The sequence below is a fragment of the Rhinatrema bivittatum genome, chromosome 4, assembly GCF_901001135.1.
Source record: "Rhinatrema bivittatum chromosome 4, aRhiBiv1.1, whole genome shotgun sequence".
Taxonomy (NCBI): Eukaryota; Metazoa; Chordata; class Amphibia; order Gymnophiona; family Rhinatrematidae; genus Rhinatrema; species Rhinatrema bivittatum.
The window spans coordinates 423,367,355-423,503,300 of NC_042618.1; the positions used below are offsets into that span (position 1 = coordinate 423,367,355).

Genomic DNA, 135,946 nt, shown 5'->3' on the forward strand with positions numbered 1-135,946 from the left:
CCACATTTTTGTTTGGACTTGAGGAAGCGGATCAGAACTGAACCAGCAGTGTATATCAGTTCTGGCTCCCCTGAGGAAACAGAACAGACCCAGTAGTTGCACGGATTACTTATGGCCCCACCTCAACCTTTGATGGAAGCAGAGCTGCTTACATTCAGACAAGGGCAGGCACATGGCTTTGATTCAGGTATAGGTATAGGTGTGTGTGTGTGTGTGTGTGTGTGTGTGTGTGTGTGTGTATGAGAGGGAGAGAAAGAGTTCACATATGGCCCTAGCCCCACCCATCTCACCTCCTCCACAGTTCCACTTCTTTTCTGTCTTCAAATTAAGCTCTTCCTAAATCTCAAACAACATTTGAATAAGATATAACAGAATTCTCAAACAGAAGGTTAGGATGACAATCAGAAAGTGAAGAGCGAGAAATCAAGAAGCCTTCTGTTTTGGCAATATTTAACATTGAACACATATTTATTCTCTCTCATTCACTCGCATAATAACATAGTAATATAGTTATGGCGGCAGAAAAAGACCAAATGGTTCATCCAGTCTGCCAAGCAAGCTTCCCTAGGTAGCAAACGTTACTCCGTGCAGGCTACCCCTATGTTCCTCTCAAGGGTAGTAATGGCCGCTCCATGCAGTTATCCCAATCTTTATAATAACCCACACAAGCCATCCGTTTTTAAGATGAACATTATCATTTGTTGGGAAGAAAAAGAGCTTTGGAAGAAGCCAGCTCCTCTATCCCTAGAGGCAGAGCTCCCCCTTCCCTGCGGCAAATTTTTCAGGAATTTGTAGCAAAAGTTAGCAAATTCTGTGGCAGTTTTGCATAAAGTTTCCTATCTCTCACAATGCAAAATACATCACATTTTTTAACTGAAAAGTTTTAAATATTGTTTAAAAACAATGTGAAACTATATACAAATACAAAATTTATCAAATACAAAAATCAACTGTTTATCAGGTAAAGACACATATATTACAAAATTTTAATTGAGAAACATCACTTTTGTTTTGAATTGAAAAACAGTGCAATCATCCTTTTGATATTTTCTTGAGAAAATCCTTGTCATCTTTTCAAAAGTATGAACTGAAAATGTCAACAGCATCAGCAATTTGTCATGCTGTTAATTACACAGAAAAACAGATGCTCTTATACTGGATACTGGTAACAGACGCAAAAAGGGATTGAATAAAGATGAGATTCTTCTAAAGCAACATTACGCCATTCAGGTATTATATCAAAATAATCACTGGTTTGATTTAGGACATCTTTAAGGGATCAAACATTCTGGCTGCATACTCTTTTCTCTCCAAATTCACTACTCCCCTCCTGTTTCCTTCAGGATTGGATGGGGGTAGGGGGACCAATAATGGGGAGGGGCTGGATTACTGACCAGCCTGCCTCTTCTCCTCTGCTCCAGCCTCAGCCTCCCTCCTCCTGTCCTGTTGCTGCAGGCTGCCTGTGAAGGGAAGGGCTGGATTGAAGGCAGATTGTATTAAAAGGTGGGGCAGCTTCAGGCTTGTTGATTGTGTAGCAAATTTTTAATTGTGTAGCAACAGGCTGATTATGCGGTAACATAGGGACTCGAGACATTTGTTCCGGCGGCTGCCAGTCCACTCTCTCCCCCCCTTGTAATAATACTACTTGACAACTGTATGGTATTAACAAAAGGCCGCAGTTTATTAACCTAACCCGAGCCGCTGTCTTAACATACATCCAAATAACATTTCCCCCCCCCCCCTCCTCGGCCGCCTCCCCCTCTTCACTTACCACCGCGGCCCGGTGGTAAGCTATCGTTTTTGCCCGCCCCCCCCCCCCCACTTACCCCGCCACGGCATCAGCGAGGGTAAGCTTTGCGGCCTGAGCATCGGCCCCCCCCTTGCTCTTTAGGCCTTCCCGTGTAGCGGCCCCAAGCTACACGGGCATTCCTCCCCCCCTTCGAACAGTCCATTACATTATTCCAATACACAATACAACATATGGCTCGGGTTTTCCGCCTCCTACTGCGACATGCACAAAATACCCGCAACAAAAACACAAAACCTCGAAGGGAGGGAGGGCGGGAAGCAAAGAACCCTCCGCTTGCTCCGCTGCCTGTTTCCCAACTGGCGTTCTGCCTGACCTCGCTGCTATCTATCCCAGCGGATGCACCAATGGGAGGACAGCCTTTGAATTTCGCCGCCTCCCATTGGTGCAACCTGCCTGTCTTCATCCCCTCACCTCCCCCTTCCTTCTCTCCGCCCCCCGTCTGCCGCCGTCCCCGCTCGAGCCCAGGTTACCCTCAACGACCCCGGACTAGCCGGGGTCGTCTCTTTTTACTGTCACATATTTTGCTGCTGTTTCTTCTCTTTCCTTTAAGATTATAAAGAGTTTTTCCTACTCATTTTTGTGGGGAGTTTTCGCTTTTCTCTGTCTTGAGAGATGTGCGTCTCTGATATCCCATTTCTGTTTCTATTTCTCTGCTATTGCACTGGATGATGATTCTGACTTCAGATTTCTATTTCATTTTTTTCCTGCATGCTTCTATTTCTAATTTGTGGTCCCTTAATCTGTATTTAGTGAGGGTCTGTCTGTGTTCTGCATGTGTGACTGCAGTCAGGTATTCTGTTACTGTGTAGTTTCTGTGTAGGGATCTGTTTTCCAATCTTCACCTCCCAGTTGGTTTGTTTCATATTAGATTTTAGATGTTTAATTACTGTTCTAACTGCAGTTGAAGTTAAAGACAATGCAGCTACAATTTCTAAAATAAATTTATAACTGTTGTTTCTTGTTAATTACATATATATCAAATCGCTTGTGGTTGGTATTTTAGCCTTCCATTGATCAGCGACAGCTCCTGCAGCCATCCAGTGGCTGGTTTTGGTAACACACGCAGTACAAACAACCCAGAACTCAAACAACTATAACCTAGCCTATGAAAAAGCAGCAATAAAAATATTACAACATGCCCTAGAACACCAATACACCTAATCTTGGGAGGTGCAAAATGGAAAACAGAACAAGCTTGACTATTAAAGATCCCTACAAGAAAATACACCCTAGCAGAATACCTCACCTTGGTCACAAATGGAAGAAAACACAGACCCTCACCAAGTACAGAATAAACAGACCACGGACTAGAAATAGAAAGATCAGATAAAAAATAAACTGGAAACCCCAAGAGGCCAGACTCTGTAAGCAATGCAATACTGGAGAAATAGAAACAAATGCATTTTTTTCCTTTGCTGTGCAAAATACAGAGGTATCAGAGATGCACATTTCCAAAGGTTAAGAGAGAAAATTGAAGGCTTCCCACAAAGAGCATGGGATACTCATTGCAGATCCTTAGAGGTCAGAGGATGTAAATTAGGTTATCTATGTTAACTTTGGGTGTAATTATTTTGCATGGGGCCACCATAAGCAACTTGCTGGACAGTCTGGATGGACCACTTAGTCTTTATCTGCCATCATTTACTATGTTATTTTACATTACAAAAGAATGATCTGGAAAAATGTATTATCTTAGGAGAAAGAGGAGAAAACAGCAATAAAATATGTGGTTTCCTGCTACCAGGCCAGAAAGGCAAATAACCAAAGGCAATCCTGGACACTGTTTGATATTTCTCTTCTGTACTTTGTAATTCTCTTATGTAGAAAGACACATTAAGAAAAAACTCCAGGAAGGATCTGCTCTTCTCAGCCATGGAAAACTATGAGGGAGACCCCCTGACACAGAAAGCCTACAGTTTTCAAAACAGGGTCCCATGTTGGAGATCACTAATTAAAAGATGAGATAAGTATTAGTGTGTTTTAAAGCATGGACGTTTTAAATGCAGATATGAAAATCTTTTGAAAAAGTAACAGATACAGTGGACCTATGATTAAATGGTGGGCTTGGTGAGAAGCAGTGTTGTAAATATTACTGACGGGCGTCATATGAGGAGAGAGGAAAATATTTGGATCTGAATATTTAATTACCATGCATTTCCTAGCGTGTAGCCAGATGGACTCAGGACCAGTGGGTATTGTGCTCTTCTGCTAGCAGATGGGAGACGGAGTCAGATTTCAAAGCTGACATCACTCTAGATATATCCCTGCAGTGACCTCAGCTCTTCAGTATCTCTCCTTCTCCTAGCAGATGCGGACACTATCCCACACACTAGAATATTGTTAAGAATTACAGCAAAGAAGAAACAAAATTTACCTTAAAGAAGATCGAGCCCGCTCTCCTGCGGTGATACCTAAGGGTCCCTCCCCCAGTCGAGAATTCTTGAGGTGATCTCCGATATCCCTCAGAGGTGTGCTTGGTCTGGTAGCCGGTTCCCGCTGTGGACTTAGCCCCCAGGGTGGCGGAAAGGCAGCAGGTACAGAACTGAGCACGGCAGTGAAGGTAATTCCCTCTCCCCCTGCAGCTGGAGACCGTCCGGCACACGATCAGTAAGCGCCGAAACCAGGTAAGAAAAAATCTTTAAATTCAGGTCTCCGGTCTCCAGAGCTCAGATTGCTGTACCAAATTCTTCCGGCGAGGTTGAAAGGGAGCACCGATCGGGTTGAGCAGCCTTGGTTGGGCTAGACCCCGATCCAGTGCAAGGATCCACACATGTGAAGACCCTTGGGGTGGCGCCATCTTAAGTGTGGGGGTTGTCAGCGCCATCTTCCCTTCTCAACCGGCGGTACACACGGGGCAGGCCGGTCAGCTGATGCGCCTAACTTGTGTGCGTCCAATACAGATGCGCGCACAGCTGCACGCACAGTGGCGCGCATAACCACGCACACAACTGGGCCGTGCGCAGAACCGAGCGCACACTGCATGCATAACCGAGTGCACCCCGCACACACAACTATACGCACAACCGCATTTACAGCTACACACGCGCACTGAAGCTGGAGGCAATGGTACCGGCGCCCAAGAAGGCCAGAAGGCACTCTCTTTGTGCAGCCTGCCACATAAGAGCCGTGCAGCCTGAATTGGAGTCCTGCCTGTGTCAACATTGCAAAGAAGCCCAGGAGGAATCAAAGCCTGGTCCCTTACTGTCGGGAGATGGTTCCAGAACTGCCGACGATAGCTCCCCGGATCTATGCATCTCCGAGTTGGCTTCCCCACAGAAGGGTACCTCTGGGGCCCCTACTCCGACTCCCCCTGGGATTAACATGGACCCAGGAACCTTCTCCTGCAAGCCTTCGTTCAGTAGCAATCAGCCCCGGCTGCGCCCCAGGTTCAAACCCTGCCGGAAGCACAAGATCCTCCCAGCCCTGCTCAGATGCCTCGAGACATGCCTTGTCTAACCAAGAACTTCCCTAACAGGGACCCAGATACCTCAGATGATGAGGGTGACTCCCTGGAAGAAGGAGAAATCCCTCCAACAATGGAACCATCCTGAATCATGCTTCCACTTATCCCAGACTCTGAAGACGCTAGGTATTCCAGGCACGGACCCTATGGTGGAACCAAAGAAGAACCCCATCTTGGTATCCCTTCGTAAGGCCTCATGCTACTTTCCAATGATGGAAGCCATCCAGGAACTGATTGACCTGGAGTGAGATGCCCCGGAGGCCAGCTTCAAAGGGGTTTGGGCCTTGGAAGCTCTATACCCTCTAGAGCCAGCGATCAAGGAACGCCTGAGTTTCCCAAAAGTGGACGCTATGGTCTGTGCCGTCTCAAAGTGAACAATGATTCCCAATGAGGGAGGGGCTGCATTGAAGGATACTCAGGACAGACGATTGGAATCCATCCTTAAGCAGGCCTTCGACACAACAGCGATCACACTGCAGATTGCTTCCTGCTGCGCACTGGTGGCACGTTCCTGCTTGCTCCTCTTGAGAGAGGCAAATAACTCCGGGACGTATTCCAGTGAGACGATGGAACCTGCAGCAACCTTCCTGACAGACGCAAGCTCAGACCTGGTGCGCACCTCAGCCAGGGGCGTAGCCTCGGTAGTGGCAGCCAGAAGGCAACTATGGCTACAGAATTGGTCTGTGGATGCGACATCTAAAGCGAATCTCACAAGAATGCCCTTTAAAGGATCTTTCTTGTTCGGAAGCGAATTTATTTATTTATTTATTTATTTAATTCTTTTTATATACCGACCTTCATGACAGGTGTCATATCAAATCGGTTTACATGGAACAAGGGGTAAACATTCTTATCAACCGTTTAACAGTAAAATAATTAGAGGAGGTAAAAAAGTTACATATAACAAGGAGATCAAACTTGGGAATAGAAGAAAGAGAAGGACAGAGGGATAACCCTTGTGATTAAAGGGTTTTGCTATGTAAGTTGTCCGGAAGGCTTGAGATGTAGAGTTCTGAAAGTGAAAAGATTAAGGGAAAGCTTGGCTAAATAGCCAGGTTTTTAGTTTTTTCCGAAATGTTTGTAGGCAGGGTTCCTGTCTTAGGTCCGGCGGTAAGTTATTCCAGATAGTGGGTCCTGCTATTGAGAATGCTCGTTCTTTGGTTGCGGTGTGGCGTGAGGTTTTGTTAGGAGGCACATGGAGAGATCCTTTGTATGATTCTCTGATGGGTCTGGATGAGGAATGGGGTTTGAGGGGGAACTGGAGGTCCAACGGGTGTTGTTTGTGGATCGTTTTGTGGATTATGGTGAGGGATTTGTGTAAGATTCTATAGTTTATTGGCAGCCAATGTAGGTTTTTTAAGATGGGGGAGATGTGATCTCTGCGGTTTGTATTAGACAAGACTCTAGCTGCTGCATTCTGGAGCATCTGTAATGGTTTTGTGGAGGAGAGTGGAAGCCCCAGACGGAGTGAATTGCAGTAGTCAATCTTGGTAAAGAGCGTGGCTTGGAGGACTGTCCTGAAGTCATGGAAAAACAGGAGGCGTTTGAGCCTTTTTAGGACTTGCAGTTTGTAGAAGCCGTCCTTTATCGTATTGTTAATGGATTTCTTTAAATTTAAGCGATTGTCAATGATTACTCCGAGGTCTCTAGCATGAGAGATTTGGGTTGAATGAGGGGGCTGAATCAAGGAGTCGGAATGTTCGGTTGAAATGATGAGCAGTTCGGACGTATTTAGGACTAGATTCAGATTGTTGAGGAGTTGGTTAATGGATTGAAGGCAATTTTCCCAGTATAGGAGAGTCTTTGAGAGAGACTCTTTTATGGAGATTAATATCTGAACATCATCTGCGTAGAGATAATGTGTTAATCTTAGGTTGGTAAGCAGTTGACAGAGGGGGAGGAGGTAGATGTTAAATAGGGTGGGGGATAAGGAGGATCCTTGAGGAACTCCTACTGAAGATTTAATACTGGAAGATTCTTTGTTGTTAATTTTGACTTTGTAGGTTCTGTTACTTAGGAATGAATTTAACCATCTGTGTACAGAGCCTGAAATACCGATGTCTGAGAGACGGCTTAGCAAAGTAGAATGATTCACCGTATCAAATGCTGCCGAGATGTCAAGAAGAGCTAACAGAAAAGCTTGACCTTTGTCTAGGCCTAAGATGATGTGATCCGTAAGGGAGAGGAGGAGGGTTTCTGTGCTGTGGGATTTGCGAAACCCGTATTGATTAGGATAGAGAATATTATGATCATCTAGGAAATCTGAGAGTTGGGAATTGACCAATTTTTCAGTGATTTTTGCAACAAAAGGAAGGTTGGAGATTGGGCGGAAATTAGAGAGATCTTGTGTGTCTAGGTTGGGTTTCTTCAGAAGAGGTTTGAGTGATGCAGATTTTAAAGAGTCAGGATATATTCCTTGAGATAAGGTACAGTTTATGATATCTGCCAAGGGACTGGCTATGGTGTCTGGGATACGAAGGAGGAGTTTTGTAGGTATATTGTCTGAAGGGTGGCTTGATGGTTTCAGTTTCTTTAGGAGGGATTCGATCTCCTTGGATGAGATGGGTTCGAAGGTATCAAATTTGGCTCCGATGATGGTCGGTTTGGCAGTAGTAGTCTGTTGTGTGGAGGTGTTAGGGGGCAGCAGTGCTAAGGTGTTTGTTATTTTTTTTTTTGAAAGAAAAGAGCAAGTTCTTCTGCTTTGCTTTGAGGCTCTTCCTCTGGTATAGCCGGAGCATTGGTTTTCGTGAGTTGTGAGATGTATGTGAAGAGAGCCTTTGCGTCGAATTGGAAATCATGGATTCTGTTGGTGAAGAAGATTTTTTTTTGATCGTAGTATGAGGTTTCTGTATCGGTGGAGCTGGTCTTTGTAGATGGATAAGGTAGTGGAGCTGGGTGCTTTGCGCCATTGGCGTTCCTTAAGTCTAAGGTCTCGTTTAGACTTTTTAAGTTCTGGTGAGAACCAGAATTGGAGAAGTTAGCCTGCAAATGGGGCAAAAGCCCAGTGCCTCAGCTACTGGAAGATAGAAATAAAAGATCTCAGTGTCCCTCCCCCAAAAGAACCAAGGGCAGAGGCTCGCAGCGCTTTAGATCCTACAGGAACTCACAGTTTCAGGCACCTCGTCCCTCCGGAAGGTCCCAGCCCTTTCGGAACCGACAAACCAAGAGTGGAGCAGGCCTGGGGGTAGGCTCCAGCCATGCTCCACAATGAGAATGGGCCGACCCATCCACAGGAAGAGGAGATAGGGGGTCGACTTGCCCTCTTCTACCAAAGATGGGTCGAGATAACATCGGACAAATGGGTACTAAACATCATTCAAGAAGGTTACTCTCTGGAGCTCCACAGCATCCCTCGAGACAAATTTATGATGTCACCCTGCCACTCCCACACCAAGAGACTGGCAGTAGAAACCATTCTAACAAGGCTACTCAGTCTGAAGGCAATAACTCCAATTCCCAAGCCCCAACAAAATACGGGGCGCTATTCCATCTACTTTATCGTTCCCAAGAAGGAAGGATCTTTCCGACCCATCTTGGATCTCAAGAATGTCAACAGTCATCTGTGGGTACTACATTTCCGCATGGAAACTCTTCGCTCCGTGATAATGGCAGTACAACTGGGAGAGTTCTTAATCTCCCTGGACCTCTCCGAAGCCTTCACATCCCAGTCCATCAGGATCACCAGCGCTTCCTGTGCTTTGCGATACTGGGTCACCATTACCAGTTCCGAGTGCTACCCTTCGCCCTAGCAACCGCACCCAGAACTTTCACCAAAATCAAGGTGGTCGTGGCGGCAACACTGAGGAAGGAAGGGATCTTGGTACAGCCTTACCTGGACGACTGGCTTGATCAGGGCAAAGTCTTCGGAAAAGAGCCGGCAGGTGACCAGCAGAGTCAAGTGGCTACTGCAGAAACTCGGTTGGGTCGTGAACACAAGCAAGAGCAGTCTACAGCCCTCTCAATCTCTAGAGTACTTGGGGGCCCATTTCGACACCAAACAGAACAAAGTCTTCCTCCCTCCTCCGAGGAGAAGGAAACCGATGGAACAATTACAATGATTGATGACCAATGCACACCCCAAGGTATGGGACTATTTTCAAGTCCTCAGCCTCATGGCATCAACCCTGGAGGTTGTCCCGTGGGCAAGGGCCCATATGTGACTGCTCCAGTGCTCCTTACTGTCACGGTGGAACCCACTGTCCCAGGACTACTCAATTCGCCTCCAACTACCAGCAGAGGTACGTTCTCAGCTCCAACTACCAGCAGAGGTACGTTCTCAGCCAGCAGGTGTCTCTGGAGATAGATCCTCTCATGGCATGGGCAGAGATAAACCTACAAGGGATCTCGGCCTCTCACGTCGCAGGAAAAGACAACATCTCAGCAGACTTCCTCAGCAGAGAGAGCTTGGACCTGGGAGAATGGACGCTGTCGACCACAGCCTTCCAACTGATAGTAAATCGCTGGGGCCCCCCCAGCCATGGATCTCCTGGCCACCTGTCTCAGTGCCCAAGTTCCCAGATTCTTCAGCCGCAGACGAGAGCCACACTCCCAAGGGATCGATGCTCTCGTCCAGACTTGGCCAGAGGAAGACTTACCGTACGCCTTCGCCCCATGGCCACTACTGGGCAAGGTCATCCGCAAGATAGAACGTCACAGGGGATTAGTTCTACTAGTGGCCCTGGATTGGCCAAGATGACCATGGTACGCAGACATGCAAAGACTCTTTGTGAAGAACCCTCTGTGCTTACCTCCACACAGGGACCTTCTCCGACAGGACCCAATTCTCCACGAAGATCCGGCTTGATTCTCTCTTATGGTCTGGCCCTTGAGAGGACTCGCCTGAAGAAGCGCGGTTACTCAAAGGCCGTGATTGACACCCTGCTCCGAGTGTGCAAGTTCTCCACAACCCTATCTTACATATGGATCTGGAGAGTATTCGAAGCCTGGTGCGAGGACCACGGGATACTCCCGCGGACAGCCAAGATTCCCATGATTCTGTAGTTCCTACAGGATGGTATGAAAAAGGGGTTGTCACTCAACTCCCTCAAGGTCCAAGTAGTTGCACTGTCCTGCTTCAGAGATGAAGTGGACGGTATCCAGCTATCAACCGATCCGGATATGATCTGCTTCCTGAAAGGTGTTAAACAACTCCAACCACCCCTAAAGTGGACAATGCCTCTATGGAATCTCAATCTAATATTAAACTTCCTAGCTGGGGCTTCCTTCAGACCAACATGCGGCCTGTCTCTACGCCTCTTAATGTTGAAGACGGTATTCCTGGTGGCAATTTGTTCAGCTTGTCGCATCTCCGAACTACAGGCACTATCCTGTCGGGAACCGTTCCTTAGGTTCACGCCTGGAACCATACAGCTGCGCACTGTCCTCTCCTTCCTACCGAAAGTGGTTTCCGAGTTTCAACTTGAACCAAAACATCTCAGTACCATCTCCGGATGAACATAAGGACTCAGAAGACTCATGCCTTTTTCGCTATCTAAATGTCGGCAGACTCCTGGAAAGATCGGAACCGGTGCGCAAAACTGATCACTTGTTCGTTCTTCACAGCGGGAAGAAACAAGGAGAAGTGGCCTCGTGGGCGACCTTAGCCCGCTGGATCAAGGAAGTAATCAAGGCAGCCTACATAGAGACAGGAAAGCCCTTACCACTACAGGTTAAGGCTCATTTTACAAGGGCCAGGCAGTTTCTTGGGCGGAAACCATGCTACTGTCGGGCGGCAACGTGGTCCTCCATACACACCTTCTCCAGGTTCTACCACCTGGATGTTCAAGCCTGAGAAGACGCAGCCTTCGCAAGGGCAGTTCTAAGTGGGCCACGGGCAGCCTCCCGTCCTGTCCGGGAGTAGCTTTTGTACATCCCACTGGTCCTGAGTCCATCTGTCTACACTAAGGAAAACGAAATTATCAGGTAAGTAATTTATCCAATGGAAGACATTAGATGTGGCAAAATCTGGGGGGGGGGGAGGGGGGTTTGGGGAAAATTGAATCCTTCATTAATCCCCACCTTTCCCCTCTGTTACCTGAGAGGAAACTGATCATCTATATAAATAAAAATGTTAAATAGTTTGTACCAAATCGCTAATCTCAGCAACCACTTAACCGATTGCGTTCAAATTTGGACACAAGTTTCACCTCACATACGGCAAGGATCTTCTACACATACATTACATATATGTCACACCGGGGGCTGGTAAAAAAGTTTTAAAATTTGGTTCCACAAAACAGCGACATCTGGTGGACGTAAGCGGAAGCTCTTACACCTTGCACAAACGCTCACACCCCACACACACGTGACCAATGTTTGCGATTTACACACCCTCCGAGCAGACACAAATCCACCCTCCTCACACTCCCCTGCACACATGCCAATTGTACTTATTTTACACAACCTCAAAAAACCCACAAAAACCCACTAAATACCAGCATGCTACACCGGGAGGCCACTCACATGCCACATGTTTGCAATTCCCACACCCTACGAACTCACACACAAACACCATCCTCACACCCCTCACGCACATGACTTTTCTACTTACTGCCCTCAACCTCCGAATGCACGGAAAACTGCAGAATAGTTCGGGCTGCTCCAGCAGGGGGGGGGGGCCAACACTGCTCCGGGACACATTGCATACACTACGGCTGTCGGCTGCCAGCAATCAAAATGGCGCCGACGGCTCTTTCCCTTACTAGGACACTCGGGAACGCAAATAGCGGCAGTAGCCCATGTGACATAGTAAGGGCGAGGGCCCGTTGACGCCATTTTCTGAACTGGCAACCGGCGCACCTTCGTCCTTACTATCTCAGCAAGACGACCGCTCCCATTGCTCCATCTCGAGGGCCCGGCGCCAAAACTTCCATGCCGGAATGAACGCCACTCCACCGACTACCATTTTTGAAAGGTATCGTTGGGCCTGCATGGGGGGGGTCGTGGGGATGTTCTTGCGTCCATGTTCGGGGGGGGGCCAGGGGGCAGTTCCGAGATTCTGCAACTCTTGTGGGTTAGTCTATTTCGCCGGCCTGGTGGGGGAGGCTTATATAAACACGTTTCTGTGGGGTTTACTTTGGGGTGCAAAGGGGGAGGGCACACACAAACACATACACAAAATGTTCACCATCTCCGAAAGGTTACAAAACAGCCCTCACCAGGTGGGGAGTCATTGAGGTAACAGTGAGGGGAGGGAGAATGAGGAGGGAGGTAACTGTCAGGGGAGGAAGAATGAGGGGCGAGGTGAGTGTGAGGGGACAGAGTTGGAGTGGGGACAGGGGAGGGAAGGGGGGGGGAGTGACCAAGGGGGAAGAAGATGAATGACTCAGCTAAATGAGCAAGGGGAAGGGGCAGGGAGGGCAAAGAATCTGACTCAGCCACTGCAACGCATGGCAGGGGTCCGCTAGTTATTAATATGCTCGCTCACCTCATTTAATATACGAGTTGCTCAGCTTTGCTTTGCAGGTCTGACATCAAAAGAATACTTGCTGGGACACTCAGAAAAAGCAGATGATGGCAGACAGACCAACTGGCCCATCCAGCATATTCTGGACAGATATTCCTGTCCATACTATCCAATATATATCCAGCTGAAAGCCAGAGTGTGACCACTTGTAAAATGTCTCTCCTTAATGAATACAGACTATGTCTCAACCCATGGCTTCTAATGTATTTATTATTTATTTAACAATTTATAGTCTGCACAATCCCAAGTTCTTGGTGTGTAATTTGAAGCAGGCATGGCCCATCACCGGTGCCAACTTTTGTGCCAGCGCTGCCCTTTGCAAACAGGGAGAGCAGAGCTCTTTATGACTGGGAGAGGATCCCCTAGAGCAGGGGTGCCCCACTAAAGCCACCACAGCACCCCTGTAGCAGTTGCATTTCTACTTTCCATGGCTGGAGGGCGGATCCCGAGAGTGCAGTGGGCAGCAGCGCCCCCTTTACAGCTGCTGTTGCATGCTTGTTTCCTGGGCCAAAAGAGTTCTGTGTCAGGGAAACACAGCAGAAGAGAGAATTGCATCAAAGGGGGATATCCCTAGGTGCACTTTTAAGATTTCCCTGTAAATGTATAGTTAAGCTATATGGTGTAAGAGATATTTTTTTTTTCAATTTAACACAATTGGAGTTTTCTGCAAAATAGGAATTTACCATCAGATATTGTCCATGAATTGAGGCCTTAATAATAATTGTGTGACTAATTTCATATTTTTCTTGTTTCTTCATAATGCTCTTTCCCCATTATGTAGACTAAATGGGTGATTACAAGATTTGCTTTGTACTGTTATATATCTGTTTCTTAAATTTCAATTGATATAGTTCTATGTTATCACCAAATTGCAGTAATCAGAGTTTCCTGAATTGTATATTTGTTAAATGAATACAAATTAAATTTTTTTAAAGTTGCTGCTGTGCCTGTGCTGCTATAGCAGCATTGCCTTGTTTTCCATGGAGAACTGCAATGGCACCGCCTTTAAAGCTGCTGAAGCAACCCTGAAGGAGCACGCTCCATACAATCACATAGGCCACCCACCTCTAAAACCAGCCCTGCACATCATTGCATTTTTAAATGCATTACTACAAAGTCTATATTGCATATTCTCAGTGGTTTGTCATGCACTCCCTCACCTCTCTAAAATGTCTGCGCTGGAGTTTGGGATAGGTGAAGCAGCCTGTATTAAACCTGTATCCCATCAGAACTGGGGATAAATCACTAACTTTTTTCAAGAAAGCCTTAAAAACGTATTTATTTAAGAAAGTCTTCTCAAGTCAGACAGATAAGATGTAAATTCTATTTTCCAGGCTTTTGTTTTATGTTTGTTTATATTTTACTTTTATTTCTGTTTTACTTATTATTTTAAAATGTTAATGATTTTGTGTATGTGTTCTGTTTATGTATTTTTATTATGATTTTTAAGTTTTGCCCTGTTTTATGTACTCTTTATTTATATATTAACAATTACGTATCCCATCCTAAACATAGGAAGGGTGGATAACAAATGTTTTAAATAAAGAATAAATAAATAACAGATTGTATAATATTAGAGAAATCTGGGCTGTGAATTGCTATATTTGTTGGTTTGACCATGTTCATGTTGTGAATGTTTGTGGATTTGCAGGAATGTTAAAAACATGGTCTTATTTGAATCTGTAAATACTTGCATAAATCTGAACTGATCTAAGGAATTTGGATTTTCAAAGATGTGACCATTTCATGATGCCTCGTTTCCTTCTTTGGTTATGTAATTATTGTGTACGGAAGTCCAAAGTAAATGAGGCTAAAAATGATGTCAATGGGTGACCACAGGCACTAACCAATGGCAGGGCAGCTCTCAAAATGCTCTATGATATCACTTAAGGGCCGATACAGTAAAAACCGCGGGAGAGCCGGCGCTCCGAGGCAAGCGCCCGCTCTCCCGACACGCACCCAGGCCACTCTTCTGGGCGTGCGATCGAGTATTTAAATGAGGGCCCGTGGTAAAAGGAAGCGCTAGGGAAACTAGAGCGTCCCTAGCGCCTCCTTTTTGACAGAAGTGGCTGTCAGCGGGTTTGACAGCCCACGCTCAATTTTACTGGCGTCGGTTCTTGAACCCACTGACAGCCACGGGTTTGGAAAACGGACGCCGGCTAAATTGAGTGTCCATCTTACAACCCGCGGGCCGCGGGCAGATTTTAATTTTTTTTTTTTTAATTTTGGGGCCTCCGATTTAATATCGCTATGAGCTGGGGACAGACACTGTGACCTTACAAAGCTAGCTTCCACATAAAAAAAGAAGTAGGCTGAAAATAGATTTGAACTGGATTTAAGTTACTTCTCATTATCTTTGTAAATTCCACTCGAATATGTGCACGTTCAGCTGGATCTGAAGCAGGTTGGAGAAAATGTGCCACTCCCTAGTCAGAACTGCTTGTGAAGAAAGGAAGGAGCCATTGTTGTTATAAGACTGAGAGCCTTATGCACTAAACATTTTTCCTGTAGACACAAACGGACCAGTGCAATAAGACGCAGATTACAACGGATACTCATACTGAGCACCCGTTTTCCTAATGTGCGCACAGCCACATCCCCTGGGCCCCCGATGCAGTATGTAAATGAGGGGCTGCGCAAAGAAGAACATGCTGGGGAAGAATTGTGCATCTCTAGCACTCAAATGCCCCAGGTGCCCACTTCTGCAACGACTCAACGAGTGCTCAATACAAGCGTCTGTTTTTATCCCGCTTCTGGCCAATTTTGCTGAGGTTGCTGGACACCCATAGCTAAGCATCCCTTGCTATTGTGCGTGTACATTGTGCATCCAGAATTTTTTTTAAATCAAGCGGTAAATGATACTAACCAGGAGGAACCACAGAGGACCGTATTTTTTAATTTCTCATGAGCCCTTGACTAGAGGATTGACTTACCGCCACCTTGGGGCCAGAGTTAAATTTGCTGCATTATAAAGCATGCGTTATGCACCCAGTGATTTTTTTGCATCAGGGGTAAGAGCTAATAGCCTCATCTACATGGAATTTACATGTGATGAGTGCTATTGGCTATGAATTTGTTTGGGTGCACGTTTTGGATGTGCTAATTTCCTTATTGCATCAGGGGCTAGTCTAGCACGTCCAAAACGCGCATCCAGCTGTGCGTAAACCAGTGCGCTAGGCTAGGCACATTTTATTGTATCGACCCCAAAGTAACAGAAAACCTTTAGTAGAAGCCTGAGTCAGCAAGTTTGCAGCATTTCTAATACATTTAGTCTAATCTTTCCAAAATTCTTCTGGATGGTCTATGGTCAACTCTAAAACTATTAGACTGTGGTTGAATGGGATCCGATACAGCTACAGTGCCCAAGGAGATCATTGCAAAGCAGGGACTCTGTAACTCTGATCAAACAGGAAAACTGAGGTGCTTAAGCACAGTAAGAAAATAGAATACATCTTCCTGCCTGCATTTTTTTACCATCTTTTTTTCTAAATCATACTTTTTCATCCTTTATTCTTGGTCTAGGTCTGTTTTATGTAATTTTTTTGACTTGGCTTGAGCACAAGACCTGCATTCCTTTTTATGCTTTTATATTCCCGGGTTTAAAGTGAAAAGAAATATTCTGACAGTTGTTCAGGTAGTTAGTTAGATGAAAAATGGAGGCTCACGGAGGCCTCCAACCATCAGATACTAGATTTTAGGGTGTATTGGTAGGTCATGTATAGAGCTTTGGAGCTAAAATCGGCCTTCTAATTTCTGATCTAGTTTCATTTCAGGATTAGTGATTGAAGAAGGGAAACGGCTATAAACAAAATACCTCCGCCTTCTCTCACTTTCAGCCTTGGGTCTAACCAAATGACCCTGTTATTCCGCGCTAATGTCCTGCAAGACCATGCTGCAGTTCATCAGAAATAACTGCGAAGATCCTTCTTGTCTAACTGCACCGAGGCTCTGCAGCACAGTCGTCTGCCTGGCTTCTCTTTATGACGTCAAGCTGCTGCGGCAAAGGCAGAATTCGTTTCCTTGGTAACGCAAACATATGAAAGGCAAAGAGCGAACGCGGGCCGCCGAGATTCCGCGGAAGCTCCGGTGAGTGGCAGCAGGGGTGGAGGGTGTGGCGGGAAGAATTTATGGACTCTGCTCCGTCTGCAGTGCAAAAAGTGCGCCAGTTTTGCAACTCTTTCTCCCTTTCGATAATCGCCAGTTCTGAAGCTGAGTAGCCCGATGCAGCGCAACAGGCAGAAATGGAATAAGGAAGCAGGCAGCAATTTGATTTGGTTTGCATTGCGCTCTTTTGCACTGAGATGCAATCTTATTAGAGGCTGGAGTACTAAGTATTTTTCCCCTAGATACAAAATGGGAGAAAACCTTTATAGGCCCATAATGATTTGTTCCATGCAAATGGCCATGTTAACTGTTCCTCGTAAACTGTTCCTTGTAAACTGTTCCATGTAAACTGCCACCCGGCAGTAATTATTACTGTTCTCTGTGAACCGGAGCGATATGTATTGTATACAGGAGCTCTGGTATATAAAAACCATAAATAAATAAATAAATAATGAGTAAACCGGGGACCGGGAAAGTTATGTGGGTAAAGTGATCTGGTTAACTATAACTGGATATTCTGCAGAGTTTGCCCTGCTAAAGTTACGCAGGATAAAGCTATCCAGGTAATTTTGCTGCTCACCAGCTTACTTAATATTGCCTATAATGTAGTTAATTGGGGGAATCCGACAGCCCCTGTGGGGACCTCCCCCACCCACCTCCAGACCAGGATTTAAATAGAGGCAACTGCCTAGGGTATCAAATTCTGAAGGCATAAAATATCCAGGCAGAGCTAGTACAAGAGTATTTGGTGCAGTAGGCAGGGGTGGCTGCCCCCATGTGGCACAGGTCAAATCAGAGAGATGGCAAGGGGTTTGGAATTTGGTCTTTTTGGCCACTTGAAATGCTGGAGAAGGAGAGAGGCAGGATCAAGGTTCCCAGAGGAGTGGCAGAGAGAGAGGCAGTTCTAATATTTATAGGAAGCTGGTAATCCTGTCACATCCCAGGAATACACACACACACACTTGCAGTCTCTCCCTCTCATATATACCTCCCCTCCTTTCTTCGGGGCTTGGGCCTTTCCTCGGGCCAAGGCAGGTTGGGCTCTGCCGCAGCCACTCTTTTTTACTTACGCTGCTGGCAGACAATCTGATCAGGAGCTGAGATTAACCCATGTGACAGGTGCATGCCATTCTTTTTGCCGGTGGGGCTGGAGAACTCCCACCAGTATGTCATCAAATAGCGCTGCCGCACCCGCGCAGAACTCTCTGCTGCCCACCATGTCAGCAAATCGTGCCGCTGTCTTCCTGCTGGTGGGGATGGGAACCATACTGGCACCTTTTCTACCCGTGTCACTGAGCGGGACTTTTAGATTCTTTTGGCAGAAAAATGAAGCTATCAAGTTTTTTTTTGGGGGGGGGGCAGTTTTTGCCGCCCCAAAATTTTGCCACTTGAGGTGACTGCTTCACCCTGTCTAATAGTAGAATTGCCTCTAGCCATAGGCAAACCTTCAGTCATGCATCTCTCTCCGCCATCTTATTTAATGGCAGTAGCTTCAGCACAGCACTTGCTTCTTTGGCAGAATTAGTTCTGGCATAGTTTTCTAGGCCTTGTGCTAGCTGGATTTTGCCAGTCTAAAATTTGTATGCTCTAGGCAACTGCCTGGTATGTCTAATGGAAACATTGGCTCTGGCTTTGGGGCAGTGTGCCAGCACAGCTTCAAAGACTGCCACAGATAAAAAAAAAAAAAGTGTGGTTGTGGGATCCCTTACTCTCCCACCCACCCCTACAATGTTATACAAAAAGCTCTGCCTCAGCCCACCCCTAATCCTACCTCCCATCTCATCTCCAGATATTTAAGTAAAAGACTGTAGCTTATGTAACACTGCCACTTCCTGGCTTGGGAGGTTTGGGCGGCACCAGCTGGGCAGTAGGGTGAAGACCGGGGCCCGTAGCCAGGGCTGACTCCTGGCTTATTGGCGCCTTGTGCGAAAACTGAAATTAGCTTACACAGCAATTCCACCAACAAAAAACACAAGTGTACCCAGAGTCAGCTCTAAGGCAAGTGGCACTCGGGGTGAAAATTGTTGATGGTGCTCCCTCTCCCCCAGCCAACCGATCCCTGCTCTTTGGGTGCAAAGGCTAAGGAAGTCAAACTGCCCCCTCCCCCCCCAGATTGACATGGATTAGTGACAGTGGGCACTAGGGGGCATTCCATGAAGTTAGCAAGTAGCACATTTAAGACTAATCGGAGAAAATTCTTTTTCACTCAATGCACAATAAAGCTCTGGAATGTGTTGCCAGAGGATGTGGTTAGTGCAGTTAGTGTAGCTGGGTTCAAAAAAGGTTTGGATAAGTTATTGGAGGAGAAGTCCATTAACGGCTATTAATCAAGTTTACTTAGGGAATGGCCTCTGCTATTGCTGGCATCGGTAGCATGGGATCTTCTTAGTGTTTGGGTAATTGCCAGGTTCTTATGGCCTGGATTGGCCACTGTTGGAAACAGGATGCTGGGCTTGATGGACCCTTGGTCTGACCTTATGTTCTTATGTTCTTTCTCTCTCTCTCTGACCTCAGAACTCTTCCCATTTCCCTTTCTCCTCCACACCATGCTGGCCTTAGAAATATAGAAATACACATTCTCTAGATTTAGAAATGCTGCATCCATCACTTAACTTACCCAGTTAAAATTTAACCTCTGAGAGGGGCGGGAAATTTAAATCTCAGGCTTTTTCTGGCTAACATTAAAGTTTGCAGGACATACCCTTTTGAATATTATCTTTATAGCAAGCACATAGGCCCCAAGAGATTTATCCAATGCATTTATTACCAACTGAAGGCTCAGGAATGGACTTTTATTTTCAGATATGACTTAAGGCTGCATGTAGTCATCTAAAAGTTTTAATGCTCATGCTTTGTCACAGATCAAGTCTCATTTCTTAGCATTTGAATCCATTTCAGAATGTTCTTTGGGGATGAGAATTAGAGAGAGAGAGTGAGTGTGTGTGTGTGGACTGGGGGGGGGGGGGCAGGCTGAGGGCTGAATTTACTTGTAAGAGAAAATCTGGGATGGAACTTGCAGTTTCCTTTAGAATAAGTGGATTCACAAGTAGTACTGGGCCAGAAAGTTCTTTAGACAGTTACAAACGAGAACACTTTTTAATTTGGTGAATCCTCATTCTTGATTTATAAATTTTGTACTTTTGACCTGAGTGCTAACACATACAGAAAACTATGCACAAGATTGCAATTTTTTAAATTGTTATGCATGCATACAACCTCTGATTCAGTACCACATGCCACTGACGTGAGAGGGATCCCCTTAGAAGTTTTTGTTGCAACCTGTCTTCCTGTAGGCAGTGCAATCTCTTTTAGTAAACTCATAGTTTTTTTCCCATGAAGAAAGCAAATTTGCTTACTATAAACAATGTTCTCCGTAGACAACAGAATGAATTAGCCATGACATGTGGGAGACATCATCTGACAGTGCCAAATGGACCTCTCTCTCTAAACTCATAGAGCTTTTGCTGTACTGTGCATGTGTGGGAGTTCCCATGCGGGCGTTGCCTTGTGAGATACCTCAGTTGATAATAGAGCTAAGTCTAGGTAAGTAGTCAATTCTGCAAGGAGGTGGCTAGATATGTAACATGGCTAATTCAACTTGCTGTCTACAGAGAATACCATTTACGATAAGTAAACTTGCTTTCTCCGTTGTCAAGCAGAGCTGAATTAGCCATGACACATGGGAAGTCCCATGCTGGGGGTTGTAGCAGAACACTTACTGAATAAGCAACCTGAACCCTACCATAGAGAGTGGACTAATTGGTAAATAGATTGCACAAAGCTACTTGTCCAAATTTACTATCACTTTTTAATAAATTGTCCAGACAGTAATGGGACATGAATGTGTTGTGCGGCTCATGGGAAGGCCTTGTGTGCCATTTCACTTACTCCCGATGTCGCTTCAATCTGCACGCGACAGGAACTCTGCGCACACCAACACAGCATCCAGGCCCCACCATGCTCCTGCTCCTTCTAGCACACATGCACCTATGTTTAAAGGGACCAATGTGGGTATCCCAAACCCTGCACCTTTCAATGACATCACCTGCTTCTAATATTTAAGGTTTTTATTTATTTATTTATTTAGAAGCTTTTATATACCGATGTGAAACAGGTCCTCCAGAGACTCAGTGAGCACGACCTCTGTATCAAGTTAGAGAAGTGTACCTTCGAACAAGAAGAACTTCCCTTCTTGGGATAAACAGTATTATCTCTCACCAAGGCCTATGCATGGACCCAGATAAATTAAAGACCATATTAGAGTGGCCCCTTGCCTGTGGGCCTTAAGGTGCTGCAGCACTTCCTGGGGTTCACAAATTACTATAGGTAGTTTATCCATGATTACTCCTCCTTGGTGGCCCCGCTCACAGTCCTAACTAAAAAGGGTTTGGACACCAAAACCGGACCACGGATGCTATCCAAACTTTCCAGCGTCTCAACGAGGAGTTTGTCCTTGATTTGTGCCTATACCACCCAGATCCATCCAAGCCATTTATCCTGGTGGTAGATGCATATATCCTCGGGGTAGGAGTTGTCCTCCTACAGCATAATCAGATGGTATGCTCGTGACCTACTCCTAATTTAAAAAAAAATCTCTCCGGCAGAGAAATATTACACCATTGGTGATTGTGAGCTACTAGCAGTCAAGCTAGTCTTAGAGAAGTGGTGACACCTGTTGGAAGGAGCCAAGCACCCAGTAACTATGGGATCACAAAAACCTTGAAGCACAGAGATTGAACCCTCAGAAAGCTCGCTGGTCATTTTTTAATTGGTTTGACTTTGAGTTGCTGTACTGGCCCACTGAGAAAAACTGATGAGCTGATGTCCTTTCATGTTCCTTTGATATTGAGGACTCTCTGGAATCCCCATGGCATATCATCGACCCTGCAAAGATTGTGGTTGGTACCACATTCACAGTTCCTCCTGTGAAAACTGTGGTTCCCTGACACCTACAACAGAAAGTTCTTCAGTGGGCTTATGACTTCCGCTTGGCAAATCACCCAAGTATCACCTGAAACTTGGAATTAATTGTCTGATGCTACTGGTGACCCAAGATAAAGACCGACCTGAAGTGTTACGTAGAGTCTTTTTTGTATATAATGCTTACCATGTAAACACTCACGTTTCTGCTTATTTGCTTTGTTCTCCAGTTAGAAATTGTTTAACCTATCCTTTTTCTCTAACAACCAAGTTCCACATTCCCTGTTATAATGTAATTTCTTGCTTCCATTGTTAACTGGTTTTTTCCCCCTAGTTCATTGTAAACCGGTACGATAAGACCTGGTCTTGAGCATCGGTATATTAAAAGAATTTAAATAAAAAATAAATAAATACATGTGCCATGAATAACAGTGTGCGAGCACATCCTTGGAGGATGTTACAGCCACTGCCAGCCACTAAGGAACCTGGACCCATTTGGCCACTGACTTTGTCACTGACCTTACCTTCTCCGGCGGCAACACCACAATATGGGTGGTAGTGGATAGATATTCTAAGATGGCTCATTTCATGGACTTTCCGGGCCTCTCATTCATGCCTGAATTGGTAAACTCTTTGTCCAATACATTTTCCATCTGCCTGGGCTCCTCCTTCACATCCTCTCAGACAGGTAAGTTCAGGCTTGTGCAATGGACAAACCGAGTGAGTAAATCAGAATCTCAAGGCCTTTCTACGAGCCTTTTTCAACCAATGGTAGGATAACTGGATGTCCCTCCTCCCATAGGCCAAATTATGCCATAATAACAAGTGAACAGTTCCACAGGATCATCACCTTTCTACATAGTATTTGGGCGCCATCCCCATATAGCAAGACCTGTTCCAACCTCTGTCTCTTGCCTGGCAAGGACAGGAACTCCAGGAACTTTGGCAGAAGACACACCATCTCCTAGAGCTAAAGGCGGTATGTTTCAAAAAACATGCAGACAAGAAACATTGCCCAGCACCTTAACTTCATCCAGAAAATCTGGTTTGGCTCAGCACTAAAAACCTACACTTGGAGATACCATCCTTAAAATTTGCACCACGATTCGTGGGTCCATTTCCCATTGAGCAACAATTGGATCTTGTGGCTTACAAGCTCAAATTACCATTATCTTTATGGATTCACGATGTTTTCCATATCTCTCTGTTGAAACCTGTAATTCTCTCTTGGTCGAGCAGAGTGCCTCTCCAGACCACCAAAATTGTTATGGAAGAAGATACTCAATTGAAGGTCCAGGAGATTTTAGATTTCCAAAGAGACTGCAACCAGTTGCGGTATCTTATCTATTGGAAAAACTATGGATCCGAGGAGAAATCTTGGGAGCTGGCTTCCAATCTGCAAGCTCCTCCAACTCATATCTGAATTCCACAGGAGATTTCCCAGGAAACCTAGGCCCAGAAAACTGGGGAGGCAGTTTTGGAGGGGGGGTACTGGGGGGGTACTGTTACGATATGCAGCTCGTGGAAAGGCCCTGCAAGCTGTCTCACTTACCTCCAATGCCACTTCAATCCGCTTGCAGAAGGAACACTGCTCCAGCCTACCAGGGTTGTGCTGTGTGGCTTGCACACCAGTGTGGCATCCAGGCCCCGCCATGCTCCTGCCCCTCCTAGACTTTGCTTTAGGTGCGTGCATGTATAGTGTGCACTTGCGTTTAAAAGGCCCAGTATAGGAAACCCAACCCTGGCACCTTCCAGTGTTGTCACTGCTGCTACTACTTAAGGCAGCCTCAGACTATCGACCGTCTCAGCAGCAGGTCTTCTACCTTGCAGTGTGCATTGCCTAGTATTCCTGGTTTCTGTGTCTTGTGTTCCTGTTTCTTCGTCCAGCATTGTCTTCCAGTCTTGCCTTATCATCCAGCCTTGCCTTGTCCAGCCTTGCGTTTTCAGTCTGCCTCATCCAGACTTGTCTTGTCCAGACTTGTCTCTCCAGCCTTGCCTTGTCTTTCAACCTTGCCTCATCCAGCCTTGTTTCTCTAGCCATGTCTTGTCCAGCCTTGCCTTGTCTTGTTAGTCTCATCCAGTGTCTCCTGTGTATCTTTGTCTACTCTTGGCCTAACTCTTCAGACCTGACCTCTTGCTTGGACCTGGCAATTCTCATTAGCCACCTATCACAACCTTGTCCTGCCTCTGACTCCATTAATCTGCTACCTGCCCTGACCCTGGTTACCTCTGGACTTTAGTTCTCTTCATCATCCTAGGGAGTCGCCTAAGACCTGCTGGCCACCAGAACCCAAGGGCTCAACCTGTGGGGGAGGCAGCTGGTATAGATGAAGCTCCATTCTGTCCCACTACAGGACATATTTGGAAGCTGCCGGCATAGGCCTTGAAGGTTCGCCTACAAAGCTGCATCAACATCGTAGCACAAATGGCTCACAGGTGTGGACATATGACCCAATATCTTCAATAGATACAGCACTCAGATAAGCCACTGACATGGCCATGGCTGTCACTTAATGTGCCTTGATAGAGTCTATGATATGGATGCCTGCTGGGACCTAACAATGCACAATATATTCTGCCAGCCAATTAGACAATGTTCATTTTACTACCACTATGCCCACTTAGGTTTGAAAGAAACAAATAGCTGCAAGGCCTGGCAATGTGGCTGAGTTTTCATTCTGTAGTACGCCAAGGTCTTTTTGCAGTCTAAGGGATAAAGGGCTTGGAAAGATGATGGCTTGATTAATTTGAAAAGCCGATACCACCTTTGGCAAAAACTTTGGGTGTGTGTGGAGCACCACCCTATTGTAAAAGTATTGCATATAAGGAGTCTAATGAACCAAAGCCTGGAATTCACTTACTCTTCTGGCTGGTGTGATTGCAACTAGGAATAATACATTTCACATGAGAAACTTCAGAGATGTTGACTCCAAGGGGTCAAATGGAGGCATCATTAGCTGTGCTAGAACCATGAGCAGGTTCCATGGAACAGGAAGTTTGACAACTGGAAACTTAGGGCTTGATTTAATAAGGCTTTACTCCCATTCTGTGTCTCTGGGAAAAATGCTTAGTAAATAACCCCTTTAGTATGCCATAAGGTTTTCATGAACTTGAGTACCAATGAATGTATTGAGATTGGTCTCCTCTCAATTTGGAACTGATATGCCGCTATAGCACTGAGATGAACTTTCACTGATGAAGTACTGACATCCAAAGAAGACTGAGAAAGTAAGTACTTGAATAGATCTTTTGGTTCACATGTAAATGGGATGAAGGAAGTCAGAAGACACCAAGATGAGAACCTTTTCCATTTGAATCTATAAGCTCTTCTAATAGATGGCTTCCAAGCAGATACTACTATATCCTCAACCTCTTTGAGCAAGGTAAAATATGCAATCAATGAGCATTCAACATCTATGCTGTCAGGTTGAGGGAGGGAAGGTTCAGATGATATAGACATCCTTCCTCTTGAATTAGTAAGGATGGATCTGCACCCATATATGGATTGGAGGGGTGCTGGTCAGCTATCCCAGGTTCACAAACCAAACTTGTCTGGGCCATGCTGGAGCACTAAAAATCAGTCAGACTTGTTCTTCAAGAACTTTATGTACCATCTTGTCATTCAGTGGAATCGGTGGAAAAGCATACATGATATCTGCACTCCAATAGAGCAGAAAAGTATCCTGTGTGGCTCTGAGTTTACTTGGTAGAATGGAGCAAATGTTTTCCACTTCTGTTTTCTTCTGATGCAAAGAGGTCAATTGTTGGCAATTGATAGTTGTAGAGACCATTCGCGTGGGCAAAATACTATGCTGAGGTGATCTGCTAATGTGTTGGAAATTCCTGGAAAGTAGGTTGCTTACAGGACAGCTTGAGGCTTGCATGCACATCCCTATATGTTTATCGCCTCCTGGAAAAGGGTCCATAACCCTGTGCTGCCTTGTTTGTTCCCTTAGAACATGGGGGTTGTTGGTTTGAATAAGAATGCTCTTCCCCTGGGGAAGATGTGTGAAAGTAGTCAAAGCATATTTGATTGCTTGAAGCTCCAGAAGGTTGATCTGAAATTGTCTTTCTATTAGCGACCAAGTCCTTCATGTATCAGTTCTTTGCTTACGATTTATAGACTGGAGCAGAATTTAATATCAACCAGTCAATATCTGCTGGATGTTCCCTTGCCATGTTTTATTTGGCTTGCGGAATCAAAGGACTGCATGCTTGCTGTTGCTGGATCATTATTATGGAACAATCTTTTGGACACTTAAGGAAGGAGGCCTGTTTCAAGACTTTCAAGTGGAAATTGAAAATCCTTCATTTTTGTCAAGCCTTTGAATTAAAGTGCTAATCGGATGCTTTATTATTGTCAGGGAATAATGGATTTTAAACTACAGCTTTTATGTTTTGATGTACCAAAAGTCTTATGTTTTTTACTCGATTCATTGTTATTTATGTTTTTATTGATTTTAATTATGGATGTATGGTTGTAAGCCCCTTAGACCTTGGATAAAGTGGCATATAAGTATTTAATAAATAATAAACTAAGTCCCTTGAATTTGGTAGAGGCCTGTGTAGGCTCCCCTTCTTTTCATGGAAGCATCCTTCACTAATGCTACTTGATGAGGACGCAGCTGGAGTGGGGCTCCCTCTTAGAGGATGAAGGGTTGCTGACACTAGCCAATCATCTAGGTATGAAAAGACCTGGATGCTCTGACGATGAAGGTGTGCTGCCACTAAGCTAGGCATTTGATGAAGACCCTCTGTTCTGCTATTGGTCTGAAGTAGAGTACTCGGTACTGGTAGTGAGAGGAATCCACAACAAAGCATAGATAAAGCACATGAGAGGGAAGGATGGATGAGGATATGAGTATAGGTATCCTACAAATCCAGGGCACACATCCACTTTTTCTTTTGGAAGGGGAGATTTGTGTGAAGGGAGTTTATTTTGAGTTTCTGCCAGAGCAGATTTTTGTTCAGGCTTCTTAAATACAAGGATGGGTCTCAATCCCTCAGTTTTCTTGGAGATAAGGAAATGACAGGAGTAGAAACCCTGACCATGCTACTGGGGTAGAACAGGTTCTATTACTCATTGGCTGAGAAGCAATTCCACATCCAGGCAGAGTTGTGCTGAATGAGACTGATTCGAATTGAAGGCTGAGCAATGAGGAATTATGGGAAGTTGGTAAAAGCATAAGCAATATCGAGATTCCCCAATTGAGTACCCAGCGGTGTTTGGTAATCTTGTTGCACTCCTCCTGGTAGGGTTGGATTCTCCCTTCCACCAGGGAGTATGGCTGTTGAGTTTGTGTGGTCAAAAACTTGGCCCAGGCTTTGGTTTGGCCTGTTGTGCTGCCTTTGGTTGATGGAGTTCTTGCTGCTGACTTCGGACTGGAAGCTGTTGCTGTTATGGAAGCAGATGTATTGCTCTGTACTTTTAAAACTGTTACACAAGGGGCATCTCTGGGAGTATGGCCTTTTAAAAGTATAGTATGGTCAGTGTGAAGCAGACTGTTGCTCTGAGACAGTTGAGAGAGACTGAATTGCCAAATGATTTGAGCAACCTTCTCCCTGATTTTATCTCCAGAGAGGCAGGAGACATCCACTAGCTTATCATGTGCATTGTCCCTAAACTGCTGGCCTGCAAACAAGCCATTCAACATGCTTCTATAGAGGCCAAGGAAGAATGGGTGGTCATATAAAATGCTTTATAGACTGAGCGAATCAGATGGCATATAAATTGTTTTGTGTCATGAAATGACTGTGGATACACTGAGGAGGTATTATTTGATGGAAGAATGGCTTCTGTAGTTGCAACTGTCATATAAGAACTGAACCTTTTAAAATTGATGAGCAGATATTTGTGTATTAAGCATGGAGCTTTAGAATACTGTATAACCAAAATTGTCCAGAAAACTGGGATGTTCCCTGGTGGGGTGTTAGAAAAAAATTCTTGTTTTCTTTGATCTTTTCAGAGCCAACTCCACCACTACTGATTGATGCGGTAGTTGTACTACTCCAAATCCCAGTTTTTTTTGCACTCTGTACTTGAGGTCCAATTTTCGTGATACTGGTGAGTGGAAAATTGGGTTCTCTCACATTCTAATTTGTAACTCCTGCAAAGTATCATGAATTGGGATGGCTGCTGGTTCCGATGGGGTCTCCAGAATTTGAAGACCGAAAACCTTTGTTTTATTTATTTATTTATTTATTTGAAACTTTTATATACCGACATTAGTATGCAACATCATGCCTTTGCTTTAGGGTCCTTGTCCCTATAAACATTGATTCAGAACGCTGTTCCCAACTTGTCCAGAAATCGGGAATAAGAGAGGTCTTCCAACAGAGACGAGTGTTCCAAAGGTTCAGATATGGGATGGGGGCAAACCCTGTCGATCCCTCTTCATATTCAAGAGGGGATGGAACACTAATCCAGGATCCCACTGATGACTTTGGTGACTGAAGAGTTGACCTTAGTCAACTTGGAGGGGTGTACTTCTGCTGTAAATGAATGTTTGAAACTAGACCCACCTTATGGGGGATCTGATGGAATGTCAACCCTTGCTGGGGAAACTGGGACTCCCATCTTGTGGGAGTGAATCTGATATTTTGGAAAGGAGAGGTTGGAAAGTACCTCTTTATCCTTGGATGCTAGAGGAGTAAAAAAACAATTTCATCAGTTCCTCCACTTGGTCCAAGGGCTGACATGCTTTTTGACTGGGTATTGGAGGTGGAACATCCTTTTCTGATACTAGGATGAAGTTTCCATGTACCTTCTCTGGACTCTGAAAGATCTGCACTGGAGGCCAGTTGGAAATTAAGGGAACCACTGAATAAATGGGATCCGGAGAAGGCCCTGTTCTGATAGTCTGGATGGTGACATTGTCCTGGAAATTGGTAAGGGTAAGTGCATTACCTCATCTTCTTCCCCCATGGATCCATCACTTTGTATTGTTAAAGTAGAAAATAATTGAGTCAGTAGCACCACTGCCTGGTGCATTGAAGATGGAGTAACATGTTCTATCTCTTGGAGCAATATTGGTGTCAAGGCTCGATGCATTGCAAGCTCTGAGGCTTGTATGTAGAGGATTTATTCATTGGTGCTTTATGCATCAATGATGTTGATGCTTTGTGCTTCAATGAAGCCCTGCATGTTGACAGTGCCAGAGACTGATGCATCAATGGCACCGGTGAATGATGTGTCAACAGCGCCAGGGACAGATGCATTGATGTTGCCAGGGCCAGATGCGTCAACAGCGATGCATCAAAGTTGCCAGAGCTGCGTCTGTTAACAGTGCCAGGGCTGGAGAATGGTGTGTCGGCTGCATGGTAGGCACCAATTGATGCTTTTTTGGCGCTGGGTGCACTGCCAGCTCGGCAGAGCATTTCTTTTCTTTGTTTTTTGGTTTGCTCGACCCCAAGGATCTGGCCTGTTCTGCTGATGGGGGAGACCTCTTGGAGCAGTGGTTCTCAACCTTTTTTCTGTTGGGACATACCTGACAGATGATGCTCACATGAGTGACATTCTGAACATTGACTGTCATGAGGCTAATTGTAAACATATAGGGCTAGATTTTAAAAGCCCTGCACGTGTGCGCCGGTGCACCTATTTTGCATAGGACGCCTGTGCGCGCAAAGCCCTGGGATGCACGTAAGTCCCGGGGCTTCGTAAAAGGGGCGGGAGGGGCGTGTATGGGGTCAGGGGGCGGGTTCGGGGGCGGGCCGGGAGGGCCATCTCGAGTCCCCCGGCACTGCGGCCTGTGCCAGGGGATGCCAAAGCGGCGTGTGCAAGTTACGCCTGCTTCAAGCAGGCGTAACTTGCACAACAAAGGTAGGAGGGGGGATTTAGATAGGGCTGGGGGGTGGGTTAGATAGGGGAAGGGAGGGGAAGGTGGGGGGACGCGGAAGGAAAGTTCCCTCCGAGGCCGCTTCGATTTCGGAGCGGCCTCAGAGGGAACAGAGGCAGGCTGCGCGGCTCGGCGCACGCAGCCTGATTTTGCGCAGCCTTGCGCGCGCCAACCCCAGATTTTATAAGATACACGTGGCTACGCGCGTATCTTATAAAATCCGGCGTACTTATTTAAGATCTACCTCATATTCTGCATCCACAGGAACTCCCCTCCCCCCAACAATGGGTGCACAGCAGAACTAGGATATTTCCCCGCACAATTTACCATACAAAAAAGATAATCCGATTCTGGTACCAATAACAGCAACACTAACTCCCTCTACTATCAGGCACATTGTAAAATATAAAACCTTAAAAAAGTAAACCACTAGTAAATGTGTAACATACCTGCCATAACATAGCAACACTCACTTTTATGAAAAGGCAGTAGTGCACCACCAATGCATGGCTTATTGCGAAACTGTGGCAGAGAAATCTCAAATATCTTTGTCCTTGAGAGGTCTTTATTTGTAGTCTTACAGATGTATCACAAGATATTGCAGGTTTATTATGAGTTACACGGTCCCCTGACATGGACCGTGTTTCATACAACAACTGCATCAGAAGGGACCAATAACCACAATTATGCAAATATTTGACTATCTGACAACAGAGCCATAGGTTAATTGTTAGGATTGTGGACCCTTGGGCCGGAGCGAGTGGTGGTGACCACTGAGGGATTGCCCCCAATGGGTCTCGTCTCCAGAGGGTGGAGCTGGTGAGGACAACCCAACAGGACCTTCACCTATACCAGCCCTCGTTCCCCGCAGGTTGAGCCCTTGGGTGCCGGGGCCTGCAGGACTTAGGTGCGGGTGCCTCAAAGACGATGGTGAAGCTGATGAAGAAGGCAGGATCAGAGGTCCGGGTCTGGACTGGCAGCGAAGTCCAGGCAGAAGATCTAAGGCAGGCAGCAGGCAGTCTAGAGCGAGGCAGGCAGCAGACAGTCTAGAGCGAAGTACCAGTCCAAGGGTCGAGATGGGCAGCAGACAGGCAAGCTGAAGCGAGAAGACAAGCCGAAGTCAAACCAGGAGATCAAGCCGAAGACTGGGACACAGGAGCTAGGGAACAAGGAGAAGACCGAAGACTGGAATGAAGGCACAGGCAGGAAAGCAGGAACTGGAACACCGGGAATGGAATCAGGAACACAAGGACTGGAGAAGCAGGAACAGAACCAGGAACAGGATCAAGCAGGAACAGGAACGAAGACATCTGGACAGCAACTAGCATTCTGAGGAGACGGCCTGTTGCAAAGGCAAAGGACTGCAGGCTGCTGTGGGGTTTAAATACCCCTCCCAAGTGATGTCATCTTCCGGGGCCGGGCTGAGTATTCCCGCCGCGGCCCCTTTAAAGGGTAGGGCCTCCCGCCCACGCGCGCGCCTAGGGAGAGCCCCCGCCGGACGGAGGAGGACGGCGTTTGCGGCCATGTGGTAGGCCGTGGTCAGCCTGCTGCAGAGCGAGTCACGCCGCGCCGGGCTGCAGGGGAGGCGAGCGGAGAAGCAGGTAGGAGGGACCGGCCGGGGCCTGCTGCGGCCAGGAGCCGCAACATTAATAATATATGGACCGGGTGCTTCAGGGAAAACAGCACTTCTTTCTATAAATGTTTTTACATCCAGTTTCGAATCACATTCAAAGGTTCAAACTGAAATGGAGTACTGACACATCTCTGCACTTAACAGTCAAACAATTGCAAAATTGCAAATATTGGTCCCTTCTGATGCAGTTGCTGTACGTTAACACGGTCTGGGTCGGGGACCGTGTAACGCATAATAAGCCTGCAATATCTTGTGATACATCTGTGAAACTACAAATAAAGACCTCTCAAGGACAAAGATATTGGACATTTGAGATTTTTCTGCCCCCTCGTTTTTTGATTCTAGACAGTGGGTGGCTGAGGCATTCACCTTTTGCCCTGTGCTCTTATTGAGAAACTGCAGCAAATAAGAATGATACAGATGTCTACATGCTAGTAAAATACCTCACCTAGGTTACCTGCATAGAACCAACCTTTACCAAATACAGATTAAAAGACCACAAATGTGGAGACCGAAACTGGAATGGATACACAAAACGCCACTCTGCATGCAGTGCAAAACTGGAGAACTAGAAACAGAAATACGTTTCCTCCTGCACTAAGCAAAGTACAAATATAGAAGAAATGAACATTCCCAAAACTGACATATTATTGCTCTTGCACCCCATCACTCCCCTTCCCCCCCCCCCACACCCCCCTCCCCTGCAACCTCCCCCCCCCCACACCCCCCCCCTCTGTAACCGTCACTGTGTATCAAGTGCACAAGCCCCGCGCTACTGCAATCAAGTTCTACATGCTAAATATGTCAAGTGCACATGCCATGTAACATTGTATATTAGTTCATTTGCATATATAACCCTAACCGAATGCAAATAGTTGTATCGCTGCTTGTTAAATATCCTCTCTTTTACTTGTGTACTCACCCAGTTACCCCCTCCCCTGTTCATTGTAATTTCCTTTCCTTCTCAGTTTTTTGTAAACCGACATGATGTGTCCTACGAATGCCGGTATAAAAAAGTTATTAAATAAATAAATAAATAAATTATCCATTATCCCTCACTTCTCCCAATTACTCCTTTTTAATCATCCCCTCACTCTCACATCCCTGCCCAGCGTTCCCGAACCTCCCTATATCCTCTTCCCTGTGCTCTCTCCCTCCCCTGCTCAATTCTCCCTAGCCTCTTCCGCCCCATCGCTCTCCCTGCCCAGCTACTGTGACCTCATGTCCTACCCCTTCCTGTTTAACAGCCATCCCTCTCACATACACCAGTTGCCCCTTGAATGGCCTCTCTCTCACACACACCTGTCACCCCCCAACCAGTCTCTCTCTCACTCACAGACACACACACACACAGTAGTCATCACCCCTCCAGTCTCTCTCTCATACACCAGTCACCCCCCCCCCCCCCACCCCAAACTAGTCTATCTCGCTCTCTCACAGAAACAATTAAAGTTACACAAGAACTGGACCTTTAAAATATAGACAGATCCTCATCAAATACAGAATAGAGAGAAAATAAAGTATAACTAGAAACTCGCCAACAAAAATTGAACTGGAAACCACAACAAGCCCAACTGCATTATGCAGTGAAACAATGGTAAAACAGAAACATCATCATCCCTCACAAAACATCAAGCAACACAATCAAGAGGTATAAAGCATCATTCCTAATATTAAAACCATACTAAAAAAATAAAAGAAAATATATCAAAAGAACCAATGAACATTCAATAATTTTAAAAGTCATATACATTTGTTCTAATATTTCCCAAACACAGCAGACATATGAAATAACACCCAAAAATGTAAAATAATAAGGATTTTAAAATATTCAGCTCTCCATACCTGGGATCTTTTGATTTCCAGTCACGCAAAGATTGTTGTGGATTGAGGGTAGAAGGGCCACAAAAACTTTATCCTCTCTCTCATACACACACACATACACACACACACAGAGGCTTGCTCTTGTTCTGTCATATACACACAAGTTCACACACATGTGAACTCTCTGTCTCTGTCACACACACTGTTACTCTCATATACATACAGGTTCACACACGTAGCCTTTCTGTCTCTCACATATGCAAGCTCGTATACATGTAGGTTTTCTGTCTGTTTCTTATACACATGTAGGCTCTCACACACACACTCGTGGGCTCTCATACACAGGCAAGCTTTCAGACGCACATGCAAACGCACATACAAACGCAGGCTCTCACACATGTGGGCTCTCTCTCATACATACACAGGCTCACACATGCCAACTGTCCTGCATGCACACACATAAGCTCTCACTCTCACATGCTCTCATACACACACACACACACATATATACACACAAGCTCTTACTTTCACATGCTTTCCCAGGCACACATGCTCTCTCTCACACACATACACACACAGCCTCTTCTTTGGTGACTGCCAGACTCCTATGGCCATCCTTGGGGATGGGATCAGCTGCAGCCTTCTCCTTCTTCGGCCACTGCAGGGATGGAATCCTGCAGTAGCCTTCTCATCTTTAGCACTGTGGGGCTGGGATCTTAAAGCAGACATTCTTCAGGCCTCTTCCAGTGTCAGGCAGCACTGATTGGGTGGACTATGGCCCACCCAGGCCCACCCATGGCTACATCACACAAGGTATGGACTGCCAATACAGGGAAGGAGGGAGGGAAGTTTTGTCAGCTGCTGTGTCCCACTCAGGCTCTCAGCAGCGAGTGAACTGAGCCAGTCCACAACACACTTCCTGGTGCTTTGCGACACATTGATTGAGAACTGCTGTCTTAGAGGACCACCTGCTCAATTCTACATCTGGGGAGAATGAGGCGGTTCCGCTCTGGGAGGAGAATAGACTGTAGCTTCTCAGAGTCCTGCGCAGTCCCTCCATTTTCCAGGACCTCAATTTCTGTGACCACAGAGACATGCAATCACAATATTAGCAGCGGCCACATGTCTGGTCCCAGGCAGCAGTAGCAGACATAGTGTCCATCAGTAATGGACAACTTCCAACCGCATAGACAGTCTTTGAAACCACTTACTGTGAGTTTCTTGGAGCTATACATCCTGTGAAGAATCTTCTTAAGGTTGGTATTATTTCTGCTTCTTCTTTTTTTTTTTGTATAGCACTGAAAAGTGCTTTTTGGGAGGCTACCAATGTAGCGAGGCAACAAAAATTTGTAACAAAAAGATGATTAGGAAAATATTTCCTGTGCTGAGGCTAGGACAAAAAAAGACTGAGGTACCTCATGCGGCAATGCCCATGTGTGAATTCCTGCACATGCTCAGTAGAGCAAAAGTTCTATGAATTTAGAGAGAAGGGTCCTTTTGTACTGTCGGATGACATCACCCACATGTCATAGCTAATTGACCTCTGCTAATTGATGAAGAAAGTACCCTCACTTCATATTCTACAACATTTCTCCCAATCTGTAAACCTATGATCAGGAAACATATAAGAAAGCTCACACAGATGATTTTTGCCTTCCAGGATTATAGCTAGTGGGAGGCTGCAGCTGATGCAGTGACCCAGGGCACATCTTTGAAAAGTATAAAGAGAAGGTAAGTGGTTGAACTGGGTGCAGTGGGAGTGCTCCCCATTGTTTCAGCACATTGGGAACCCCAATGCTTATCCCTAGAAGTGAGATATAAGAAACAGATCAACTATTGGGAATCTTTCAGGTGCTTCTGACCCTAACTGGCCACCGTTGGAGGCCGGAGGCTGGGCTTGATGATCCAGAAGGGCACTTCTTATGTTCTTATGATTTGCAGGGCTGTATTGTGTTTTCTTACATGTGAATCCCTTAATCAACTATATCTTGTCATTGGAAATTTTCTCATAGCCTGAGCTCTTGCTGCTATGGAATCTTTGAATTTACGTGAGGTTCATCTGAATGCTAAACTGTGAATCTTTTTTTTTGTTGTTGTTGAGAATTTTAAAAACCTCATCAAGGGAAGATCAGCCTGTTTCATACTGTGGTATTCTCATTGTTATTACTTCATAGTTTTAGGTCGTCTGACCGCAGCAGCCAGCAAGAAACTTCCTCTCCAGGATCAGGACAAGGAAGGCTAAAACCCGTTCTTACAGAAACTGAATCTCTGCAAAATGTCATCTGAAACAGTGAGAGCTTCCACCGAGTCCTTTGAAACCCCTGAGATCACAGGCTCAGGGGTTATTTCCAGTAAGGAAGCCTCAAATCGATTGTGGGGGGTTTTAATAAAATAAGTGCATGTTAAAAACTGTATTTATTTAAAAAATAATCATGGTACCTAAGTATTAAGCATTTTTCTCATAGATATACAAAATGGGAAAAACCTTTTAATACAGCAGGCCCCATGTTGAAGTCTGATGTGTGTTCAGTGCTTTAATAATTTCCAAATATCTATCTGTATAAGGCTGTGAAAGATATCTGCCAAGCATTTAAACCCTGATTTGGGGAACGCAATCTAAAGTGTAGCTTGCCCAGCACCCATTAGAGCAGCTCACTGCATTTAGCAAAATGTATTTGCCTTTCGGTCCTGCTACCTGGTAACACAACGATAATGCATTTGGATGCTGTCAAGATGACCATCCATGCTGTTGGTGCTTTGGCAGCTCTCTTGGGTGGCAGGATGTGTGGATAAGTACAGTATTTGAATCACAGTCATGTTTCGCTGGTTTTCTGGAATGCCGCTGCACAGTATGATCTCTGAGGAGCCAATGAGTTTACTGCAAGATGACTCCTTCTCCCATGCACTTATTAATATGCATAAGAGGATGATTGCTCTGGAACTGTACTATGGGCAGGTTGCTCTGGAACTGTAATATAGGCAGGACCGACCCAACTAGTTGTGAAGTGCTGCCACAAAGATGTGTGGAGAGGTCTGTGTTCACCCTACGTCTTGAAATCCTTTGAAAATCCTTTGAAATATCCTTTTTTTTTTTACATTATTTTCCGCATTTGCCGTATTTTCTATAATTGTTCATTTATTTACTAATTGATCCAGGGACTAAGACAAAGTCCATACTGAACTCTGCAAAGTCTGGAACAGGAACCAAATCTGTGGTATCAGGTATGGTGACTTTCTGAGGAGATGTTTTCAGATTTGACTTGCTTGCAATGGTGGAGGGAAAATGGCTTGTATAGAAGAAGGAAAACGGGAAAACATATTGTAGCACGCTTTAGGTTTGGAGGTTTCAAAATCTGGTAAAGGTTGTAACAAATCAGACTTCACAACTTCCTGATGGCTTACGGAATTTGCATGAGTGCAGTGAGGATGGTGGAGCGACTGTCCAGCCCTACTGAAATCTGAGCTGGGAGAACACGTTTTGGCAAATTTAGGATCCATCGAAATTTTGTGGGGCTGAATTTTGGGTGGAAGACGTTGATGTTCAGGTTTGGCTGAGTTTGGTTTTCCTCTAGAGCTAGTGCAGGGTTCTAGTCACTGTATGGGCCCTGGAGAAAGCAGGAGTCTTTGCATGTTGTGATAGCTTTTATTGGAGCAGTGTAGCAATCATCCAGAGACATTGCTGTCCCCGAGCTTTCCAGACCACCTGGGTTTCTTGCTGAGATGTATAGAAGCTTAAAAAAAAAAAAAAAAGCCCAAACAGAACAGCGCTCTTTCAACAGCTGAGCTCCTTTGCTGTCTGGGCTCCCTTCCTTGGCCTCTGGATGACTGAGGACCCAGACACACTCCATGGCAGCCACTGGCATTGAGAAACAAGTCAGTTCATTGTGGATGTGAAAGGACATGAGATGAAGGGTAGTGAGAGATGAAGGCTAAGGGTACTTTTCCTTTCCTTCACAAAATTCTTTTTAGTGCAATGCAACCTTTCCTGTCCCTGAAAGCTATTTGCGTAGAAAGTTGTCCAAACTCAAAAGTAATTCACAAAACCTGAAATGTTTTGTGACACGTCTAGAACTTTCCAGAAATCGTATGGTACAGTGTCACATTGCAGTCAATCCCCACACAGCTCAAATAGTAGTTAGTTGATAATAGATAACAGCGTTATATTAAATCCTGGTTCAAGAAACTGCAGCCAGGTTGAAATATTACAGTTCATGAGAAAACTTTCTAATGTCAGTAATAGGCATTTTCTAAACATAACTGTTTATGTGACATAGATTCTAGAGCATAAGGTCATCTTGTATACGATTACAGTGCCCCATAGAACCATGACCCTTGAGAACAAGGGACGCTAAGGAAAGTGGATGGCAGATATTTAATTTGATGGAGCAATATCGGCTTTGAGCCAAAATATATTAGGACAGGTTGGTGATCCCACACAAATGCTTCTTGTGGTTTCTGTGTTTTGCAGATAATGTAGCAGATTCTGGGCAGGAGTTGGACTCAAACCCCTTCACAATGCCCCCCGACATGGACTTCTTTCTATTCCGAGAGCAAGAAAAAGAAAAGAGGCAGGCTGTACGTGTGACTTCTCTTATGACAGTATTGTACCATTATATAGGATTTCCTATTATTTTCTTTTCAGCATAGACTTAAGATTTTTGTTTCCTTCTTTGCCACTTCTCTGAACAAGAACATGCCAAATGCTCCCTGACCACATCTTGTACTCATAAAATAAGCGATCGGTTCCAGTTCTGCTTTGACGCAGGGCAGCCACCAGTTCTTCCTGTAAGAGAGAAAGAGTGAGAGAGACCCTAAACTTTCCTTACACATAGCATTATTATTTTGTTTTTATTTTAATTCTTTGCAGCTCCAAAAAAAATTAATCTGGATCAATGGCCTTAAATAGGAGAGTTGATACTTATTTCAACTATTCCCAAAAATAGTCCCTCAAAATGACTGTCAAAAATGTACCGGCCAGCTTGAAACGGTCTTGCAGTTCCATTTGCTCTGTGAATGTTCTCGCCACTTTGAGCTCTTGCCTGGTGATGTTCCTCAGAGTAGGACTGGAGGAGTATCCCAGTGGTTAGGGCAACGGACTGACAACCCCACAAAGCGCAGGGCTCTAATCCCACTGATGCTCTTTCCGACCTTGTTACTTCACTCTCTATCACTTCAGATACAAACTTTGATTAGAAGCCCTGCATGTAACTCACCTTGTGTTACCAATTAAAATGTGTGTGAGTTCAATCTAAATGAAAAGGGGAAAAGTAAATAAAATGGTCCTTCTATTTTATGGCTGTGACCCTACCCTAAACCATCTGCCTCCTCATACTGTTCTCTCTCATCAGCATTTGCCCCTTCAGCAGTAAAGCCCTCCTTGTTTTTAATTTCCTTTAGCCTGATGGAAGTCTGGCTTTAATGTTTGGTGAACTGGAACAGGGAAAGAGAGGCATTTGATATCGAAGATTGTGGCTCGGATTTGACTGTTGTTGGCTGAGGCTGAGGAGTGTTGCCAGCTCATGACTGATGGTCAGGGTCCAATGAGTTGATAAACTCAGTCAGTAAGAAAATAGATGCTCATACACTGCCACGACTGGTACCCGATTCAGCAAGCTCAATAGAGGGGCCACAGATCAAGTTGGGCTTGGAACTCAAGGCACTCTTCCATTCCGAGAGTCACATGGGCAGGGTGATACTGGACGAATGAGCATAACCATTCTCTCTGCTTTACCCTTTAGTTTCTAGGACTTTCAGCCTAGTACGTTGTATGAGCATTGAATTTACTCATGAAGTTGTGCATTCATACAGGAGCTGGAACGACAGAAGCATTTAAAAATCCATGAGAAGGTATCACTTAAAGACCAGATGAAGACAAAACCAGGTGGAATTCGCAAGGAGCTTCAAGCAGAGGACATCCAGGAAGAAAAAGTTGCAGATCAAGAAAGAGATATCTCAGCAAGTCCCACATGGAGGCTGAAAGTCACAAAAAGTAAGCAACTATGCACCCACTTCTTACAGAAACAGGGACAGGAAAAAGATTCCTGATTTCTCAAAAATCCACTCAGCCACTAAGAAAAGGATTTGCCGAGTACCTTTTATGTAACTTGGGCAAACCCCAAGATTTAAATTTCTCACCCTGCCGAGTGGCAAAATTTTACCCAGGTAAAATCTAGCCAGATAAAGAGGGAGGGTGGGAGAGTTCCCAGACATGGCCTGAATTTTTCCGAATGGGTATGTATGTCCTAAAGTTATCCAGGTTAGTTTAGGAAGGTACGTTCAGTGACAGACTCACCTAGGTAAATCCCACTGAATATCCCTGCTGAGGTTACCGCACTGCTCAGTATGGATTTCAATGCTCCTCCTTTGCTTGTGTGCAAACTTATGTGTATAAAAAAGCAGGCTCATCCATTAGATGCTGAACATTCTCATCAGAAATCACAAGCCTCTCTTGTGACATCACAATTCATTTCTGCGGAAATGACTGTGATGTCACAAGCAGGTGATCAGGACATGAAGTGACATCATAAACTGGTTTCTAATTGATGAATGAACTGGGTTCATTTTCAGACCTGGGTTTGATGTGCTTTATGCACTGAGTACAAGTTTGGGAACCAGTTTCAAAATACAAAAGAAATTGTCATCAGCCACCATGAAATACATTTAAAACTAGTTTGAAAATGGTTTTGTGTGAAAGTGAAATGAAGCTGCCCCATAAGCTGGCTTCCTGTAGGCAGGTGGAGGAGCATTCATTCTTGCTGTACTTGTGATATTTGTCTCTCAATTGTCCTAACTCCTGACAGACCGCGTGGCGGCGAAAGAAACCCTGCTTCAGTACACCAAAAGAAAACGAGACATGTTCCTTCTCCAGGTACGCCCCCTTTCCATTAAAATCTACTTCCTATCAACCACAAGGACAGGCGCTGAAAATTAACCAAGCCATAATGGGGATTGCCCAAAGCATGGAAGCAATTCAGACAGTTTGTGGGTGGGACAGGCGCAAGAAAGAACAAACCTCAGAATACAGGACCTGTTGTCCATCTGGGAATGGCATCAGGGTGCTGCCATCCAGAGACAGAAGTACTCTGCCAATTGGCACTGCAGACTCTGCAGAAGGAGCATGTTTGTGAGTGGCATGTGCCATGAAAGCACATCGGCTTGTGAGGAGGTTTGCTTGTTATTCTAACAGTTTTACTCAGAACTATCAGGGCCTTTGCTCAAGGTTTACTTTAAGGACATCTAATTAATTTTGAGGCCGATGTAATAAGGTGCATTTAGCAGAGAGCACAGTTTTATCCACAGTTGTTTGCATATTTTTTGTGTGCAAATCTATTTATTTATTTATTTGAAATTTGAATACCATAAATCATTATTTTGTAAGCGGTTCACAACTGGACCTTCACAATTCCATTTTACAAAAAACAGTACAAATCACACAAATTTGATGGACACATCCATCATATTAATAAAACCTCATTTTGTAATATAATTTTATTCCCTGTCCATATCACCCTGAAATGTTACTCCCGATGCAGCAAGGAGCTTTGCGTACAGAAAATGTATATGTAAAATTGTGCATCCTGCTTAGCGCCCTTGCATGGAAGTCCCCTGCAAATGAAGGCATTAATAATTACCCCCCCCCCCCCCCCCCCCCCCGTGCAGAGGGATGCACTGGCTTAACTCAGGTTTTCCTAGTGCTGGAAATGTTACTTCTGATCAGAGGTGGAGTAAAGTTTCCAGGGCTTGTGTCAGTCTATGGGCAGAAGCTGAAGTTCCAACACCAGGACCTGTAATCTGGATTTTTGCATAGAAAACATGTTTTACACACACAAAGCATGATGTCTGCACATAAATATGATTTATAAACTGAAAGCATTTTTGTGTTCATAAATCACATTTTATGCATCCAAATCCTGTTTTGAGATTTGTGCACATAAATCACATCTGAGAGACTCCCCCTGCGTTAAAATGTGCATTAAGCCTGTGCCGAGTGCCCGTTTTAACTCAGGTTTGTGTGCACTTTTTCTAGTCAGCGCACTTTTTTAACTCCCAATGCATTACCATAACATTAGCTTACTGCATCGGGAGTTAAAAACATGTTAACTTGTGCATTAAGAAACTGTGCTGAATTTTAGCGCACGGTTTTAACATGCACATTGCTGCATGGATTATAGAGGTGGAGGGGGCACGTTCCACTTTGTCCCCTTCCCTACTATCTTCCCCCCCCCCCATTTCCTCCTCATAATCTCCATTTTCTCCCCTTCCCTCTGTCCCCTGACTCTTTCCCTCTTCCCTCTCACTCTACTCCTTTCCTTTACCCTCCCCTCCCCTCCTTTCTCTTCCTTCTCCCCCATCAGGAGCAGGTGTAACTCTCTGCATGCGTGCGCATACTGAGGGCACCCACAAATTTTCGAAGCGGACCTATGCGCATAATTCCCCTGTGAAAATCGGGGCCATAAACCTGAAAATCACCCCATAACAGTCCAGGTATTCCAAATGTGAGGAGGTCTGAAATCCAAAGAAATTTCAAGTGAGGCAATGAGCCCCCCCCCCCCCCCCCCCCAATTTTTTAAAACGTTTAAAACACTTTGGATGTAATTTTATATCTTGGGGTGCTGTTGGGTGGGGGGGCGCAATTCAAAATCCTAAAATCACATTTGCAGTGATTCATAACTTAGGGTACCTCAAGTTAGTTTACATTTTAAGGCTCTTATAGATAAGTTGATTGATTTATCTTGAAATGATCACCACCTCCAACTACATCAAACAAAGGAGAAAAATAGTCATGGGAATGGAAACAAGAAGGCATAAGAGGTAATATGTTATACATGGATAATTCTGACCTTGCCTGCTAGGAGTATAAAAACCAATTTGTAGAGGAAGTAAATAATCCTGAGCTTCCATCTGATGGAGGGAGGCAGAGGGACTGGTATTAGGCAGCAGCAGAGGATTATGAAAATGAGTGAGAGGGGCGAGCCTAACTGCTTTGGGTGTTTTTAATTCTACTCTTTGAAATGTGCAATGTGTTTCAGTATGCACTGTCAGTAAAACGGGATGAGATGCAGTCAATGGAAACAATGACAGCTAGTGAGGAGAAGAAACTGGAAAAGGCCGAAGGCTTCCTGGAAGAAGATGCAGCCATGTTTGATGAGTTCCTGAAGGAGAACGATAAATGTTGTGTAGAAGCCATAAAAATGTAAGACATGAGATAGCAGCATAATAGATGTCGGTCTCTAAGACCTGGTTGCCCTTAACAGTGCTGCTGTAGCTAAGGATATCTCCCAGCTGGCAGTTATACAAGCTTGACTGCCTGCAGGAGATTACTTTTGCTCTTTTTTGCCCTTAGCTGGGAAGTGCAGCCAAGCTATCCTACTGCAGCTGTCCATGTTAGGAAGCTTGACTTCATTCTCCAGTTCTGTCTGCGAATATTCCAAAGTCCTGCCAAAAATGTAGGGTGGATGACCTTCCCTTGTCTTCTTTAGCTATACTGCCCTCTATGCTAGTCCCCTTTGCTACCTCCCCTACTATTCTGTGAAGATGGACACGTTTCCATATCTACTTCAACACCCAAGCGCTTCCCTCCCCCACCCATGATATCACCATTGGCCTCGGTATCTGTCCCAAGCCTGCTTAATTTTTATCACAATTTTGGTTTCTAACTTTCAACAAATAGCTAAGCTTGCAAAGTTTAATGCAAGCTTCTTTATTTGATTTCCATAGTAATGAATTACTTTGCATACATTTGCATGTGATGCAGCTCATTACTTGCATTGCACTGGGTCTGTGGGCTAGAAAATAACATGCAGAAATTGCACATTCCCTTGCACATACCTGGATCAGTCCAGACTCCTGGGTTTTGCCTTCCCTCCAGCGGATGGAGATAGAGAAAGCTTTGACTGACTCTGCCCTATATCCTGAGGTGCCACCTGCAGTCCGTCAGTATTTCTCTGTATCCAGCAGATGGTGATGGTGCAAAATCCTGCTGTCTGTGGTAGTTTACTTAAAAAAAAAAAAAAGACAGCAAACTTGAGGGAGGCAGTTTAGGGTTAGTCTAGGTTTTGTTATCAGGACTGGCTCTTTAATAAAAAAAAACAAAAAATCTAAAAGGATAGGAAGCCGTTTCACTGCCTCCCAGGAGGTTGCCAGGTCCTCAGGGGACCATCACCCCTGGTTTTCGAGGCTGCTGGAGTTGGGGAGGTTGAGGACTCTGCATCCACTCCTGGCTCGGGTGATACCGGGGAGCCCGGCTCACTCACCCTGATCGGTGCAGGACCTGCAGAGGAGCTGAGAAAAAAAAAAAGATTTTCTCAAGGCAAGTTGCCACGAAGGCAGTGCTCGTTCAGTTCCGTTTCTACCTCCGTGGACGGGGGGAGGGACCTTTCACCACTGGTGAGGCAGGTTTTGTTCTCCTTTTCTTTCCCTCGCCAAACCGACGATGCCACGTGCTGTGGCCTGCCACGCATGTGGGGACGTGCGCGCACGGGTGTCAAGGGAAGGCCTGTGCTCTGCATGCCTCCCCGGGGGGAGGGCACATCAGATGGAGCTGCGAAGGCGGTGATTCGGCCAGCCCGAACTTCAGGAAGGAGTCGGCGCCTGAGGCCTCCTGCTCCAGACTCGTTCCCGCTTTGCACGGAACAGACGCCATTTTACGCAGTTTTTGCGAGGCAACGCAGGTTGCAGAGCAGGGAGTGTCAGATCCCCCTCCCTTGTCCCCGCAGCAGGCAGCCTCCCGCGGGGGGGGGCAAGCCGCGGACAGGATCCGCAGGCACTGGGGAGGACGGCCTTGAGGCCTCAGATTCCTTCTCCTCATCCTCTTTCTCTTCAGATTTTATTATGTTGCTGCGTAAAGCTAATAAGATGAGGAAGGCTCATAAGAGACACCTGGGGGGTGGTTCCACGGTGCTTTCTGGTGCCCATCTTTCCAAATGATTGAGACCCCTGGAGTAGGGGGTCAGGTCCGCGGGGTAAGCGTCCCCTTAGGTCCGGAGCGGCTCATTCTCAGGCTGACGCTACCTCTGAGGAGTCCAATCCGGAGCAGCAGGGTCCCTGGGACAAACCCTCACCAGGGGCGGATCTCAGGGATGATCCGGATCAGGAGTACTGTCCTAATCCTCACGTGGCGGACGGTGATGATCCCAAGGTGGTCCGTCTTTTTCAGAAGGACGAGCTGAGTCCCCTTATTCCAGCGATTTTAGAGGAATTGGGAATTGAAGCCCCGCAGAAGGACTGCCGGATGGGGGGTATAGATCCTATGATGGTGGGCCTGAGGGGTCCAACTACGTCTTTTCCCTTTCACCTTTCTGTCACCGACCTACTGTTCTGTGAATGGGACACCCCAGATTTGGACGAATTGTACCCGTTGCCAGAAGACGCTTTGGAGATCTTGGAGATCCCAAAGGTAGATGCTGCTGTGTCTGCAGTCACTAAAAAGACTACCATTCCAGTGACGGGAGCCACCCACAAATTTTCAAAGTGGACCTATGCGCATAATTCCCCTGTGAAAATCGGGGCCATACTCAGGCTGCTGAAAATCACCCCATAACAGTCCAGGTATTCCAAATGTGAGGAAGTCTGAAATCCAAAGAAATTTCAAGTGAGGCAGTGAGCCCCCCTGAAAATTTTTTAAAACGTTTAAAACACATTGGATGTAGTCACTAAAAAGACTACCATTCCAGTGACAGGAGCCCATGAAGTACAGCTCAAGAGGATTTTTGAAGTTTCAGCCCTGGGAGTTCGGGCTGCCATGTGCAGCAGCTTTGCCCTGCGGACGGGGCTTCGTTGGGTACAGCTTTTGCAAAGCAATCCTTCCCTCTCGGAGGAAGAGGTGGTGCAGGCTGTACGCTTAGAGGCGGCAGTAGTGCCTTATACGACCTGCTGCAGACTTCGGCTCAGTCCATGTTGTCGGCGTTTCTGCCCGTAGACTCCTTTGCTTGAGAAACTGGTCGGCGGATGTATCCTCTAAGGCGCAACTCGGCTCCCTGCCTTTCAAGGGCAAGCTTCTTTTTGGAAAGGACTTGGAAGATATGATACAGTCCTTGGGGGAGAACAAAGTCCATAAGCTGTCGAAGGATCGGCCTAGGGCTCATAGTTCCTTTCCCTCGCGATCTCGCTTTTGAGCAAATTGGAGGTTCCACTCTTCTCGACTGTCGGGTCCCCCTGCAAAACAATCTTCAGGCAGACAGCAGTCTTGGTCCCAGTCCTTTGGTGGAAATTGATTTGGAATGCATGGGATCCCCCATGCAGCAGGGGTAGTTAAATCCTCCCAACAAAGCGAGGTCGGTCCATTACCCGGTTCCAGTGGTGGGAGGTAGGCTGTCTCTGTTCTTCGGGGAATGGACCAAGTGGACGCCAGACCAGTGGGTCCTCAAGGTGATAAGTCAAGGTTACGCTTTAGATTTTGTTCGTCGACTGCGAGATCGGTTTCTTGTCTCCCCGTGTTCCTATGAAGAGAAGCGTCGAGCAGTGCAAGACACGTTGCAGCATCTGCACGATCTCGAGGCCATCATTCCGGTCCCTCGGATAGAGCAGCGGAAGGGTCGTTACTCCATTTACTTTGTTGTGCTAAAAAAGGAAGATGCGTTTTGGCCCATTCTAGACCTCAAGAGAGTCAACCGCTGTCTCCAAATCCCGAGGTTTCGCATGGAGACCCTCAGATCAGTCATTGCTTTGGTACACAAGGGAGAATTTCTCGCATCGCTGGATTTGACTGAGGTACACTTGCACATTGGCATCCATCCCGATCACCAGAGGTTCCTGAGATTCTGCATCCTGGGACAACATTTTCAGTTTCAAGCTCTACCATTTGGACTGGCCATGGCTCCCAGGACCTTTACCAAGGTGATGATTGTGGTGGCAATGCAACTCCGGAAGGAGGGTCTTTTAGTCCACCCATATCTGGACGACTGGCTAATTCGGGCGAAGTCGGAGTCTCTTTGCCGTTCGACGGTACACCGAGTACTTTCTCTCTTGCGGTCACTGGGTTGGGTGGTCAACCTTGACAAGAGCCACCTGACTCCCTCCCAGTCGCTGGAGTTCCTAGGAGCCCTGTTCGACACTCATCAGGGGAGGGTATTTCTTCCCGAACACTGTCTTCTCAAGTTGCAGAAATACAAAAAAGATAGATGCCTTAAGTCTTTTTCAATTCCTTTATTGAAGTGGAGATGTAAAAAAATGAAGGAACTGAAAAAGACTTAAGGCATCTATCTTTTTTGCATTTCCTAACGGCTTTCATAGATCGCCTACCTTTGTGCTTTTTGGGACCTTCTCAAGTTGCAGAGACAGGTTCGAGACTTGTTGTCCAATCATACTCCAAAAGTATGGGATTATTTGAGGGTCCTCGGCTCGATGACTTCCACCTGGAGTTGGTTCCTTGGGCCTTTGCTCATATGAGACCGCAAAAAACAAAACGGAAGTCAGTTTATGGTAGCCACAGATGTGAAAAAACAAAAGCAGGACTGATGCCTTGGAAAAAGAATTTATTAAATACAATAACGCCCGACTCCGGCCGAGTTTCACCTTCAGGGGCTTTAGATTGTATTCTTTACAAGTATGTTAACGAACACATTTGTGTAAAGGTGTAAATCTCAACTTCTTAGAATGGTTACAATGTTAATTTGACAAACAAGTATCCTGATGATTACTCAATGATTCTCTTATGTCATACCTTCGCTTAGTGATCTTTTCTCCCAATTTTTTCAAACACCGGAAAGCAGTGCGATTTCGTTCACACACAAGGAAGGTATACGTGTTTAAAAAATTAACATTGTAATCATTCTAAGAAGAAATTATAGTGGAAAATGCCACGTATTTTACTGAACCCGCAAAATATTTGAATGCTTTGTATCATATCCCCTTTCCCTCCTCAAGAACCAAGTCTTGAACCTGTCAAGTCTGTGCCATATTTGCTACCATGATTGTGTAGTATGTTGCATGGTTGCATCATTGGGTATCAGGTGTACTTGGTTGATAAAGCAAAGTTGCTCACCTGTATTAGATGTTCTTCAAATCAGCTACACAAGTGGGTGACATCATCAGACAGTACCAAGAAGGAAAAGCTCTCTCAGAACTAAAAAAAAAATGGAGGTCTTTCTGAGCATGCACGTGGCCATCACCTCCACACAAGTCTTCTCAGTCTTTCATTCAGGCTGATCTTCAGCTCTCAGGGGAGGGGGGTGGGTCTGTGTGGCTGATTTGTCCTGCTGTCTGTGAAGAACACCTGATATAGGTGAACAACTTTGCTTTCTCTGTAGACAAGCAGGACAAGATTCAGCCACACAAGTAGGGACTCCCAAGACAAGGGTTGTATGGAAATCTCTTACAAATTAAGTATTCTTTGAGATGCATGCAACCCATATTTTACCCAGAGGCTGGAGGGTAGAGTTGAAGGAAATTTAATTAAATAGGTTTTTTAAGAATGCTTGGCCAAAACTGCTACCTTGATGTGAGACATTTTCCAGGCAGTAAAGAGCAGTAAAGGTATGGATGTAAGATCAGGTGACTTATGTCATATGTCATCCGTGGGGACAGAGCAAAGATGTGCTAAGGAAGATGCCAAAACTGACTTGCTGGACCTTCACTTTATTCTGATATTGCCCTGATGGATTATAATAGTAAGATATATAATCAGAGAAGCTCTGCTTTACTGGGTTATAGGCGACAAATAGTTGCAAAGACATCCTGTAATTGTTTTTTTTTCTAAATAGAATAACAAAGCTTTTTATTAGCATGCAGTTTTAGAGAAAAAAAATGATAGCAAAATGGTAAAAAATTAGAATAAATTTCTGGTAAAAAAATTCTGGTAAAAAATTAGAATAAGTTTTTAAAGCAGCTCTGTTGTGGAAAGACTGAGCATAGGGATAGTATGCTTGTAGTTTGTTTATTCTCCCGGGAGATGTAACTGCTATTAAAAATTAAATGTTCCAAGAAAGAACTTCAAGTCTGCTGTTACCAAAGGTTCGATTGGTGGTTTCCTGAGCTGAGCTAGAACTGTAGCCACATCCCAGGGTATAGGAGGATTGAAATGACCCATCCAGTCTGCGCAGCAAGTTGTCCACTCCGTGCAGGTTAACCCCATGCCTTTAGTATAGGGTTGTAACTGCTGCTCCATGGAACTTGCCTTTGTGCTTTCGGTTTAGGATTATAACTGCCTCTCTAGGTAGGTTACACCTATGCTTTCTGTATAGGGATATAACTATTTTTAATTTTTTTAATTAAAAAATGTTTTCTATAGTGTCTTCAGGTCAGAAGACTAATCAAAGCAGTGTACAACTAAATAAAATACAGTACTTAAAATACATAAAATTATATTTAAAAATCACATAAAACAAAACTAATACAAAACCTAACACATACAAAGTGTAGCAGGCCCCCCATTTTGCTTCTTTATCCTCAACTAGGGGTGCTACGAGTCCAGTTTCACAGCTCTGACCCCAAATCCTCGAGGAGAAAGGGGGAAAACCTTTCCCTTCAGACTTATCCAATGAAAAAATCTCCAAAGAGTCAAAACACTTCTCCTTAGCTGAGATTCTGGAGGAATCTCCACTCTCCAACTCCTTCTCTTTCCTGACACTTCTCACCCCCTTCTGACTCATTGGACATGCTCCCAGGGATTATAAATCCCATAACTTACCTCTCCCTCAAAAAGGGGCTATTCCCTAAGTCAGCTTGATTAATAGCTGTTAATGGACTTCTCCTTCAAGAACTTATCCAAATCTTTAAACCCGGCTATACTAACTGCACTAAAAACATCCTCTGGCAACCAATTTCAGAGCTTAATTGTGCATTGAGTGAAAAAGAATTTTCTCCGATTAGTTTTAAATGTATTACTTGCTAACTTCATGGAGTGCCCCCTAATACTTCGATTATCCGAAAGAGAAAAATAACCGATTCACATCTACCCGTTCTAGACCTCTTATGATTTTAAAGATTTCTGTCATATCCTCCCTCAGCCGTCTCTTCTCTAAGCTGAACAGCCCTAACCTCTTTAGCCTTTCCTCATAGGGGAGCTGTTCCATCCCTTTTATCATTTTGGTCGCCCTTCTCTGTACCTTCTCCATCACAACTATATCTTTTTTGAGATACTGTGACCATAATCGTATATAGTACTCAAGGTGCAGTCTCACCATGGAGCGATACGAAGGTATTATGACATTTTCCGTTTTATTCACCATTCCCTTCCTAATAATTCCTAACATTCTGTTTGCCTTTTTGACTGTTGCAATACACTGAGCCGACGATTTCAATGTATTATCCACTATGATGCCTAGATCTCTTTCCTGGGTGGTAGCTTGTAATATGGAACCAAACATCGTGTAACTGGTCTGTTGTCTCCCGTTGATATCTGCCGAGCTGCGACGCGGTCCTCTTTACACACTTTTTCCAGGTTTTATAATCTGGATATGCAGGCCCAGGAGGATGCAGCCTTTGCACGTTTGGTGTTGACTGGACCGTGGGCAGCCTCCCACTCTGTTCGAGAGTAGCTTTGGTATATCCCACTGGTCCTGAGTCCATCTGTCTACACACTAGGAGATGGAGAAATTACTTACCTGTTTTTATTTTCCTTAGTGTAGACAGATGGACTCGGCTTTCCACCCTCAGCTGCCACATGAGTGTGTCAGTAGTCCTCCTATGGGGCTCTGGGTCCCAAGGGGTTACTGGTAAGTGTTCTGTTGCACTCGTCGGTCGCAGACAGCTGCGACCTCTCATGCTCACCTCTCTTTTCCCTGCACCGTCAATTCTTGGATGAATGGTGGCTTCTGCTAATCTCTGCTGACCTCTTCGGCGTTCCTGGGACAGGATGGGTGCTGCCGACCGCTATCTTGGATCTGGAATCACATAGGCGTGCGTGCGCAAGGGCCTCCTTTGAACACGTCATGGCGGGAACCTCGGGGGTGTCCCCTCCCAATGACATCAACTCAATGCTGTACTTAAGCCGACCAGCCTTTGCCTTGAACGAGTTAGCAAGGAGTTCCCTCGTTGCTGAATCCGCTCCATTCTGGACTTCTGTTCCTGATTCTCATCTTGGAGTGTGAACATTCTGAGTACCCGCTCCTCGGGGGCTCTTCTGCTTTCCTGGCTATCCGCTCCTCGGAGGGCCTTCCTGCCATGGACTACTACCTATCCTGTTTCCCAGGATACTCTCTTGGAACTACCTTTCTGAGTACTTCTACACTCATCTCTACATCTGCTTCATGAAGTCTCCTGCGGTGTACCCCGTACTCCGGGCCACTACCGCTTCTCTTCAGCTGAAGCTATTCCATCATACCCTGAGCTACAGGGTATTGGAACATCATCTACAAGAGCCACTTCCAGGTTCCTGAACCTCGGATCTGCTACTCATCATCTACTGCACAGATATCCTCTGCGTACCCTGCTCCGCGAGCCACTAAGAGATCTGCATTCCTGAGGTAACCTTTACTCGGCTGAAGGATTCCTGGCGTATCATGCTCCGTTGGCCACTACCGGATCTTCACAACAGTGCTCTCTACTTAGGTATTCCCCATTGCTTGAACTGTGCTATTACACTCCCGCTCCACGGGTTCTGTTTTCCTTCCTGCATAATAAAGTCTCTATCATATAGCTGTGTCCTACGCCACTGAGACCACACCTGCTGATGGTGAGGCTCACAGGGCTCCTCTTTGTGGGCGGAGACAACTCTCATCTCGGCCCAGGGTTCACATTCTTACACAAAACATAACATGTTCATCCAGTCCCTGGCTTGGGGTACCTAGAACATTATGTTAATTCAGTGTTTATAGTTGGTTGAGTACAGTTCTGGTTATCTATTTTTGTTCATGTTTTTAATCAAGCTTTTTGCTAGTCTGTCCACAGTTGCTTTTGATCCACGCTCCTGTTGTGGCTTCCTTAATCATGCTTCATGCAGTTTGCACTGCAACCCTTGTTGTTCCTGAAGGAAATCACCAAGGTGACCTTCATCCTGTCTCGCCTGGAAGGGAAGGCTCTAGCTTGGGCCTCTCCCTTATGGGAACACTCTGATCCCATCCTTTCCAAGTTACCTGACTTCATCGCTCTCTTCAAGCAGACTTTCGGAGACCCAGGCCACCAGGCTGTTGCCAGCCATAACTTACTCCACCTCTGTCAAGGGTCAAGGATCCTCTCCGAGTATTCGGTGGAGTTTAGGATCTTAGCCACAGAGCTTGGCTGGCAAGAAGATTGTCTGCAAGCCATCTTCCTAGATGGACTTTCCTGTGCTCTCAAAGATGAGCTCTCCATCCGTGAGACTCCCACGTCTATAGAGGACCTGATTTCCCTTGCCGGGAAGATTGAAAGGGTCCCCGCTCTCCTATAGCATGTCCTACAGTGTTTCCAGTCCTCCAGTGAAGACTTCACCATCCCCTCCCTCTTCCGTGGTGGAACCTATGGAGGAGAACCATGGGGTGATTGTCTCCGACCGAACATCTCCGTCGGCGGAAGGAGGGTCTTTGCCTTTACTGTGGCACTTCTGGACATCGTCTGCTGTCCTGCCCGGTTTGTCTGAGAAACTGCAACGCCTGAGCCTGGCAGGGGTCCCGAGCTTGGGCGCAACTGTTACTGGCCCTCAACTCTTGCTTCCTGTGTCCCTGGGCATCAAGGCCCACACCTTCGCCACCACTGCTTTTGTTGATACCGGAGCAAGTGGCAGCTTCATTATGGATGACATCGTCAAGTTTCTGAACATTCCTCTCCAGCCATTAGAGGTGAGCCTCTGCATTGCCTCCATCCAGGGTGAACATCTCCCAGGACTCATCACCCACCAGACAGTGGCTGTTCATCTTACCATGGGCACTCTCCACGAGGAGAAGATAACCTTCTACGTATTGAAACGATCAACACATCCAGTTATCCTGGGGCTGCCCTGGCTCCAGGCCCACGAACCCCAGTTCGATTGGCATTCTCTGCAGTTGGTGCAGTGGGGCTCTAAATGCCAGAAAACCTGTTTGCGTTCAGTATCTCCAGTAGTTCCTGTTCTGAAGTCTGTTACCTTACGTGGTTTGCCTCCGCAGTAATCTGACTTCAAAGATGTCTTCTCGAAGCAGAAAGCAGATACCCTGCCTCCGTTACGCAAGTTCAATTGCCCTATTGAACTCCTGCCGGGCACTACACCTCCCAAAGGCAGAAATTACCCATTGTCTCAACCTGAGACTCAAGCTATGTCTGAGTATATTAAAGAGAACCTAGAAAAAGGATTCATTCATCCGTCTGATTCTCCTGCAGGTGCGGGGATCTTCTTCATTAAGAAAAAGGATGGCGGTCTACGCCCTTGTATTGATTACAGGGTGCTCAGCGCCATAACCCGCAAAGACCAATACCGGCTGCCCCTCATTAGTGAACTGTTCGATCGCCTTGAAGGGGCACGGATCTTTTCCAAGTTGGATCTGAGAGGTGCGTACAACCTAGTACGCATCCAACCTGAAGATATTTGGAAAACCGCATTTAATACGAGGGATGGTCACTACGAATACACTGTGATGCCCTTTGAGCTATGCAATGCCCCAGCGGTCTTTCAACTCCTTATGAACGAAATCTTCCAAGACCTCCTGAATTCCTTCGTAGTCATATATCTTGACAACATCCTGATCTTTTCTAAAGACCTTGAATCTCATCAAGATCATGTTCGGATCGTCCTCCATCACCTGAGAGAGAACCATTTGTATTCCAAGCTGGAAAAATGCCTGTTTGAGCGTAATCGCTTACCCTTCCTAGGGTATATTATATCTGACCAAGGATTTTCTATGGATCCAGAGAAAGTCCAGGGGATCCACAACTGGCCCCAGCCAAAAGGCCTACAGGCCTTACAATGTTTCCTTGGCTTTACCAATTATTACCGGAGCTTCATTGCTAATTACTCTTCCCTTGTTACCCCACTCACTGCCATGACTAGGAAAGGGGCCAACACTCGGGTGTGGACACCTAAAGCACTAGCCGCCTTTCAGATGATCAAGGAGGCTTTTTGTTCTGGCCCATTCTTTCAGCATCCAGACCCCAAACGTCCATTCGTCGTAGAAGTCAATGCCTTGGCAATCGGCGCAGGAGCCGTCTTGAGCCAGTTTTCCCCCAAAGGTAAACTGATACCCTTTCATTCTACTCCCATAAGTTTTCTCCTACGGAGTAACGTTATACCGTTGGTGACCGCGAACTCCTCGCAATCAAGTTGGCACTCCAAGAATAGTGCCCCTGGTTGGAAGGGGCGCAACACAAGTTTACCATTTTCACTGACCATAAGATCCTTGAGCACCGATGGGCACTCTTCTTCGAATGATTCAACTTTGTTCTCTGTTTTCGCCCAGGTTCCAAGAATCTCCATGCTGATGCACTATCCAGGTCATTTGAACCTGAAGATGTCCCTGAAGTTCCTTGCTGTGATCACTACAATCCCTACTGGGAAAACCGTCGTTCCGCATAGATTACGTGAACGAGTTCTGAAATGGCCTCATGATTCCAAGTTGGCAGGACATCCAGGTCATGCTAGGACCTTAGAGATGTTGCAAAGACACTATTGGTGGCCCAACATGGTGCAAGATTCTCGAATCTATGTGGACTCGTGTCCCATCTGTGCCCAACAGAAACTGCCTACTGGGAAGCCTTGGGGCTTACTTCAGCCACAATACCCATGTTGCTGCAGCCAGACGGCAGCCTCGGTTGCCTCTTCCAGTTCCTCTGACCGTTCCTTCTCCAGCGGCACAATCCATGGCTCATACCATTCGTCAAGTATGGAACCAAGTAAAAGAGCACCTTTCCCAAGCCGCTGAACGCTCCAAGCATAATTCAGATGCCCATAGACGTCCTGCTCCACTCTTCCGTGCTGGCCAGAAAGTGTGGCTAAGTGTGCGACACATATGACTGAGACTTCCCTCTCATCGTTGACTCCGAAATACATTGGACCATTCCCGGTAATCCGAAGAGTAGGAGCTGTATCGTTTCAACTCTAGCTACCTCATGCCATGGGTATCCATAACACGTTCCATGTGTCCTTATTGAAGCCGTTGGTCCTCTCCTGGCCCTCACGTAGAGCTCCCTCTCCTCCACGGGTCTCTACAGAACCTGATTCTTCCCTCCAGGTAAGAGAGGTCCTTGACGTCCGTCGGTGTTGAGGGAAATGGGAGTACTTCCTAGCCTGGGAGGGTTATGGGGCCGAGGAGAATTCATGGGAACCTTCCCACAATATCCTTGATAAGGAACTTCTGAAAACCTTTCATAGGACTCACCCTGACAAACCACGGCCCCGTAGGGGGAGGCCTAGAAGGGGGCGCACTATTATGCACCCCATCCGCGCCCGGCCCACGCACGGGCCTGCTCACATCCATGGTTCCACGGCAGTTCCCAGGTCAGCCTCCCTAGCGGCAGCTGCGAGTACTTCCAGGCCTCGGCGTCCCGCTGCGGTGGTCACTGGGTCTTCCACTGTGCACCAGGCCTCACACCGGAGCTCGGTGTCCTCGGTGGTGTTGGCCACGCCCCTACGCGCGCATGGACCGCCCGGCCTCTTGTAGGGCCAGGGGCGGGTCCTAACTTCATGGCTTGATTGATTCCCTGATATAAGGAAGTCCCTGCTTGTACTTCCTTGCCTTGGCAATCGGGTTAGTGTCTTGCTAGATTGTCACTGCATCTGAACCTTGTTCCAGTCTTGTTCCAAGTCTCGTTCCAGGATCGTTCTGTTCCAGTCTTGTTCCTGCCTTGTTCCTGCATCCTAGTTCTCCAGCATCTTCCTGTTCCTGTTCGTCTGTCTGTCTCCCCAGGTAGTACCTCTGGACTGTCTCTCTGGTACTGACCTCGGCTTGCTCCTCGACCTGCTTGCCTGCTGCCTGCCTCCTGACTCCAGTCTGTTCCTCGATCTGCCTGCCTGCTGCCTGCCTTCTGACTCCAGTCTGTTCCTCGACATGCCTGCCTGCTGCCTGACCTCTGACCTCAGCCTGTTCCTAGATTCGTCTGCCTGCTGCCTGCCTTCTGACCTCAGCCTGCCTGTGACCTCATCTGACCTCTGGAACCTGACCTCTGCTTTGCTGACCACTCCTCGAATTGACCCCTGAACTCTGACCTCTGCCTGCTTGACCACGTCTCTAGATTCTGGCTCTGTTCCTAGCCTTGTCATCACCTACGCTATTCTGGTCCTCCTTGCTCCATCTAACCTCCAGTCTCGAACCTGACCGCGCTTCCCTTCTGTCTGTGAGAACGCCGGACTTCCTTCCTTCCAGGAGACCCTGCGAGGCCCACCTAAGTCCAAGTGGCCCGGGTCCCTATGGGTTCCTCCCGGGGGGACCTCAGGCTTCTAGTGGTGAAGCTCATCCTAGCCTCTGTCTCCTCCAATGCTCTGCCCCCTGGGGGCAGGTGCTTCCTGGTCCCTACCAGGGAGCCGTTCTCCACTGCTCCAGGACAAGGGTCCACCCCCGAGCGCAAACCTGCTCAACTCTGTCTACCCCCTTCCTCCCCCTCCTTGTCCATCTACCCTGACTCCCTGTTTCCCACCCCTTCCTGCTCAACCGTCCGAACATTCCCTTTCCCTTCCATCTCCCTGGCCAGCATCTCCAACCTTCTTTGCCCCACCACCCCCATAGGGTGAAGAGAGCATCAGGAACATCACTTCCTTGCCCAGTAGGGGAAGATAAATTTAGTGGTCTATGGGACCCAGAAGGGCAGGAGTTGGAAATGTCTTGCTTTGATCTGTGTGAATGAGGAAACAGCCTCCCACTGAGCCAGAAAGAGGAGAAGGAAACAAGATTAGCCTTCCATCAGGCCTGATAAAGGAGATGCCAACTAACTACCATCTGGGCTGATGAAAGATCAGCCTTGTTCTGGCCCTGTGACACGCCTTCCAGGACCTTGTGATACACTAGCATGTCCCGACACACCTGTTGAGACTGGTCTACACTAAGGAAAACAAAATTATCAGGTAAGTAATTTCTCCATTATTGGGTGTTATTTGATGTTGTAAAATATGTTGCTGTTGCTAATGTAAAATATTTTATTGGTGTCTGGGAAATATTTAACAAATTATATATGAGTTTTTAATTAATAGATATTCTTTTCATCAACTGCTTTGAAATATTTATATTTTATTAGTTTGGATTTAGTTTTCTGTCTGGAGCTGTGCTGCTTTGCATCAGTGGCTCTGCCCTTTCTTGGCCAGGGCTTCATTTTTCATTTTTTAAAGCCCTGGAGGAACAGCATGGATCACTTCTAGACCTCTCTCCACTGGAGTAGGTAGGCAGAACAGAGCCTGGGGAATCATAAAAGCAGCAGGCTGTGCAAAATACAGTCAATGGGAATTCCCTGGAATGATGATGGTGGTGGTGGGGCATGGAGAATGGGCAATCTACAGTCAAAGGGTGGTAGTGAACCAAAAGAAAGAGCCTGTGAGATGTTGGAGAGACTTCAGTCTGAGATGACTGAGCTGAGCTGTCAGAGGGGGGCAGCTACCTGTGGAACCAATGAGCCTCCTGGAGAGTGGGAGTGCCAAGAAAGGTTGAAATGGGAAAGGGAGGGGATTCTGCTGGCTGAGGAAGACTGGCATGGCAGAAAGCAAAAACTTTACATACTGACATAGCAGTGCTGGAGCGGGGGCACTCACTGAGCACATGAGCAGCAGCACAACAGCGGAATATGCATGTCTCAGAGATAGAGTGGGTGTGTGTCAGACAGACTCCCCCCCCCCCCCCCCACACACACACACACAGTTTGTGTCTGTGAGAGTGTGTTGATGGGTGGCTTTCTGACACAAAGTGTGGGGGGAAGTTGTGTCTCTCCCTTTTTCTGTGACACAAAATCACACCCACTGAGAGCAAGAATGTATGTGTGTGTCTTTGGGTCAGAGAGAGAGATTCATACACGCTCAGAAGAGACAAAGTGGGTGTTTGTTCTGAGAGACTATGTATATGTGTGTTTGTTTTTAACTGGCAGTGTGGTTTGTCTCATTATTTGGCAACTGATTCCAAGAACATTGATTGGCAAGAGACTTTAACACCAGACCAAGATTTGAGGATATATACAGTATATAAGTGTTGCGAAGGTGGACCCTTGGCCCGAGGTGGAGTTGGTGGGGCCAAATGGAAAGCGGAGGCCGACTGGAGCTTCGTCAATATCAGCCCTCGTTCTCCGCAGGTTAAGCCCTTGGGTACTGGGGCCGATTGGTCTTAGGTGGGCTTCTGCATGGTTGATCCCGAAGAGAGTGTCCAAGGCAGGGTGCCAGGAAGCAGCAGAGATGCAGGATCCGAAGGAGCAAAGTCGAAGACAAGGTCAGGTTCCAGAAGCCCGGACAGACAGAAGCAGGCGAACAATTAGGAACAAGTTAAGTCCGGGCTTGTGAGTAGGCAGGTGCCTAAGAAAGGTCATGTCCTAAGACAATCAGCTAGAGATGAAATCAGGTTCAAGCTGGAGTCAGGGCAGGTGGCTGAAGACAAGGTCAGGTTCAAGCTGAAGTCAGGGCAGGCAGCTAAAGACAAGGTCAGGTCTGAGCAAGGGTCAAAAGCCAAGGAATCCATCCAGAGAGTAGTCAGGTACAAGCGAGGGTCAAGCCAGGGAATCTGTCCAGAGCATGATCAGGTACAAACGAGGGTCAAAGTCAAGGAATCTGTCCAAAGGGTAGCGGGAATAGGAAGCTGGAACTGGAACACAAGGACTGGAACAGGATCAGGTACTGGAACAGGAACACGAATGCTGGAACAGGAACACATGACAGGAAGCATGGAGACCTGTTGCCAAGGTGAAGACTGAATGGCGGAGCCCACCTTATACAGTAAGGCTGAGAGACGTCTTCATCCGGAGCCGCGGGAAGGTTTCCCGCTGCGGCCTCTTTAAATTCAGCAAAGGTGCACGCGCGCGCGCCTAAGGCAGGCTGGAACTAGGGAATGACGGCGTCTCCCCTCGACGCATGTGGGGAGACCCGACCAGGACCAGAGGAAGCCGCGGAGCTGCCAGAGGAGCCTGGGAGCATAGCAGAAGCGTGAGCACGTAGTTGACTGCCTACCACTGCCAAGGAGGAAGGGCCAGGTCCAGGACCCAGGCATCAGGGTGAGTAATAAGAGATGTAACCAAGCTTGTGGGGAGCCCAACCAATAGCATGGGTGGAAGGGTGACTGCAGCTCTGTTTGCTTATCCCTGTCCTAGATTGTGCGCTGCTACTTAGTTATTCAGGGAAAAGGTGAAATTCATGTTGAAGTCTTTTTGACTCCATTCTTCCTGGCTCCAGGTCACATGATGTTCCTCTCAAAGGTCAGTTTGGCTTGTTTTTTGGAGCTGTTGAAGCATGCACTGCAGGGAAAGGGTATGAGCGAGCCAGTCAGATACCCCATGGGCTGGTTTTGAAAAAAATCCCCTGGGCTGAAATTTTGCTGTAATCTGCCCCTGCATAGTACCTGGCCAGCCATGCTGAAAATCTGGTCTCTGGACATGCTAAACAGATGTACTTAATGGAGGGAACATCTACCAAGTTCTTTGAAGAATGAAGAGAGCATGTAGGATGATAGCTTAAGATTTATGAGGCAATACGCAAGGGAGCTAGACCATGGAGAGCTTTGAAAATCGAAGATAGTATCTTAAATCTTACCCACCCTGGAGATGGGAAGCCAGGGTCAGCCAGCCAAAACAGGGGAGATATGATGTCTGAGAGATGAATCAGTTATGAGCCGTGCTGCAGAGTTTTGAACTAGTTGTAAAAGCCACAGTCGGGAAGCTGGAAGGCCAAGAAAGTGCGCATTGCAGAAGCCTAGAGAGGAGAACACCAAAAATCGAGTTACTGATTTTGGGTATAGGGAACAGGTTTCAGGGAGCGAAACAGAAGCAATTTTAAGTTTTCCTTCTTAACTGCGGAAGTGTATTGGTTTTAAGTGGAATTTGGGAAGAAAAGCATATAGCAATTCTTCATTCCACAGGAGATTGAGAAGGGGTCTGCCACCAGACTGTCCTTCACTGGTATCCTGGAGCTGTCTGTTGGAAGTTTGCTATTTAATTGTGCTTATTTATTTATTTAAAAAATGTATATTCGACTGATCCACAAATTTCAGCGGATTACAATCCACATATATAATAAAATCAGTCATCGTACATAAAAGAACAACATTGACAACGATGCAAAACAGAACAAAAGACAAATCAGAACAAATAGATCTACGACTGGGCTAACTCAGAGCTGCTTTTCAATCGTCCAATGACAGCAATCGATGATTTAATGGTCTGCTGTCTGATTTTCTTTCCCCAGCAGACAGACACCTTAAAGAAGAATTCTTTGGAAAACTGATCCTTTCCAAATCTTGCCACCTTCATGACAAAGGCTGAAGAAGCCTTCCCCCCTCCCCCCCCTGTTTGTTGATGTACAGCAGGGGTAGGCAACTCTGGTCCTGGAGTGGTTTTCAGGATATTAACAATGAACATGTATGAGATATATCTGGATGCACTGACTCCATTGTATGCAAATATATCTCATGCATATTCATTGTGGATACCCTAAAGATCAGACCTGTTTGTGGCACTCCAAGACCAGAGCTGCCTACTCCTGATATAGAACATGGTTGCTTGGTTGTCTTCTAGAATTAAAATACTTTGTTCTGTAACCAGGGAATGAATACTTTGAGAACATTGAAGATGGTTCTCAATTCTAGAGTGTTCATATGAAGGAATTTCTCTATAAGTGACTAGGTTTTTTGAGAATGTAAGTGGTTGAAATGAGCTCCCTAACCTTGATCAAAAGCATCTGTGGTTGTTGTTTCCTGAAACTGAGGTTGGTGAAGGAACTGAACGCTGTGTAGGTTGGAAGGATTTAACCACCATGCCAGAAAACTGATGGGAGTGATGGATTTTCCACCTTGTGGGATAGTGGTTGGAAACGATTCTACTGGAATTTAAAATGCACTTCAGATGGTGTCATGGCAGGTGAGTGAAAGAGGTGCAATGGACTGTCAGGGCCATGTTACTCAACATCTGCATAAACTGTTGAACCATCACTTGTCTTTGTTTGGAGAGTGTCAAGATTATGCTTATCAGGAAGAAAAGCTTTTTCTTGTGTTGCATCCAGAGAGGGTTTTATCTTGGATTTTGGGAAATGGATAATGAATCCTATTGTATGAACAATGGAAGAGTAGACCTGCAGATGAGTTCAGCTCAGGGCTGGATTAAGGCCAATGGATGCCCTAAGCACAGCCCAGCAATGGTTCCCCCTTGTCCCTTCCATTGCTTAACTGATAAGACATTAAGACTCAATAAGTGCTGAAGGTGAAATAAGAGATTAAAAATTCAGTTGTCTTCCAGGCCATCCCCCAAGCCAGACCCCACAACTATATTAAATATAAACTTTTTTATTATTTTATTTATTTAACACTAAATAGCAGTAAGCAAGATAAGCAAATTATTTACTTATAATTAGGGGGCAACAGAAAAATTGCAAATTTTCAATCTCTGATTACCCCCTTCTCTTGGTGCCCTATGCACATGCTTATTTTGCTTAATGGTTAATCCAGGGCTGGTTCAGCCTGCTATGAGCCAGTCATCTAGGTAGGAAAATAAACCCAATAACATTGTGGAGCAGCAATTACCGTAAGGCATTGCATGAAGATTCTGGGAACTGATGAGATATCAAAAGGCAGAACTCAATACTGATAATGATTGTTCTCTATGGTGAAACATGGAAATTTCCTGTAACTTTTGTGACTTGGAATTTGTGTGTTGACAACATAAGAACATAACTGCCATACTGGGTCAGACCCATGGTCCATCAGGTCCAGTATTCTGCTTCTGACACTGGTAATCCAGGGCACAAGCACCTAGCAGAATCCCAAACAGTAGATAGACTACATGCTGCTTACATCATGGATGAGCAGTGGCTTTCCCTAAGTCTACCTGGTCAGTAATGTATGTATTTATTTATTTATTTATTTATTTAAGAGAATTTTTTAGACTTTTCCTTCAGTAACTTGTCCAAACCTTTTTTAAACCCAGCTATGCTAACTGCCATTACCACATCCTCTGGTAATGAATTCCAGAGCTTATTTGTGCATTGAAAAAATATTTTCTCTGCTGCTTTAAATGTGCTTCTTTAGAGTGTTACCTAGTCTTTGCATTTTTGGAAAGAATAAACAATCAATTTCCATATACCAGTTCCACTCCACTCATGAATTTATAGACCTCTATCATATCCCCTCTCAGCCATCTCTTCTCCAAGCTGAAGAGCCCAAATTTCTTTAGCCTTTCATCATCTTTCTTTAGCCTTTCATCAAATTTCTTTAGCCTTTCCAACCCGTTTATCACCTTAGTTGCCCTTCTCTGCACCTTTTCTAGTTCCGCTATATCTTTTTTGAGATACAGATACAAGGGCTATGTTACACTTGGCAGTCCACAGGTCTCCAAAGTGAACCCCTGCACTTATCTCGAGCCCTGAGTCACTGTCACCAGTCCCCGACGCTGCTGAAGATCCCCTGAGCAGATGCGCAGCAAGCTGCTGCATTCAGGCAGGCCCGACGCAATGCGCAGCAGGACACCACCACCTCTTCACATGGCTGTCTCTAGGTACATGTGCACCTGACAAGACCAAACTTAAAGAGCCTGCGACAGGAAATCACCCACGGCACTCTTTGATGACATTACAAGCCTTGGCCTATAAATGCACTTTCTCCCTGGAGATTTCGCCTCGGCAACAGGTCTCCCTACGTTCCATAGTTCAGGTTGCCTCAGAGGACCTTGACTTCGTTGTCAAGTTCCTGCGTTCCGGTTCCTTAAGAACATAAGAAATTGCCATGCTGGGTTAGACCAAGGGTCCATCAAGCCCAACATCCTGTTTCCAACAGAGGCCAAACCAGGCCACAAGAACCTGGCAATTACCCAAACACTAAGAAGATCCCATGCTACTGATGCAATTAATAGCAGTGGCTATTCCCTAAGTAAACTTGTCTTTGTTCTTCAGTTCAGGTGTTCCAGATCCTTTGGTTTGTGTCTCCATCTTCAGTTTCTCTGGACTGCATCTTCATTTTCAGTTCCAGAGGTCCTTGTCTTCGTCTTTAATGTTTGTGGTCTTTCCTTAGTTCTGTGTGTTCCTTGACTGCCGTTCTGCTCCACGCCTTCCTGCTCTGCCTATCCATCCCTTCTTTCTATGGACGGATACCTGGTATTGCCTTGGCCTGTTTCCTGGATGTTCCCTGCTTGTCTCCTGCCACTGACCACTACATGAGTCTTGGATCTTCTTGCTTACTACTTGCCATTGATCACTTCCTGACCCTCAGACCTTCTTATTCGCTGCCTGCCTCCAACCTTAGCCTGCCTATGGATTCGCCTCATCCACTCTTGCTTCAACCTAGCGACTCGACAGATATCTCTTCCCACAGAGGTCCCTACCTAAGATCTGCCAGCCCTGGCTCCCAAAGGTTCAACCCGAGAGGAAAGTGGGCTGGTATAGGTGAAGATCCAGCAGGGTCTCTTCCTCATCCAGGTACACTTTATAATAGTGGGGACCTGCAGGCCTCTTCTTTGTAGGTTGCGTCAACCCCATCTTTGCCTAAGGGTCCACACCTTCAACAGATTGCCAAGGCCATGGACTTGGACGTCGCAGCTTTGCAAGCAATTCCAGGCCTCACACACAAGTTAAAAGAGCAGTAGAATTTTCTGAAGATTCTGGCAGCTTCTATGGAATGCCTCTTCACCTGAATGGAAACTGCCAAGACTTCAGCAGCTCCATCATCTCCCATGCCTGCACTGCACCCAGCCGCCCTGTACTGCAGCTGCTGGCTCCTCCCTGATATGCCGGGAACCCCAAGCAATGTCATGAGTTCCTGAACCAGTGCCACATGCACTTCACACTTACAGACACCATTGTTCCTGAATGACTTGACTTAGATCACATATATTCTTTCCCTTCTGGAAGGCAAGACTCTGGCTTGGGCTTCTTCCCTCTGGGAATGGGCAGATCCACTACTACTTGACCTCCAGCAATTTACAGCCGTATTTGCAGAACAGGGCTGGTATGCTACCATGGGTTCAGATCTTCTCCACCTCCACCAGGGTACCAGAACTTTAGTGGAATACACCATTGAATTCTGGACCCTGGCAACGTAGCTTAATTTTTTCATACCATTTTCCTGGAAGGCATGTCATCCAAGATTAAAGATAAGTTTGCGGCTTAAGACTTCCCTTTGTCCTTGGAAAGACTTATCAAGCTGATGGGCAAGATTGACCACTGTCTCCAGAAACAGATGAATGAGGTTTGACCACTTCACAGAACCATGATGCTGGCACCACAGTTTCAATGGCTGCTTTTGCCTCTGGCTCCTGCTCCTCCAACCATTGGTTCCCCTGAAGAACCCATGCAGCTGAGTCACAGCCGCTTAGCCCCCGAGGAGAGGTTCCAATGAAGATAACTGAGCTTGTGCCTGATTTGTGCAGACAGGGACCATCTACTAACTCATTGCCCGCTGAAGCTGGGAAACTGCAGTGCCTAGGGTCCAATGGGGAGGTGACCTAGGCCTTATCATCCCAGCTCTCCAACTACTACTCCCTGTGACCTTAAAAGTAGGTCCTCTAAGCTTCTCCATCCAGGTGTTCGTGGACTCTGGTTCTGGTGGGAACTTCATCATGAAAGAACTCGTGGACCAACTACTGATTCCTGCCATAAGCAGGACTTCACCCCTGATAATCTCATCTATTTATGGAGACCCTCTTACTGGCCAGGTCACTCTAACTACCACAGCTCTGACTCTTCATACTGGTCTTCTTCACCAGGAGGAAATTAGTTTTCACGTCATCGCCAGGGCCATCCTTCCTATTGTCCTGAGATTACCCTGGCTCCAACAACAATGCCCTCAATTTGATTGGGCCACCTTTCAGCTCACCCATTGGGGTCAAGATTGTCAGACAGCTGTCTGGAACACTTGGAACCCGCTCATCCCTTGACTGTGGCTACAATCCTTCCAGGGCTTCCTTCCCTTCCCCCTTGAAGAAGAAAGCCAAGACTACCTCCTCACTGCTCATAAGACCGTCGAATTGAACTCCTCCCAGATTCCCAGCCTCCTCGGGAAAGGGTCTACCACTTATCACTCCCCGAGACCCAAGCTATGTCAGATTATATCTGGGAGAACCTGTGACGGATTCCATATGGACTCCAATAAAGTGAAAACCATCAGGAACTGGCCTTGCCCAGTCAGACGTCGAGCTCTGCAGAAGTTCCTGGGATTTGGCAACTATTACCGTCAGTTTATCCCATGTTAGTTCTCTATGGCAGCCCTTCTCACAGCCTTTACCCAAAAGGGCAACAATACTAAGAATTGACCCCCTTCCCCCGATCCCCCCCCCCCCTCCCAAAAGCTGTGGAAGCATTTCAAAACATGAAGAATGCCTTCTTGGAGAGTCCCTGTCTGCATCACCCAGATCCCGCCACTGTCCTTCGTGTTGGAAGTGGATGCCTCAACATTAGGCATGGGGCAGTTTAAAGTCAACATTCTCCAGAGGGAGTACTTCGTCCCTGCTCTTTCTTCTCAAAGACGTTCTTACCTGCTGAGCGCAACTACGGCATTGGAGACAGGGAGCTCCTGGCCGTAAAATTGGCCCACGAAGAGTGGCGACATATTCTCAAAGGAGCTCAACACTGTATCACAATATATATGGATCACAAAAATCTCGAGCTTCTCCACCAAGCTCAGCAATTAAATGCAAAGCAGGCATGCTGGACCTTGTACTTCACCTGCTTCAACTTCAAACTATGGTACCGCACTCAAGAACCAATGTGCAGATGCTTTCTCCCTCTCCTTTCAGACTGAAGAAATCCCAGAGCCTCCCAGGTACATCATCACTAAGATTCTGTTGGCTACCCTCTGTGACCATCCCTTCCTGACTGCATGAAAGAGTGTTGAAATGAGGCCGTGACTCTCGTGTTGCAGGTCATCCTGAGCGGGCACGCACCCTAGAATTGCTTCAACGCTACTATTGGTGGCTCAAAATGAAGCAAGATATCAAAGCCTAGGTGGACTTGTGCCCGATCTGTGCACAGCAAAACACACTGCACGACCGACTCTGGGGGCTGTTACAGCCATTGCCAGCCCCCATGGAAACCTGAACCCACCTGTCAATGGATTTCATCGTGGTTCTCCCCCTCTCAAATGGCAACATTGTGTTATGGGTAGTCAAAGATTGCTTCTTTAAAATAGCACGCTAGATTTCACAACGTACCATCCCCAAGGAAATGGACAGACAAAATCCACGAATCACACTCTCAAAACCTTCCTCCGTGCCTATGTCAACGAGCACCAGGATAATTGGCCCATTCTCTTGCCCTGGGCTGAGGTCTCCCACAATACCCACATCAGTGCAGCCACTGGGTCTTCTTCATTCCAACTGGTTTATGGAAAACAGCCATTACCGACTCTGTGACTCCTCGTGGCAGTGTCCTCACCAGCAGCCTAACTGTCTGCCCAGGAACTACAAGACAAGGACTAACACTCTCATTCAGAAAGCTGCTGACAGGGCCAAAAGAACTACTGATGCCTACAGAAGACCAGCTCCTCAGTTTAGGCTGGGAAAGAGAGTCTGGCTGAGTACATGACAATGCGCCTGAGAATACCTTCCATGCGCCTGGCTCCCTGCTATATTGGTTTCTTCTCAGTACTTCGGCAAATGGGACCCATGAAGATTCAGCTAAATTTGTCATCAACACTGAAGATACATAATGTTTTCCATGTGTCGTTACTTAAGCCATTGATACTCTTCTGGCACTGTAGGGCAACCCCAGAGCTGCAACAAGTGATCAGCAATGGTGACACCATTTATAAAGTTGAAGAAGTCCTAGATTGACACCAGAGGGGCAAAAGGATTGAGTATCTCCTGTCTTGGAAGGGATATGGCCCGGAGAACTCATGGAAGTTAGCCTCCAACATTCTAGATCGCAGCTTATTAAGAGACTTCCATTTATGTCACCCCAAGTAACTCCAAGCTTTAGGGAGGGGGTTTAAAAGGGAGGACACTGTTGCATTTGGAGATCCACTGGTCTCCCTCGCAACCTACCACACTTATCTCCAGCTCTGAGCCACCGTCGCCAGTTCCCACCACCGCCGAAAATCCCCTGGACAGAAGAGCAGCAAGTTGCTGCATTCAGACAGGCCTGACACACGGCAGAACACCGCTGGCTCTTCATATGGCCACCCCTAGGCGCATGCATGCCCGACATAACCAAACTTAAAGGGTCCTCGGCTGGAAATACCTCGCAGCATTCTCAGATGACATCATAAGCCTTGGCCTATAAAGGCAGACCTTACTTCGGCAACATGTCTCCCTATGTTCTGTATTGCGAGTTGCCTCAGCGGTCCCTGACTTCGTTTTCAAGTTCCTGTGTTATAGTTCCTTGGACTTCATTTTCATTCTTTAATTCCTGTGTCCCAATTCCTGTGGTTCATGCCTCCATCTTTAGTTCCTGTGGTCTGTGTCTTCATCTTCTTCAGTTCCATTGGTCCTTTTTTTATCTTCAGTGTCTGTGGTCCTTCTTCAGTTCATCTACATGTTCCTTGCCTGCCATTCTGCTCCTTGCCTTCCTGCCCTGCCTACCCATCTCTTCTTCCTACGGACGGATACCCAGTATTAAACTTGGCCTACTTCCTGGATGTTCCCTGCTTGCCGCCTGCCACTGACTACTATCTGACTCTTGGACCTTTCTGTTCGCTGCCTGTCTCCGACCTTAGTCTGCCTCCAGATTTGTTTCATCCACTCCTGCTTCAACCCAGCAATCTCAATGGATATCTCCACTTGCAGAGGCCCCCACCTAAGATCTGCCAGCCCCCACACGCAAAGGTTCAACCAAGGGGAACATGGGCTGGTATAGGCGAAGCTCCAGCTGGACCTCTATCTCAGCCAGGTCCACCTGCCGACAGTAGAGACTTGCAGGTCTCCTTCCTACAGGTTGCGTCAATCCCTCCTCAGTCTAAGGGTCCACGCCTATAACAAGTTATCTCAGCTGGTCTAACTAGAAGAGGTGAATTATTGAAGCGTAAGTATGTTCATACAATGGAATGATACAGCAGTACTATGATATTCTCCATTTTCTTCTCCATTCCTTTCCTAATAATTCCTAACATTCTGTTTGCTTTCTTTGCTGCTACCTCATACTGAGCCAAGGATTTCAACATATTGTCCAAAATGATGCCTAGATTATTTTTTTGGATTGCAACTCCTAATTTGGAACCTAACATCATGAGCTATATTTGGATTATTTTTCCCTATGTGCATCACTTTGCAGTTATCCACATTAAATTTCATCCGCCATTTGGATGCCCTGTCTCCCAGTCTTGCAAGGTCCTCCTGCAATTTCTCACAATCCGCTTGTGATTTAACTACTTGGAATAAGTTTATATCGTTTGCAAATTTGAACACCTCACTCATTGTTCCCTTTTCCAGATCATTTATAAAAATATTAAAAAGCACCGGTCCAAGTACAGATCCCTGAGGCACTCCACTGTTTATCGCAGGGACTTTGGCATCTGGGCAATTGTGCAAGGTTGGCAGTATCCCTGAGTCAGTAGATGGGAAGTCATTCTTGGGAACCTTGATAGTGAAATCAGGTATCATATCTGAGAAACTCTTTCAGTTAGGCTAGCTGAGATAACCCTGGAGGCTCTTTGGACTAGGGACAGATCAAATATATTTATTTATTTATTTATTTATTTATTTGTAGAGTTTTATATACCGTTATTCGGTAGAGCCATCATAACGGTTAACAAAATATGCAATTAGCATACAATCAAATGGAGTTAACATGGTAGTTGGGAACAGTAGAGTATTGTGAACAGTAAACATTTTTTCTTAGTTGAATAACAGAATAGTGAGGAGAACATTTTCAATGAACTTAATGAATCAAGTGAGAGAGCAGGGAGGGGTGAAAAAGGAGGGTACATCAGGAGAGCATCGAAAGGGCCAAGGAAAGATTTGTCTTGGAGTCTAGTCCTTTTGGTGATTTGAAATACTGCAGAAGGAGGAAAGCAGGGGTCAGAATTCCAAGAGGAGTGGCAGATAGAGAGCTCGTGACAATCTTTCTAGGAGTATGACAACCCTGCCACACTCAGAAGAGGGAGATTGGTGAATGGTGGGGATCTATGTATGGCGGACTCTCTTCAGGTGAGTGCAAGCTTTGCAGCCTACTGCCCCTCCCCCTGAGCCCTCACCATATACAATTAAAAATTGTGCATTTATAACAACAGATTTTACATGAAAAAGGACATTCATAGTCTTCTGAGGTAAAAATATCACAACCACAAGTATATTATTTTTAAATGCATTGCTGTGGTGCCAATCAAAAACCCTGCAAAAAAATCACATTTGGAACCTATATAGTGTTAGGCATATTTAGGAACCTTCATTTTCAGTTTTTATGTTATTTTGCCTGGAAATTTCAATGTGATAAAGAAAATCAGAGGTAAAAATGTCTTTGTTATAATATACAGGAAAAAAAAATCAGTGGAAAAGTTATTTTTCCACTGCTTTTGTTTTTTGTTATCCCATTGAAATCTCCAGGAAAAATAAAATAAAAATTGAAAATGAAGGTCCCTGGGTATATCGTAAAGTGCATTGTGTGGATTTCGCCTTCAGAAAGCCTTGAATAAACTGAATTACAATTATAATATAGTAAACCTCCCATACCAAAACAGCACTAAATGCTAACACTGAAACAGTAACAACCCTACTTATGAAAAGGCAACACTGCAAATATTACACCAGGTCTTAAAACAGCTATAGATCCCTCACAGAAAATCATGCCAGCAGAATACCCCACCTTAGTCACACATGCAGAACACGGTCAGACCCTCACCAAATACAGAATAAAGTGACCGTATAGTATAAACAGAAACATGCAGACAAAAACTGAACTGGAAACTGCAAGAAGCCAGATTCTTATAAAACAATAATAAAATCAAGAAATGTAATGATTTAATCATAATAGTAAAACTACACTAACAGAATAAATATTTCAAAACAGCTGACAATTAGGACATCATTCAATAATTAAATTCAAGAAAATTGTTTAAAAAGTTCTAAAAAAAACCCAATAAAATATTTCAGTGCAATAAACCAGTGCTTCCCAACCAGTGTGCCTTTGGAAAGTTCTTCCTGTGCCGCAATGCTGGCAGCCCCAGCAAAATCCTCTTCCCTGGGCTCAGGAGCTGACTTTATTGGACAATACTTCAGATCTCCTGCTTGCTGCTCCAGTTCCTCTTGACTATCCCCACAGCAACCAGCCAGCACAGAGGACAGCTGGAAGGAAGGAGAAGGAGAAGGGAAGCCAGCACTGCATGGCAGAGAAGAGCCTTCAGCCCCTCCCCATCTGTTCACTCTCCACCCCCATTTGCTACGTAGGGTACAGTGGTCTTCTCTACTGTGTTCTATTTTCTTAGAGAGTTGTGGCCCCAGGCCTTAGATATCTACCTTAGAGCCACCTGGTGCTCCAGGTGGCTCTAAGGTAGATATCTAGCCTTAGAGCCACCTGGTGCTCCAAGTCAGGCAAGAATGATTTGTGAGAAGAGACGTGAAGGGGAGTGAATGCTGAAAGGGGGTGAAGGGGAGAAGTGGGTGAATGCTTGGAGCGGGGAGTGTAAAAAAAGGTGGTGAATGTGGTGAGGAGGGGCGAATGCTTGGTGGAGGAAGCATAGAATGCTGACACAGTACCATGCATTGCTGCCCTAGCCTTCAGGGAGGACCAGCTGGGGCACATCAGGGGAGGTGATAAGGGGGAAGGAAGAGAGAGAGAGGGAATCGGGTATGAGGGAGGAAGGGGCAGGGAAACTGAGAGAGAGGACCAGGGACTGAGAAGATGGATATGGAGATATAACTCAGGATTACAGAGAGAAAGGGGGACCCTGGACTAAAGGGAGAGACGTGGGGATGGGAACCAGAGAGAAGAGATGTAACCTGGATAGAGAGAGACAGGGGGAGCAGGTATTAAATGGACAGAGAGGGAGAGAGAAAGAAAAGAGGACTGGAAAGAGGGAGCTGGGGCTGGGAGAGAGAGAAATGACCTTGGGTTTGAGGGTGGGGGAATCTTAGAAGATAATGAAGGAGAAAGGGGATGAGGAATGGAGGAGAGAGAGCAGGAGAAAGAGAAGGAGGTATGAGGAAAGGGGAGCATTAAGGAAAGAGCAGAAATACCGAAAAGTATTAAAGGAAAGAGACAGAGAAGAAGGAAAGAGGACATCAGAGAAAGAAGGAAAATAAAAAAGAGACAAGACAGAAAAGCAAGCCAGAGATACCAAAGGTTGGAAACATATTGCTTAATAGAGACTATTTAATAACTTATGAGTATGGGAGCCAGTTCAAGTGGAAATGTCTTCCATTTAGAATTTACATGTTGGGAATAGCTGGATTTTGTTGGTTAATTTTGACTTATTCTGGTATATAATTAATTCTCTTGTAATCAGGACATACCCAGCAGCATGGAGGTTTTAGTATTGTGCTCAAAAAAATATTTTGTGGTAACAAAACTTAAAGAATGTGCTTTTAGGTATATTTTGAGAGTAGATAAGAATCATTTTCAATGGGGGCAAGCCATGAGATTTTCCCTTAACCACCAAAATAAACTGCTTATTCACTACTAACACTATAGGGAACAAGTGTCCCAGATTCATCCTCTAGAACTCTGGTAATTATCCCCTCCTTCCCCCTGGCAGGAAGAGAGCCGCGCCTCTTACCTGTATGTGACTCCTTTGCCAGCTTCAATCTGATGTTTAAATGTGTGGGGTCCTGTACTCTCACAGGAACCACTGGTTCCACAAGTTCAGATGGCAGATTGAAGCTGGCAAGATGAGGCATATACAGGTAAAAATGATTCATTTCCTTCTTCTGGAGGAAGGGTGGGGTGGAGTAATAACACACAAGTAAAACTAATAAGAATTCAAAAATTATCCCTTCATACTGGGGATCTTTTGATTTTCAGTCACCCTTAGATTGTCATGGGTTAGGGGAAAGGGGCCACACAAAGTTTATCCTCTTATACACACACACACACACACATGTGCACACACTCCATCTCTCATTATCACACCCATTCTCACACACTCCCTCTCTCACACATACATAAGTGCTGTCCCTCACATACATATACCCTGCCTCTCACACACACATCCACACTCATACATGCACACAGGCTCTCACACACACCCTCTCATGCACACACACACACACACACACACACATTTACAGACTCTCTCACACACATCAATACACTCTCACACACATCAATACACTTATACACGTGTGGACTCTCTCACGCACATGCACACACAAATACACACACATGCATACAGGATCTCACTCACATCACCTCTCAAACATACGCACACAGGTTGTCACTTACACCCTCTCTCTCATACACACATACATGCACACAGGTTCTCTCACACATACCCGGGTATAGGCTCTCTGATACACCCTTTCTCTCACACATACATTTAGGCTGTTTGACACACACACACATACATGCATACAGGCTCTCTTACAACACACATATGCTCTCTCACACAATCTCTCTCACACTCACACATGCATACAGTCTCACAACACACACATGTTCTCTCACACATACTTATACATGCATACAGGCTCTCTCACAACACTCACACAATACACACAGAGGTTCTCATTTTCTCACACACACATTATCACTCTGTCTTACACACATTCTCTCAGGGACTGCCCCTCTCTTCTTGGGCTGTGGCCCTGCTGGGCTTTGCTCTTCAGGCTGCAGAGTAATTGGGTCCACAGCATCCCTGCTGGGTCTCACTCATCAGACCATGGTGGGATGAGCTCCACCATGGCTCTGCCAGGTCTCATTCTTTGAGCTGCAGTGGGATAGGTTCTGCCACGTCCCTGCAGGATCTTGCTGTTTGGGCCATGGTAAGATGGGCTCTGCTGCAATCCTGCTGGGCCTCTGTCTTAAGGCCATGACAAGATGGGCTCCACTGCAGCCCTGCTGGGCCTCACTCTTCAGGCTGCAGTAGGATGGGCTCTGCTATGGCCCCGCTGGACCTCATGTTTTGGGCCGCAACAAAATGGGTTCTGCCACAGCCCCGCCGGATCTTGCTCTTTGGCAAGGTGAGGCAGCAGCTACATAAATGTTGGAGGGGGGGGCCCTCAAACTTTTGCCACCTGAGGCAGCTGCCTCACCTTGCCTTATGATAAAACTGTCCTGGTATTGTGGGGATGGAAAGGTCTCTATCTACTAAGATTGATAGTACTTTGATGTCTATTAATAATTTGCATTCCCAGATGAACTCTCATATTCAGTCTGTCAATGAGTTTGAGGGGAAATTAGATTGTCTTGAGTCTAAGTGTAAAGAATTATCTTCTTCAGAGCTTGCTTTGATTAAAGATAATACAAGTATATGACGGGAGTTAGAAATATTGGATAATTATTCAAAAAGACAATCTGCGCTTTCTGAATTTTTTCATAATTTCATGGCTAGGTTGTGACACAGAGCAATTATTTATGAGACACTTTTGCATTTGCAGTCTAATTAGCCTTGATGCTTTTGACGGAAATTCAACATTGCTCTCCGCTTTGATGGCAGGGGAATTGGATTCAGACGATAGCCAGCGTTGGGATCGAACTTTTACGGTTTGGGGTACTGATACGCAGACATTTGTAAAAAAGCATTATGTAGCACAGAACTGCTTCTACCCCCAAGTCCAAAAGCAAAGCACGTTCAAGCAGCATTGTTTGAATTATCAAGAAGGCTGGTTACCCCATAAAAATGTGTCTAGCAGTAATTTTGTTATGGTTTTGACAGTTGCTTGGTTTTGATTGTAAATATTATTCCCTTTAACTTAAGGTTTGGGAAACCTGCGCGGAGTGGCAGTTACTATCCTTAAAATAAGGCTTGGGGATAGCCTGCACGGTATGGTAGTTGCTATCCTGACAGGATGGGGGTGGCCTGCACGGAGCAGCAGTTGCTGCCCTTAACAGAGAGCTTGGGGTAGTCTGTGCGGAGTGACAATTGCCGCCATATATGGCTTGCTAGGCAGACTGGATGGACCATTTGGTCTTCTTCTCACAACTGTTACTATGTTATTATGTTATTTCCTTGGTTACGCCAATGGATATGTTAAAAAAAAACATTTTCTGTGAGGTTTTGAATGATCCATCAGAATCAATTCCTCCAGTAATTAAAGCTTTTTATCTTCCTGTTTGTAGTAAAGGAAGACCTGTATTGAGTACATCATTGAGATCTGAAATGTCTTCGAATACCTTAGGCCTCATTTTTTTTCCTACAAGCAGGTCGATACAGTAAGGCTGCGGTAGAAACAGTGCGGCAGTGTCAGGCGCACCCTTCCTCCCCGCACAGTTCTCTTCACTAAGTCCCCGATACTCTCTTCTAATTGCATGCAAATGCATGCCGCGGCTGTGAAGCGATAGGGAAGGGTTATGCCCGCGCAACCCATTTTACTGTATAGGCGCTTAATACAGCACCTATACAGTAACCTGGGTGCGCTGGTACCTGTCATTTCAAATGTCATTTCAAATGACATTTGGAATGACAGGCACCAGGAGGAGGGAAGCGGCGAAGCGACTTACTTCTTGCTGTGTCTCTCCTCCTCCCGGAGCAGGGCGCGAAAGCAGCCTTGCTCCGGGAGGAGGTGGGACACAGCGGCGAAGCAAAAAAAAAAACCAAAGGCGCGTGTTCGATCGGGCGGGTGGGCGCGTGTTCGATCGGGCGGGTGGGCGGCAGCAGCGGCGGCAGAGAAGAAAAAAAAAACCAAAAGCAATTTTTTTTTTTTTCAAAAAGCGACAATTTTGGTTTTTTCCAAAAGCGACTTACTTTTGGGATCTGTCAAGATCCCAAAAGTAAGTCGCAAAAGTAACTTACTTTTCTGAAGCCATCAGGAACAAGATCGTAGCTCCTCCCGATGAAGACGAAGATGGCCGCCTGCACGGGAAAGCGTGCAATTGGCCGCTGAAGACGTGACATCACGACGTTTGGCGTCACGGGATGTGACATCACGTCTTCAGCGGCCAATTGCACGCTTTCCCCCGTGCAGGCGGCCATGTTCGTCTTCGTCGGGGGGAGCTACGATCCTGCTGATGGCTTCAGATCCCGGGGGGCGGGTGGGCGCGTGTCCGGCTCCCGCCGCTGCCTGGATGGGTGGGCGCGTGTCCGGCTGGATGAATGCCCGTGCGATTTTGGCGCTCATGGCATGAGCGCCAAAATCGCACGGGCATCCATTCCGGCGGGGGCCGTGCATTCATCCAGGCAGAGGGAACCGTGGGCCGTTTTCGCCACCGGTTTCCCTCTGCCTGGATGAATGGCCGTGCGATTTTGGCGCTCATGGCATGAGCGCCAAAATCGCACGGGCATCAATTCCGCTGCTGCCCCCGGATCCCGGATGCCGCTTTTTTTGCTTCTTTGCTGCCCCCCCCCCCCCCCGCTGCCGCTGCTGCCCCCGGGTCCCGCTGCCCCCCCCCCCCCCCCCCCCGCTGCCGCTGCCGCTTACCCGCGAAATCGGGAGGAAGGGAGAAGGGACTACCGTAGCAGGCCCGAGCCTTGCTACTTTTCCGGTTTGGGTTTTTTTTGCTTCGGGAGGAGGGGACCGGACGGGGCTGCAGGAGACCGGACTGGGGCTACACCGGACGGCTGGACCGGGGACCAGGGCAGGTAAGCAATTTTTTACACTACACTACACTACACTAACACCTACTAGGGGGAGACGGTAAACTAGCACGTTAAGGCCGCGGCAGAACAGCGGGTTACTGAGGAGATAATATCAGCGCCCGTTACAGTATCGGAGGGGAATAGCTAATTCCTTCATTATACAGCTTTTTCGTTCATTTACATGCTGGGTGCGGAAAGGGTTATGTGTTTATTTTAGGAAGCGCTAAGGACGCGTGAAACTGGAGACTGTATTGCTGGACCGCCTTACTCGTCTGTATTGTACGCTCTCAGCACGTTACAGACGGGGAATCTTTAACTGAACGTTACTGTATCGACCTGAAGATTTGCAATTGGAAATAGTTACTAGGGCAACATTATTGGCTGGTTTTGCTTTAGAACCTGACAAAGATTGGACCATGAAAATGATTTTTTGGGTCCAGCAAAAAAGTTTCCTAGGCCAAAATGTTGCCCTATTTCCTGATGTTTTTAGGGCAACACAGTAGACATAGGTTATTTTTTAATAAGAAACAACAGGTTACTGCAATAGGGGTAACCTTTACTTTCAGATTTTCTTGTAAATGTATTATTAAGATAGGGAATGCAAAGTATATCTTTGTAATCCTGATCATTTGGAAGATTTTTTGCAAAATAGGAACCAGTTCAACAGTAGTAAAGGCCAGGTAATATCTAATTAGTGCATGATATGAAATATTCATATTAACTTTCTTCTTTTTTTTTTTATAATCAACATTGTAGTCTTGCTAATAGATAATTAGTATTTTTTTGTTGCTTTTACTTGTTTTCTTTTCTGAAATGCATATAATTTCCTATTCAAGGATACTCTTGTTAATATTTTTAAAATGAATAAAGAGATAATTTAAACAAAAAAATATTTCCAGTTTCTTTCACTTTTTCTCCAAAGAGATAACCCCCCCTGTACATGGGACATCAGCAAGGTTTTCATATCAAGCTAATCTTCTTGCTCCAATGGCTATTGCTGACATTCTGGAAGAAGTGTCCTATGCCTCAGAAGTTGATTTGATGAAATACCACATTTTTCATCTTCATGGAGAGCTGGCACAAAACATTGCTTAAACTCTTCTGGAAGTTGTTGAGTCGAATCTGTCATTTTTGTTGGCAAGAATACATATACTGCACTATGTATAATGAATATGCAGCTAGTCTAGAATTTAACACAGCTGATTGGAACACCTTTCTAGCTGTGGCATCCCATTAGGCAGGATCCTCACCCAGAGGAAGATTTGAATTAGTTTTAGATCTTTTTGCCTTTTTTTAATGCTGATTATATGACCTGACAAACACAATCCTTTTAGGGGACTTCAATTTACATGTTGACCAGATTTTGTTGACATCCTCATGCAAAGATTTTCTTGATATCTTGACTGCCTGTAACTTTGAACAATTTGTTAAAACCACCACTCAAAGGGCTGGTCATATACTAGACCTAATTTTCATAAACCAGTCATTCTTTTCTTATAAAGCTAATAATATGAAGATTGTCCCACTTCCCTGGTGAGATCACTATTTGATCCACAACACTATCTTTTGAACCCACTTCTGATAAACCTTCCCCTGAGTGTCACACAATTTCAAAAATACCTCATTTTGATTTACCAAAACTAATAGATGAATTGGCCCTTGCAATGACATCTATTCAGGTCAATTCCATAGAGAATATGCTAAATTCTTGGAACTCTATGATACTCACAGCACTTATATAGAAAGAGAAATGATGGCAGAAAAGGACCTACGGTCCATCCACTCTACCTCCAAGTTTATGGTAGTTTCTATTGAGCCATACAAGTCTCCCATTCTTATCAGTTTCCCAAGCCATCAAAGTCAGGGTCCTTGTTGGTTGCTGTTAGAGTCCAAATTCCCTGATACCTTCTACCAAGAAGCAGAGAGTAATGTTGGAGTTGAGAGTACTGTTGATGTTGCATCAAGAGTTTCAGGCTTATTGGTTAAGGGTAGTAACAGCCGCATCAGCAAGTTACTCCTACGATTATTTTTTCCAGACTGCAAAATTCAGTGTCCTAGTTATTTGCTGTCTATATATAATTTCTTTTTCCTCCTTTCTCCCTGCTGTTGAATTAGGGAGCAATGATGAAGTTGTGGCTTATTTGTAAGGGTAATAACTGCCACACCAGCAAATTACCCCCATGCACTCATTTCTTCATTTCTATTCTCTAGCCTTTAGAGATCCATGCCCCTTTGAAATCATTCACAGTTTTTGTCTTCACCACCTCCTCTGGGAGGGCATTTCAGGCATTCACCATCCTCTTTGTGAAGAAATATTTCCTGACATTGCTTCTGAGTTGTCCTCCTTGGAGTTTCATTTCGTGACCCCTAGTTCTGATTTCTTTCCAACGGAAAAGGTTTGTTGATTGTACATCATTAAAACCTTTCAGGTATCTGAAGGTCTGTATCATATCTCCCCTGCACCTCCTCTCTTCCAGGGTATACATATTTAAGTCCTTCAACCTCTCCTCATAAGTCATTTGATGGAGACCCCCCATCATTTTGGTCACCCTTCTCTGGATGGCCTCCATCCTGTCTCTGTCTCTTTTGAGATATGGTCTCCAGAAATGAACACAGTACTCCAGGTGAGGCCTCACCAAGGACCTGTACAAGGGGGTAATCACTTCCTTTTACTTACTAGTTATTCCTCTCTCTATGCAGCCCATCATTCATCTGGCTTTAGCTATCGCCTTGTCACATCGTTTCACCGACTTCAGATCCCTAGACACTATCACCCCAAGGTCCCTCTCATGCTCCATGCACAACAGCCCTTCACCCTCCATCACATACAGCTTATTTTGGATTACTCCCCCCACCCCCCCCCCCCCCCGAATGCATGACTCTGCACTTCTTGGCATTGAATCCCAGCTGCCATATGTTCAACCACTCTTTAAGTTTCCTTAAATCACTTCTCATTCTCTCTACTCCTTCTGGCGTGTCCACTCTGTTGCAGATCTTAGTGTGATCCACAAACAGACAAACTTTACTTTATATCCCTTCCACAATGTCACTCACAAACATATTGAACAGAAACGGTCCCAACACCGATCCTTGTGGCACTCCACTTAACACCGGTCTCTCCTCAGAGTAGGTTTCATTCACCATCACACACTGTCTTCTGTCTGATAACCAGTTTGTAATCAGGGCCAGTGCAAGGGGATTAGGCGCCCTAGGCGAGCCTTCTCCCTTGCGCCCCCCCCGGTTGCACCACCACCCCCCGGTCTCGGCCCCTACTCCTACCTCATTCTCGATCACGCCCGCTAACTGTGTGGTTTTCTGGATCTCAAGCAGATTGGGCACTGCTTGCGGCCCGCCAAATCTCCACTCCTCTTTGCTGCCGCTTACAGCCCCATATGGCTCACACCCAGTGGTGCACCAAGGGTCTCCGGTGCCCGGGGGCCAATGCATTTGTGTGCCTCTCCAGCATCCCCCTCTTAATCCTTCTTGTACTAATGCTGAAGGTCACAGAAAATCAGTGGCGTCTATAGACAGAAGAATTTGTGTGGGGGGGGGGGGGGGGGAGCCAAAATGACATTTCTTCATCACACCCACCTCTATAGCATGGATCCTGCTTTAAAATTGGTTATAAAAAAAAAAGTGTTAATAAAAAAGTCCAAAGGGTTTTCCGCGTAATTTTAAAAAGCTGGCCAGTTTCACACTTCTAGTAAAACTACTATAAAATTTTTCGATAGCCTCATTCAACTAATTCTATATGGCTATGAGAGTGACGTTTGGAATATATAGGAAGGGACAGAATATCAATACAAATCCTGCACCTCCAGTTCTGTAACTGTGCATCCACTGAAATTCCCCCAAACGATGGAGCTTGGATGTTTCCCTTACAGCTCATCATACTAAAAGATATTTTCAAATTCTGGTGTCACCTCACAGTAACAGCAGCACAAACACCTTCCACTGCCAGACACATTGTAAACTAACAAAACCCTGCAAAAAGACACTCAAAATCTATACTTCAATCCCATTGTAACATAACAGTAACAACACCAAGGACTCAAACAACAATAACCCTACCTGTGAAAAAGCAAGGGTAAATATTACACTGGGTCCTAGAATACCAATACACCACCTACTGAGGAAACAAAACAAACCAGATTGCTATAGATCCCTATACAGACACTACATGCTAGCAGACTCTCTCATCATGGTCACACACACAGAGCAGAGACAGACCCTCACCAAATACAGATTACAAAATAAAGGAGCACAAATTAGAAAAAACTGAAATGGAAACCCCAAGAATCCAGACTCTGTGTATTAACAATGGGAAAACAGAACCACCATTCCTCATAAAACAATAAAATCAAGAAACATAAAGCATCAGTTATATTAGTAAAACCATACTAATAAAAGAATATTTTAAAACTACTGATAAATAGAATTTCTATTAATTAAAATCATATACATTTTTTACAATTTCCCAAACACCAATAAAATATTTCAAAACAGCACATATATCAAATAACACCCAATAATTAAAACTAATAGAATTTTAAAAAGCCCCTGCTGTCCATACATGGGAGCTCTTGATTTCCAGTCACCCTGATATTGTCAAGGATTAGGAGGTTATCCTCCCTCTCTCACACATATTCACATGTCCATTCTCTCTCACACATACACTGTCACATACATACACATTCATGATCTTATACCCACCATAAACTCTCGCTCTCACAGACACTGACACACTCTCAGGCTGTAAGACACTCTCTCCCCTTCCACACACCCCCCCCCCCCCCCCCCCCCACACACACACACACTCTTACTCACCTGGATTTTCTCATACACACTCATGCTCTCACTCTCACTGGCTCCCTCACATACATACAAACACACACACACCCAGGCAAGCTCCCAGTCATTCTCACATACACACTGACCCCCCAGGCAGGCTCCCATTCATTTTCACAGCACTCCCTCCCCATCCCCCTGGCATACACACATTCATTCTCACACACACAGACCCTCAGGCAGGCACCTATTCTCACACATACAAACCCCAGGAAGGCATCCATTCATTCTCATACACAGACACACCCTCAGGCAGGCACCCATGCATTCACACACATACACCCCCAGGCAGACTCCCATTCATACACATGCACACACTAGAGGCAGACCCCTCTCTTTCTTTTGCCAGCAACCTCAGAACCTCTCTCATTCCTCTGCTGCCACTGTCACTGCTGCCGTGTGGCTATTGGGGAGGTGCTGATTGCTGCTACTGGCACTGAAGCCCATTCTGCTGCCTCCTCTGGGCAGGCCCCGTGGGCTTCCAGTTCCTCCAAGCTGATCTCGTACATTGTGAGATCCGCATAAAGAAAGTGCTACTCTTCCACATTCCCAAAGATTCCATGTGCATCAGTAAAAAGTAATTTATTTTTTTTACATTTGCTGTCTGATCTTAGTTTTCTAATCAGTTGGTCACAGGCTTTTTTTTTTTTTCCACCTTCCCTTTCTTATTTTATTGCCAATTCCTTTTATATTGTCTTTTTTTCTATTTCTTTTCTCTCCATCTGACTTCTTCCCTCAAACACACAGTCAGGTTCTCATTCTCATGTTTTCTCTCTCTCTCTCACACACACAGGCTCTCACTCTCACATGCTCTCTCTCATACAATCATTCATACAAACAGTCTCTCACTGCACATTCTGTCTGACTCACACACACACAGGCTGTCTCTCACTCCCACATGCTGTCTTGCTCAAGCACAGGCTCTCACTGTCATGTGCTGTCTCTCTCACACAGACATAGGCTCTCACATGCTGTCTCTGCAAACATTCAGGTCCTCACTCTCACACACAGTCTCTCAACTCATTCTCACACACAATCTCTTAACTCATCTCATACACGCACACACACTCTACAGACCCTCAGCCTCTTTCTCACCTCTGGGCCTCCTCTTCACGGGTCGCTGCAGGATGGGCTCTGCAGCGGCCCTGATCTTCTCGGGCCACCCACAATGTGGGATCCGCGGCGGCGCCCCTGCTACCAGGCCTCCTCCTCTTCTCAGCCCGCTGCGACTTAGGATTCGCGGCAGCCCGTAAGCGCTGCTCTTCTTCTGCACGTGGCTGATGCTCATCCTCCTTCCTGCCTGGAAATATGTTTCTTCTGGGGCCGCGCAGGCAGGAAGGAGGAGGAGCACCTGCAGGTTTAGACACGACCTTTTTCTTTGGGCCATGGTGTCATGAGCTCCACCACGGCCCTGCCGATCTTCCTGCTGTGTGCATCCGGCACACAGCACAGCAGTTGTTCACTGCTCAGCCGCCAGTGGGATGAGGTCCACTGGCGGCCGCATGAGCCTTCATGTCGGCCATCAGCGCCCCCCTACGGCCCTGCTCCCGGGGTCATTGGCTCCCCCTGACCTCCCCTTGGTATACCACTGCTCAGCGCCCCCTAATGCTCGGCACCCTAGGCCCAGGCCTAGTTCGCCTAGTGCTTTCACCGGCCCTATTTGTAATCTAGGCCACCACCTTGGCGCTCATTCCCAAGCTTCTCATTTTATTCACAAGCCTCCTATCTGGGACCTTATCAAAAGCTTTGCTGAAATCCAAGTAGATCATATTGAGCACTCTTCCTTGATCCAGTTCTTTAGTTACCCAATCAAAAACATCAATCAGATTTGTCTGACAGGATCTTCCCCTAGTGAATCCATGCTGCCTGGGGTCCAGCAATCCTCCTGACTGTAGATAGTTCACTATCGTTTCCTTCAGCAGAGTCTCCATTAATTTACCCACCACCAAGGTGAGGCTAACCGGCCTCCTCTCTGCTTCCACTCTTATGGAGAGGGACCACCACTGCTCTTCTCCAGTCACTCAGCACCACTCCTGTTTCCAGGGATCTATTGAACAGGTCACACATCGGATCTGTCAGCACATCTCTAAGCTCCCTCAGTATCCTGGGATTTATCTCATCCAGCCCCATGGCCTTGTCAACTTTCAGTTTTCCTAGCTTTTTCATACATTTTCTTCCCTAAACGGAGTTTCATCCATCCCATTTCCACCAATGGTTTTGTCAACCAGCAAAGGTCCTTCTCCAGAGGCTTCTTTAGTGAACACCAAACTGAAGTATTTGTTTAATATTTCTGCCTTTTCATCTCTTTCCACACATTGATCATTGTCACCTTTCAATTTCACTATACTGCTTTGAACCTTTCTCCTTTCTCTGACATATCTAAAAAATGTTTTGCTCCTCTCTTTACCTCTTTGGCAATCCTTTCTTCTGCCTGACTTTTTGCTTTCTTGATTTCCTTCTTTGTCTCCCTCACTTTCAAATGGTATTCTTCCCTGTGTTCCTCATTTTGGGATCCTTATATTTCTTGAATGCTCATCTTTTTGCTTTTATTTTATCAGCCACCTCCTTTGAGAAACAGATCGGTTTCTTATTTCTCTTACTTTTGTTTACTCTTTTGACATATAGTTTTGCTGCCTTTGTAATTGCTCCTTTTAGTTTGGCCCATAGTTGTTCTACTTCAACCATTTTCTCCCAAATTGACCAAGACACATCTATATGCCATAAGACCCTTAGACACTCAAATTATGCACCTTGGTTCTCACATGCTCTAGACCAACTGAAACATGCTCTTCATAGAGCATAGACAAAATGGCAAAAGACCTGGTCCACCACTGACCTACAAAACTATCATATTTTAGATCAATACAGAACCACCACTAATACAACAAAACATCTATTTTACTAAACAGATTGATGCATCCAGTAACAAGCCCAAATAACTATTTTCTGTTGTTAAATGTCTTAGTTCCCACCCCAACACTGACTGCTTATCCTTCTGCTCAACATGGTATGTCCATTTCAGAATATTTTGCAAATTATTTTCATACACAACTGCAGACTTATGTGCCCATTTTCCTTACAATGCTGTCCCTGGCATGTGCCCTTCTCATCCCCAACCTGCCCTTTGGTCAGAATTTGAATTTATCTCCCTTCCAATCATTTCTTCTATGAACTCTTCAAACTGTCCCCTCAACCCATGCTTTACTGGCCTTCTGAAAACCATCACATGGAAGTTTGTTGAACCAGTCTCAAAAATTGTCAATTCATCTCTCTCCTCTGGCTTTCTTTCTTCTCTACTAAAACACGCATTGGTATGTCCTATTCTTAAAAAACCTACAACTGATCAATCAGACTTCCAGAATTTTTGTCCAGTTTCATCACGACCTTTTCTTACCAAAATCGTTGAACCAGCCATCCTCAAACAATTGATCCAGTTCATAGAAGAACATGTAATTCTGGATCAATATCAATTTGGTTTCAGGAAATACCACAACACAGAATCCCTCCTTCTCTCCAATACTAATGCATTACACCGAGGCTTTGACTCAGGAATATCCAACCTATTAATCCTAGTGGATATTAGCTCCGCCTTTGACACATTGAATCATTAACCCTCCTTTCTCGTCTCTCTGATATTGGGCTCTCTGGTATTGTTCTCTCCTGGTTTAGATCATATCTCACTGATAGGTCTTACAGAAACATAGAAATGACGGCAGAAGAAGACCAAACGGCCCATCCAGTCTGCCCAGCAAGCTTTTGCACTTTTTTTTTTCTTTCTCACACTTATCTGTTACTCTTGGCCCTTAGTAACCTTTTAGTTCTATTTCCCTTCCACCCCCGCCATTAATGTAAAGAGCAGTGTTGGAACTGCATCAAAGTGAAATATCTAGCTTAATTAGTTAGGGGTAGTAACCGCCGCAATAAGCAAGCTACACCCATGCTTATTTGTTTACTCAGACTATGTAATTCAGTCCTTGTTGGTTGTTGTCTGTATATAGATCCACTTTTCTTCATTCCCCCTGCCATTGAAGCAGAGAGCTATGCTGGATATGCTTGAAGTATCAGTCTTTCTCCCCTGCCGTTGAAGCAGAGAGCTATGCTGGATATTCATTGAAAGTGAAGTATCAGGCTTATTTGGTTTGGGATATGCTGGATATGCATGAAGTACAGTCTTTCTTCCCTGCCGTTGAAGCAGAGAGCTATGCTGGATATGCATTGAAAATGAAGTATCAGGCTTATTTGGTTTGGGGTAGTAACCGCCGTAACAAGCAAGCTAATCCCCACTTTTTTGTGAATGCAAATCCTTTTTTCCACATTACCTCTTGCCGTTGAAGCTTAGAGCAATGTTGGAGTCGCATTAACCGTGTGTATGTTTATTGAACAAGGGTATTATCTCCAGGTAGTAGCCGTCATTCCCGCGAGCCACCCACTCTTCATTCACATCATCTAGACTTTATGGATCCACAGTGTTTATCCCACACCCCTTTGAAGTCCTTCACAGTTCTGGTCTTCATCACTTCCTCCAGAAGGGCATTCCAAGCATCCACCACCCTCTTCTTGAAGAAATACTTCCTGACATTGGTTCTGAGTCTTCCTCCCTGGAGCTTTAAATCGTGACCTCTGGTTCTGCTGATTTTTTTCCAACGGAAAAGGTTTGTCGTTATCTTTGGATCATTAAAGCCTTTCAAATATCTGAAAGTCTGTATCATATCACCTCTGCGCTCCTCCTTTCCTCCAGGGTGTACATATTTAGATTCTTCAATCTCTCCTCATAAGTCATTCGATGAAGACTCTCCACCTTTTTGGTCGCCCTTCTCTGGACCGCCTCCATCCTGTCTCTGTCCCTTCGGAAATACGGTCTCCAGAACTGAGCACAGTACTCCAGGTGAGGCCTCACCAAGGACCTGTACAAGCAGTTAAGATTAACTAATGAATCATCTTCTTGATCTTTCTTCACAATTGGTATACCACAGGGATCAGCCCTTTCAGCAGCCCTGTTCAACATCTATATTGCACCCTTATTCCATCTTCTGTCTACTCTAGGTTTATCATATTTAATATATGCAGATGGAATCCAGTTTTTTTCTCAATCAAAGCAATTGTCGCTCTCTGTTTGTCTTCCATTAGAGAATGGTTAAACTACAATAAGCTATGTTTCAATATCAAAAAAACTGAAATTATGCCCATGGGTCACAACTTTCTATATGTCATTCCAGCATCACTAAACTTCAATGGTCAACTCGTTCCAATTGTTAAAACCACCTGTAAACTTGGAGTAATACTAGATCCAGCTCTCTCAATCCATGATCAAGTGAAGGCAGTTGTCAAGTCCTCATTTTCTAACCTTGACTTCTCTGTCACCTCAAGCCCCTATTAGATCTACATACTTTCAGAACCATTATGCAATCATTCATTACTACTTCACTGGACTACTGTAATGCATTATATTCTGGACATTTTTACAAGACCACTACAGATTGTTCAGGACTCTGCTGCTCATCTCCTCACTGGTATAAAGAGACATTACCACATCACACTAATTCTGCAGTCTTTACACTGACTACCCATTCAATATCGTATTCAATATAAGCTAGCCACCATAACATATAATCTTCTGCACAACATCAGTTCCCCTTGGGTTAGTAGCACCCTTAAGTTCTTCATACCTATTTGAACACTTAGATCTGCTTCCCAATCCCTCCTAAAAATTCCTTCTCTCTTGCTGGCCCTACCTTTTGTGCAACAACTACATACGATGAATAATGTGAAAGAATTTAAGAAGGTCTTAAAAACGCATCTGTTTACAATTGCCTTTATGCAAGAGAACGGATTAATTCTTAAGACACCCTCTAATTGTGCCTTATTAACATTGCTCCGACGCACTACAGTGCAGTTATTGTGTGTTTTTGTGTATAATTCATTGCTTTTATTATTATGTAGGTAACTGTGTTTCCTGCTTCGAACCTGTACGGGCAGGGATTACAAATAATTTCAAATAAGTCAATAAATAAATACTGATTTGTGGAGCAGCTGGACTTTCTAATGAACTGAAAAAGCTTGAATTTTATATTTGATATCCACTTTTCTCAGCATTGGAAGCATTGACAAAGGTGTCTGCAACATTCTTGTCTGAAACTCCTCTTGTAGTTTATATATTGGTATGGCTGCAACTTGTTTTAGAGGTTGAATAAATTTTGACTAAGCCAAATTTAACTTTTCTAGGTTTTGCCTCTTGGAACAAGGGGAAAGGAATCTTTTTGGCCATCTTTTGCATAAAAGCAGGATATGCTGTGTCCTCAGGAGGAGATGTACTCCTAGGAGCTTTTGGAGAGGGGTCCGACAGAAGCCCAGTAAACTTTTCATCCTCCAAATTGAATAATGGAGAAATATAAGAAGATTGCAATTCCTCCTGTGAATCAGAGAGCACTATTGGTGCTTCTTCTGACATTGTCCTACACGCATAACCCTTTTAAAATCCGCCCTTTACTTTTTTGGAGTTGAGGGATTTTACCAAAGGAGACCATCTCTGTACCAAGGGGGAGAACCTTTTGGCATACAGCAGACACATTTTGGCTCCAAGATGCTGGATTTACTGTCACTGTCCTTACTGAATGGTGCCTGCACCATGACTTATCAAAGTCATGGCACCAATCATGAGAGGACTGTGCCTTTTGAGATTTAGATGATAGCCTCGGCACTGAAAAATGCTTTAGCTTAACTACTGTGGTTGACGCCTGATGAGGGCTCAAACTCTCAAAGCATAGCTTCTTGACTGTCTAGCTCTTGGACACATGCGAGCATAGGCAGTGAAATTGGGCACATAATAGGAAGGCACCAGACAGTGGAGACATTTGTTATCCTGATCTAACAGAGTCATTTTGAAAGAGCATCTGGGACATCTTTTGTACCCCAGTCATTTTGAAAAGGGCTGACACCAAATCAGTTTTGAAGAAAAATTATTTTTTTTCTTATTTTTTTGAGGAGATTCGTAAATGAAAAATTAAAGAAATGCAACAAAGAAATTAGAAAAACCCTATCAGAGAAAAAAAAGAAGAGAAGCGGCTTGAAGAGAGCCATAAAAATTGCCCTCTCTCATTTGTGGGAGAAAAAAGACTGAGCAGACTTGTATGGCAACGGCTGCGCAGGAAGTTCAATGCATGCTCAGAAATACCAAGAAGGGCTTCATGAGCTCTGAGAGCTTTCCCATCTTGACACCATCAGATGATATCACCCACTTGTGTGGCGGATTCTTGTTCTTCTTATCCACGGAGCACATAGCATTACTACAAGGAAATAGCTGAAGTAATACAAGGTTGAAAATCACAAGAAGAAGTTACAGTCTTCGGGTTTAGGAAGGAATCATTGATTCATCTTTCATAAGTGTTTGGAATTCAGCCACCTTGCAGGGAGGCTGGAGGAATAGTTGGTAAGATGAGTGTGAGAGGCCTACCAGACAAACTTTTGAGGGTGGCAGATTCCATCCCCCCCCCCCCCCCCCCCCCTGATTACTCCATTAATCCCACCTCAGACTTCTAAAGCCATGCCTACTGTGGACCTCTGCCCCAGAGACAAATTTGAGCAGATGCTGCTCTAGGCACTGTCAGTGCGACTGCCATGCCATCCTTTCTTCCTCACAAACCTCTGAGCTCTTTGCTGCTGCCTCTTCCCTCTAGACTCAGCTCCTGTGATGCGATTCTTAGATTGCAGTGAGCATGGGGAATAAGCCTGCACTCACAGGCTCCACCCACTCTGGGCTTCTGTGTGGGGGAGGTGAGGGTGCAGGACCTGTGATTACAGGCTTTGTCCTCATGCTCACTGCAATCTAAGGATCGCATCACAGGAGCGGAGTCTAGGGGGAAGGGGCAGCGGCAAAGAGCTCAGAGGTCTGTGCGGAAGAGACGGTGGCATGGCAGTCACACTAACAGTGCCTAGAGCAGCGTCTGCTCAAATTTGTCTCTGGGGCATAATATTCCATCTGTCAGTAGGAAATGCCCAATACACAACACCTGGTAAATATGGTGAAATTTGGTTTTAGCCACTTTCTTTGCACAAGAGTTTGAAAATGCATTTTGCCTGAAAAACAATGACATTACACCATTGTCTATGTTGGAGAAGGTTGAGGAATTGAAATGGAAAGATGACAGCTTCAAGGTGTGTTTGGAGATTGTTCTATTTTGGGATTGATTTGGGAGGTGACAAGATGTCTTATGTAGACTTTGTGTACTTTCTGCCCTAGGGCTGATAAAGAAACTAAACTGAAGATGGAAAAAATAACAGAAATCAAGAGACTGGCAATACAAATGATGAATATCAAAAGGTAAAGAGAAGACCATGAAGTATGACTGTGGGTAGCATATTAGTCCAGTTTTGACTTTTCAACCACCACAAAAAAAATGAAGCCTTCCGTACGTTCAATATTCTGAACAATATTAGATTACTACAAAAAGCCGTAATTCATTCTCTTTTTATATCAGACTGCATGCCTATGCTGTTTTTTTCAGTGTGTAGGGAGATTGGTTGATATAGTGTGTGGGTAGAAAAGGACATGTCACTTCTAGGACTGGACATCTCCATGGATTAGTTCAGCGGGTCAGAACCTTTCATTTCCAGACCACCAGTTCAAATCCAGCCCACACTGCTAGGGAATAAGGATCTAATGTATCAAAGGTAAATCATTTAGAAGGAAGACAAACCAAGTTTCACTGCTATGCGATAGCCTCATCATAAACCAGTGGTCCTAATTCATTTGTCAGTGTGGGCCCACACCACTGAAACCACCATCCCTATTGGTAGCAAAAATCTGAAGTCGAGCAAGACAAGTCAAAAACTAGATGAGCAGAGAAAAGTGAATTACCCTGCCTCTGGGTGCACCCTTGACAAACATTGGCGGGAGGCAGGATGATATGGAGGAATTTGCAGCACCATTACCAATTTGGTTCTTGCTCTGTAACTAGATAGAGAACACTGGCACCCAGCTAGCACAGTGGTCATGATGGAACCTCCTCATGCTCTCTTGGCACGACTGTGAGTCTTCCGGTCCACACAGTGCCTGACTCTGCTGTCTCATCTAGGGCTTTGGTAAAGCATGTGGTGCACCTCAGGGAAGAAATGGTGGACAAGTAGCAGTACAAAAAATGTTGCCTGTGTGGACCTTGTTGCTTTAATCTCCTTCTCTTCCTCCACAGTGAAATAATAAGACATGAAGATATTATGAAAGAGTATGTAAAGTACAGGGAATTCCTCTATAAACTGTCACCAATAGAATGGCAAGAAAAATACAAAGTGAAAATGAAGGATGTCAAGTCATCTCAATCATCTGCGAAAGCAAAGAGTCAAGCAGACATGAGACTTTCCAAGTCATCCATGAAATGTAAGAATTCTGAAAAAAAAATGTATCTTTTTGCTCTAAAGCCAGCATTCTGAGAAACTGGGCATTTCTTGAGTATCTTGTAAAGAGCTTACTGTCTCCAGATGTAGATGTCAAACTGGACAGTACCACACAGCAACATGTGAGGCAAGGACATGGTTTGGTAAACCTAGGAAATGTGGGGAGTCTTTGTGAATAAAGCTCTGAGCGGCCAGCCTATACCTCACTGGGGCAGGCTAGGGTATTTTGCCCTACAGATCTTTATATTGCAAATGTGAAAGACCATGCCCAGGTAGCACTGGAATTGCTTGCACACAGACTCGCCAGGCACTGTGAGAAACTAAACGTCTTACCCTTGTCTGCTTTTAAAGTAAATGGTGGCTGATAAAGAGCCCTATAGGTGGTATAAAGGAATAAAAAAAATGGCCCATCCAGTCTACCCAGTAAGGTGTTTGAGGCTGTAACTACTTTGTACAGGTTTCCCTCCATGCCTTCAATTTATGGCGCATTATATGGACAATCCGCAGTGTACCAGCCACATCAGCTGGAAAGTCTTTATGCCACATATCGCCATCACATTTGAAGGCAAACCATCTGAATCACTTAAGAACTGCATTCACTTAGTCCTTTAATAGCTTCATTCACATCAGTTCCTGTTTGACATGCACTTCTTTATTATGATTGTTGACAATCCTATGGTGCTTTGCAACAAATTACATAAAAATCAGGAGTATCATTAGAAAATATTTCTTCATGAATATGATGGTGGACGTATGGCATGGCCTTCCAAAGCCACAGAGTTCAAGAGGGCACTGGATAAGCCCAGAGGATCCCTAGCTGTGAAGAAGTTAAGGGAAAGCCAGTGATCAACTGGAGTCTACGGCATTTGAAAAATAAAGCAGATTTTGTGAACTAGATGGGCTTTATGGTCCTTATCTGCCATCATATTCCATGAAGATACAAGTTGTCCCTGCCCCAAAGAACTTTCCAGCACAGAGGATAACTTTAAAACAAGTATGCGGGCACCCATACACACGCGCATGGGTGAGCGAGCAGACATATACTGGAATTTTAAATCATGCGTGCAGTTGTGCGCGCATGATTTAAAATACAACTACTACACACATGCGTGCTCCTAATTTTAAGCTGTTACTCAAGCAAACGTACTTCGGGTATCTTCCTTAGGGCTTACTCTCACAGGTAAGCAGATTTTAAAACATGCTCACATGAAGGACATTTCTTGTTTTACCAATCAGTCCACCAGTTTGCCCAGTCTATCTCGAAGTCATCCAGACCCCTCTGGTTCTTCATCCTGCGAACCCCCCGGTTGACCCGGAGTCCTCATCCTGTCATGTGCGGCGATTTCTGCAGATTTGCACCTCATCAAGAGCAGCAGTAAATATAAGCGGCTAACAAACCACTACGGGCTATGGCTGCCAGATTTAAAATTCAGATTTACATGCGTAACTGTCAGCCCAGTCCCGGAACACCTACGCCGGTCCCTTTTCCGTCCCCCTTACGCATATTAGCATTGCCCACGAGCAGCCCACATACTTGTGATATAGCCCTTGCAGTACAAGCAACGCTTTGAAAATTCAGCCTTGAGTACCTGAGGCAATGGGAAATAAAGCAATTTGCCTGTAATCGCAAGCATAGTTCCCTCTAAGCCGAGCGCGTGAGCGATCGCTCATACATTTCGGAGTGTCACTCACAGGTTTTACATGCTTGCTCACATAAATTTTGCTATATACAGAAATACAACGCTAATACTAGCGCTCAAAAATTGTTGGTTTAGCAAAATTGTTGCTCACATGAAAAAAAATTTGCATACGCTTAGTTCCTCCTTAGAGAGAATATTGATCGCAAGGTGTGTCAGTAGAAGAAGTGGTATTTTAACTGTGGTCTCCTGGCTCCTGGTCCATTGCTCTAACCATTGCATCTTATAGGTTGCAAAGAAAACATGTACAGTGGATATAGAAAGTCTACACCCCTTCCAAAATATCCACCTTTTGTTACAGTATAGTCTGGATGTAAAATGAATTAAAACAGTGTTTGTTCAATGTAGCCACACATCCTACCCTACAAATGGCAGGTGAAAAATATATTCCAGAATTCCTTAGAAAATGAAGCAGAAATGAAATCATGGAATAGCTTGGTTGGATTAAGCGTCCATTCCGCCCTCCCGTCCCCACTTTGTACATCTATGGAAATCCTAAATATTTTAAGTTCAGGTGTAACCAATCTTTTTTTTTTTTATATTTTTATTGACTAGAATAAGATAAACATCAAAACAAACAAACCAAACATAACCAATAACTTTAAAAAGCACACACTAAGGGCCGGATTTTAAAACCTATGCACGCGGGGTACATTTGTGCGCGCTACCCGGCGCGCACAAATGTACGCCCGATTTTATAACATGAACGTGCAGCCACGCGCATGTTATAAAATCCAAGGTCGGCTCATGCAAGGGGGTGCACACTAGTGCACCTTGCGCGCGCCGAGCCCTAGGAGAGCCCCAATGGCTTTCCCCGTTCCCTCCGAGGCCACTCCAAAATCAGAGCGGCCTCGGAGAGAACTTTCCTTCCGCCCCCCTGACCTTCCCCTCCCTTCCCCTACCTAACCCGCCCCCCTAGCCCTATCTAAACCCCCCCTAACCTTTGTTTAATGAGTTGCGCCTGCCTCTGGGCAGTCGCAGGTTGCGCGCGCCGGCCAAGTGCCAGCGCGTGATCTTCCGGCACAGCAACTGTTCCAGAGGCCTCGGTCCCGCCCCGCCCCGCCCCTTTCACAAAGCCCCGGGACATAAGTGTGTCCCAGCGCTTGCGTGCATTGCTGGGCCTATGCAAAATAGGCTCGGCGCACAAAGAAGCGGTTACGCACGTAAATCCTCAGGATATACACACGTAACCCTTTGAAAATCTGGCCCTAAATGAATTGGTCCCACCTGTGTTAAACTATATTGCTTCACATGATGACAGGATAAATTCAGCAGCTCCTGATGGCTCTCTCTGCTGGGCTGTGCATTTCCAACCAAAGACTGAACCCTGAGCACCATGAAGTTATTCAGAGAACGCCAAGAAAACGTTGTGGAAATGAATGGATCTGGGGATTGGTATAAAAGAATGGCTAAGTCCTTGAATATCTTTTGGAGCATAGTCAAAATGATTATTAAGAAGTAGAAAGTGAATGGCACCAGCAAGACCCTGACTAGATCAGGCCATCCTTCCCAACTGGATGACCGAACAAGGAGGAGATTCCTCAGGGAAACAACCAAGAGGCCAATGGCAAATTTGAAAGAGCTACAGACTTCCACGGCCAAGAGTGGTCAAAGTGTGCATGTGATAACAATAACCCAAGCATGCCACAAATCTGGCTGGCGTGGTAGGATGGAAAGAAGGAAGCCATTATTCAAGAAAGCCTAGCTTGAATCCCATTTGAATTGTGCAATGCAGCACTCGGGGAATACTGTAACCATGAGGCAAAATGTTTCGTGGCCTGGCAAAACATTTTTTAAATAGTTATTTACCTTTAGCTTTGCTATTCTTTTAGATTTGTACATGTCTGTATGCAAATGCCATAAGTCTGAAAAAATAAGACTGGAGAGTTAGAATGCATGGTGCTAAAGGAAGATATAGACAAAATAGGCATCTCGGAAACCTGGTGAAAGGAGGATAGCCAATGGGACACCATGATACCAGGGTACAAATTATATCTACATGACGGGGCAGATAAAATTGGGGGAGGAGTAGCACTATATGTTAAGGATGGCGTGGAGTCAAGCAGGATAAAAGTTTTGCAGGAAACAAACTGCACTCTGAATTCCTTATAGATAGAAATTTCAAGGGTAAAAGGGAAGAGTAGTAGAACTATATTACTGCCCTCCTGACCAGGATGAGGAAACACTGTAAAATGCTATCAGAATATAGACTGGCTTTTACAATGGGCAACAAATAATAATAGGAGACTTCAATTTCCTGAGTATTAATTAATTGGGTAAATGTCACATCAGAACATAAAAGGGAGGTAAAGTTCCTAGATGTCATCAATGACTGCTTTATCCAGCAGTTGGTCATGGAACCGATGAAAGGGGGAACTATGTTAGATCTAGTTCCCAGTGGAATACAGGAACTGGTGCAAGAGATAAAGATGGTCAATCTGCTTGGCAACAGTGATCATATTGTAATAAACTTTGACATACGGTAATCACTTGAGTGTGAATACTATGGAAAACTGCTGAACATGCATGTAACTGTAAAAAGGGAGACAATGATAAAATAAGGAAATGTGTTAGAAAACAAATTGAAAGGAGCAATCAACAAGGTTACTAGCTTGCAGGAAGTATGGACACTGTTTAAAATTATCATCGAGGCCCAGACAAAATGTATTCCATGCATTAAAACAAGTAGAAGGAAAAACAAATGATTACCAGCATGATTTAATAGTGAGGTGAAAGAGGCAATTAAAGACAAAATAAAATGGAAAGCAGACCCAAATAAGGAACATAGGGAAGAGCATTAGTACTGGCAAGTTAGATGTAAATAATAATTAACCAGACTAAGAAAGAATTTGAAAAAAAGCTTGCTTTAGAGGTAAAAATAAGTAATAAAAATGTTTTCAAGTAGTCTGGTCAAGTGGCCTGGTTTGGCCTCTGTTGGAAACAGGATGCTGGGCTTGATGGACCCTTGGTCTGACCCAGCATGGCAATTTCTTATGTTCTTAAGTATATTGAAAGCAAAAAGCCTGTAAGGGCATCAGTTGGGCCACCAGATGACAAATGGATTAAAGGGGTGGTCAGGGAGGACAAGAAAATAGCAGAAAATGTAAATGGATTATTTATTTATTTGTTATTTATTTTTAACAATTTATATTCCACCTATGCATGAAACCTTACTAAGTGGAATACAAGCAAAAATAAAACAAGTAAAATACATAAAAACAATTAAAATACAAAACATTGTAATATATAACATCATTAAGTAAATAATTATTCGATGCTGTTGCTAGACAAATGACAAAGCTGACCACATGAGACTACACTACACAAAAAAAATGGTAAAATCATAAATGGCTCTTAAGGAATCAGGCAGAGAGTTCCATTATTTTGTCTTTGTCTTTTCTGAGGAGGATGTCAGGATTGTACCTACATCAGAAACCTTTTTTGATAGTGATGATTGAGTGTCTAGATGGAATCACTGAAACTAAAGGACATTATAACTCAGATTGCCATTCTAAAGAATAACAAATCACTGGGACCAGATGGTGTGCACCCCAGAGAGCTGAAGAAATTAAAAAATGAAATTGCAGACCTGTTTCTGGTGATTAGCAACCTATCATTTAAAACAGCCATGGTACCAGAAGACTGGATGGTGGGCAATTTGAAGCCAATTTTTAAAAATGGCTCCAGAAACTGGGATGAAAGTTCACCTTTGAGCAAGAAGACAACCCAAAGCACACAGTCAGAGCTGCATTGGAATGGCTAAGGAACAAAAATGAGCTATCCAACACTCCCCAAAGAACTTGACCATGGTTGAACAGTTTTGTAAAGAAGAATGATATAATATTGACAAATCCAGGTATACAAAGTTGTTGGAGACCTATCCCAACAGACTCACTGCTCTAATTGCTGCCAAAGGTACTTCCAACCAAGTACTGATTCAAGGAGGACAAGACTTATGTGAAGGGTAGTGGGTGTGTGATCCCTTTGTGCTACGGCATAGTTGACCCAGCCTTGAGGGCAAATCCAAGAGGCCTTCGCCAGCAGCTGGCGCACACACCCTGTAATGGGATAGTCTGAAACTTCACCTTTACCAGCCACCTGCCCCTTGGGTTTTGGCGGCCAGCAGGACTTAGACAGGTCCCTAGGGCGGAGAAGATAACTAACGTCCAGGATCACACCGGGATCAGGAGAGGCAGCAGACTAACAGAGACAGGCCAAGGTCAGGGAAGGCAACTAGCAAGAGTGATCAGGTCCAGGCAATTGTGGTCAGGTCCAGCCGGCGGGCAATTGTGGTCAGGTCCAAGCAAGAGGTCAGGTCCAGAGAGTCAGACCAAGGGTGGATGAAGACGCACTGAAGACACTGGACAAGACAAACAGGACAAGGCAAGGCTGGACGAGGCAAGACACAGGAACCAAGAATGCAGAAAGGAATCAGGAACCAACATGCAGGAGCAACACGCACAACTGCAAGAGTAAGAGACCCACTGCTGAAGCAAAGACAGTGAGTGAGAGTGGGCTATCCCTTCTGATGTAATCACTGGGCGCTGCAGGGATTTCCCGCCACTGGCCCTTTAAATATAGCCGAGTGGCTCACACTCGCACCTATGGATCTACAGGTATGAGCAGAATGGCAGCGTGTGCTGGCACCGTTGGAGCCATACTGGAGACTGGGGCCTATAGTGCTGCCGCAGCATTTCCTGCCACATCAGGAGGACTTTGTCGTATTCAATGTGAGTAACGCCAGTCGCGGCAGATCCCGTGACCGGCAAATGTAACAACTTATCCAATTGTTGAATTTCAGTTTTGATTTTTTTGATATGTCTATGCTTTGTCCTGCAATAAAACGTTTTTGGCCCTGAAAGGTATGGTGTATGTAAGTCTATGCACCGACATAACAAAATGTGCAAAATGCTTAAGGAGATGTAGGTTTTTGATAATCTCTATACTCTATGGTCACTCCTGCAATATACCCAGTATTTCCATAGGTCCAGTCTCATGTGATCATTTCATGATTATCTGTTCCAGCTGCAGACAGCAGAGCTTCCAGCCAGCACGTACATCGATTTGACTCGATTTCCACAAGGCGAAGTAGCTCAAAAATTACAGTTGGGAAAAAATTGTAAGTGATGAAACAGTTGAGTGGGTTGCTGATGACACACGTTAAGGGGCTGTCTACTCTGGATCATTGTTTGAAAGCGAGTGCTCTGAAGAGTTTATGGAGAGTTGGCTGCCATGAATATACACAGAATATTTGCTGAATTCCAGAAACTCTTTACTACTACTTATCACTTCTATAGCTCTACTCAATATACATAGATTTGTACAAAATCACATAGGAAATGGTCCATGCTCGGTAGAGCTTACCATCTAATCAAGACAAACATACAAAGCAAAAAAGACTGAGAAGTTCATTTAATAAAACCATGGTTAAAATCAGTAAGACTGTAAGTGAGATAATCAGGGGTTAATATTTAAAAGCAATCTAAAAAATGTGGGATTTTAGATTGGATTTATATAAGACCAGAGATGGAACATGATGCGCCAACTCAAAAAGTTTATTCCAAACACACAGTGCAGCCAGGTAGAAAGCACGGAGTCAGGAGTTAACAGAAAAGGAGAAGAGCATAGGTAGGAAGCACTTGCCTGATGAACGTAGTTCACAAGGAGGACTGTGGGAAGAAGTAGTGAGGAGCTGCAGAGTGCAGGCTCTTGTCAGTAAGAGGAGCTTGAACTCTATGCAGATATGGCTAGGGAGCCAATGTAGTGACTTCAGAAGGAGGGTTATATGGGTGTAGTGACTTTGGTGAAAAATAAGTTAAGCGGCTGAATTTCAGATAGATTGAAGTTGAGAAAGACAATTCTTTAGATCTGTGAGGAGCAAGTTGCAATAGTCTTTAAGTCAGTGGCTCCCAACCTTTTCTGTGTTTCAGCACAATTGCCATAGGGTGCACTTCATCAGTTTACACCATCATCACTTTCTCTTCTTTTCCCTCTCCCCCACCCTGTGGCATCATCACTTTCTCCCACCCCTTTCATCTACTTCCACCCCCCCCCCCCAAGCACCATCATTTTCTCTTCTTTTCCCTCTTCATCTACCCCTTAGCATCATCACCTTATTCTCCCTTTTCTCTCCCCTCATGACTCCCTTCAGCACTCCAGTATCATCATCTCTACCTTATCTTCCCTGTCCCTCCACCCCACTGACATCATCACCTTATCTTCCCTTCCCTCTTCACCCCCCCACCCCCGCCGGTATCATCATCACCTTCCTTCTCTCCTCCCATGTTCTGTGGTATCTTCAGCTGTCCCTTTTCCTCCTATGTCCTAAAACCAGCAGAAACCTGCAAGAGATGCTTGCCTGGTACGACTTCTTTGCCTCCACTGATTTTCCTCTGCAACTGAACTGCATAGGGTCAGCAGGTTTGTCAAGATTACAGATTCCACCCAGTTTCAGTTTTCAAAGGAAAGCCAAAGGATAAGCAAGCAGCTGCTTTCCGACTCTGCTGGTGAGAGGACATCCTGCAGGCCAGGAGGGAAAGAGAAAGGGAAGACTGCAGCAATGCCTCAGCTCTTCTTCTCAGCATTTTTCACAGCACACTGATTGGGAAATGCTGGTATTTCATTTTATTTTATTTATTTAATTTTCTATACCGATATTCTGGTACAATCATACCGGTTTACAGCAATATAAAATAATCATAAAATACATAGAATAACATCAAAATATAAATAGTACATAAAAATTGGCAACATAAAATGGAAAATTAAAATTAGAGATAATAAAACAATAAAAGGAACTAAAAACCTCAACTTGCTCTCCATGCTGACACGACCATCCCAATTGGACTGTGCAGATTTAAACAAAACCTGATCAAACTCTGACTGCCTGTTTATATAAGGTGGTATTCACCTTCTTTTTAAAACTTTGAAAGTTCAATTCAAGCAATTCACTCTGGAGCATATTCCACAGCATCTGGCCGAGCAAGAGGTGATGAGTGAGTGGAAAGGAAGAGGCAGATTGTGGTGATGTTATAGAGAAAGAAATACATTTTAGCAGTGTTTAGTTTATGTGCAGAGAAGGAGAGAGAAGAAGAAAGAAGGTAAGGGAAGTGGGACGATGACAAAAATAGAGAATGGGGGAAGAGAAGAATTAGGTTTGCGGTGGGAAGATGAGGTGCTCTGTCTTGGCCCTGTTGAGTTTATAGTGGCGGTTGGATATCCAGGGGTCAATGTCAGATAAGCAGGCTTAGATCTGGGACAGGATTCCTGATGAAATTTCTGGTGTAGAGGTAGAGTTGGGCATTGTCAACATAAAGATGGTATTGAAAGCCATGGGAGGAGATCAGGGTACCAAGGGGAATTAGTATAGAGAAAGAAGAGAAGAGGGCCCAGGACAGAACCCTGAGGCACACCAATTGATAGCTGGATGGTGATAGAGGAGGATCCATCAGAATAAACACTAAAAGAACAATGGAAGAGGTAAGAAGAGAACCAAGACAGGACAGAGTCCCAAAATCCAAGTGAAGAAATATTTTTTCTTAAAAGCTTTTTCTTACATTTTGGATCAGGTAGTAGCCTAGGTGAGCAAAATGCTGTCTGTGTAACACAATTGAAAGGGCCTTTTTACTAAACTCTGTTTGGGTTTCAGAATGTTAATTTTAAGTCAAATAAATGTTAAACTGCAACTATGGTTCTTATACAGAGTACAATTACTGACCTGTGTTTAATTATTTTTACAATAGAAAAAAGCATTCAAAATATCAATACAATTCATTTATTTATTTATTTATTTATTTATTTATTTATTTAAACACTCTTCTATACCTTCGTTAAGTTGGAGAACCATCACAACGGTTTACATATAGGCACGATAACAACTATGAGTGGTATAGATTACAACTTGAAAATGTGCCATCATAGTTCCTGGCATCTATTTTTAGACAATCATTAGATATTGTGAATAAGGACCATTTTACTGCTAGCCAATGGCTAAAGAAGATTTATTTATTTTTATTTATTTAAGGTTTTTATATACTGGCATTCATGATACAATCACATCCCTTGCTTGATAGTCCAAAACAAAGTCCACAAAAGTTGTAAGCCCAACGTGATTACCTTTTGTACTCTACATCCACACTGCTTTAGGGGCATCAGTTCCAAAAAATGCTGCCAGCTGACCCAAATCTCCATTAACTCAGGTCTCCCTGATATAACAGTATGATGGCCCTTATTCACAATGACTAAAGATTGTCTAAAAATGGATACCAGGAGTGGATAAAAGAAATTTATTGCTGTTTCGACTGCTTTTTTTCCATTCTTTTGGCACTTACATTCTGTGGTTTGACTATTGTGTAAGGGGTTTAATTATTTTTAAGCATGTTCTTGATGCAGCACAGCCCAGTGGCTGCCAGAAATCCTCAGACTGCTTCTTAAACCAGGTGTTTCTGCTCTCTGATAGCTGAGGAGTCCAGATGCTAGTACATTTCTCCAGGTGCGAATGATTTGTACAGAAACTGGGACTCAGGAAGTACTGCAGAATTTTCACATTTTATTCATATGTACAAAGTCTCATTAGCTCGTCAATTCAGAATTATTTCTGCTTGTTTCTTGGCAAAGGAGGGAGGTATAGGGGATGCAGGGAGAGCACTCAAGGATAGAGAATGGGAGGTTGGGAGAAAGGAGGGACAGGAGTGAAGGAAAGAGTGAAAGACAAAGAATAAGAAATCACGGCATCATGTGTCCAACTGTTTTATGAGACATACTGTGGCAATATCAGAGGCTTAGTCTCTCTTCCAGACTGGCGAAGGCAGTAAGTGCTTAGGGTAATCTCTGCTCATTACTATATGTTAATAGCTACATATTCACCAAGGTTGTGATTGTACACCCAGTCCAACATGCAAGACTTGCTAAGTACTTCCACAAACTCCAAACTTGCTAAGTACTTACTAAGTACTTCCACAAACTAAGTTTCCACAAACTCCAAGTGTTAAAAAGGATAAGGCCCCTCTTCCACGCCCAAGATTTCAGAACGATCCTCCAAGCAATTATCTTCTCAAAGATAGATTACTGTAATTCTATCCTACTAGGTCTCCCTGCCTCCTATAACAAACCGCTTCAAATGGTACAAAATGCAGCTGCCCGTTTATTGACAAACACCAGGAAAAGAGACCATATTTCTCCAATTCTAAAGGATCTTCACTGGTTACCAATTCACTTCAGAATCATCTACAAATCCATCTCCATTATATACAAAACCATCCACCAACACACTACAATTGACCTACAAATCCCTCTCCGTTTACACAACTCATCAAGACCTACCAGAGATGCATACAGAGGATCTCTACAAGTACCTCCCACCAAAACCACTAGACACATTACCTTAAGAGATCGAGCCCTCTCTACAGCTGGTCCACCGTTATGGAACTCCATCCCACCCGATCTCAGACAGGAGCCCTGTCTTCCAACCTTTAGAAAAAGACTTAAGACTTGGCTGTTTAAGCAAGCCTTCCCGGACTCAAATTAATGCCCCTCTCCATCAACATATTTAACAAAGGCAACTCAACTCCATCTCCTTGTATATTATTTTAGCCTTTACTAATCTTGTCTATTTTTTCCCTCTTCTCCCAGTTCATCGGTCCTTGTTATTTGTAACTGCTCTCTTCTGCACGATAGTTCCAGTTCTTGTTGTATATATTGCACTCCTGTTTAAATGTAAACCAGCATGATGTGATTGTCTCATGAATGCCGGTATATAAAAACCGTAAATAAATAAATAAAATAAAACTCCTCCACTACAGATGTACTTACATTCTGCCGGACATTAGCAAGGTTCCACTAAATTTCTTTTGCATGTCAGCAGCCTCCTTAGATCCTTATCTGGCTGATGATACATCATGTAGCTCTAGGCAGACACAAACTTGTGCAGCATTGCTGGATTAACTATTCTTAGTGAGCTGGAATGTTCAGTCTTGACCATGCATTTGTGTTTTTCTTAAATAAGTTAAATTTCAAATAAACATTTATAGCAACAATACCTATATTAGAAACCCAGATCCTGTAAAATGACCACACCAAAACTCAAACATGGTCTGTGCCTTTCTGGTTAACTTTTATTTCTTAGTTGTGCAAGGTCTGTCAGTGTTGGTATCGGAGGAAGCCCACCTTGAGATCACATACAGTGAGCCTTGTTTCCCCGAGGTGGGTGAAGATCAAGCTTGACAATGCTTTTTCTCCAAACATCAGTGCTTGCTTTTCTTGTACATCACAGGAGCAGTGACACTTCCCAGCAATTATTAATAAGAACCCTGAGTGCACGCCAGAGTTTTCATGAGGAGGAAGAGGTTAGTAATGCTCCCTTTCACTAGTTGCATGGTTCCACGCAGTGCGCATAAAAACTCATGTCCTCATACGGTAACAACAGCTTGTGGTCATAGCAGTCTAGAGCACTGGTTCTCAAAGCTGGAGGGGGGGGGGGAGTGTTTGGTTTGCTGTAACTTTACTTTCCTAGCGTGTAGCAGATGGACTCAGGACCAATGGATATCGTGTACTCCTGATAGCAGTTGGAGACGGATCAGATTTCAATCTGACGTCAGCCCCTAGTACATATACCCCTGCAGGAAGTGCAGCTCTTCAGTATTTTCCGTCTCCATAGCAGTAAGGGACTATCTGCACGCTCTCACAGCGTTAGAACCAACTCAAAGTAGAAAACCCAAAATTTGAAGAAAACCTACCTCTGAAGACGAGCCCAGCTCTCCTGCGGTGATACCCTTGGGTCCCTCCCCCAGTTGAGATTTCCCGAGGTGATTTCCGTGGTCCCTCGGAGGTAAGCCTCGGTCCGACGGCCGAATCGTGGCGAGGACCTAGCCCCCGATCCCGGGCGCGGCTGAGAGGCAGCGGGTGCACCCTCGAGCACGGCGGTGAAGGTATTTGCCCTCTCCCCCCGCAGCCGGAGACTGCCCGGAACGAAACCGGGAAGCGCCGAAGACAAGGTAAGGTAGAGATCCTCAGCGTTGACTCCGGTCTCCGAGGTTCGAGGAGTCGCACAGGTCGCCGGCCGGGACCAGTGCCGCCGGGTTGATCCGCCCTAGCAGGGCCAGGCCCCGGTTAATTTCAAGTGTCTACCCACGTGCAGACCCTCTGAGGTGGTCACCATATTGCCCGCGTGGTCGCCGTCACCATCTTGGCCCTATTCGCCGCTCCGTTGGCTCATCCCGAGCGCACAGGTCTAGCTAGGCGCACAAATTACATGTGCGCATAAAGTTACACGCACATAATCCTTGTGCACATAAAGTTACACACACAAGGGCCGTGCGCATAACCACGACTTGGGCGCACAACCCATACACATATATCTTAGACACGCCGGAGCACATAAGGGGTTACGCGCCGATAACCATAGCACCACCAGAAACAGAGATAAAGGCTCAAGGCCTCTGCCCAGCATGCCATATCAGAGCCGCACAAAGCGAGGAGGCCAACGCCCTGTGCGCTCAGTGCGAGGAGGCCCTGGGATATCCAGCCCAGAGCCAGTCCCACCCAGGGCCGAGTAATAGCTCCTCGGTGGGTACCCCGGACCTAGCAAATCCCAGCAGGACACCCCCGCAGACGGGGACCCCCAGGGACCCAGCGCCGCTTGGCTTGGATCCAGCGTCTATCTCAGGGGTCGGGAACCTTTTTGGCTGAGAGAGCCATGAACGCCACATATTTTAAAATGTAATTCCGTGAGAGCCATACAAGACCTACCAAATTAATTTACTACAACCCCCTACTCTCCTGATCCCCCCAAGGCCTGCCAAATTAATTTACTACAACCCCCCCACCCTCCTAACCCCCCCCCCCCAAGACCTGCCAAAAGTCCCTGGTGGTCCAGCGAGGGTCCAGGGCTCGCAGACAAATCTTTAATAAAAAAGTAAAAATCTAACAAAACCCCCCACCCTCCTGATGCCCCCCAATACCTCCAAAATTAATTTACTACAATCCCCCACCCTCCTGACCCCCCCAAGACCTGCCAAAAGTCCATAGTGGTCCAGCGGGGGTCCAGGGCTCGCAGACAAATCTTTAATAAAAAAGTAAAAATCTAACAAAACCCCCCCCCCCCACCCTCCTGACGCATCCCAAGACCTCCAAAATTAATTTACTACAACCCCCCACCCTCCTGACCCCCCCCAAGACCTGCCAAAAGTCCCTGGTGGTCCAGCGGGAGTCCAGGAGCGGTCCGGGAGCGATCTCCTGGACTTGGGCTGTCGGCTGCCAGTAGTCAAAATGGCGCCGATGGCCCTTTGCCCTCACTATGTCACTGGGGTCGACCAATGGCGGCAGTAGCCCCTGTGACATGGTAAGGGCAAAGGGCCGTCAGCTGCCAGTAATCAAAATGGCGTTAATTTTGGAGGTCTTGGGGGGCATCAGGAGGGTGGGGGTTTTATTAGATTTTTACTTTTTTATTAAAGATTTGTCTGCGAGCCAGATGCAGCCATCAAAAGAGCCACATCTGGTTCGTGAGCCATTGGTTCCCGACCCCTGGTCTATCTCATGGGTGGAGTTCTTCAAAGGGCTACATACCTTTGTTCACATACAAACGGAACCTCTGGCTGATCAGCCACATTTGCCGCCAGAAGACCTGAATGCCCCAGGTCCTTCAAGGCCTAGACAAAAGGTTTCCACCGCCCAGAAGCCCCACCTATGGGGACACGGACTACTCTGAAGAGGAAGCAGAGCCCCTAGAAGAGGGGGAACTTCCCCCGGGGACAGAGCCTCACAAAACCATGAGACACTTCTTCATCAAGGGCGAGCTCCCTGACCTGGTCACTCACAGCCTGAAGGAGCTTGCTATCCCGGGCCCAGGTGCTTCGGGGGGGAGCCTAAGCCGAATCCCCTACTAGAGAGCTTCTGCCAGACTTCTCGCCATTTCCCTTTGTTACAAGCCGTCCAGCAGCTAATTGACCTGGAATGGAGTGCTCCAGAGTCCTCATTCAAAGGGGGACGAGCTATGGCAGCTATGTACCCCCTGGACCCGGCGGCCAAAGACCTCCTGACATGCCCAAAAGTTGATGCCATGGTCTGCGTGGTCTCGAAGCGCACCACTATCCCTGTGGAGGGAGGAGCAGCGCTCAAAGACGCACATGACCGGCGCCTGGAATCCATCCTTAAACAGTCTTTTGACATAGCCGCTATGTCCCTACAAACAGCGGCCTGCTGCACCATAGTGACACGTGCCTGCTTATCTCAGACCAGGAGCAACACCCCTGGAGAAGTCATGGAACCAGCAGTATCATTCCTTACGGACGCTGCTTCCGATCTGGTGCGTACTGCGGCCAGAGGTGTGTCATCTGCGGTGGCTGCCAGGAGACAACTCTGGCTCTGAAGCTGGTCAGCCGACGCATCTTCCAAAACTCGCCTCACAAGGATGCCCTTCAAAGGATCCCTCCTGTTCGGCAGCGAGCTAGAGAAACTGGCTGACAAATGGGGCGAGTCCCCATTGCCGCGCCTACCAGAGGACAGGACTAAGAGAAACCAGCGACCCTTCCCCCGATCTTCCAGGGGCAGAAGCTCTCAGCGCTTCAATCCATACAGAAACAACTATCAAGCGCCTCGACCTACGGGCAGGAACCAGTCCTTTCGGAACAAGCACAACAAGAGGGGAACCAGCTCAGGTGCAGGACCCAGCCATACCCCATAATGAGATTCAGCCGCCCCATCCAAGGGATGAAGCCATAGGGGGCAGACTAGCCCTATTCTACCACAGATGGGTCACGATAACTTCGGATAAGTGGGTCCTAGCCATCATTCAGGAGTACTACCTGGATTTCCTGTGAACCCCTCCGGACAAGTTCGTGGAATCCCCCTGCCACGACCTCTCCAAGAGGGCGGCAGTGGAAGCTACACTGACCAGGCTACTGGCCCTCGAGGCCATCACCCCAGTGCCTCCACAAGAAAAATACTGGGCATTATTCAATTTATTTTATCGTCCCCAAGAAAGAGGGGACGTTCAGGCCCATCCTGGACCTCAAGTCAGTCAACCGCCACCTAAGGATTCCCCGCTTCCGCATGGAAACCCTACGCTCCATAATAAGGGCGATACAACCGGGAGAGTTTCTCACATCCCTGGATCTTTCGGAGGCCTACCTACACATCCCAATTCATCAGGAACACCAGCGCTATCTACGCTTCAAAATCCTGGACCGTCACTACCAGTTCCGGGCACTACCCTTCGGGTTAGCCTCAGCACCCTGGACGTTCACCAAGATCATAGTGGTGGTGGTGGCAACACTGAGGAAGGAAGGAGTCCTCGTACATCCTTACCTAGACGACTGGCTGATCAGGGCAAAATCCCCAGAGGAAAGCCGCCAAGCAACCAACAGAGTCAAAACTCTACTGGAGAGCCTAGGTTGGGTGGTAAACACAAACAAAAGTTGTCTACAGCCCTCACAGTCTCTAGGATACCTAGGAGTCCGATTTGACACCAAAGAAGACAAGGTCAGCCTGACTCCCACGAGGAGATCAAAACTGTGGAACCGGTTACAAATCCTACTGAGCGAACCTCGGCCCACAGCATGGGATTACCTGCAAGTCCTCGGTCTGATGGCATCCACACTGGAAGTAGTGCCATGGGCGCGAGCTCACATGAGACCTCTGCAGCGCACACTTCTATCATGATGGAATCCACTGTCTCAGAATTACGCCGTATGTCTATCACTCCCAGGCAGAGTCCGGACCCAGCTACGGTGGTGGCTACAAGTCAGCCACCTGAGCCGGGGATCAAGGCTATCCTTCCCAACCTGGACCCTGCTCACCACAGATGCCAGCCTACGAGGATGGGGAGCACACTGCGAGGAGTTAACCGCCCAAGGGCAGTGGAACGCAGAAGAGGCGGGATGGAACATCAACCACCTAGAAGCGCGGGCAGTCAGACTAGCCTGTCTACGATTCACTCACAGACTCCGAGACAAAGCCGTCAGAGTAATGTCGGACAACGCCACAACAGTGGCCTACATCAACCGGCAGGGGGGAACCAGAAGCCAGCAGGTATCTCTGGAAATAGACCTCCTAATGGCTTGGGTGAAAGTAAACCTCCAGGAGATCTCGGCCGTCCACATCGCCGGGAAAGACATCATCACGGCAGACTACCTCAGCAGGGAAAGTCTAGACCCAGGAGAATGGAAGCTGTCGTCCACAGCGTTCCAACTGATAGTGAACCGGTGGGGGACACTGGACATGGACCTTCTGGCAAGCCGGTCCAACGCCCAAGTACCCAGGTACTTCAGCCGCAGGCGGGAACCTCAGTCCCAGGAGATCGATGCCCTGGTACAGACCTAGCCACAGGGGACCCTATTATACGCATTCCCGCCATGGCCCCTATTGGGCGCAATCATTCACAAGATACAACTACACAGGGGACTAGTTTTTCTAGTGGCACCGGACTGGCCAAGAAGACCATGGTACGCAGACATGAGAAGACTACTGGCAGGGAACCCCCTACCACTGCCTCCACACAGAGACCTGCTCCAACAAGGTCCGATCCTCCACGAGGATCCAGCTCAATTCTCTCTTACGGCCTGGCCATTGAGAGAGCTCGCCTGAGAAAGAGCGGATACTCAGGGGTTGTAATCGACACCCTACTCCGAGCACGCAAGTTCTCCACATCCCTAACGTACATAAGGATTTGGAGAGTATTTGAAGCCTGGTGCGAAGACCAGGACATCAAACCACGCTCAAGTAAAATTCCCATGATCCTAGAATTCTTACAGAACGGGCTACAGAAAGGGCTGTCCCTCAACTCCATCAAGGTACAGGTGGCCGCATTGGCATGCTATGGCTCCAAGAGCGAGGGCGACAGCATAGCTTCTCACCCGGACGTGTCACGCTTCCTGAAAGGAGTCAAGCACATAGGCCCACCACTAAAGTGGCTGGTACCTCTTTGGAATCTCAACCTGGTCCCGGATTTCCTAGCAGGAACCTCTTTCAGGCCCCTCCAAGGGCTGTCCCTCCACCTGTTAACATTAAAGACAGCATTCCTGCTGGCGGTTTGTTCAGCCCGCTGCATTTCAGAACTACAAGCACTGTCCTGCCGTGAACCGTTCCTCAGGCTCACTCCAGGAGCCATACAGCTGCGCACGGTCCCTTAGTTCCATTCCAAAGTGGTATCACACTTCCACCTTAACCAAACCATCTTGCTACCATCACCGGATGACTTGAAGAATTCGGAAGAAGCTCGAAGTCTACGTCACCTCAACATCGGCAGACTTCTATCCAGATACCTGGAAATGTCGGAACCCGTACGAAAAATGGACCACCTTTTCGTCCTTCACAGCGGGAAGAGACAAGGGGAAGCGGCCTCGCGGGCAACCATAGCCCGCTGGATCAAGGAAGTCATCAAGGCGGCCTACATAGAAGCAGGCAAACCACCGACTCTACAGGTCAAGGCCTATTCTACCCAGAGCCCAGGCAGTATCCTGGGCAGAACCAGAATGCTGTCACCCGCCGAGATTTGCAAGGCAGCGATATGGTCCTCCATCCACACCTTCTCCAGATTTTACCACCTGGATGTCAGGCTCGGGAGGACACGGCATTTGCAAGGGCAGTACTAAGTGGGTCATGGGCAGCCTCCCACCTGGTTCGGGAGTAGCTTTTATACATCCCATTGGTCCTGAGTCCATCTGCTACACACTAGGAAATGGAGAAATTACTTACCTGATAATTTCGTTTTCCTTAGTGTAGACAGATGGACTCAGAATCCCACCCTTGGCTGCCGTTACACATGGAATTTGAATGATCAAGGGTAAGCCATGTTTTCAGTCATTGAGGATTACCACCCTGCCGGGTGTTGACACTTCCAGTTGAGTACACTGGCAGTCTCCAGCTATAGTCAATCCAACCAGTTCAAGTTAATCAAGTTAACCAAGTTATAAAGTTTAACCAAGTTATGAAGTTATCCAAGTTATTCAAATTAGTCAGTCACACATATATCCACAATGCTTTTCGAGGAGAATACTGAAGAGCTGCACTTCCTGCAGGGGTATATGTACTAGGGGCTGACGTCAGATTGAAATCTGATCCGTCTCCAACTGCTATCAGGAGTACACTATACCCATTGGTCCTGAATCCATCTGTCTACACTAAGGAAAAATGAAATTATCAGGTAAGTAATTTCTCCATTGCAATTTCTAAAAAGATACTTTTAGTCCATTCTCAAAAATGATATAATTATTAGAGAAAACCCTAAACATTTTGAGAAACACTGCCCTAGTGTCCGACCCCAAGGTAAAATGGTTCAAACTTAAATGAAAAGGGAAGATCTCAGAAAAACGTAGGAATATACGGGCGGATTTTAAATGCCCTGCTCGCGTAAATCCGCCTGGATTTACGCGAGCAGGGCCCTCGCGCGCCTATTTTGCATAGGCCGCCGGCGCGCGCAGAGCCCCAGGACGCGCGTAAGTCCCGGGTTTTTTAGGGGGCGTGGCGGGGGCGTGGCCGAACGATGCGGCGTTTGGGGGGTGGGACGCGGCGTTTTGGGGGCGGGCCCGGGGGCGTGGTTTTGGCCCGGGGCGTTCCGGGGGCGTGGCCACGCCCTCCGGAACCGCCCCCAGGTCGAGTCTCGGCACGCCAGTAGCCCGCTAGCGCGCGTGGATTTACGTCTCCCTCCGGGAGGCGTAAATCCATGGATAAAGGTGGGGGGGAGTTTAGATAGGGCCGGGGGGGTGGGTTAGGTAGGTAAAGGCAGGGGAAGGTGAGGGGAGGGTGAAAGAAAGTTCCTTCTGAGGCCGCTCCGATTTCGGAGCGGCCTTGAAGGGAACGGAGGCAGGCTGCGCGGCTCGGCGCGCACCGGCTGCCCAAAATCGGCAGCCTTGCGCGCGCCGATCCAGGATTTTATAAGATACGCGCGGCTACACACGTATCTTATAAAATCCAGCGTACTTTTGTTTGCGCCTGGTGCGCCAACAAAAGTACGCGATCGCGCTTTTTTAAAAAATCTACCCCATAATGATCTACCTGCTGTTGTGTAAAAAAAAAAAAAAAATGACTAGATGCTGTCAAAAACCTCGATGTTGAATAAGCAGAAGAGGAAACTTTCCTCTCTGTGCTAGCAGTGAACCAGTTGCTGATCATGGCATCAAGGGTCATGATGTCATCAAAAGTGGCTTGCTTTGGATGAGGTATTAAACAGAATTCTGGGCTGTCACCACCAGAGACAATAAAGATCTCTTAGCATTTTTTTCTCAAGAATAGGGAGCCTACGGCCGATGAAATGACTAAATACCAACTGATGTGCAATTTAACCTTTTGAAAATTCCCATTTGAGAAGCAACTAAATTAGAGAAAAATACTGAAAAAAAAACACCTTATCGCATTCTTGGTTTTGTATCCTTCACACAAATATACAGCACTTTGCAGACAAGAGTGATACAAATTAATATATAATGATGGGCACAGTATATTTACTCTTCCATTAGAGTAAATAAGTAAGACATGTAATAGTCACCTTGGATGTCTTTCCCTCAGGACCCAGTCCTATTCTTCACTGATCCACAGCAGCTGCTGAAGATTCTCACCGACCTGGAGGAACAAAACCTGTCACTGATCCAAAATTCACAGGGGACCGAGGAAGCGCTAGATGATATCCGACGTGCTTTCTCCATCACACAAGCGAAAATGTAAGCGTTTAGTGTAAGGCCTGCTACAGGTAATGCAAGGTATGGCTGATAAGACCGCTGTAATATAATTAATATTGGCAGCCATTGATAATAACGTGTCTGCACAGGGAGTCACAAATTTGTCCAGTTTGCTTGTTGCAAGCTGTTGCTAGCTCTAGAGAGAACCAGATTGTCCCCGTATATCCTCTTTGAAGGCCAGCTCTATAGAGGAAATAACCCAATGTATAATAAAGCTGAACACTACCTAATTTTTGGTAGCAGCTTTGCAGCATGCGCTGAAAAAGAAACTAAGCTATCCAGTATTCAGATCACATCTAGGGGCCGATGCAATAAGTGCGCTCAGCCGAGCGCACTGTATAACCCGCACTCCGAAGCGGGTTAAATAGACGCTAATCCACCCCCTAATGCAATAGGGAGATTAGCGCCTATTTAACCCGCGTCCAACGCGGAGTGAATGCGATCGCGCTCATCACATGCAAATGCGTGTGAATGAGGCTATTACTCGTTTACTCCGCATTCAGAAAAAAAAAAGTGTGCGTCTCAGACACACATTTTGCTCTCAGATATTAACTCCTGCCTGGAGCAGGTGTAAATAGCTGAGCGCAGGTAAAAGAAGTACAGAAAAGCAGAAAAAAACTGCTTTTCTGTAGTGGGGTTTTTTGTTTTTTTTTTTACTTAAAGTATTTTACATAAATTATTTACTTAAAAAAAAAAAAAAACCTCGGCAGACCGCCGAGTTATGTAGACTGATGCCGATAAACTCTGTGTCGGTTTTCATAACCGGCAGCTGTGGCGGGGTCGCGTTAGCAAGGAGGAGCTAAGGTCGCGCAAGCGACCCTAGTGCCTTCTTGCTAGCGAGACCCCCTAATTTGTGTATAGCATGGTACCCCCCCTTGCGGGCGCGATGCGTGTGTTAGGAAAGCAGGCGCTGACTTTTCAGTGCCCACTTTCCGCGCTATTTATTGCATTGGCCCTCTAAACTGTGCCCTGAGCACAGCACTGTACCTGCTGTCTCTGCCAGATATCCTGTGCCTGCTGGTGTTGCGCGATTTTATGCAGATGTACTCAGGAGACTCTCTGATTCAGGAAGAAAGAGACCGATCTGCTGAGTGACATCATCAACCGCATGAAGAAGGCCATCGCTATTGAGGAAGAAAAAGCAGGCGAATTACAGCTCCAGTCTCAAGTATTCTCGTTTGAGCAACACTCAGAGGAGGATCAGGTATGGGTAGGTGCAGGAATTGGTTTGGAGCGACCAACCACATGCTCTAAAGACCAGGGCAAGTGTACTACTTGTTGGAAACACAGCTCAAAACCTTGCATAAAATATTACAAAATGAAAATGGTTGTAGCTCTCAAAATGCACCTCCATAATCTTTCATGAATTCTATTATCAAACATACACAAAATGTGAGGATTAATTATGTCTTAACATTTCATCCGTTTATTTTTCACCCTCAGAAATTGGTATCAGACTGCGTGATCAATCGCTTAGGCTCTTGCCCTATACAGGGCTACAACCTCTTTCATGATGGCAATGGCACTAGAATAGTAACTTCATTTACCAATTTCTTTAATGTACTCTTTTTATTTTATATGCCAATTTTTGACTTTTTTAAACGTTTTAAAGATTTTTTTTAAAATGTTTTACTTATCTTGCCAAATTCATGACAACCTCTCCGCACCGTTGTGTAAACTTATCCCGGGAGTGTCCAAATCAACTGCCTGACAGGCAGTGCTATCAACCAATATGTGTGTGTGACTGCTAATTAGCAGTCACACACACATATTGGTTGATAGCACTTTAAAAAAGCACGTTTAAAAAAGTCAAAAATTGGCATATAAAATAAAAAGAGTACATTAGAGAAATTGGTAAATGAAGTTACTATTCTAGTGCCATTGCCATCATGAAAGAGGTTGTAGCCCTGTATAGGGCAAGAGCCTAAGTGATTGAGCACGCAGTCTGATACCAATTTCTGAGGGTGAAAAATAAACGGATGAAATGTTAAGACATAATTAATCCTCACATTTTGTGTATGTTTGATTGTATTGAGTGAGGATAGTAGCCCTTCAATTTTGAATTATTTGGGTTTTCTTGATGAATTCTATTATGACATGACATTTTCCAACCTTTAATGTAAAACTGTAAGCCCTACTTGTCTCTTTCTGTAGGAGAATATGATGGACGCCTTGCATAAAAAGGTAAAACAAGTTTATCATTCCTGCCTTGGGGATGACCAAGCCAACTTAAGCACTCTACAAATGCTGATATATATTGAGAACCAGATGGAAGACTTATTGGATAAGATTGAGCTGATGCCATCAGAGGTGTTAGAAGTAGCAGAGAAATTCAAAGACAAGGAGCGAAGACTGAGGTAAGGCTTAATCATCCCTAATGCTAAAAGCAGTGTTTCTAGCTAGCCTCCTGCTTGGAGTTGTGCAGTATTTATCCTTTGTAGACACATTAGCTCAGTGAAATTACAGCCACACTACTCCAGGTAACATCAGTGGGACAACTGCACATTTGAGGTATTTATAAAATGACCCTGCTGTGGCAGGGAGCATAGAAAAATGCACATTTCAATCCAGCTCCCCTCCCCTCCCCCCCATTCTCTAAGAACAGCCGTCTGCTTTGATGGCCTGGTGGTACGGGCTTCAGCAGGCCGGGGTCCCTATCTGCAGCTCTTCCCAGGGTTTGGCTTAGCCCTGCAACCGTTGTGGCGCTAAAGTCATCCTCCCACGAGTCTGGCCACATCCCCTCTGCTTTTACGCCTTGTGCGCAGATATTTACCAAGGAACACCTTATGTCACCCTGCAAGTGCAGCCACAAAACTGTGAATAAGATCAAAAAACCTAACAGAGAATGCTGAGGTGCAAACGGCCATGTCCCTTCCAACAGACAAAGCCATAGGGTATAGGGTGAAGGGTGTTAGGAGGCTTTGATTTTAACCTTTGCGTTCTCATACAGGCTGCACTGTATAAATTTGGGCAAGACACGTACAAACAGTTATGCCACTAAGCATCCTTGACTCTAACATACAGAAGAGAGATTTCCAAAGTCTTCTGATTGCTACAGCCTGCTGATTTTTTATTTTTTTTAAATGTGCATATTTATAATTATACCATTTACAAGATAAATTAATATAATATAAGAAGAAAAATCAAACCTGAAGCATACAGAAAAAAAAAAAAGAGTGTTAAACATGAGCCCTGCTGGTTTTCTGATCAGTTTTCCATGAACAACAATCTAAAGTTTTATAGGGGCACCTCAGCACCATTTCGGGTGCAGTTCAGAGGGGGCTGCAACCTCTCAGGTAAAACACCGTGACATTTATATAAGGCACAGCTACCATTGTTAGGCCCATCACCAGATGGGAAAAGTTCTTAAAAAAGAAAAAAAAAAACCCCAACATTTCATTCTCAGCATTTCTTTTTATTTATTTGTAATTTTTTTTTTGTTCCACTTTATAATCAGGCTAAAGGAGGAGAAATTGAAACAGCGGACGCTACATCAGAAGGAGAGACTGCTACGTGCCATGGAAAGAGCCCAAGCAGACCCAAAGAAAACGGTGAGCCCCCCCCCCTCCCCCCACAAGATGTTTAGAATTATTTCTTGATAACTAGACCAGAGAGACCCGGGTTCAAATCCCAGCCTGATTCCTGCTCATTATGTCATCAGGGGTAGGCAGGAGCAGCTGTCAAGGGCGGCAACCGCAGCAGACAGACGGGCCCGATGCACGTAAAATTGGGCACTCGTGATCGAGCGCCCGCTCTCCTGACGTTAGCGCGCCGAGATCCACCTCTTCCGGGTGCACGATTTAATATTAAATTAGCTGCCGCGGTAAAAAGCAGGCACTAGGGGAAATTGTGTGTCCCTAGCGCCTCCTCAACATCGGGCACCCTGGAAAGGTGGCTGTCACCGCGGGTTAGGAAGCAGACGCTCAATACTAGTGTCCATTTTCTCCTGCTGCTGCCACAATATACATGGCCTGGGCAGGAAGCAGGATATTTTGGTTTTCTACCTGGAGTCCTTGTGTGTGGCAGACTTTTACGTCAGCCTCGCAAGGGCGAATAGGCTGCATGGGATATTCTTTTGCACTGCGGGGATTAGCTAATAGCCTCGCCTACGTGTGCTTTACATGTGATGAGCGCCATTAGCTACGCCTTCAGTTGGACGCAGGTTTTGGACACACTAATCCCCATTTTGCATCTGGGGGGGGGGGGGGGGGGTTATGGCCGCTCGTCCAAAACGTGCGTTGAGCCCTGCGCTGGCTGCAGCGCATGGTAGTGCATCGGCCTGAAAGAGAGGCAGCCCTAGTCACTGCCCACCGAGTAGCAGCTGCTGAGAGGGATTGGAGGAGGCCCACGGAGGAAATCCAGTCTGCCCCTATCAGTAATGGTGAAAGCTGGCTGAGACCTGGCCGACTACAGCCCTCATCAGCCACGGATGAGGACGGGCACTCAGATTTGAAACTCTCCCCTCTGTCCCTTTCATAAATAACAATCGGGCCGATTCAGTAAAAGTCACGGGAGAGCGGGCGAGCGTCCGCTCTCCCGGTACGCGCACAGGCCACTCTCCTGTGCGCACAATTCAGTATTTAAATGAGGGCCTGCGGTAAAAAGTGTAAAGCACACTTTACAAAAGAGGCGCTAGGGACACTAGCGCGTCCCTAGCGCCTCTTTGTTGACAGGAGCGGTGGCTGTCAGCGAGTTTGACAGCCCGACGCTTAATTTTGCCGGCGTCTGTTCTCAAACCCGCTGACAGCCACGGGTTCGGAAACCGGATACCGGCAAAATTGAGGAGGCCGATTTTAAATTTATTTATTTATTTTTAATTATTTTTTACTTTTGGGACCTCCGACTTAATACCGCCATGATATTAAGTCGGAGGGTGTACAGAAAAACAGTTTTTACTGCTTTTCTGTACACTTTCCCGGTGCCGAGAGAAATTAACGCCTACCTTTGGGTAGGCACTAATTTCTGAAAGTAAAATGTGCGGCTTGGCTGCACATTTTACTTACTGAATCATGCGGGAATAACCAATAGGGCCATCAACATGCATTTTCATGTTGCGGGCGCTATTAGTTTCGGGGGGGGGTTGGACGCGCGTTTGACCCCTTACTGAATAAGGGGTAAAGCTAGCGCATCGAAAACGTGCATCCAAACGCGGGCTAACAGTGCGCTCCACTGGAGCACACTGTACTGTATCGGCCTGAATGGTGTGTGTGAGTTGGGGAGGAAGGGAGTGGAATTTGGCTGAAAGGTGAGCCAGGACAATTAAATTTGGCAGCTAACTGGACCTAATGCTCTTTAGCTGCCATCATATTCTAAGGTTTCTATTTTGGCAAGCCTTCAGAGAGTAAAATCAAATGTTTCAAAAGAAAATGGTGCTCAAATGTTCGGCCCACAGATCTTTCACACCCTTGCTCACTCATTAAATCGCTTTTGAATTTGCAACATTCATTTCAGAACCTTTTTCGTACTTAACTTAGCAGTTTGTTAATTCACCACACATGGTGATGCCGCTACTAAAATAAAAAAGTTAATTTAAAAAATATTAAGAAACAGCACAAGCCATGAGGAGATCCACTTTACCTTAGAAAAAAAAAAAAGACCCAGTGTAGGGTTAAGTTTTTCCTGCTTTAAAAAAAACAAAAAAACCGGCCGTTTTACCAATCCGTGCCAGAGAAAGTTTTAAATGATTGTCCCAGGGTTTTAATGAGACGTGTCTTAATATTCCCAGGACTGAGCATTCTGCTCGTCAGAAGCCAATGTTCTGTGCCATCAATACAATAAACTCTTTTCCGTTTCTAGTCTGGAAGGAAGCTGGTATGCCGCTCTGAGCCACCGCCTTCTAAACCAAGAGAGGAGAAGAAGGTGCAGGAACACGTGGAGAAAGAAAAGGAAGAAACAACTTACTTTTTTAATTAGCAGTCTGTTATTAGACTTTGTATTGAACTTGCTCCAACAAGCATCACTCTAGCTGCATGGTTAGTTGCTCTAAAACACACCTAAATAATGGGATCGGTTTCATATTTGGTCTAAAAATTGAAACAGATCATGGATAGTGTTGCAGGTTAAAGTGTTGAGCAACAATAAGTCTACAAACGAGTCTGTGTTTCTACCTTTTATACTTCTCCCTTGTATGATCAGGTGAAGGATCATTAAACTCACACGCAAAGCCACCCCACTCTGCAGTGTTGTCTGTCTAAGCAGTTTGTTTTTGGGCTTGATGTAATAAAACCAGAGTTAAAGGTGGAGAAATTTAGACTTAACTGATAATCCCAAACAGGTTCTGAAGGACAGACTGGTCGAACCTACTGTCACCTCAGCCATTCCTATCCAGTCCATAGTGCAATATGAATGTGTGGAGAGACCTCCATGTCACAGCCTTGCAGATCTTCTCCATGGGAACCACTCACAAGTGGGCCACTGATGCTGCCATGGCTCTGACAGAATGAGCCTTGACATGACCCCCAAGATGCAGTCCTGCCTGGGCATAACTGAAGGAGATGCAATCTGCTAGCCAACTGGCTAGTGTCTTTTTAGCAACAGCAACGCCCAACCTATTCCTATCAAAAGAAATCAAAATTTGGGTGGATTATTTTGGGGCTTTTGTCCACTCCAGGTAGAAGGCAAAGACTCACTTGCAATCCAGACTCTGCAGTGCTTGTTCTCTTGGTGCAAATGGAGTCTGGGAAAAAATATTGGCAGAATGATAGACTGGTTAAGATGGAAATCCATCACCACTTTAGGCAGGAACTTACGGTGTGTACGCAAGACAACACTGTCATGATAAAACTTAAGCCTGGATTTATGCGCGTGGCTGGGTCTTGCGCACGCTGCAAGCATTTTAAAACAGGCTCAGCCACGCACATAAACCCTGGTACGCGCACAAGTGCCGGGCCTCTCCGAAGGGGCGGGCCGGGACAGTGCCATTGTACGTTGTCCTGATGACTCGTGCTCCGGCTGCCGGCTGGCGTGCGCAACTTCAGCTTCAGCCCTGAAGTAAGTTCAAAAACAAAAAAAAAAGGATAGATAGGAAGGGTTTAGGCGTTGGGGAGGAGAGAGGAAGAGGGAGGGAGTTTAGCTAGGGGGTAGGGAAATTTCCTCACAGTCCGCTCCTTAATTGGAGCGGACTGGGAGGGAACTGGGGAAGGCCTGATTGCATCACCGCACATAATTTGCAAAAATTCACCCCCCTTGCATATGGCCCTCCGATTTTATAACATATGCGTGCGCCGGGAACCACACGCACATGGATAAGTCACTAAAGCCTGGAAGACGCTGACCCTGCGCGCTGAGGTGAGGGCCACCAAAAATATGACCTTCCAGATCAGGTACTTCAGGTCACAGGTGCACAGCAGCTCAAAAGGAGCTTTCATCAACTGAGCTAATGCCATGTTGAGGTCCCAAGACACAGCGGGAGGCCTTAGGGGAGGCTTCAGTTGTAGCAGGCTCTGCATGAATTGTACAACTATAGGATATACAGAGATGACTGTACCATCTACACTTTGGTGGTAAGCACCAATTGCACCGAGATCAACTCTAATGGAGTTGGTTTTTAAGCCAGCTTCTGATAGGTGTAAAAAGTAATCAAGCAGTTTTTGTGTAGGACAGGAGAACGGATCTAGGGCCCTTGGCTTACACCACATGGAAAACCTCCTCCACTTCAGTCCATAGGACTTTCTAGTGGAAGGCTTTCTAGAAGTTCTTCAAAAAACTAAAAACTTGGTTGTTCCGTCAAGCCTACTCCCTTTCCCCTCCCTCCCCACGAAAAATACCTAACAGGCACCCGAGTAGTTGACCTGTTATGCTTCTTACTCTCCCCCCATCAACTGACCTTGATTCTACCCTATATCCTCTCTACCCCCCCCCCTTTTAGTCGCTTATGCTTCACCCCCCCTTTTTCTGCTCCACCCCCTATGAATCCTTTATGACTCTATAGCTCTTCCTTCCTTTTATCTTTGCTCTCCCTGCTGTGTGCTCCTGGACCCCTGCATATTACCACCTCTTAAGTTTGCCCCCCACTCCTGGCTCTTACCCCTCCCATGGAAACTGATTAATGACACCTTAAGAACGCTGTCTCCTGGTACATTGTATTGTATTATAGTTGTCGTATACATTGTTATGCTCCTCAGCATTATTTATAGTTCCTGCTACTGTAAATGCCTAAGATACCCCCATATATAGTTCTGGGTCTTAAAACATATATATCTTAACACACTTATCTCCCTTATATATTTTTTGTTACTTGTCTTTCGATTGTTCTTTGTAAGGGCCATGCCCAAAAGTTATTAGTTTTATGTAAACCGATACGATGTGCAAACAGCTATCGGTATAGAAAAGACTCTAAATAAATAAATAAACAAATTAGATAGATAGATAGATAGATAGAAGCCACCAGGACCAGGACCCGAGACACATCATCTGAGAGATTGAGTAGTTGCAGAATAAAGCTCTTAACATCTAGGCTGTGAGCGACAGGGCTTGGTGGTTGGGATGCTGCAAACTGCCTCGATCTTGCATGATGAGATCTGGGGAAGACCCCAGTCTGATTGTTCTCTGGATGGACAACTCCCGTAGGAGTGGAAACCAGACTTGTCTTAGCCAATAAGGGGCTATGAGGATCATAGTTCCCTTGTCCTCATGAAGCTTCAAGACAGTCTTTGCCACTAAGAGAATCAGAAGATATGCATACAGAAGACCCTTGCCCCAATGACGGGCAAGGGTGAACAAGGCTGGTTTGCTGTCTGACCTGTACAGGGAGTGGAACTGAGGCACCTTCCTGTTGCAAGGGGACAAGAAAAGATCTACATCCAGGTTCCCCCAGAGGCAGAATATCCGATTCACTACCCCCTGGTCCAGGAACCACTCGGGTTTGGAGGCTTGACTCAGCCTGTCCGCTACCAAGTTCTCTGACCTGACCAGGTATGTGACCTTAAGCACCATCCCATGAGACTGGGCTCATGATCAGATCTGGACCACTTCCTGACACAAGAGTTATGATCCCGTGCCTCCCTGCTTGTTGACATACCATATAGTTATCTGGTTGCCAGTTTGGATCAGGACGACTTTGCCAATCTCTGAAAATCCATAGTGCGTACCTGATAGCTCAGAGCTCCAGGAAAATTGTTTTGGCAACAGCTTTCCTGGGCAGACCAGAGCCCTTGGGTGCTGAGCCCATCTACATGAGCTCCCCAGCCCAGAGTGGACACATCCGTGGTTAGGACAATTTGGTAGGAGGATTTTGAAAAGAGATCCTCCGTTCCAGATTTGAAAGTACCCACCACCAGAACGAGTCCTGGAGAGAAGGGGTGACTCAGATGCTGTCCTAGAGGTTCTGGTGCCCTGACACCACTGCGACCTTTGGGTTCATTGGGCTCTGCACATGTATAATCGTGTCAAGGGAGTAGCATGGACAGTTGAAGCCATGGGCATCAACATGTGCCAGACTGACACCTGCTGGCTCTGCTGAATATGTGGCACGATGGTCATCAAAGTGACAGCCCTTTGACGGGTAGGAAAAGCCTTGGCCTGAGCTGTGTCTACCAGGGCTCCTATGAAGTCCAATTGAGGTGCTGGGTCGAGATGGAACTTTGGATAGTTGATGATGAACCCTAGTGTCTCCAACACCCAGATGGTCAAGCACATGGACCTGATGGCCCCTGTCTGAGATATGTTCTTGACCAGCCAATCATCCAGATAGGGGAAAATATCTTGGTGTTATCCAGATAGGGGAAAAGATCTTGGTGTTATTCTGTATAAACAGTTCATCCTAAAAAAATTTATCAATACAACCACAAAAGACTGTTCTTCAAACTTCAAGTATTGAAAAAGTTGAAACCCCTCCTCCATTTCTATGACTACCGCACAGTGCTTCAATCCATAATCTTCTCAAAAATAGACTACTGTAATTCGCTCCTCCTAGGTCTTCCAGCAAACACTATCAGACCCCTCCAGATGGTACAGAACTCCGCTTCTAGGATCCTGTCCAACTCCAATAGAAGAGAAGCCATGCACAATCTAACACCTCTTGATCTCATCTTACCTCTACGTCTCCATGAATCCTCTAGACCGATTAGATCTGCTTACAAAGGCACTCTCTATGCCCCCCAGGTAAAGAATGCCTTAAGGAAGCCGCTTTATCCACCACTGGGCCCTCTCATTGGAATGCTCTTGCCCGCTGACTTTCAAAAAGAAACTCAAAACCTGGCTATTCAAACTAGCCTTTCCATAACCAGACGAACATTATCATTACCATACTACTCAAACAAGTTTATCCATAACCTGACGAACATTTCCATTAACATAACACTACGAACTTTACTATGACTTCCTTCACAGGCTTTTATTGTACCTTTATTTATTTTATCCCTACGTATATTTATTTTAAATTTCTCTGGTGTTGATGTATAGTTTCTTGCTTAATCGATTCTTCGTTCTCTAAGTGTCTCTTTGGTTAACAGCTGCTAATTCTACCCCCAGTTTTTACATTGTTTTTCCCAGTTCTATGTAATGCTTGTTGCAATATTGTGTTCCACTGTAAACCGATATGATATGTATCTTGCCACATGAATGTCTGTATATAAAAGTTCTAAATAAATAAAATAAAATATGCACCCCCAGCCTGAGGAGGTGTGCCACCACCACAGCCAGGCATTTTTTGAAGACTCGTGAGGCTCACGCTAGCCCGAATGGCAACACCCGGTGCTGAAAGTGCTGTTTTCCCACCAATCAATGGAGATACTTCCTGTGGCTGGGGAAGATCTCGATGTGAATGAATGTGGCCTTTAGATTGAGGGAGCATAGCCAGTCCCCTTTTTGCAAAAGGGGGGATCAAGGTGCCCAGGGAAATCATCTTGAACTTTTCTCTTTTTTAGAAATGTGTTCAAGGCCCTTAGGTCTAGCATGGGAGGGAGTCCTTCTGTTCTATTTGGAATCAGGAAGTACCTGGAGTAGAATCCCCACTTTCTTTGCCCTAGTGTGACAGGCTTGACCACTCTGGCCATTAAGAGGGAGGAGAACTCTGCTAACAGTAGTGCCTGATGTGCTACTAGCCCCCAAAATGAGCTCGAAGGGCAATTTGGCAGGACACCCAATATATTCAATTAGTTCCCTTGATGGATGATACCAGATCCCACTGGTCCAAGGTTATATTAGGCCACTGGTTCATGAAGAAGCGCAGCCTGCCCCATGACCAGAGGGTCCAAGGTCCCGGGTACAGGCGGCTGGCATACGTTCCCTCCAACCCAGTTGGTGCTGTTACCTCCATCTCTTCCCTTTCCTCCCGAGTTTGGAAAACAGGGAGCAAAAGGTCTAAGACACAATCCCCTCATAATTTGTGGCACCTCATGGGTAGATTCTGTAGCAAAAATGTACAAAATTCTGAAGCAAATTGGCAAACATTTCCATCCTTTGTAGTACATTATAAAAATAAATTAGTTTTACAGGATACTTGGGCTCCTGGAGCAGCAGCAGCCTCTTCCTTCTCCTCCTGTGCTGTGGAAGTGGACGCTGTCTGTTTCTTACTCCTCGTTTGATGCATGGAAAAGAAATCGCAATGTCGATTGACCAAGGCAAACAGGATGGGGCAGGCAAGTGGCTGGATACAAGAGCAGGTGGTGTCACGAGGTTGCGAAGTTAAGAGTTAAAAAGGTCCGGAGATGGTAGAAATCACTGTCGAGTTCCTCCTTTTTCAGCCACACAAGACCAATGACGTTCCTTTCTTCTTTCCGGGTCCAAGCAGATTGGTTTTGCTGCAGCACCCGGAGATTTCCGGTATTGGCCCGGAGACCTGGCAATTCTTTTAGAATTCCGGAGTCTCTGGGCCAAATCTGGAGAGTTCCCAGGTATGCTCCTCATCATACAGTCTCTCTTCCCACCTCCAATTATCTCTACTCAGCCCCTCCTAGTTTCCCTAAAATGACCCCCCCCCCCCCCTCTGCTCTGTCTGCTGCGGGTTTGATCCCTTTCCTCTCCTGTTCCCTGCATGCTTCCCTGAGGGGGAGGAGCTAGATCAGGCAACAGAGGGATGCTCTCTACTGAGTGAGACCAGCACAACTGAGAGGCAGCAAATCTTCAGCCAGCCTGCTGCCCCCTCCCCCCGATTTTTGCTGCCCTAGGCACAGGCACAAGGTGCCTGTTGACACATCCAGGCCCATGCATGAGCTGTTTTCAAAAAGGTCTCCATTCTACAAACAGATAAATTTGTTGATTCTAACCACCTAGGATAACCATATAATTTAGAGCTTGTTCAAGGCCCTAACTACCTTATCACCTACTCCATAGTTTATTTGCTGTGATTTAATGTAGGGCAGGTTTTTCTATTCCAGTGCAGGTAGTACTGTCTGCCATTGCTGCCAGTACTTGAAGTACTGGCCCATGCAGAGCTTAAAGGGGCCCTATAATTCCAAGATAAAAGGCTAAAATGATTTTAAGTGGCTCGAAACTCGCTGCTTGGCTGCCCTTTAACCTTGTCTTTCAGCATTCAAGAGAGCTATTGGTTCCTTTTACTATCAAGAAATGAAAAGTAGTAAAGATTTAAGAGTTTCTTAGAGGATCCATTTCCTCTTTTCTTTAAAACACGCACAAACACAAAATATATCCTTTGATGGGATTGGGAGCACATCCAAATTTTGGCTCGTCACTCTAACAATTACAGGAGCATTACCTAAAAAAAAGATTCAGGTCTTAGATTTATGCTCTTAAGTTGCTTAACCATCTGATGGGAATAGTAACATGATCCAATTCTGGCTCGCTACTCTTTAAAACAATTAGAGGTGCACAGCCCCTTCAAATGGAATGTCTCAGTTAAAATGGTACTTTTTTTTTGTTTCCTTTCAATTCAAATCATCAGCCAGATCTATAAGATCTATCATACCGCTCCTCACATCAGTAGCTCTTCCATCAGCTGGAGTTAGAGAATACAGGCTTTAACCGTCACTGCACCACACCTATGTAGTAGGGATGTCACAGGATTTAAAAAAAAAAAAAAAGGTTCTCTGCCTCCATAAACCGGATAAGGGACCAAACCCAATCGTTCAGGACTGGTGTAGCAGAAAGCAAAGGAAATGAACCATTTTCTTTCCAACACTGTAAAAATTGAGTTCATTCCTGGTGCAGTGAGCTAATGAATCGGGAGTTTAAAAAAAAAACAAAAAAAAAAAAAGAGGCATGCTAACTAAAAAAATATATACACACCTATGCACAGCATACATAAACATGATTTATGTGCATATACAACTGATTTATGTGCATATACAACTGAAAAGGCACACCGAACATAAAACTTAAACAGGCAGGCACTTAGTACAAGTGACACATGTTCAAATATAGTTATGTAAGCTCTTTGGGGAAGGCACTTTTAGCAGCACAAAAGTTTACGAAAAAAAAAAGAAGGGAAGTGACAAGGCTTTTGTGGCCAGGTCGGCTGCATTGGGGGGCCTTCGAGTAGCTGCTGTGAGGTAAGTGGTGGGTGGTGGAGTTTTGGTTGACAGTGCGGCGCAGTGAGGCTGTTTTGCTGCACAGTCAGGCCTCTTTTTTTTTCAAAATAATTTTTTATTGGGAAGAAACAGACATTAAATCCTGCACAACAGCAGGTAAAAGCAACAACAGCAGGTGTAAGGAGACAAGTGGGCGCATCTCTCTCGCACTGGGCTGTGCCCCCGATTCCTCTCCAGGAGAGATTGCAGATCGGGGCTGTTGGACCCCCAGCACGGGAGCATCTTTGAAGGCAGCCACCCCTCCCCCGCACGGGTGGGGAAAGTTGGCCATGTTGTCTGGAGCTGAGGGCCTTCCCCCTCTGCTGTCTCTGGTAGGGCAGGACATTTTTAACCTGAGGGAGCCTGATTTGGGCAGGGAAGGGAATCTTTCTCAGGATATGTTAAAGATACCCACGCCATTTTCCTCTGAATTGGTCCTGCTTATGCACAAAGCGTATTTGCGGGAAAGACAGCTGGGGCGGGGGGCGGGATAGACTAGGCTCATGGGTCTGGTGCGCAGCAGCCAGCTAAGAGATCTGGAAGTTCTGGGGGGGGGGGTCCAGTTCCGTGCAAGGCATCCAGGATCCTCAGAATGAGGACTGCGGTGGGCAATCTGGATGTCAACTCTGATGACTCAGAAGGGGCTGCGCAGGTTCCAGCCTTTCCGGATCCATCCAGGGCTGACATTTATCCAACTGCTCCCAATAAAGGTCCGGATGGGCCAGATCCAGATGAAGGGTTGAGCCATGTGCCGGTGGCAGACAAGGACGACCCTAAGGTGGTGCATTTATTCCAGAAAGAGGCATTGTAGCCCTTAATTCCACATGTTTTCAAGGAGCTGGGGATCAAGGTTCCTCATGGGGAGGAGTCCGATCAAGAGGGAGTAGATCCGATCATGGATGGTCTGAGGGGTCCAGCGAAAGCTTTTCCTTTTCACAAGTTGGTGAAAAAGCTGGTGGTCAGGGAGTGGGATACCTGAAAGTAGGTTGGGCAATGGCTAAGCAGTATCCATTGCCGGACACCCTCAAGTTGTTGGCACTTCCCAAAGTGAACACATCGGTGTTTGCGGTCACTAAAAAGACCACCCCTATGGCTGGTTCAGCAGCGCTGAAGGACATGCAGGACATGAAATTGGAAATTCATCTCAAAAAGATATTTGAGATGTTTGTGCTTTGCATTCAGGCTGCTGCGTGCAGTAGCTTTATGCAGAGGGCCAGTTTGCACTGGGTTCAGCAGGAGCAGGCCACGAGATCACTATGTCCATCGGAGGCTAAGCAGGGGGACTGTCTGGAAGCAGGAGCAGCCTTATGTAGGGGATGCCCTGTATGACCTAATCAGAACTTCAAGAATTAGGATGGCTGTAGTTTTGGCCACAAGGCTCCTTTGGTTAAGGAGCTGGTCAGCAGATGGGTGGTTTCAGTCTCAGTTGGGAACCTTACCATTCAAGGGAAAGCTCCTATTTGGCGAGGACTTAAGAGAAGTTGTGAAGCATCTTGGGGAGACCAAAGGGCATAGGTTGCCAGAAGAAAGGCCCAAAGGTTCCTTTTCGGGGCAGTCCCAGTTTTGAGCAAACAGGTGGTTTCATCCTGGTAGACCCTCAGCAGGGGCGCAGAGGCAAAGCAATGGGAGGCAGCAATCTTGGAACCAGTCCTTTCGAAGGGGCAGAAAGCCAGGCAGAGAAGGTTTTGGTCAGGGCTCTGGCAAAGCTAAGTCCACCCAATGAAGTGAGGCCGATCCATTCGTCACGTCCGCTAATTGGAGGGCATCTGATTCTTTTATGAGGAATGGACCAAAATTACTTCAGATCTGTGGGGCCTCAGCATGATAAGAGACAGTTACATATTAGAGTTCTCTCTCTCACTTCGGGGCTTGTTCATGGTGGCCCCTTGCGCTTCAGCTCCAAAGAGAAGGGAAGTGTAGTTCAAGAAGCCATGGATTGGTTACAAGCACTGAGAGCTGTGGTTCTAGTTCCTGTGGGGGAACAAAGGATGGGAAAGTATTCCATATATTTCATGGTTCCGAAGAAGGAAGAGTCCTTCCGTCCAATTTTGGATTAAAAAAAGTAGCTCTCAAGGTTCCTCATTTTCAAATGGAAACACTGCATTCAATGATCACAGCATTGCAGAAAGGAGAGTTTCTAGTGCCTCTAGACTTGACCAAAGCTTATCTACGTATGTCGATCCACCGAGATTACCAAAGAGTTCTCCGCTTCATGATTCTCGACAAACATTTTCAGTTTGGTGCCCTTCCATTCGGCTTTGCAACAGCACCACAGATGTTCATCAAGATGATGGAGGTGGTGGCAGTGGCACTCAGAAAATGGGGCATCTTGGTTCATCCATGCCTGGACGACTGGCTCATGCGAGCAAAGTCAGAAACCCTTGCTATCCAGGCAGTGGTTCAAGTCTTGCAGCAATTGAGATCTCTGGGGTGGGTGGTGAATCAGGCGAAGAGTCATCTCACCCCCTCTCAGGTTCTGGAGTTCTTGGGAGCACACTTCAACAGCAGGGCAGGAAGGGTCTTCCTGACAGAGGATCGTATTCTCAAGTTGCAGTCAGATGTGCAGATTGTTGGATGCGGAGGTGCCCAGGGTCTGGGATTACCTTCAAGTGTTGGGTTCTATGGCTTCAACATTAGGGCTAGTTCCTTGGGCCTTTGTGTATGAGGCCCCAGGTTGCTCCTTTCCTGGTGGGATCCTTTGTCAGCACAGTTTAATCTTTTGCTGTCTCTCGAGGAGCCACCAGATTCAATTTTTCATGGTGGCTTGGTCAGGAGCATTTATGGCATGGAGTGGGATTAGAAGTGCCAGACTGAATGGTGGTTACCATGGATGCCAGTCCCTCCAGCTGGGGAGTAGTATGCCACGGTCAATCAGCACAGGGGCAATGGTCCAAGGAAGAGACATCCTGGTCTATCAACTGTTTGGAGATGAGGGCAGTGAGGTACGCGTTGATTGCATTTCTGCCTCTGTTGAGAGGTCTCACAGTGCACATCTTGTCAGACAACACAACCTTGGTGGCTTATATCACTCGGCAAGGGGGAACCAGGAGTCGAGCGGTGGCCCAGGAAGCTCAAGAGTTGTTCTTTTGGGTAGAGCAGCATCTAGCTAGGCTAGTGGCGTCTCACATTGCCAGAGTGGATAATGTGCAAGCAGACTTTCTTAGTCTCCATATGCTGGATCCCAGGGAATAGGAGCTGTTGGAGGAGGTGATGGCTCCGATGTGTCGCCAGTGGAGAACTCCCCACCTGAACTTGATGGCGTCGCAGAAGAACGCCAAAGCACCCTGGTTCTTCAGTTGCAGAAGAGAACATGGAACGGAGGGCGTAGATGCTCTAGTGCTCCCTTGGCCCCAAGGGATTTTTCTTTACATGTTTCCTCCATGGCCTCTGGTAGGAAAACTAGTAAGACAAATAGAAAATCACCCCAGTGAAGTGATTCTGGTGGCGCCAGAGTGGCCAAGATGCCTGTGGTTCGCAGACCTAGTCAACATGGAAGTGGATGGTCTGCTGCAACTCACTCATTTACAGAAGCTTCTTCGGCAAGGTTCAATATTTTCAGAGTGGGCAGTCTTTGTCTCGCGGCTTGGCTTTTGAGAGGAGGCATTAGAGAAAAAGGATGTCTGGAGGATGTCATGTCCACCCTGTTGCAGGCTAGAAAGACTTCCACTTCTTTATCATATGTAAGAGTCTGGAAGGTCTTTTGAGTCCTGGTGCACGGGTCAAGGAATAGTCTGAACTCAAGACTCAATAGCTCTCATCTTGGCATTTTTGCAAAAAGGTTTGGTAAAAGGCTTGGCCTTTAGCTCTCTCAAGGTTCAGGTTGTGGCCTTGGGCTGCCTGCGAGGCAAGGTGCATGGATGGTCATTGGTTGCTCACCCGGATGTGGTTCATTTCCTTCAAGGGGCGAAATATGTGTCCTCCTGTGCGGAAGATATGTCCCTCATGGAATTTCAATTTAGTCCTTAGAGGGTTGTGCATGGCTCCTTTTGAACCTTTAAAAAGGGCAACAATAAAGGATCTTACTTTGAAGGTGGTATTTCTAGTAGCTATTTGTTCCGTACGAAGAATTTCAGAGCTTCAAGTGTTGTCATGCAGAGAACATTTTCTGAAGATCTCATCCGGGATATCTTTGAGGACAGTGCCCTCCTTTTCTCCAGAAGGTTGTGTCAGTGTTTCATTTGAACCAGACCATGGAACTTCTGGCCTTTCCAGATTTGGATGCATCGGCTCCGCATACTAAAGCCCTACAATGTTTGGATGTGAAGCAGGCCTTGTTGCATTAGTCACCAATAACTTCAGGGTGTCTGACCATCTCTTTGTGCTATGGAGTGGCCTTAAGAAAGGGCAGAAGGCTTCAAAGTCCACGATAGCAAGATAGTAGAAAGAGTCAATAAGCTTGACATATCTGTAAGGGGCGTACAGTTCCTAAGTATTTGAGGATGCACTCAGTTCGGTCTCAGGCGAATTCTTGGGCCGAATGTCAGCTGGTGTTGCCACACAAAATTTGTCGAGCAGCTTGGAAGTCATTGCACACTTTCACCAGACATTTTCGGTTAGATGTCCAAACCCCAAAGACCATGGGGTTTGGTGAGAATGTTCTTCGAGCAGGACTCTTGCAGTCCCACCCTAATTAGGGAAGCTTGGGTACATCCCAGGAGCCTGGACTGATCCGGGTATGAACAGCAAAGGAAAATTGGTTCTTACCTGCTAATTTTTGTTCCTGCCCTGTGTGGGGGAGAGTCTGCTTGCATGTCTGAATTTATTCTGTTTTATATAGGATGCAGAGCTGCTTAAGATTTCAAGTTTGTTCTCCTGGTTTGGAGTTTGTTTTTCTTTTGAGTGAACAGTTTTCTGTTAGGGTTTAACCTCTTTTCCCCTTGCTCGATTGGAGAAAGTTATTTGAGTTTAGGTTGTTATGGGGAAACTTTGGCTTGGGTACAGGTCAATACTGAGAAACTGCAGGTGGCAGGCCAGGTTATATTCCAGTGCCAATGAAACTTTCTCTATCTCCATCTGCTGGCAGGGAGGCATAATCCCAGGAGTCTAGACTGCGTGGTATTCCAGGAATGCAAATTAGCAGGTAAGAACCAATTTTGCTTTATGCTATAAGGGGATTAGCACATCCACAACTCACATCCAACCCCCCTCCCCTCGAAAAAACATAGCACTCATTATATGGAAATGCATGTTGATGAGGCTATTAGCTATTCTCCCCAGCTCCCCCAAAAAATGTGCACCTGACCCGCACATTTTTATGCTCAGAAATTAACACCTGCCCAAAGTAGGCATTAATTTCTGAGCAGCCCTCAAAAAAAAGTGTACAGAAAAACAGAAAATAATGCTTTTCTGTCACCCTCAGACTTAATATCATGGCAATATTAAGTCAAAGGAACCTAAATAAAAAAAAAAAAGTGTGCCATGGTCAGGTTAGGAAAAGGGGCACAATTAATGAGGTGCAGCTCTTGCTCCTCCCGTGAGATCCTCCCCTACAGGAGCCAAAACGGGAGGGGGGTCCTCCTCCCATGATTCTAGACCCGGGAAACCCAAGGCGTCCCCGGGGGGGGGCCTCCAGCCCTGATAATTATCCTGCCTCCTCAGCACATTTGGGGGATAAAAAAGCCGCATCCAGAGCCTGCCCGCATGTGCCACACACATGGTAGACCAGCGATTTAGAGCGTGGCCCCATAACTGAAAGCGCACCACCACGTGGATGAAGGGGGGGATAAGGCCACTATTGCCGCACCACCTCTCGCAGCTGTGACGCGGGAAAAAATGCCATAAATCAAACGCGGGCTTAAAATAGCTAAAAAATATATCCAAAGCAAGAAACCTGTGAGGGAGTTAGTTGGACCATTAGATGACAGAGGGGTTAAAGGGGCTCTTAGGGAAGATAAAACCATTGCAGAAAGACTAAATGAATTCTTTGCCTCTGTGTTTACTAATGAGGATGTTGGGGAGATACCAGTTCCGGAGATGGTTTTCACAGGTGTGGAGTCGGACGAACTGAACGAAATCACTGTGAACCTGGGAGATGTAGTAGGCCAGATTGACAAACTAAAGAGTAGCAAATCACCTGGACCGGATGGTATGCATCCTAGGGTTCTGAAGGAACTCAAAAATGAAAATTTTGATCTATTAGTTAAAATTTGTAACCTATCATTAAAATCATCCATTGTACCTGAAGACTGGAGGGTGGCCAATGTAACCCCAATATTTAAAAAAGGCTCCAGGGGTGATCCGGGTAACTATAGACCAGTGAGCCTGACTTCAGTGCCGGGAAAAATAGTGGAAACTATTCTCAAGATCAAAATCGTAGAGCATATAGAAAGACATGATTTAATAGAACACAATCAAAGGAAAATTAGGTCTTACCTTCGATAATTTTCGTTCCTGTAGTACCAAGGATCAGTCCAGACTGCTGGGTTATGCCTCCCTTCCAGCAGATGGAGTCAGAGAGAAAACTGAAAAGCACCACCCATATAACCGAGGGTGCCACCTGCGATCCCTCAGTATTATTGATAACAAAACAGAATGAAAAAACTATTGTCACCAAAAAAGGCGTGTGTAACATAAAACAGAAATACACTTTGCAACCCATGACTAGATCAAGTTAAAACTAAACTTATTCAATAAATGAAGCAACATGAACTCGCAATTATAATCATGTAATCTTCTCAAGATCAGCAACGGACCTGTAATACGACCTATCAAGAAATTATGAACAGCTGATTGAACTCTCCTGCGTACGGGCGGGCGTCTGGACTGATCCTACAAGAACGAAAATTGAAGGTAAGACCTAATTTTCCTTTCCCTGTACGTACCAGGATCAGTCCAGACTGCTGGGATGTACCCAAGCTGCCCTAAATGGGGTGGGACCTGGAGAGTCCCACGCGAAGCACACTACCGCCAAAGGAATCCACCTTCGGATCCCTCACATCCAACCGGTTATGCTTAGCAAATGTGTGTAAGGTCTTCCACGTAGCCGCCCGACAAATCTCTTGTGGCGAAACACACTGGCTTTCCGCCCATGAAGCCGCCTGAGACCAAAGAGAATGCGTCTTAAGACCCTCCGGAACTGGGCGCCCGAAACATATGTAAGCAGAAGCAATAGCATCCTTCAACCATCTGGCGATAGTAGTCTTAGAAGCCTGAACCCCCTTCTTAGGATGGCTCCACAGAACAAAGAGGTGGTCAGACAATCGAAATGGATTAGTAACCTCCAAATATCGCAATAGGACCCTATGGACATCCAACTTCCGTAGATTCTTATCTTCCTCAGAGAAGGCTGGCAATTCGACGGATTGATTATCATGGAAGGCCGAAACCACCTTAGGCAAAAAGGAAGGTACTGTGCGAAGAGAGATACCCAAATCTGAAATACGCAGAAAAGGTTCTCGACAGGAGAGGGCTTGAAGCTCGGAGACGCGCCTAGCCGAACAAATGGCCACGAGGAATACTACTTTAAGCGTCAAGTCCTTAAGAGTCGCTTGCTTCAATGGTTCAAAAGGTGACCCGCAAAGAGACCAGAGAACCAAGTTTAAACTCCAAGACGGACAAACGGCTCGTACCGGCGGTTTCAAGTGCTTAGCCCCCTTCAAGAAGCGCATCACATCCTGATGAGCCGCTATGGAACGACCATCAACCTTACCACGTAGACTGCCCAGGGCTGAGACCTGAACCCGAAGTGAACTGAAGGATAGGCCCTTTTGCAACCCAGCTTGTAAAAATGCCAGAATGTCAATGATAGTGGCCCAACGAGGGGACAAACTGAACTCCCGGCACCAGGAATCGAAGACTTTCCAGACTCGGACATAAGTCAGCGACGTGGAAGTCTTTCGAGCTCGAAGAAGTGTAGAAATAACTGCCTCCGAATACCCTTTTTTTCTTAACTGCCTCCTTTCATAAGCCAAGCCGCTAGACAGAAGCGATGTGCCTCCTCTAAAAATACTGGGCCCTGCCGCAGCAGGTTGGGTAGATGGCTGAATCGTAGCGGACCGTCCACCGCTAGGTTGATCAGATCGGCAAACCATGGCCTCCTTGCCCACTTGGGAGCGACCAGAATTACCGGCCCCTGGTGAGACTCTATGCGACGCAACACCTTTCCTATGAGAGGCCATGGAGGAAACACAAAGAAGCACATGCAGCGGCCAGGGGAGCACCAGAGCATCCACCCCTTCGGATCCGTGGTCTCGTCTGTGACTGAAGAAACGAGCCGCCTTTGCGTTCCGACGAGTCGCCATCAAGTCCAGGTGCGGGATCCCCCATCGCCGTATTATCATGCTCATCGCTTCCTGCGACAGTTCCCATTCTCCGGGATCCAACTGTTGCTGGCTGAGGAAGTCCGCCTGAACATTGTCGACCCCGGCGATGTGAGATGCCACAATCCGGGCGAGGTGCCGCTCCGCCCAGCTCATCAACATGTCGGCCTCGGACACGGGACGACTTCTGGTGCCCCCTTGCCTGTTTATGTAGGCCACCGTGGTCGCATTGTCGGAAAGGATCCGTACCGCCTTGTTGCGTAGTAGTGGCAAAAAATGCTATAGGGCCAGCCGTACTGCTCTGGTCGCCAACCTGTTGATGGACCATCATGCCTGCAAGGGGGTCCAACGGCCCTGAGCCGATCTCGACTGGCACGCTGCTCCCCAACCGGAGAGGCTGGCATCCTTTGTTACCACTATCCACTGGGGGTTCTCGAGACAGACCCCCTTCAATAGATGATCCGGGTTGAGCCACCAAGACAGACTGGACCGGGCCGGTTTGAGCAGGGGTAGGGGTAGCTGGTACTCCTCCGACTTGGGATCCCAACGCGAGAGCAGAGCCCCCTGCAATGGTCTTAAATGTGCAAAGGCCCAAGGGACCAACTCCAGGGTATATGCCATATATCCAAGAACCTGCAAATAATCCCATACCACTGGGGAGGAGAGGGAGAGAAGACGCCGAACCTGGAACATCAACCGGTCCATGCGCTCGATGGGTAGGGAAACTCTGCCTGTTAGCGTATCGAATCGATACCCCAGTAACTCTATCACCAGGGTGGGCATCAGCTAGCTTTTGGCATAGTTGACAACCCAGCCCAGAGACTGCAGCCGACTCACAACTGAACGAACCGCCGTGCGACAGAGATGCTCCGATTTCGCCCGAATGAGCCAATCGTCCAGGTATGGATGTACTAAAATTCCTTCCTGACGCAAGCTCGCCGCCACCACTACCAACACTTTGGTAAACACGCGAGGGGCGGTCGCCAGGCCAAAGGGCAGGGCACGAAACTGGTAGTGCTGCCCCAGAACCACGAACCAGAGAAACCGCTGGTGGTGCTCCTGTATCCATATGCGAAGATATGACTCCGTCAGATCCAAAGAAGCCAAAAATTCTCCTTTGAGCACCGCCACAATCACCGACCGCAGTGTTTCCATGCGAAAGCGAGGCACTTGCAAGGCTTTGACAACCTGCTTTAGGTCCAGGATCTGGCCAGGATGGGTCCTTCCGCCAGGATCTGGCGGAAGGACCCATCCTTCTTCGGTACCACAAAATAGATGGAATATCAACCGGTCCGGTGCTTCGATGGAGGAACAGGCGCAATGGCTCCCAGGGCCCTCAAGCGCTCCAGCGTCTGAAGAACCACCTGCTGCTTGCGTGGAGGCCCGCAAGGTGACACCAGGAAGAGATCCCGGAGAGGACGAGCAAAATCCAAAGCGTAGCTGCGACTTATAATATCTAGTACCCACTGATCGGAAGTAATTCGGACCCATTCCTCGTAGAAGTGGGATAGCCGGCCTCCGATGTTCGGAATGGATCAGCGCCCCTTCATTGGGCAGGCTTACTGGTGTTGGCAAAGGCATGAGCCCCCGCCTGCTGAGGCCGCCTGCCTAGAAAGGAAGATGGCCAAGACTGCGCTCTCGAAGCCGACTGGCGAGGGGTGTAGCCAGAAACACCCCTATTGGACCGAAAACGCCGCTGCCCCCTGAAGCGGCCACAGTAGCTACCAGTAGAGCGGGCTGCCCTAGGCCTGTCCGGCAACTTGTACACCTTGTTGTCCCCCAAGGCCTTAATAAGCTGTTCCAGCTCCTTCCCAAACAATAACTTATCACGAAAAGGGATGGATCCGAGTTGAGATTTGGAGGAGGCATCTGCAGACTAGTTCCTGAGCCACAATAGGCGACGCGCAGATACAGCCGACGTCATAGTGCGCGCCGAAGTCCGAAGGAGATCGTAGAGGGCATCAGCCGTATAGGCGACAGCGGATTCCATGCGGGCTGCCTGTTCAGCCTCTCCCGGAGGAAGATCTTGGGCCGTCAACATTTGCTGCACCCACTGAAGCAAGGCCCACTGTATAAGGCTACTGCAAGCCGCCACCCGGACTCCCAAGGCGGTCACTTCAAAAATGCACTTAAGCAACACTTCCAACTTCCTGTCCTGGAGGTCCTTCAACGCTGTGCCTCCAGTCACCGGGATAGTAGTATGCTTGGCTACAGCCATGACTGCAGAATCCACCTTGGGAACCTTAAGTAGGTCGAGTGTCTCTACCAGGAGGGGATACAACTTTTCCATAGCTCTACTGACCCTCAAGGAAGCCTCCGGGGCCTCCCACTCCCGTGACACAATCTGCGACAGCTTTGGGTGAAAAGGGAAGGTCTGTGGCGGATCCCGAAGCCCCGCTAACATCGCATCACCTGTAGATACCTCCGAGGCATCCTGGGACAGGGGAAGCTCCAGCTCCTGTAACACATGCAAGATTAAGTTATCCAGCTCCTCCTTACAGAACAGCTGCAGGACCTGCGGATCATCCCTCTCCACCGGCGTAACTACATTACCCTTGTGGTCCAAATGGAATGGATCCTGCGGAACCGAATCCACCGGATCGGGTAACCTACCTGGAAATTTATCAATCAAGCCCCTCGAGGCCTTGCCTGGGAGGGGAGACTGAGTATCCCACTCAGACTCTGCTTCCAGAAAAGCTCTGTGCATCAATAAAATAAATCTAGAAGAAAAAGGCTGCCGCCGCTTTAAGGCCCCCCCCCCCCCCCCGATGCCTTGCCTGAAGGAGGAGCTGGCTCTGCCGGCAAGCCGTGCGGTCTGTGAGGCGGGGAGAGTGGAGGAGGGAGGGAGGGAGGCAGACAAGATGGCCGCCGCTCCCGTGTTAATCGGGAGCGAGCTCGGCCCCTGCCTCCCTGCCTCTTGGCTTCCTCGCGGTCTGCTGCGCCGCGAAACCGGCACCCCCCGTGGCGAATTGACACACCGCGAAGGCCCCTCGCCCCTGGGAAGGCACCGGGAGCAGAGGCCTTCATGGGAGAGCCGGAGCCCTGGCTCTCCACAGGAGCTGCATGCCGTCCCCCGAGGCATGGTGTGCAGCCGGGTGGAGATCTCCACCCCCTCCGGAGGCCCGAAGGCGATGGCAGGTGCAGCTGAGCACAGGAGGACAGGTCCAGGCAAGTTAAGCAGTTTATCTAAATGTCTTGTCCTTTTCCCTTTTTTTTTTTTTTTTTTTAAACTCAGCTCACAGGGGACGGCAGGGGGGGGGGGGGGGGGCAGCGAGATGCAATGTCTCTGAGGGAGGAGGAGAGTGACCGGCCCACCAGTAAATATTCCCCCTCCACTCACCAGGCCAGAAGCAAAAATCTCTGGGAAAAAACAAAGGAGGACCAAGCCCTGCCGAGCCTGCCTACAGAGGGCTGCCTCGATATCTCACACCCTTGTTCTATCTAGTTATTAGAAAAAAAAAATTTTTTTTTAATGACCCAGTCACAGGTGCCAAAACTGCATTAAAGCTTTTTTTTTTTTTTTTTAAACTTTCAAACCTGGTGGGGCAAGGCCCCAAGGTAACCAAGACCAGGACCGCAGGGTATGTCTCATCTGCTGGAGTCAGAGAAAATACTGAGGGATCGCAGGTGGCACCCCGGGTTATATGGGTGGTGCTTTTCAGTTTTCTCTCTGACTCCCATCTGCTGGAAGGGAGGCATAACCCAGCAGTCTGGACTGATCCTGGTACGTACAGGGAACATGGATTTACCCAAGGGAAGTCTTGCCTAACAAATCTGCTTCATTTTTTTGAAGGGGTTAATAAACATGTGGATAAAGGTGAACCGATAGATGTAGTGTATTTGGATTTTCAGAAGGCATTTGACAAAGTCCCTCATGAGAGGCTTCTACGAAAACTAAAAAGTCATGGGATAGGAGGCGATGTCCTTTTGTGGATTACAAACTGGTTAAAAGACAGGAAACAGAGAGTAGCATTAAATGGTCAATTTTCTCAGTGGAAAGGGGTAAACAGTGGAGTGCCTCAGGGATCTGTACTTGGACCGGTGCTTTTCAATATATATATATATATATATATATATATATAAATGATCTGGAAAGGAATACGAGTGAGGATATCAAATTTGCAGATGATACAAAATTATTCAGAGTAGTTAAATCACAAGCAGACTGTGATACATTACAGGAGGACCTTGCAAGACTGGAAGATTGGGCATCAAAATGGCAGATGAAATTTAATGTGGACAAGTGCAAGGTGTTGCATATAGGGAAAAATAACCCTTGCTGTAGTTACACGATGTTAGGTTCTATATTAGGAGCTACCACCCAGGAAAAAGATCTAGGCATCATAGTGGATAATATTTTTAAATCGGCTCAGTGTGATGCAGCAGTCAAAAAAGCAAATAGAATGTTAAGAATTATTAGGAAGGGAATGGTTAATAGAACGGAAAATGTCATAATGCCTCTATATTGCTCCATGGTGAGACCGCACCTTGAATACTGTGTACAATTCTGGTCGCCGCATCTCAAAAAAGATATAGTTGTGATGGAGAAGGTACAGAAAAGGGCAACCAAAATGATAAAGGGGATGGAACAGCTCCCCTATGAGGAAAGGCTGAAGAGGTTAGGGCTGTTCAGCTTGGAGAAGAGACGGCTGAGGGGGGATATGATAGAGGTCTTTAAGATCATGAGAGGTCTTGAACGAGTAGATGTGACTCGGTTATTTACACTTTCGAATAATAGAAGGACTAGGGGGGCATTCCATGAAGTTAGCAAGTAGCACATTTAAGACTAATTGGAGAAAATTCTTTTTCACTCAACGCACAATAAAGCTCTTGAATTTGTTGCCAGAGGATGTGGTTAGTGCAGTTAGTGTAGCTGGGTTCAAAAAAGGTTTGGATAAGCTCTTGGAGGAGAAGTCCATTAATGGCTATTAATCAATTTTACTTAGGGAATAGCCACTGCTATTAATTGCATCAATAGCATGGGAT

The 135,946-nt window shown here is 46.0% G+C and overlaps 1 protein-coding gene across 3 annotated transcripts; it reads left to right on the forward strand.

Annotated features, from left to right (window-relative positions):
- The first annotated feature begins 16,763 nt into the window (after positions 1-16,763).
- CFAP100 (cilia and flagella associated protein 100) lies at positions 16,764-115,403 on the forward strand. 3 transcript variants are annotated; one of them, XM_029601364.1, is made up of 17 exons: positions 16,764-16,824; positions 34,718-34,788; positions 35,232-35,408; positions 36,214-36,279; positions 37,526-37,632; positions 38,866-39,046; positions 39,858-39,925; positions 42,087-42,250; positions 87,721-87,801; positions 88,670-88,854; positions 95,594-95,687; positions 100,839-100,911; positions 109,067-109,218; positions 110,305-110,440; positions 111,391-111,593; positions 112,694-112,787; positions 115,033-115,403. In XM_029601364.1, exons 3-17 carry the CDS (start codon positions 35,333-35,335, stop codon positions 115,147-115,149), a joined length of 1,797 nt encoding a protein of 598 aa, XP_029457224.1. In that variant the 5' UTR covers positions 16,764-16,824; positions 34,718-34,788; positions 35,232-35,332; the 3' UTR covers positions 115,150-115,403. The 3 variants fall into 3 exon arrangements, with proteins under 3 accessions (XP_029457224.1, XP_029457225.1, XP_029457226.1); XM_029601365.1 differs by lacking the exon at positions 36,214-36,279; XM_029601366.1 differs by lacking the exons at positions 87,721-87,801; positions 88,670-88,854; positions 95,594-95,687.
- The last annotated feature ends 20,543 nt before the right edge of the window (positions 115,404-135,946 follow it).

Bases quoted from the DNA above. Each gene is read 5' to 3' on its own strand.
- CFAP100 (XM_029601364.1), top strand. From the start codon at position 35,333: ATGTCATCTGAAACAGTGAGAGCTTCCACCGAGTCCTTTGAAACCCCT. The intron at 35,409-36,213 runs GTAAGGAAGCCT...TAATTGATCCAG, and splicing joins AGGCTCAGGGGTTATTTCCA to GGACTAAGACAAAGTCCATA. The intron at 110,441-111,390 runs GTATGGGTAGGT...CTCTTTCTGTAG, and splicing joins AACACTCAGAGGAGGATCAG to GAGAATATGATGGACGCCTT.